This window comes from Gorilla gorilla, chromosome 19, assembly GCF_029281585.2.
Source record: "Gorilla gorilla gorilla isolate KB3781 chromosome 19, NHGRI_mGorGor1-v2.1_pri, whole genome shotgun sequence".
Taxonomy (NCBI): Eukaryota; Metazoa; Chordata; class Mammalia; order Primates; family Hominidae; genus Gorilla; species Gorilla gorilla.
In genome coordinates this window covers 70,658,768-70,802,946 of record NC_073243.2, presented here as the reverse complement: position 1 = coordinate 70,802,946, position 144,179 = coordinate 70,658,768, and the positions used below count along the sequence as shown (strand labels likewise).

Genomic DNA, 144,179 nt, shown 5'->3' with positions numbered 1-144,179 from the left:
TTATTTAGGTATTGAATTAGCAATTCTCACAGGGGCCATTTTGTTTCAATTTGTGCTGACTTCATTGTTGGTTATAACTTTCTCCACTGCAGGAATATCACCAGGCTAATTACTAGGAAATCTCTGTCTTTTTTTTTGGTATATGGAGTAAAATGTATGGATGAAAGGACCTTAAAATTGGAGGATTTTTCAATCTGAAATTAGATGCTCATACAAGAGAACCTCTTTCCTACTATAGACTCCCTTCTCCTTCCCCTAATCCCCATCCTGTTCTTAGCAGATGGTGACTGGGCTTATGCTAAAAAAACTTCCAGGGACAGAGACTTTGCTACTTGTACACAGGAAGACTATTCCATTTTGACACAACTCAAATTACTAGAAAGTTCAACCTTATGAGACAATTTCTTTTATTTTGAAAATCATATCTTTGGCCATACTTCTGTTCTTTGTAGTAGGAAAAATTTATGTTCTCTCTTCTGTATAGAGGTATTTAAAATATTTAAAAAGATTTTCAGAAACGCTCTACACCTCAAAGATTTTTTATTTTCTAGGGAAAAAGTTTCTAAATGATCTCTTAATAGTTCCTTTAATAATTTGATTTCCAAGTCTCTTACTGTCTTTCTCACTTTCTCTGAATGATTGATAGTGTTTAGAGGCCCCTCTATGTTATCAATAACTGATCAGAATATTTCATACTGACACAAACATCAAATTTCTCTTAGTTTAGCCTAAGATGTAAGGTTTTAAAATTTCTTTGCAGTTCAATTGCATTGTGTTTCTATGCTCAAATTAACTCATAGATTTTTTTACTTGAACTGCCAAAATATAAGACCCTCCTTAATTTATATTTGAGTGAAAGAGATTTTAAATCCAATTAAAATCAACCCATCAAAAAGTGGGTGAAGGATATGAACAGACACTTCTCAAAAGAAGACATTTATGTGGCCTACAAACATATGAAAAAAAGCTCATCATCACTGGTCATTAGAAAAATGCAAATCAAAACCACAATGGGATGCCATCTCATGCCAGTCAGAATGGCGATCATTAAAAAGTCAGGAAACAACAGTTGTTGGAAAGGATGTGGAGAAATAGGAACTCTTTTACACTGTTGGTGGTACTGTAAAGTAGTTCAACCATTGTGGAAGACAGTGTGGCAATTCCTCAAGGATCTAGAACCAGAAATACCATTTAACCCAGCAATCCGATTACTGGGTATATACCCAAAGGATTATAAATCATTCTACTATAAAGACACATGCACACATATGTTTATTGCGGCACTATTCACAGTAGCGAAGACTTGGAACCAACCCAAATGTCCATCAACAATAGACTGGATAAAGAAAATGTGGCACATATACACCATGGAATACTATGCAGCCATAAAAAAGGATGAGTTTATGTCCTTTGTAGGGACATGGATGAAGCTGGAAACCATCATTCTCAGCCAACTAACACAAGAACAGAAAACCAAACACTGCATGTTCTCATTTATAAGTGGGAGTTGAACAATGAGAACACATGGACACAGGGAGGGGAACATCACACACTGGGGCCTGTCAGGGGTTGGGTGGCTGGGGGAGGGATAGCATTAGGAGAAATACCTAATGTAGATGATGGCTTGATGGGTGCAGCAAACCACCATGGCACATGTATACCTATGTAACAAACCTGCACGTTCTGCACATTTACCCCAGAACTTAAAGTATAATAATAATTTTAAAAATGTAGCCTAGTGATGTCAGCAAGATGGTAGAATAGGATTGTTTGTGCTCATCCCTTTGCAGAAACATCAGTTTGAAAAACTCAGTGTGCAAAAATACCTTCATAAGAGCTAAGGAATTTAGGTGAGAGATTACAGCACCTGGGTATAATACAAAAATAAGAACAAAAAAATCATTGAAGAGATTAGGAATGACAGTTTCAAATTACACATGGCACCTTTTCCCACAGCCTAGCTAGCACAGCACAGAGAAAGATATACTCTGCTTCTGAGTAGGAGAGTGAAGTGAGCACCAGACTTTGTTGTGGACCTGACCACCAGGCCTGCCCCAATAAAACTGAGTGCCAGCCTTGTGCTCAAGGCTTCAGGTTTTAGGTTGGCACTTGTGAATTGAGCTTCCAGGCCTTCTCCAATGCTAGACCAGACCCAGCAGCCTCAGGCTCCAGGCCACACCTACAGACTCAGACTCCAGACTGGGCCTCACAAATCCAGGCACATCATTATCCCTTGCAGACTTAGGCACCAGTCCTGCCTGCCTGAAGGCTCCAACAGCAAGCCTACTCATGATCTCTGAATGAGCTGACTGAAGAAGGGCTTTGCTGACCAAAGCCAATCTGTAAAGACCAGAATAAGTACCAGCTTCTTCAAATGTGCAGACACCAATGCATGGCCACAAAGATCAGAAATAATCAGGGAAACATTATATCACCAAAGGAATAAAATGAAGCTCCAGTAACCTTAAAAATGGAAATGTGTGAACTACCTGATAAATAATTCAAAATAATCATTTTAGTGAGATATAAGAGAACACAGATAAGCAACTAAATAAAATCAGAAAAGCAAAACACAAATGAGAAGTACAATAAAGAGATATAAATCACAAAAAACAAAGCAGAAAGTTTAGAGCCAAAGAATACAATGCATGAAACAAAAAATTTCATAGCTTCAACAGCAGACTTATTAAAGCATAAGAATTTGAAATTACTCAGAGAAATAAAAAGAAAAAATTGAAAAGAATAAGGAAAGCCTGTGATGGGACACCAGCAAATGAACCAATATACGTATTATGGGTGTTGCAGAAGAAGCAGAGAAAAAGAAAGGAGGCAGAAGCTGTTTAAATAAAGATCCCCAAATCTAAAGAAAATGAACATCCAGATCCATGAAGCCCAGGAAATCCCAAATAGGAGTTAAGTTAAATGTGATTTAACTCCAATTGAAGCTTTGACTTCCGTTAACTTGGCTAGGCACTTGCTCACTACTCTCATCTATCTTGCCTAATTTTGCTTCTTTTAACTTTTCCTTCAAAAGTAATTCTCATTCATGGAGAGGTTGGAAGCTACTTAAGATTGAATCACCCAGCTTTATCCCTTTTATCTGTTATCAATGACCCCCTTGCAACACTGACATATTGTTCTTTTTCTAAGTCCTTCCTTCAAGCACTGTCCTCACAGTCCTGTGGTCTTTCATGCTTGCGTGCCTCACTGCCTTCTAAGTTTTGAACACCCCTGGATAATTCTTAGAGTCTCTTGCTTCTGTTTTGTATTTGTCCTTGAATATTAAGTACTCAAAAAAGAGAGGAAAGGTCCCACCAAGAGAAGAATTTAAATGTTGTTCCCCCCTTTATGCCAACTCTTTCTTTTGCACACCTAATAAAAACTTCACACAATAAGCTTCCATGGAAAGTATTTATTGAACACATACTGTATCTTCAGTTAAACTAGACTTCTTTATTCAGTCCAGCTTTCCCCATGTTGTCCCATTTTCTAAGGTATCCAATATTCCATATGGCAAGACCAAAATGAAATAATCTGATACATTTTTCTCTGTATCTGCCCTCCAGTTTCAGTTGTTACTAATACCGGGTAGATGTGTATTTTCAGAGAAACTTTTGAAGACCTAAATTCCAATCTAAAACAACAACAGTAACAGTGAAAATTGCAGGTATTATGATAAGCTGGTTTATATTGAGATTTGGGGGAGGGGTGAAGTCATAAAGACAGCAAGATTTTCAGGATCTTTAAAACATCCTATATCCAGTGTGTTTAGGGAATACCCTGATCCTCATTCGTTTGGCTTATATAGCATATGCTGTCATCTTCAAAGTGCTTTCATATACTTCATCTCATTAAAACCTCACAAGGTAAAGGAGGTCAGTCATTCTTAACTATGTTTTACTATTGTGGAGACCAAAGTTCCCAGAGGCCTGGCAAACTGTCCAAGTTCTCCTGACTTCAGGGATAATCCCCATTCCCACTATCCTTATTGAGGCCAGCAGGTGCTCATTGTGTGTTAGAACACGGAATTCTTGGTTGTTTAAGTCATGTGATTTTGCTGAACACTGAGGAGGAGAGCAGGAGCAAGACGCTTGTGTGGGCTTAAAGGTAGAGATGAGAATTGAGTGAACATCATCCTGGAGCCCATGGGTGTCATGGCAGAGGCAACAGTGCGGAAAGAGGCAACTATTCCAGGAGGCAGGAGGTATAGAGTGGGATTTTGTAAGAGCAGTAGTCATAAGATATTGATAATAAAATAGAAAAATATTAGTGTGTACAATGAAAAACCCTAAAAACAGAAACCATAGTTCTCTAAAAAGTCCTTGACAGCATATAATCTAGAGCTGCTACTTCATTTTGTACATTACTCTCTTGTAAAGGAAAACCTGTTTCTTTCTTTAAACCCAGAATCTTGGCACAACAATGGCAATTTCCCAGCATACTCCTTCATTTCTGCTGAGCACTGATTGTTGGAGAACTTTTAATGAAGTCCATTATCATTTTGGCAGTTCAACAAGACTTCCAGGAGAGAAACAGAGAGCATGGTTTGGAACAAACACATCCTTGAGCTGTTTTCTATTATTCATACAGGCTACTCAGAATTTTTTTTGAAGAAAACTATATTAGAGTAAAAATTAATTGCTATATTAATACATCACTCTTAACAGGTGTAACTCTGTGGTGTCTGGAAGCTAATAAGCTAGCTTTCTGAGTGGCATATTTTTTTGGAATCCCTTAGGTCTCCCCTCAACGCAAAAGATACACAAAGACAGCTGGAGTCAATGCTGGAGTGCAAAAGGAGAAGCTTTTTTTGGTCTCTGAGGGCTCATTTATCTTCATATCCCCATTGCCTACATACTACCAAGCACTCTGAATCAACTTTAATTGCACTTACTTCCATTTGTAATCATGTTTCTATTTTTGATTATGTGGTTGATATCATGAAGACAAGGATCACGTGCATTTTGCTATGTATTTGTATGCCCTCTGCCTCACAAAATGACTTGCCCATGGCTGTGCTTCAATAAATAGATGACCACTAACCATGTAGTGAATAAATACAGTTCACTTGCCTGAGTATCATTTGTGAAAGTCATACATTTTTTATTTCAAAATGAAGTTTACCCAATATTGATCCTGTGGTAGCAAGAAAAATCCTCTGGCCATTTCAGGCAGACTAAAGTTATGGTCCTATTTTAAATATATTTCTTAAAACCTCTTTCCTCATATTTATTTAGTGGAAGTAAGGGAGAAAAGTGATTTGTATTAAAGAAATGTACATAAAGACAGATCTACTTATGAATTAACATGCATTGACCAAAGCAGAACGAATGTTTAAAAAGTTGTCAAAATGTTTATCTGAATGTTACACAGAGACTGTTAACTGCCTCTTAAATACATATTCTCTCCTTCAATAGCAATTGAAAAGCTTTAGCTGGGTAGCAACATTTCCTTAAAAACTACATTTCCCAGCCTTCCTTGCCATCAAGGAACCATGTGACAATGCTCTGGCCTTTAGGATGTGAGCAGAGGCATTGTGTACAACTTCAAGGTCATGCCTATTCAAGTAAAGAAGGCCAACCTCTGCTTCCTTTCACCTCCTCGTGGACTGGAATGTGGATATTGTAGTGAGTCATTTTGACTTAAGAATAATGGTGTCATTTAGGATGGCAGAAAAGTACTGTAGAAGACCTGTCTCTGACACTGCTGAGTCCGTGTACCAACCAGAACAGCCAAACAAAACCCCTAGAGAGAGAAATAAACTTCTTTATGAATAATGTTTTTAGTTATCCAGGATTAGTACTGCAGCCAACTTTGAATTGTCAGCTTGTTGCTAAATGAGATAGCTCCTACTTGTCTCAGAATACTCAATAGAGGTAAGACAGTGATGAAGAGGAGGCTTACCAAATTTCCCCTCAAGGGTGCTATTTACTTTTGTAGGGTTTATGTATGTAATGGTGTGTGGAAACTCAAGTTAGTTTACTCTAGTGATGACTCAGCATCGTTTTAAGATTGATCTGCCCGTAATCTGACTCTGCAAAATATGTTTTTTATCTTTCAAAAGAATAGATTTGATGTAAAGTGGCAGTTCTTAGGTAAAACACTAATTTTTTTTTCTGTAATGGACAGAATGTTTGATATTGCAAAGATGAGAAACAAGGAAATTAAATAGAAGTACACTTACTATGAATGCCTCTCATGTAGGACAGTTCTCCAGGTGTCCTTGGACCAACCCATGTCTCCCCACTTTCTTGCTTGTAGTTCTCAAAAATAACTGCAGAATGTGCTGAAGATGTAAGATCCTGAGATGAGGAGAAGCTGGCCAGATTAGCCTAGGCTCTGTTCCAGTCTCCCGCTGGAAACATGATATCCTTCAATGATTTAGCCCAGAGAGCTCCACGACCTTGGTGTATAAAACCCAGGGCAGGCTGTTTTTTGGGGTCAGTTATCTGTGGTACAACTGGGGCATGTGCAGTTGAGAATCCATCTGCTATGGGCAGCTTTTCTGAGCCTTGGGGAAATCCTAGGCTTCTGTTTTCTCTTGCAGTCTATCTGTAAGTAATAAAGCTGCTTTATGTAACTTGTTACATGTGAGTGTATTCTGTCTCATCAGCCTCAATTGAGTTGGTAAGCAGTGCACAGCGAACCTGTTTCACACTTCAAAAAGCTCCCAAAAAGTAATGGAGGTTGAGACCTAGAGGCTGTGAGTGAAACTTTGTTACCAGAATGTTTTGTGCTTTAACTTTTCTCTTAAAATGTTTGGCCAATTTTAAAAGACAGATTCTAGACACAAAAATGTTGTGTTACAGTACAACCCTGGAAATCTCAATGGCACATAACACATATTTAACTTTTTTGCTCCTGTGTCTTCAGGTCACCTGGGGTGACTCTGCTTGCAGGTCAGGGTTCAGGTCTGCTTCATGTGTCTCTCACTTTGTGATCAGATACTACTGATGGCACATTTAAAACTCTGGTTAGACTTGGAGTACAATGTATAGTGAATGCCTTTCTTAGTGGGGCAGGGTATTGCATTCTGCCCCAAGAAAGTGGGTATGTAATTTTATAACAGGGATAGAACAAAATCAAAACAGTAATGAAATCTACCATAGCAATATCTTAAGATGAATATATTCACATAAAGTTGGGAAATTTTACATAAAAATGTGAATTTTTTAATCTTCTTAAAAATTGGAAGATTTGTCAACTCTGATGTTATGTTCTCCTGTTGACAAAAACTAGGTGGACCCAAGTGCAGTTTCCTCCCTTCTGATGGGAAATGCTCTTTTGTTTCACTAGAACCCCCACCACCCTTGATTGCCATTTGCCAGCTCTATTTAATCATCATTTTCATCCTGGCTTCTGGAGGCAGTTCAGCTTGTGACCTACTGTATAGCAGATGGGTTAGAATGCACAAAAATACCTCAAAACTCTACTGAAAAGCATTAAGAGGCTATAAAAAGGGGCATATAAATTGCCATGGAAAAACTGTGACAGATTATTTTTGGCTAGTGACAAGTCATTAGGATAGAAAGGGAGACTAGCTGACAGCAATATTTATTAAAGAGAGAAAATTGGAGCTAAGTCTCCAAGTATGGGTAAAAGTTTGATATATAGCCACAAAGACCTATTCTAAGAGGTGGGCTGCAGCCACTAAAGAATATGTGGAATAGAAGCATTCCCTGAGTGTTAGTAAAAGGGCAATAATGAGAAAAACTAGGAAGATTAAAAAAACTTTGTAAACTTTAAATGGGACTTTTTATTTCATAGTTGTTTAATTGTGTATTATGGCTGGCCATTTCAATATTTCAAAGACTCTTAGGGAACACTTCTAGGATTAATTCTTTTAAAAATTTTCCTAAACTGTGTATAGAAACAATATTCAATCTTTCGTAAGTTTTGCAACCTGTAGGATTAAACAGAAAAGAAAAACATGCATCACAACCTAATTCCTTGTGCCTACGGTATAGGTATAAGGAGGTATACACATCAGCGATTGCCACAAAATTGTTGATAACAAATCATGTCAAAACTCAGTGGCTTGAAACAATAGCATTTATTTTCAAAGATCTGTAGGTTGACCAAAGTGGCTGAACTGGGAGTGGTGTGGCTGGATGGTTCTGGTGGTCATGGCTATGTTCACTCATGTGCCTGCAACTCACTGGGCTCACCTGGTGCAAGCTGGGTGGATTTGATTCATGTGTTTTTCATCCTCTCTCTGGACCAGTGAGTCTTTCCCATGGTGCTGGTGCTCATTTGTATGATTGGACTTGCCCTGTTGCACAAGTTCAATCATGCAGATGCTCTTCAAGCCACTGTTCACATAATGCCTATTAATATCCCATTGGCCAAAGTAAGTCACATGTTGGAACTAGAATTGAGATATGAGGGGTACCTCTTTCCACAGTGACAGGGCCCTATGAAGTTACATGGCAAAGGGCATCTTCACAGGAAGCAGTGAAGAGCTGGGAGCATTAATGCAACCTACCACTAAGGCCAGATCACATGCTTATTCAACATACGCACTGTAGTACACAAAACTGAAAAGATCAGTGGTTTTGTAACAAACAGACCTCGATTCACATTTTGGCTCTGCTATTTATACGATCAGTTTTGTCATCTCTAAAACAAGGATTGTAGTAATATCTACTTTTTATGATTGCATGAAGTATTTAGAACCTAGCAGGCACTTAACGAATGGCAGGTCTCTCCCTCTGCAAACATTTTTTCTTTCAATTATCTTTTCATCTTTCTTTATGGGGTTGTTCTTTATTTATCAGACTCATTTAATTATCTCTATCTTTAAATAAATCATCACCTAACATTGTTTGGTGACATGAATCAAATACCTAGGACTCTTTAAATTCTACCAGAGAGGTGCGGATGAACATATTCTAAGGCTATCATGCCTCCCTAGGAAATTAGTTGCTTCAATTATCTTTCAAAACCTGCTTATTGAAACTCTCCTGGCATAAACGTTTTTGTCAGAACATGAGTCTAAACTGAGTTAAGATAGATTTGTGATTTCTAATGGAAGTCATATAACTCTAAAAGTAAACATAAACCACAGACAAACCACAGAATTTTCTGAACCTGCAGCAGATTGAAGTCTAAAGTAACAGAGAGCTATGCTGCACCCTGGGAGTGCATAAGGGGATGTGTTTAAAACTAAATTGACATTACAAAACTGGATGGAAACAGATTTTTTGTCAAGGGATGCATCAAATTCCCCCCAAACAAAAAAAAAATCAGGAATATTTTTATTGCAGAAGAATATAGGCTGTGCAAAGGATGCCAATTTGTGTAGATGAGGCAGAATGGAAGGATGAGACCAAATGAGTTTTCCACTCAAAATGAAACAAATAATTCTGGGAATAAATATACCCTCTATTGGGTTCCTCAGGACTATTCAAGATATTTTTCTTTCCTAGAGCACCTCAATTTTTATTTATTTTCTACAAGCTGAGTGGGAGTGATATAATAACTCTTACGTCAGAGATAAAAATAAACCATGACATTTTGTCTAAACTCATCAGCAACTGGAGTGCATTTATGAGCATGGAATAGAGGTCACACAGCTTTGAGGATATTGTGGGTATAATCTGGATAAAGTCAGTACTAGCTCCTAGTGGCTGTTTCTGCAATGTCAAAGTTAAACTGAAAGATGAGAATAAACCTCTAGTGACACTCACTTGAAAAGGGTTACTATTAACTAATGTGCATATACGATATTAAATCAAATTGAAAGCTATGAAATAGGGAAAATGCACGTGGATTTAGAAGATTCATTTTAGTCTTCGCTGGATAAATTCTTAATTGATTGGTTTTGAGCAAGTTACCAATGGAAATATCTGTCTTACCACTTCTACAGAATTGTTTTGAGTATCAAATGAAAGAAATAATATCTAACAAGAAAGTTTTTTTAATGTTAAATTCCAGTACATATTTCTTTTCGTTGTTGTGAAAATTCTTATAGTGGAGTGCTCTTCCGTTTTCAGGACCTTTTGGACTTGGAGGTTCCTTTGCTTTACAGAGTATTTTTCAAGTCAAACAAATGCCATGTTTTAAAAGTATTGTTGAGATTAGGCAGCACATACCAAGCGCTTTAGCAGTATTCATCCTTTTGTGACCTAGTTGCAATTTCACAAACAATGAAACAAGGATACCAATAACAGTGATGTTTATAAAATGAAAATATATTTAAGACCTTAATTGTGCAATAATAAGAACATAATTGAATAAATTATGGCATATCCATGACATAGGCATTGTGATAATTTAAAAAATGCATTACATGGGCATAGTGTACCTGTATGGTACAGGTGCAACTTATCAGACGGGATTCTGACCATTATGCTGGAGTAGAGATCTGGAACCCTCTGACAGTGTCAGAAATATTCCTCTAGCGGTTGAAATGTAAGGAAGTCCAGGAGTGGAGCTGAGGCAAGTTTCCTAGGGGCAAATGAGCAGACTTGGGCCAACAGCCATTTCTGACCACGGTGGAAATATTTTGATATTTTGGAAACTAAAAGGGTTGTACTGTGCCTTCTAGCTGAATATCAGCCCATTTGTGAACTCAAAAGGTTAGAATACAAAACTGCATTTATAGTATTATTCCATTAAATTGTATTTACACATAGGAAAAATACTGAAGATAACATTCTTATATTTTCTTCTTTATTTTTACCCATATTTTCTATAATGAGAATTTTTGTGACACTTTGGTTATTTCTAGTTTTTCACTATTACAACCTAGAAATAATATGGACTTTTTCTCATGTCTGCCAGCAAAAAGTACAGGAATTTCTCCTAGTTATACCCTTATAAGTGGAATTGCTAAGTTGTAGAGTATATGGATGCTTAACTATACAGTATAATACTACAGTATGTTTCAAAGTGTTTATGATAATTACACTCCATCACCCATACATAAAGGGACCCAATAGTAGCTATCCTCTTATGCTTGGTATTGTCAGATTTTATTTTTCCTAATAGTATGGGAGTACGTTTATTTTTCATTGCGATTTGATTTGCATTTTCTTGGATATTTATTGATTTTTTCTATATTATGAAGAGCTGTATTAGTCCATTCTCATACTGCTGTAAATATTCTACCTGAGACTGGGTAATTTATAAACAAAAGATGTTTAATTTACTCACAGTTCCACATGACTGTGGAGGCCTCAGGAAAATTACAATCATGGCAGAAGGTGAAGGGGAAGCAGGCAACTTCTTCACAAAGAGAAGCAAGTGAAGGAGGAACTTGCCAAACACTTATAAAACCATTTGATCTCATATAGCAGCTCCTTTAATGTTTCCTCACATAAGATCATGCTTGTTGTAGGTTAAAAGAAAATAGTTATCTTTCCATTTCTAGTTTTCTAAGAGCCAGAGCTTTATCATGAATGGGTTTTGAATTTAATAACATATTGATCTCAATGTACTCATATAGATAGAAAATGGTATTTATAGATTTTCTAATATTAACTCAGCTTGTAATTCTGGGATAAACAATTTGGGGATGATACATTTTCATACACTTTTGAGTAAGGTTTGCTAGTATTTTCATTATAGTTTTTACATCTATATTTATCATGGATATAATGAGCTTGCAATTTTTCTTTTATATGCTGTATCTTGTCTTCTCTTATTGTTAAAGACTTGACAAGTGAATTGAAGTCTGTTTCCTCTAATACTATTTTCTGGAAGAATTGTTTAGATTACAGGGGTCCCCAGCCCCCTGGACCATGAACCAGTGAGGAGGAGGTGAGCCCTGGGTAAGTAACCATTATCGCCTGAGCCCCACCTCCTGTCAGATCAGCAGGAGCATTAGATTCTCGTAGGAGCGGGAGCCTTATTGTGAACTGCACATGGAGGGATCTAGGTTGTTTGCTCCTTAAGAGAATCTAATGCCTGATGATCTGAGGTGGAACATTTTCATCCCCAAACCATCCGCTCATCCCCTCCATTCTTCCCCTCCCTGCTCCATCCTGTGGAAAAATTGTCTTCCATGAAACTGGTCCCTGTTGCCAAAAGGTAGGGGACCACTGGTTCAGAATAAACTGTATGACCATCTAGACCTGCTTTTTCCTCTGTGGGAAATTTAACAATTTTTAATTTATATCCTTTACTAGTTATAGGAAAATGCAATCTTTCTACATCTCCTTTAGTCATTTTGTTAAATTTTTAAAGGCATTTATTAATTATTCTTAAGCTTTCAAATTTGTTAGCATTAAATTGTATTCCCTCATTTTCTTTTCAGTCTCTGCAGTATTTACAGTTATGCTCCAATTTTTCATTTAAAATATTATTTCTTGTCTCTCTGTTTTCCCTCCATGACCATTCATACCAAAAATATTGTCTACTTAATTAGAATTGTGAATTTGATTTGGTTGATTCCATTATACATTGAAAAAAATTTCATTTGTATCTTCTCTCATCTTTATGATCTTTTTACTTCTTTTAGATTTATTCTGTTGTTTTAGCTCTTTAATCTCTAGCCTTAAATGTATATGATCTAAAAATATAATTCTTATACATGAAGCACCACTGTCACTGCCTCCCAGAAAGTTTGATAATATCAGTTTTGATTATCATTCATTTTAAGTACTTAAAATTTTTTATTATGGTGTCTTTCTTGACCTAAGAGGTATTTAAAAATATATTTTAAAAGATTTTCTAATATGCAGGTATTCATAATTTATCATTTTTTTATTAGCTCCCATCTGAAATGTATTATGGTTGCAGAACACACTTTTTATTGCATCTATTCACCAAAATTTGTTGGGAACTGATATGTTTCAGTAGATGGTCCAATTTTGTAAATGTTGTATGCATGGTTTGGAAAAATCTTTACTTTAGCTGACTGCAGACTTCTATATATGTGAGGAGGGACAAACCTTTTGTGTCAAATGGCCATGAGGGCTTAGTTCCTCCCTTTCCTTTTGAGTGGCTATGTAGGGAACTGTACTTTAACATATCAGGGAAGGGAGAATCACAAGATCTCTGATTGCTATCCACAGCATTGGTAAGCAAATGCCCTAAATGAACTCCAGGATCTCATCAAGATTACTTTCTGGACTGTGAGTCACATAAGAATATGTTCATGATGATACTTTAGTTGTGTTCAAACCATCTAAAACTCTTCTAAATTGTTTTCTGCATCACCTGTCAACAGTTTTGAGATATATAAAAATCATCTACTATAAAGATGATTTACTAAATTCCCCCTACAAGTTATCAACTTTTGGTTTATTTATATTAAGGTTACTTTATTTGGTGCATACATGTTTTAAAGTGCTACATTTTCCCGGTGAATTGAACATTGTATAATTATGTAATAACTCATCTCCATGATAATTTTTTAAAAAAATTAACTATACATATCTCTATTTGCATGATAGTTTTCTATTCTTTTACTTTTAACATTTCTTTTTTTTAAAAAAATCAAAATTATGGGGTGCAAGTGTAATATTGTTACATGGATACGTTAAGTAGTGGTGAAGTCAAGGCTTTAATTTATCACCTGAATAATGTACACGGTAGCCATTAAGTAATTTCTCCTCATCCTGAAATCATGTCTTTTGCTAGAAAACAGAGTATCAGCATCTCTCCTGTCCCTTTGTTTCTTTCTCAACTGCCCCCACCATTCACAGTTAGATTTTTTTGTTATGTCTTCTTATGGGTTATTTGATATATGTAATTTTTTGGTATTGATTTCTTTATTTTTTAGCAATAAAATTAATGAAAGTGTGTTTGATTACCCTTAATTTCTCTTACAGAATCTCCTGTGTTTATTTGCTTTCTATTAATAATTTGAGTACTTTTCCTAAAGCTATCCAATAAGGGACTTTTTGTGACAAATCTTCTAAGGCCTTTTATGTCTAGGAATATTTTTATTAAACCCTTACATCTGAGTGACAATTTGTCTGGGTATACAATTCAAGGTTTAAGTTCTTTCCTGTTGACATTTTAAAACTGTTCTTTCATTTTCTTCTTGCATCCATTGATGCTATTTGAGGGTCTGATTAAAACAGATTCTTTTTCCTTTGTAGGGAATTTGCTCTTCCTTCCCGGAAGCTTTATTTTTTCTTTTTTTTTATATTCTTTTTTTGGGGGCGGGGGGTGGGGCAGGGCGGAGTTTGGCTCTTGTTGCCCAGGCTGGAGTGCAATGGGGCTATCTTGGCTCACTGCAACCTCCACCTCCCAGGTTCAAGTGATTCTCCTGCCTCAGCCTCCCGAGTAGCTGGGATTGTAGGTATGCACCACCACACCCCGCTAATTTTTGTATGTTTAGTAGAAACAGGGCTTCACCATATTGGCCAGGCTGGTTTGAACTCCTGAGCTCAGGTGATCCACCTGCCTCAGCCTCCCAAAGTGTTGGGATTAAAGGTGTGAGCCACCTCAACCAGCCTATTTTTTATGTTCTTAACATTTACTATATTGCATCTAGATATAGTTTTAATCTCTCCTGTAGGGTATTCTCTGTATTCCTTCAATGTGAAGGTATTTATCTTACTTGACTCTGAAGGATGATAACAATTATTTTCTAAGTATCTCCTCCTCATTATTTTTATATTTGTCTGCTTCTGGAAGTTTTATTATCCACATGCTGGCAATTGTAATCTTATTTTCTTTTTTCTTAAATTTTCTTTTTATATTTTTGCATTATTCTTTCTATTCCATTAGGAACATTTCTAGAATTGCTAGAAAGAATTCATTAATTCTTTGTTCAGGTGTATTCATTTTAGTATTTATCTCATTGATTGTGTTTTTTCAATTTACCTTTTTCTGATCTAGTATTTCTAACTTTAATTATTAATTTAGAAAGTTCATTACTTTTATTTCCTACTCATAATTTCTTAATTTCCTTTTGTATATTTATCATACTTATTTAAAAATTCTCAGACTGTTATTATATTTATTTCATTTCCAATGGTATATGTTGATCAATTTTTTTTGGAAGAAATTGTACTCCTTATATTTATTATTATTTTGGGTTGTGAGTTTACATTCCTCCAAAGTATTAGCACCTTTCTCTGATATTGTGTATTAAGCATGGTTAGAATCCAGTAGGCTCAATGAGAAAGAAAGTGGTGAGCTGTAGCCTAGAAAGTTCACAAAAACAATTTGGGCAGTTCTTTACCTTCTTATTTTGGTGGGATTTTTATTTGTTTTGAACAGCAGAAATTATATATTTTTTGGAATAAAAAAGGTCATTGTCTTCGTAATTTCTTCATTTATTTTATGCTTAAAAATATTTGTCACCCTTAATTTCCAATATTTTTTATAGCTATCATGAAAAATATATTTAATCCTTTAATCTGCTTGGAACTTCTGTTTGTGCCATTATTTATTGATTGAAGCTTTAGTAAGAAGTTGACACAGACAGATTATTGAGGGTCTTTTTAGATTTTTGCTTCTTCCAAGCAGCATCAATTATAGTTGCTATTCTCTAATAGCATGTCAATGGAAAAATAAGTTAGTATGTGACCATAACTTATAAGTACTACTTTTTGTATATATTAAGTGTTTTTCTGAAAAATAGTATGCAACCCAAATAGTAATTGATGTCTTTCTGTGCTCAGATTGGCAAAGGTAAAAAAATATATATATAGTAGCCAACATGGTGTTGAATAGAAAAGTGGGCATTTTTTAGAGCAGTTTTAGATTTACATAAAAATTGAGTAGAAAGTACAGAGTCCTCATACAATTTTCCCTCTCACCAGTTTCCTGTTATCATTATCTTTCATTCATGTAGTATACTTGTTACAATTGGTGAACCAGTATTAATACATTATCATTAACTAAAGTGTACAGTTTATATTAGGATTCACCCTTTGTGTTGTATAGTTATATGGGTTTTAACAAATGTATAATATCATGTATCTGCCATTACAGTATCATAGAAGATAATTTTACTGCCCTAAAAATCCTCTGTGCTCTATGTACCTAATCATCCCTCTCTCCCCCTAATTCCCTGGCAACAGCTGATCTTTTTACTATCTCCATAGCTGTGCTTTTCTCACAGTGTCATATAGTTGGAATCATATATTATGTATCTGTTTCAGACTAGCTTATTTCACTTAGTAATATGCATTTAAGGCTGCTCTGTGTCTTTTCACGACTTGAGCTCTTTTCTTTTTATTGGTGAATAATATTCCATTGTATGGATGTACTACAGTTTCTGTATCCATTTACCAATTGAAGGACATCTTGATTGCTTACAAGATTTGGCAATAATAAGTAAAGTGCTATAAACATTCATGTGCAGGTTTTTGTGTGGACATACATTTTAAACTCATTTGGCAAATACTAAAGAGCATAATTGCTGGATTGTATGGTAAGACGATCTTTAGTTTTGTAAGAAACTGCCAGACTGTCTTCCAAACTGGCTGTACCATTTTGTATTCCATCGGTAAATGAATTAGAGTTCCCATTGTTTCGTATCCTTGTCGGTATTTGATGTTTTCAGTGTTTTGGATTTTAGCCATTCAAAAAGGTGTGTAGCAGTATCTCACTGTTGTTTTAATTTGCTATTCCCTAATGATGTATGATGTGGAACATCCCTTTGTATGCTTATTTGCCATTTGTATATCATCTCACTTGATATAGAAATCCCACTTCTAGAAATCTGATGCTTAGAGATACTTCTGGATGAAAATTTATGTTCAATGATGCTCAATACTGCATGATTTATAATAGCCAAATGTTGAATGTTGGTTGCCTCTTAATTTCTAACAATGTAGGAGAGAGAGAGAGAGAGAGAGAGAGAGAGAGAGAGAAATATGACTTCTCTGCATATTCCTTCATGAAAAATACTCCAAACATATTAAGTGAAAAACTAGTCACAGAACAATATATCATAGTGTGATTCAATATATATAAAAAGTATATACTAAACACTATAGTGAAAATAATTTAAATATCTGTAGTTTATAAGAATGTTTTCCTGTAAGATGATTGCATAAATTGTTCAAGTTTGACATATAGTATTATACCATTCTTGTATAATGAAGTTGCACAGTATCTTTTAAAAATTTTATTTTTAAAAGAATTTCAAAAGTTTTTGGGGTACAGGTCATTTTTGGTTACATGGATAAGTTCTTTAGTGATGACTTCTGAGATTTTAGTGCACCTATCACCTGAGCAGTGTACACTATACCTAATGTATAATCTTTTATTCCTCACTCCCCTCCCAATCTTACCCCAACCAAGTCCCCAAAGTCTATTATATTATTATTGTGCCTTTGCATCCTCATAGCTTAGCTTTCGCTTATAAGTGAGAACATATGATATGTGGTTTTTCATTCCTGAGTTACTTCACTTAGAATAATGGGCTGCAGCTCCATCTAAGTTGCTGCAAAAGACATTATTTTGTTCCTTTTTATGGCTGATTGGTGTTCTATGATGTATATATACCACATTTTCTTTATCTGCTCGTTGGTTGATGAGAATTTAGATGGTTCCATATCTTTGCAATTGCAAATTGTGCTTCTATAAACATGCATGTGCATGTGCCTTTTTCATATAATGACTTCTTTTCCCATGGGTAGATAATTAGTAGTGGGATTGCTGATCAAATGGTAGTTTTAATTTTAGTTCTTTAAGGAATCTCCATAGTTTTTTCCATAGTGGTTGTACTAATTTACATTCCCACCAACAGTGTAAAAGTGTTCCACTTGCATCACATCCATGCCAACATCTATTGTTTTTTGACATTTTAATGATGGCCATTCTTTCAGGAGTTAGGTGTATCCCATTGTGTTTTTAATTTGCATTTCCCTGATTAGTGATGTTGACCACTTTTTCATGTTTGTTGGCTGTTTGTACACTTGATCTTAGCCAAAAGGCCAAGAGGAAATGTTGTTGGCTGTTTGCATACCTTCTTTTGAGAAATGTCTATTCACGTCCTTTGCATACTTTTTGATGAGATTATTTGTTTTTTTCTTGTTGATTTGTTTGAGTTCCTGTAGATTCTGAATACTAGACTTTTGTCAAATGCGTAGTTTGCGAATATTTTCTCCTACTGTGTGGGTTGTCTGCTTACTCTACAGATTTGTTTGTTTGTTTTTTTTTTTTTTTTTGCTCTGCAGAAGCTTTTTAGTTTAATTAGGTCCCATTTATTTATTTTTGTATTTGTTGCATTTGCTTTTGGTGTCTTAGTCATGAATCCTTTGCCTAAGCCAATGTCCAGATGAGTTTCTCTGATGTTATCTTCTAGAATTGTTATGGTTTCAGGTGTTAGATTTAAGTCTTTGACCCATCTTGAGGTGATTTTTGTATAAGGTGAGATGGGGATCCAGTTTCATTCTTTTACACGTGGCTTGCCAGTTTTCCAAGCACCATTTATTAAATAGGGTGCCTCTTCCTCAATTTATGTTTTTATATGCTTTGTCAAAGATCAGTTGGCTGTAAGTATTCGGCTTTATTTCTGGGTTTGCTATGCTATTCCATTGGTCTACGTGACTTTTTTTTTTTTTCTTTGAGAAAGAGTCTTGCTCTGTTGCCCAGGCTGGAGTGCAGTGGCACGATCTCGGCTCACTGCAAGCTCTACCTCCTGGGTTCACGCCATTCTCCTGCCTCAGCCTCCTGAGTAGCTGGGACTACAGGCACCTGTCACCATGCCTGGCTAATTTTTTTTGTATTTTTTAGTAGAGAAGGGGTTCCACAGTGTTAGCCAGAATGGTCTCGAACTCCTGACTTCATGATCCACCCACCTCGGCCTCCCAAAGTGCTGAGATTACAGGCGTGAGCCACCGCACCCAGGCAGTCTATGTGCCTTTTTAAATACCAGTACCATCCTGTTTTGGTAACGATATCCTTGTCATATAGTCAGGTAATGTGATGCCTCTAGTTTTGTTCTTTTTGCTTAGTATTGCTTTGGCATGCAGGCTCCTTTTTGGTTCCATATGAATTTTAGGATTTTCTTTTCCAGTTTTGTGAATGATGATGGTATTTTGATGGAAGTGACAGGGAATCTGTAGATTGCTTTGGGCGGTATGGTCATTTTCACAATATTGATTCTTCCCATCCATGAGCATGGGATGTGTTTCCATTGGTTTGTGTTGTCTATGATTTCTTTCAGCAGGGTTTCATAGTTTTCCTTATAGATATTTTTCACCTCCTTGGTTAAGTATATTCCTAAATATTATATATATATATATTACACTCACACACACACATATATATATGTGCAGCTGTTGTAAAGGGGACCGAGTCCTTGATTTAATTTTCAGCTTGGTCATTGTTGATGCATAGCAGTGCTACTGATTTGTGTACATTGATTTTGTAACCTGAGACTTTACTGAATTCATTTATCAGATCTAAGAGCTTTTTGGATGAGTCTTTAGGGTTTTCTAGATATACAATCATATCATCAGTGAACAGTGACAGTTTGACTTCTGCTTTTCCAATTTGGATGCCCTTTATTTCTTTCTCTTCTCTGATTGCTCTGGCTAGGTCTTTCCAGGGTATCTTTTTAAAAAAACATTTATCAGTAATTGAACACAACTATCTTTTCTCAGTGAAATAATTGTGCCTCCTTAAATACTATACAGAACATCCCTCAAACCATAAGTATCTTTTTTTATTATTATAACAATGACCATCACAGTTATATGAATTTTCCTCTCTGATTTTAAGTGAGATCCCCCTGAGTCCTAGGACATCTTCTCTCTTGTTGGAATGTTTTGGAATTGTTGGTTGATTGAGTTTGGATGATGTATTAAAGAGAGATATTCCCTGTGCACATAGATGGTATTGCAGTGTAAACATTTGTAAATGATCTAAATATTCACTGCATTAGTTTCCTAAGGCTGCCATAACAACATACCACAAAATGGCAGCTTAAAACAACAAAAATTAATCATCCTACAGTTCTGAAGGCTAGAAGTCAAAAAACAAGGCATTAGCAAATACATACTCCCTCTTGAAACCTTTAGAGCAGAATCCTTTCTTGCCTATTCCAAGCTGCTGGTGGTTTGTCAGCAATCCCTAGTATTCTCTCCTGTGTCTGCATCTCTGTGTCTCTGTCTCTTACAAAGACACCAGCCATTTCAGCCCAACTTAATTCAGTATGCCTCATCATAACTTAATTACATCTGCAAAGACTCTGTTGAAATGAGGTCACATTCACCAGTACTGAAGGTTAGGATTTTAATATAACTTTTAGGGAAACACAAGTCAATCCATGACATTCGTCAGTTGGAAAGTCATTAAGTAAAACATGTTATAATTATAATATAAAATGTCATGAAGTAGATATATATGTACTGATATGACAAGATATCAAAGACCTATTGTTAATAGAATAAAAAGGTTGCAGACCAATATGTAAAATATGGCCCTATGTGTGTAAAAAAGATCTGTCTTTATATCTACATAATCTATATGTCTATCTTATTTTCATCTTTACTCATGTTTATATCTATACCCATATTATCTTCTCTCTTCTGTGACACTATCTACGGAGAGAAGAATAGGCAAATGGAGAAGAATTAACAGTCTTTCATAATATGAATCTTATCATATATTACCAGTATAGTTTTTCAATTATTAGAGAAAAAAAAATAAATCACCAAAGAAACAGTGATGGACAGAGATGGGAAAGATTTTTATTTTGGTAGTTGTCTTAAGTTAGCTTCATTTTTTTTTTTTTTGAGACAGAGTCTTGCTCTGTTGCCTAAGCTGGAGTGCAGTGGCGTGATCTTGGCTTACTGCAACCTCCACCTCCCAGGTTCAAGTGACTCTCCTGCCTCAGCTTCCTGAGTAGCTGGGACTACAGGCACGCACCACCACACCAGCTAACTTTTGCATTTTTAGTAGAGATGGGGGTTTCACCATGTTGGCCAGGCTGGTCTCGAACTCGTCACCTCAAGTGATCCCACCTGCCTCGGCCTCCCAAAGTGCTGGGAAATTAACTTCATTCTTATTAATTGCAGCAATGTGGACAAATCATTTGTAGTTTCTGAAACTTACCTTCTTTTCTAAATCTACAAAAGTTATTTGCTACTTTTTCTCTCTCAGCCTCGTAATTCACTTTACTTACATAACCATTTGAAAACTTGATTGAAGTATCTCAAAGAAAGGAAATGAATGCAGTGATATATTATCACTTGAGTTTAATACGTGGAACTTGCTTATGTGGGAACAAGGTCTTTCAATTAAAGTGAAAGCAAACAAAAAATGTTGAAAAGGAGGTATTTCAGTTATATATAAGTTTTTAATCTCCACCAGACCCTATTATACACAGGGCATTCCTTTTTTTCTCCCCCTTCCTCTTCCTTCTCTCCTCTTTTTCTCTTCCTCTTTCCTTTCTCTTCTTTCATTTGCTCTCCTTTTACATTGCCCAGTCTCATTACATTTAAACTTTTCTTTCTACCTTCCATTAAAAAAATCCAACATTGAAACTCCACAGGAAAATAAAATATTTGAAGCTTTCTAATGTCTTTTTGTTGTTTATCTTTTCATTATGGATATATTCAAATATACACACACAAAAGAGGGAATCTAATATCATTATGGATATTTTCAAATATACACACAAAAGAGGGAAGACACATACTCTTATGTGTCTATCAACCAGTTTCAATGATTACTAACATTTTCATATTCTAAGTTCATTCAGCACTCTCCATGCATAAACATTGTATTTTATTTAGCTTTCTGTTTGAACATTGAAAGAAAATCACAGATATCATACATTTCAGTTGCAAATACTTTGGTTTGTATTTGCTATCTTTTTTAAAACAAAAGTAAGACTTCACTGACTTATGAATACTTTCTCAAACATGGGATTTAACACCCTGTCAGAGACCCTAGGGGATGGGTAAAGTTAACTGCTTGGATGGTTCTTAGAAGCCTGGAAAAAGTAGTAGCCCTGCTGAGTGAAATTGAAATGCTTGAGTTGCTAAGGCAGATTTTAGAGGAAGCAAAAATGCTGAGGGAGATGAGCATGCAGGAGTGGATATATTATGAGGCTAGAAGACTCACCAGAGGATTACCTTACATGGAAAGACCCAGAGGACACTCTATTCATTCAGAACATTGGGTATGGCTCAGAAGGGCAGCCAATGAGAGGGACAGCCACAGAGGGTACTACTTACATTTACCATCTGAGGAAGGCAAGAATAAAGGAACTGAAGGCTGGGAAATGGCTGCCAAATAAAAGGTCATGATTCCTTGCTCAGCTGAGTTTTCTATGCTTAGCCAATTGTCAAATTAGGAATTCAGTAAATCTAGGGATGGCAAGATCAAGAAGAAAAACCCTGCAATGCCATGGCAAGTATGTACTATAAAAATATCTCTAGGTCTTCCCCAAATGGACTTAGGGCCATTTACTTGGGTCACTATACACTGTACATAGGGGAAATGACAATGTCCACATATTTTTGAGGACTATCGGACACAGAGTCTGAGCTGACATTGACACCTTGAGACTTGAAGGATCACTGCAACTTCCTTCTTAGTGCGGAGACACCAGGGAGGTGGATAAAATATGGAGTGCTGGCTAAAGCCTGCCTTATAACGGGCCTATTCCTTGTCACTGGTGAATAATTGGGATTGCCATAGTTGCCAACAAACCTTCACATGGCGTTTTTGGCTTGTGGGTTAAGAGCTACTATGTGGGGAAAGGACAAATGTAAGACTTGAAGCTGTCTAAAATGCCAGACAAGACATTAAATACAAAACTATTCTGGTGTGTATGTATGAAAACTACTGTCAAACTTAAAGATCTGAAAGAGCATGGGTGGAGGTTCCTATCATATCCATCTGGTTAGCCACTCTGGCCCCTGTAGAAATTATAATTATATATTTGATAATTATATAAAATATATATATAAAATATAATTATATATTTTATAATTATATCATCAGTGTAATAATGGGTCAGTGTGGTCTTCTGTGGGATATCCAGATGGTCCAGGTTGTTCCAATCTCCTTGAACTATGTTATGACAGAAAGTAGTAGAGTTAGTATCTAAGGCAAAACTAAATTAATTGTTGTTCACATGGGTGCACATTGTTTCTGTTCTACTAAGAATGGAAAAGAACACATTTACCAAATAAAAGATCACACAGTATGTCCCTGAGACATAATTGCTTTGCTCCACCAATGATACTGTATCTGGCATGGCAGCTGCAGTTGGGGCTGTCCCTTGGGTGACAGTTGAGTAGTGGATCTATAATTATAAAATGATATAATTTATTTTTTATCTTCTTCGTGACAGTTTATGCTCTATGAGATTAAGAATCATATGTGTCCCTAATAATGCTTTTAGTAACCTCTCAATTAAACAAAGAAAGAAATGCTGAAATGAATTAGTGAATAAATAATTCAAAAAACAAAATTGGGCTTCATTCTCTTAGGAAAATTATTTACTAATATAGTTTTTATTTGTCTATCTTTTTAGAGATAGTGTCCTGCTATGATGTCCAGGCTGGCCTGGAACTCCTGGGCTCAAGTGATCCTCCCACCTCAGCTTCTGCAGGTGCTTGGGACTACATGCATATGCCACTGCACCCAGCCCTACTTACATAGTTTTTTTTTTTTTTTTAAACTGGTGAATGACTTCCAACCAAATATTTCTAATACAATATTTTCTTTATTTCTCTGCTTTTACCTTAATCAATTAAATATATTTTGATTGCTTGCTGTGTAAATAGCTCTGTGCCAGTTATTTTGAGGTAAAACAAGATTTAAACATAGCTCTTTTTCTCATTTATATTGCGATCAATTTTAGGAGATACGATTTGTAAACCTTACAATCTCCCATTATACATGACACTTAAAATAACTTAAACTAAATTCATTTTATTACCCTAAGACCATTCTCTTTCTACAATCTATATTTCCATTAGAATCATTGTCCTAGATACTGAAGCAAGACATTTTGAAATCATCCTCAGTTCTTCTCATTTTCCAAAGCCTAACAGACCTATGCTAGCATCTCAATCAGGCCACTCATGTGCTTGGAAAAGTTATTTATCTTCTTAGAACTTTACCTATAAAATGGTTAATACATAGATCAAATAAAGTACGGAATATATGAAAAAAGATATTTTTCTTGGTATGGCAATATTAAAGACAGATAATGTCTCACATTATTGGATTAATGGACAAGTTTTATTGGCAAACTTAACCAGCAAAAGGTCAACAGAGGAGGTATGTGGGGGTGAGACAAGGGAGCTAGTAGGTTTGCTCTAGAAGAACCCTCCCTACCCTCCTTTAACTCTCCCATCCCCACTCTGCACTTTCATGAGAACAATCCTGTATGCAGGTAATTTACTACTGGGGCTTAAGTGCCCCACTGGTACATGTCAACATGTCTGAGAGTAATACTTGTCACCCTTGGAAGAAGTTAAATGAGGGCTTCTTGTGGGAAGATTTTCCCTGTCTTGATCAGTGTGTTACCAGAGAATCTGAGCCTCTGTGGTCATTCACCAGACAGTCTTGCTTGTTTCTTTACATGATGTCACCCCCTGACACAACCTGAGATGGAAATCAACTGGATTTTTAATGGCATCTTCAGTTTTTGTTATAAATGAAAGTACATGGCTGAAATAGTAGCATGAGGCCAATCATGAATACTTGCAAAGTCTCCCACAACCACCCAGTTGTGGTATCCATGCTGAGATGTGAAAAACAAATTCCAAAGCTTAGATGAAACAGTAGCCAGGAACCAGATTGGGTCCAAGAAAAAGGCATGATATATTTGTCTACTCCTCAGTGAGGAAAAGAGATCTGGGGTATACAAACATGGTGCTCCCCCGGAACCTGTTGAAAATTGACCCTCTGCATTCATTTTGCATTGCCACCATGAATGTGGAAGTGCAGGAGCACAACTGTTGGAAGCCCAGCCAGCAGGGATTGAGACTGCTGCCAAGTGGAAGCAGCACCTACTTTTATGAAAGGAGCAGGAATAATTGGCACTCAGTCCCTCTAGAATGTATGTATTAAGGCGTAACACCTGAAGCTCTGTAAAATCTTCAGTAAAATCCTTCTTACTGAGTAACATTTTGGGGGATATGATAATATGCTGTTTTCTGCTGCAAGATGCACCCACCTAGAGTGTCCATATGGAATCTAGTTATGTCTGGGTTACATATGTGGAATACTTAATGCGGTGCCTGCCACAGCGGGTGCTTAATTATTCAGCTGAATTCTGTCTTCAGCACATCTCTGATATTTGTCCTTTCCTTTTGATTTCTCCTGCCTTGGTGAGACCCTCTTGTCCTCAAGGACTCTTTAAACAGGTCTCCTTATCTCCAGTCTTTCTTGCCTCAAGCTGGCCTTTCATATTAGGCTAAGCGTTAACTTTCTAATCTAAAATCTAAATTCTCTTATTCCCTGCTTTAACATATCCTAGGACTCCTTTTATAGAGATGAGGACTGAGAGATCTAGTTAGAATAAGAGTTCTTGAGTGTTAACCTAAGAGATTTGGGTTCATTAGATTTCTAATAAGAGTGATGGATATCCATATCCCTGTGTGCCCTTGAGCAAATTATTGGAGTTATTTTTGTTTCAGTTTTTTTGTCTTTAAAAATGAAGAAAATATTACCCATCTCATAGGATTTTAGCCAGTTTCAAATGTATTAATTTATGTAAAGTGCTTGGAACCATGCCAATCATATAATAAATGTTAAGTATATTATTATTACTATTTTTGTTGCTGTTGTTTAAATAGTACCTTAGGTTAAGTATACTTAAAGTGCCTGTGTTAGAACAGATTTTTGCTGGTTTTCATGGGATGATGAACTTGTAATAGAATGTACATAAACTTTATCATTAATTACATTGCTACATTTAGCCAACTATTTTTCTTGCAGCAAGATTTTGTGGATGAAGGAAGTAGCTTGATGATTTACATTCTAGTGCTATGTTATTATCTTGTTGGATACCATAATAAATAATGCACAGAGAGTCCTCTTTTAGTAGCACTATCTGAGGTAATTTTGGTACAAGTGATCTTGGCTCTATCTTTTGAAAAATACTGACTTACAGGATAAATTGCATAGCCCTTAATATGACACCCCAGTTCATCACAATATTCTCATTTTACCCATTCTCCATAATTTTCTCCTCTTAATTTGGCTGTATTCCTCACTATTTTAAAGTAAAAAACAGTATAGAGATAATAGGCAAAAATGAAACACTTCACTTACAAGTGGAGGTGGATTCCTGTGATTCCTGAGCTTAAAGCTAGAGTTAGAGTTGGCCAACACAGTTGGTCAAGCTAGAGGACTCAAACACGATGGTTAAAGGAACACACTTTCAGTAAGAAGTACTGGTAACCATGTAATCTGATTGCATTGGCACAGATTTAGGAAAGGTTGCAAAGCCATAAGGTGGGTGTAAGAAAATGGATGAGGAATAAGAGTTTGGACTAGGGCCAGCATTCAAGAATTTGGAGCAGGCAGGCAGTGAGATTCTTGATATACATTGCTTGCCTCAGCCTAGATCTGAAAAAGTTTTCTTGATTGGGTTTTTAGCAACTGTGTGCTATTATCCAAGTTCTAGAGATTTTGTTTTAGTAGGTGTGGGGTGGAATTTGAGAATAAATATTTTTTAAAAGCTCTCCAAATGATTTTGATGACCACCAGGTTTGGGGACCACTACCAGGAGATCTCTTATTGTTGTAACAAATGTCCTCATTTCCTGAAGGGGGTATCATTACCCCAATTCAAGACCTTTCATTGTCTGGCAGGTCAATGGAAAGTTTGAAGTGTGGTTGTTGTATTGCACTGCTACATGTGTTACAGTAACCGATCTCAAGGGAATTGGACATCCCCATCACCTGCCTCCCACACACGCTGCCAGAGGACTAGTGCCAGAGCTGCTTTGCTCTTACCTAAACTTGCCCTTTGACCACAGTTGACTGGTCTAGGAGTAAACCACTCATTGAAGTAGAACTAATGAGTCTTCTTTGAGGTTTTTAACTTGAGATCAGAAAGCCAAAGTTTTCCCCCTTATTCTTTTGTTAAATTCTGGCTGCCACATTTTCTACTATGAAATAGAGCTAGCCTGTGGAGTTAGAGAATAAAGAATGCATAAGAAAACTGAAATATGAGATGGGAAGATAGTCCTGGCAATATTCAAAGTCCAAGTATTTTGGAAAATTCTGGTAGCTCTGGACCCATCCTTTGGGGTCAGAAGGAAAGAGGTTAGGATACCCTTAGTATTAGCAGATATTTGATATTTTCATATTTGATACTTGGTATTTTGCTTTGTAAAATCATTTATAATCAATTAAAAAAAATCTCCTAATTTCACAGAGACCCTAAATCTAATGCTATCTGAAGTATAGCAGATATGGTAGGCAGAATAATGATCCCACAAAACATCCAAGTCCTAGTATCCCAAATTTGAGAATATATTACCTTACACGAGCAAAGATTATCCTAGATTATCTGAGTGGGCCTAGTGTAATCGCAAAGGTTCTTATAAGGGAAAGTGGGAAGAGGAAAGAGCATGAGAGATAGAGGGAGAGATATGATGACAGAAGCAGAGTTGGAAGGATGTAATTCCTGGGTTTGAAGATAGGGAAAGGGGGCCATGAACGAAGGAATGCAGGAGGCCTCAAGAAGCTGGAAGTGACAACAAAAAAGATTCTCCCATAGAACTTACAGAAAGATTGTAATCTTGCTAGCACATTGCTTTTAGCTCAATGAGATCCACTTTGAACTCCTGCCCCTGCCAGAACCATAAGATAATAAACGTCTGTTGTTTTAAGCAATTGAGTTTGTGCTAATTTGTTACAGCAGCCATAGGAAATGCACCAGGCAAAAACAAAGGCACAATTAGGAATTTCTTAGTGTTAGTCAATGGTCAGCCTTGTGGTGCTAAGGGCATGGTTTCCAGTAGCTGAGGGCCCAGAAGCACACTCCTTAGTTACTCTCAGTTCAGTTGCCCACAGTTCCATGAAAGCATGTCCTGTGGTTATTAATTTTGGTGACTTTGCATTGGCAGAGGGCCTTGAGCTCAGACTTAGCCTTCCTTTTTTATTCCTGCCTAGTTACTCTTTGAGAACGGAGGCAAGTAATAAAGTCCTCCAAAGATCAAAGGCATTGTTTAGAACTAAGAGCAAAAAGTCACAACAATCTGAAAAAGAAGTTTCTATTTGTGAGTAAAATGGCATATTGATCACCTAAAGAAGACAGCCACTCCATAACAGAGAATTCAGCTTCATAGCTCTGCTGTTAACCTCTGTCTGCTCAGGCTCCCTAAGACAGGCTTGTGACCAATTGTGCTGTGATTACCAATGTTCAGTGTAGCATGATCAGCTGCTGTCAGCTCTCATGTGCAGCCAGGCAAAGAATACAAAACAATTCTTGTTCATAGTTTAATGAAACCCAGTTCCGAAGGAACTTTTTATTGTATTTTTTTTTCCAATTTGCTCTCACCTAGGTTTTTGAATTTGCAAGATTATAAAACTTGTCCAACTGATTACTTTTCTGAAGAGCCATCGACTCTACCCAGCTTCTTGGGTGCTTCTTGTCTTTTAAATAATTATACAAACAGGTGTTTTGAAGAGGAAACCATAGTTTTCTTACTGCTGAAAAGTCAACTTTCAGATTGCAAACGAGTACATGTTAAAATATGTCCTGTATTCCAGGTAAAATCATAATGCTGTTGTGATTAATTTCCTTCATTTTGAAATGGAGAAGAACTCTATTTTACTTCTCAATATATCCTTCCCAGATGAATATTGATGTGTATAAATGAAGTGATATGGTCTGTACCATGTAGCTTAGCAGAAAACTAGATATTGCATTGGGTTGTTGGCAATGGTTTTACACAGGTATGATGTCTCATTCGTGTTACCATGAGAAGTCCATGGGTTCTCTTTTTAAATTTATTTTAAAATAATGTTGAACCTACAGAAAAGTCTCAAGAAAAATACAAAGAACTCCGTATATATTCACTCAGATTCATCAATTATTTACATTTTGCCAAATTTCTTCTCCTTCTCCTCCTTCTCCTCCCTTTTCTTCTTCTTCTTCTTCCTCTTATACTCTTTTCTCTTTATTTCTTTTTCTTTCTCCTTCTTCTTTCTTCTTTCTCTCTCTCTATGTATAATATATAATATATTTTATGTATATATATGTAACCTCACATGGCCAGAGTATTGGCTATGTATATACTTATATGTATAAAATTACGCTATATATGTGTATTATACTATCTTCTCTGAGTCACTTGAGAGTGAAATGTTAACATTATATCCTTTTATTCCTATACACTTCAGTGTATATTTTCTAAGAGTAGAGACATTCTCTTACATGACTGTTTTGGTCATTTATTGCTGTACAATAAATTAATCCAAAGTTAATTGTGTAAAATAACAGTTACTTTTTTTGCTTATGGAGTCCATGGATCAGGAATTTGGAGTGAGGACAGTTGAGATGGCTTTTCTCTGCCTTATGCTGTCTGGAACCTCAACTTGGAAGACTCAAACCTCGGAAGGTGTTTTAAACATATGGAATCTGGAGATATCTGAAGCCTTCTTCATTCACATGCATGGTGTCTGGATTTGGATGTGTCAAAATCTGGGCTAAGTTGTACCTCTTGCCAGAACCTCTACATGTGGCTTCTTCATGTGTCTTTTGTTTTCTCATGGTATGGTGACATCAGGGTCATTGAATTTCTATCATGGCAGTTCAAGGCATCAAGAGAAAATGTTTCTGTAAATCGGGTGAAAGCTTCAAGGCCTTTTTTGACAGCTTCAGAAGTCATACAGTGTCACTTTTGCTGTACTTTATTAGTCAAAGCAGTAACAAGCCTGTCAAGATTCAAGGGGGAGGAGAATTACAGCCCACATCTCAATGGGAAGAGTAATAATTCACAGCCATCTTTGTAACCACTGAAATCAACAGCATAATTATAAAATCAATTAATTTAACTTGGATACAATACAGTCAGCTCCCAAGTTCTTCAGGCTGATCAAGTCTGAATTCTGTCTCTGCCTCTTATGAGATACATGACATTTGGCAGGTAACTCTGGTTACCAAATCCTCAGGTTCTTCATCTCTAAATGAGGCCAATGACACCTACGTCTTTTAGAGTTGCTTCAAGGGCTAAATAACATAATTACATGATGAGTCTGACATAAATAGTGGCTTACTAAGCATTAGGTCTTCCTCCTCAGAGAAATAAACATGGTACTGAGTACTCAAAAGGCCTGTAATTGATTATGGTTATTTGGGAAGCTTTAGAGGTGACTGGCTTTCTGAGAAATAATGGAGAAATTCATTACAAAATTAAAATGTTGCCTTACTAAGTTCTATTTCTGAAGATTTTTCTTCCTTTTGTTTGATGCTAGATAAGTATCTTCAACCACCAGAGAGAATCCTTCAAATTTTTTTAATACAAATTATAGTCATTTTAAGAGAAAAACTTATTCTATTCATCTATCAACATCATGAAAGTACAAACCTCAAGAAGATGATTAATTTCTTTTTAAAATTTTTATCATTACCCCTATTTATGTATTTATGGATTTATTTATTTATATTTTTTATTTCCATCGGTTTTTGAGGAACAGGTGGTTTTGGTTACATGAATAAGTTATTTAGTGGTGATTTCTGAGATTCTGGTGCATCCATCACCTAAGTAATACACACTGTACCCAATTTGTAGTCTTTTTATCCCTCACCCCCCTCCCACCCTTTCCCCCTGAGTCTCCAAAGTTCATTGCATCAGTCTTATGCCTTTGTGTCTTCAAAGCTTAGTTTCCACTTCTAAGTGAGAACATACAATGTTTGGTTTTTCATTCCTGAGTTACTTCACTTAGAATAATGGTCTCCGACTCCATCCAGGTTGCTGTGAATGCCATTATTTCATTTCTTTTTATGGCTGAGTAGTATTCCATTATATATATATTTACATATCTCACAATTTCTTTATCCACTCGTTGATTGATGGGCATTTGGGCTGGCTCCATACTTTTGCAATTGCAAATTGTGCTGCTATAAACATGTGTGTGCAAGTATCTTTTTTGAATAATGATTTCCTTTCCTCTGAGTAGACACCTGGTAGTGGGATTGCTGGATCAAATGATAGTTCTACTTTTAGTTCTTTAAGGAATCTCCACACTGTTTTCCATAGCAGTTGTACTAATTTACATTCCCACCAGCAGTGTAAAAGTATTCCCTTTTCATCATATCCCTGCCAAAATCTATTATTTTAAAATTTTTAAATTATGGCCATTCTTGCAGGAGTAAGGTGGTATCGCATTGTGGTTTTGATTTGCATTTCCCTGATTATTACTGACATTTGAGCATTTTTTCATGTTTGTTGGCTATTTATATCTTCTTTTGAGAACTGTCTATTCATGTCCTTAGCCCACTTTTTGATGGGATTTTTTTTTTCTTGCTAATTTGTTTGAGTTATTTGTAGATTCTGGATATTAGTCCTTTGTCAGATGTATAGATTGTGAAGATTTTCTCCTGCTCTGTGGGTTGTCTATTTACTCTGCTGACCATTCCTTTTGCGGCACAGAAGCTTTTTAGTTTAATGAAGTCCCATCTATTTATCTTTGTTTTTGTTGCATTCGCTTTTGGTTTCTTGGTCATGAAGTCTTTGCTTAAGCCAATGTCTAGGAGGGTTTTTCTAATGTTATTTTCTAGAGTTTTCATAGTTTCAAGTTTTAGATTTAAGTACTTGATCCATCTTGAGTTGATTTTTGTATGAGGTGAAAGATAAGGATCCAGTTTTATTCTTCTACATGTGGCTTGACAATTACCCCAGCACCATTTGTTGAATAGAAAAGAACATGATTAATTTCTGAATCACCATATGTTTGGCTACAAGTAGCAGAAAACTCAACTCAAAAATCGCTTAAACAATGAAGAAGAAAATTTATTATTTTATAACAAAAAGACAAGAAGCATGAACATTCCAGAGTTGGTTAATTCAGTAGCTCAGTGATTTCATCAATGGTTCAGTTCTTTCTATGTTTCTGCTGAAACCTCCTCCATGTGTTGGCCAGACCACAACTGGAAATTTCATGGTAACAAGAAGGCTGAAGCAGCTGCCAGCATCATATTCAGATATGGTAACATTCATAAAAAGAGATGATTTATTTCTCTGAACCATTGAAGAGTAAGAAAAATCCTTCTCAGAAGTCCTCCAGAAGATGCTTCTCATCTCTCATTCGGTAGACTTGCCATGCATGTGTCTAAGGCACATGGGAAGGGAAATGGGACCGCACTGACTGCCTTAAACCAGTTGGAATTCACTTTTTGGGGCTGCGGTTGAGATTGGGACTAACATCTCCTAAAATATTGCCCATTGGGAGGCAGCTGAATGAGTTTTGGGAGAGATGGGGCAATAAATAGAACCTGCTACAAAATATATGAACTAGATTTTATGTTTTATTCAAGCATTAGAAATCGGAATATAAATATCGGCATCATTTGTAAATGCCTGAAGTTCTTGTTTTTTTCTTTTTTGAGACAGAGTCTTGCTCTTGGCCCAGGCTGGAGTGCAGTGGCACGATCTCGGCTCACTGCAAGCTCCACCTCCTGGGTTCACGCCATTCTCCTGCCTCAGCCTGCCAAGCATCTGGGACTATGGGCGCCCGCCACCACGCCTGGCTAATTTTTTGTATTTTTAGTAGAGACGGGGTTTCACCGTGTTAGCCAGGATGGTCTCGATTTCCTGACCTCGTGATCCACCAGCTTTGGCCTCCCAAAGTGCTGGGATTACAGGCGTGAGCCACCGCGCCCAGCTCTGAAGTTCTTTATAATGCATTTTTGACAAGCAATTGGTTTGAAATATAATTAAGATGATTTGGTAATCAAGAAGTATGAAGCAGGTTCAATCAACTTTGAAATGCTTTTAAACATAATAAACATTACCAAGATACTACAAAGTTATTCAAATATAATAAAATGTTTCTTAGGAAAGTGTTCACCTTTTTTTTGCATTTATGTTTCTTTTTAGTCCTAGCAAGTAAACTCTATATAGAAGGATTTATTTTGTCTTTGCAACTTTAATGTTTCCTATTCAATTTCCCTAGAAAATAATAGGTACAATTCACAATGTATTTTAAAACTAAACCTTATCATTTTCCTCTTCTAATTTTAATTTGTTTATGAATTTTTCCACCCAAGTATATAGTGATTATAGGCCATGTTCAAAGCAATGACAATTCTTACTTATTAACTTGGTAATGCCTGGAGAAATGTGAAATTGTTCTGTAATGCAATTTGGGGAAGTGAAAGAGATCAGCTTTTAATGGCATCATGTCATTTGTTACATTATAGTTAATATCAGACAGGTAGGCTAAGTAATGATATAAAAAAAAAATCCCCAAATATCAGTGGCATAAAACAAGAAAGGTTTGTTTTTGGCTCAAGCCACATACCCATAGAAATTCAATGGCGTATAATGGGCTCTGTTCCTATTAGTGACTCAGGAACTCAGGCTGATGAAGTCACTCTCTCAAATGTGCCATAGAGAAAGGGAAACTGGGGGAATCTTCATGCCAGCAATTAAATGCTTGACCAAGAAGCTCCACACATATATCTGCTCACACTTCATCAATCTGTACCAATTATGTAGCACTCCTACCCACAAGAGCCAGAAGTGTGATCCAACCTGGTTCCTGGGAGATGGAGAGCCACCAATATTGGTGAGCAGAATTTTTGACTATTGCAGAGATGTACCAGTGTACGTCACTACATTTCAACAGAAGGGTAGACATGGCCCAACAATTAGTTTTCAGTTGTGATAAACAAAATGAAAATTATTCAGTTAGGGTACTTCTCTAGAAGCTGGCATTATTAGAAATACACCTTCATGAAGGACAACAGCTTCTAGTCTCATGACTTTGAACTGTGATGTTACCTTACCCTCATGTTAAGGGTCATGTTTTAGTAAAATGGAGACTCTTCTAAATAGGTGATGTCCTTGCCTATGGGACGGGGAGAGGGTGATAGCAAACAAGTAATCCTTGGAGTATATTTCCAATTACTCCATCTAATTTCTTCCTCATTTTCTATTCATGAATCTGCTGTCCACATTGCTTTGACATCATTGATTTTTATTTTTTTCCCCATTTTGTTTTCATTTGTAAACATTGGTCCATGTCCATTTATCTGGCATACACGATGAATACTCTAAATAAAGAACTCAAAACTTTTACTTCCGTTGTTGATACATGATTACAGTGAACAACCACATTTTATCTGCTTCGTTTGATATGGATTCTGAATATTCCAGCTATTTCTCTCCCCTGAGCAATCCACCATAGGGTCCTTAATAAATCAGGTTTCAATAGCAAGATTAGCAGTAGAGGAAATGTGTCATGTAATACAAAATAAAGTGTGAACTGCAGCCACTAGTCTCCATTGTTGTTGTTAATAATAATAATAATAACAACAATAAACAACACCCAAGTAGTAAATGCACTTCTCATTCTAGGCTCTCCAGTGGTAATTGTGATATATACAGATATTTTATATATATAATTTTTTTTACTCCACTCAATCCTCAGAAGAAATAGAGTGAGTTAACTGGTGTTATCCCCATCTTTCATGAGAGGAAACTGAGTCTTGGAGAGACTTGTCCACATTTAAACAGCTACTAAGTGTCTCCAACTGCTATCAAATTTTGAAGATTAAGGCTTGATTTTATTAACTGTCTAGTTTTTAAAATTTATTCCTTTAAGACATTATCTGTACCTACAATTATTTTAACAGTAACTCGTTGCTTTCTACTTTATGTAATACTGTTTTAAGTATACCTTTATAATCTTTTCATCATACTCTAAGTGCCTCCAAAACCTCTGCATGATTATAGCCCTAACTCCTGGGACTTAGCAGGTAGTCAGTGAGTGTTTGTGAATGAATGAATGATGTATATGAGGTTCACAAGTTTCGCTGAAAGCTGCCAAACCTCCTCATGTGGTCAAGTTCAGACCAGGGAAATCTCTACTATATAAGCCATCAATGTGTCCATACAAGCAGAATTAACTATCTACCTTTCTCACCTATGTAGAAGAGAAAAAGTTTTAAAATGACTTTTCATACACAACTATAAAAAATTGCATGCCAGTTGAAGAAAATCTTGAAATACAGAAGATATATAAATAAAAGTCACTCCAAATTCCAAGAGTAGATACTGTTTTCCCAATCATTGTTTTTAAAGCCATTTATATACACACACAATTTTCTTAGCTGTAATAATGTACAGTTTTGTAGTCTGGTCTTTCAGTATATTTTTTTTAATTATTATCCTTAAGTTTTAGGGTACATATGCACAATGTGCAGGTTAGTTACATATGTATACATGTGCCATGCTGGTGTGCTGCACCCATTAACTCGTCATTTAGCATTAGGTATATCTCCTAATGCTATCCCTCCCCCCTCCCCCCACCCCACAACAGTCCCCAGAGTGTGATGTTCCCCTTCCTGTGTCCATGTGTTCTCATTGTTCAATTCCCACCTATGAGTGAGAATATGGGGTGTTTGGTTTTTTGTTCTTGCGATAGTTTACTGAGAATGATGATTTCCAATTTCATCCATGTCGCTACAAAGGACTTGAACTCATCATTTGTTATGGCTGCATAGTATTCCATGGTGTATATGTGCCACATTTTCTTAATCCAGTCTATCATTGTTGGGCATTTGGGTTGGTTCCAAGTCTTTGCTATTGTGAATAGTGCCGCAATAAACATACGTGTTCATGTGTCTTTATAGCAGCATGATTTATAGACCTTTGGGTATATACCCAGTAATGGGATGGCTGAGTCAAATGGTATTTCTAGTTCTAGATCCTTGAGGAATCGCCACACTGACTTCCACAATGGTTGAACTAGTTTACAATCCCACCAACAGTATAAAAGTGTTCCTATTTCTCCACATCCTCTCCAGCACCTGTTGTTTCCTGACTTTTTAATGATTGCCATTCTAACTGGTGTGAGATGGTATCTCACTGTGGTTTTGATTTGCATTTCTCTGATGGCCAGTGATGGTGAGCATTTTTTCATGTGTTTTATGGCTGCATAAATGTCTTCTTTTGAGAAGTGTCTGTTCATGTCCTTCGCCCACTTGTTGATGGGGTTGTTTGTTTTTTTCTTGTAAATTTGTTTGAGTTCTTTGTAGATTCTGGATATTAGCCCTTTATCAGATGAGTAGATTGCAAAAATTTTCTCCCATTTTGTAGGTTGCCTGTTCACTCTGATGGAAGTTTCTTTTGCTGTGCAGAAGCTCTTCAGTTTAATTAGATCTCGTTTGTCAATTTTTGCTTTTGTTGCCATTGCTTTTGGTGTTTTAGACATGAAGTCCTTGCTCATGCCTATGTCCTGAATGGTAATGCCTAGGTTTTCTTCTAGGGTTTTTGTGGTTTTAGGTCTAACATTTAAGTCTTTAATCCGTCCCGAATTAATTTTTATATAAGGTGTAAGGAAGTGATCCAGTTTCAGCTTTCTAAATATGGCTAGCCAGTTTTCCCAGCACCATTTATTAAATAGGGAATCCTTTCCCCATTGCTTGTTTTTGTCAGGTTTGTCAAAGATCAGATAGTTGTAGATATGTGGCGTTATTTCTGAGGGCTGTGTTCTGTTCCATTGATCTATATCTCTGTTTTGGTACCAGTACCATGCTGTTTTGGTTACTGTAGCCTTGTAGTATAGTTTGAAGTCAGGTAGCATGATGCCTCCAGCTTTGTTCTTTTGGCTTAGGATTGACTTGGCAATGCGGGCTCATTTTGGTTCCATATGAACTTTAAAGTAGTTTTTTCCAGTTCTGTGAAGAAAGTCATTGGTAGCTTGATGGGGATGGCATTGAATCTATAAATTACCTTGGGCAGTATGGCCATTTTCACGATATTGATTCTTCCTACCCATGAGCATGGAATGTTCTTCCATTTGTTTGTATCCTCTTTTATTTCATTGAGCAGTGGTTTGTAGTTCTCCTTGAAGAGGTCCTTCACGTCCCTTGTAAGTTGGATTCCAATCAATAAATGTAATCCAGCATATAAACAGAACCAAAGACAAAAACCACATGATTATCTCAATAGATGCAGAAAAGGCCTTTGACAAAATTCAACAACCTTCATGCTAAAAACTCTCAATAAATTAGATATTGATGGGATATATCTCAAAATAAGAAGAGCTATCTATGACAAACCCACAGCCAATATCGTACTGAATGGACAAAAAATGGAAGCATTCCCTTTGAAAACTGGCACAAGACAGGGATGCCCTCTCTCACCACTCCTATTCAACATAGTGTTGGAAGTTCTGGCCAGGGCAATCAGGCAGGAGAAGGAAATAAAGCTTATTCAATTAGGAAAAGAGGAAGTCCAATTGTCCCTGTTTGCAGATGACATGATCGTATATCTAGAAAACCCCATTGTCTCAGCCCAAAATCTCCGTAAGCTGATAAGCAACTTCAGCAAAGTCTCAGGATACAAGATCAATGTGCAAAAATTACAAGTATTCTTATACACCAATAACAGAGAAACAGAGAGCCAAATCATGAGTGAACTCCCATTCACAATTGCTTCAAAGAGAATAAAATACCGGGTCTTTCACTTTTTATTATGTCCCTTAATATCATTTTAAAAAGATGCTTGTCAGTGACCTCATACTTTTCTTTGTATTGAGGGGCCATGATTTATTATTGGACAGTTAGGGTCTGTCATTTTTTGCTATTATAAATAATGTTGTGATGAGCATCTTTCTATATAAATCTTTGTGAGCATGACTTTCAGTGTGCCATCTGTTCCTTGGAGTCCCTTGATTGGTGACACACACCTTTGTTAACTGATATTTGACATTTGGAACTGAAACTGTGCAGCTAGAACTTGTCAAGAAGACAAATAGGGTAGCAGTGGCCTGTCTTATGTTCATAAAGTGGACTGGATACAACTATAATTTTGCAGGCTATTTGTTTGGTTAGAAGCTCAATGCCTCATTGATTCCACACATGATGTCCAAAAGAATGAAGGTGACCTTGGAGAGAGCCAGCCATTTAGAATCCAATTAATCAAGCTTCAGGGTAGTTTTGTACCCAACACCAATCAGAAACATCATGATCTGTCAGATTCCTGTTACTCAGAATTGGATTTTAGGAAGGAATGTGGTTTAGGGATAGCTTATGGGTGGTCTTTTGGAAATAACAGAGGAGCTCAATCTTTAAAACTATAAAGTGTAGGTTGTAGGAGTTGAAGGCTTTGGTAGAAAGAGAAAAAACGGTAACATATTCTAAAATTTAGTGAGCTTTATTGAAGACTGCTCAAAAGAGGAAATCTTTGATTAAGCTTGACTGGCAGATAAAGAGAGGACTGGAATTTTAAAATCATAGTCTTAGAATTGTTTTTGTGTCTTTGCTTCCAGGACATCAGAAATACATAACATGCCTATTCATAAAGTTCTTAAGCTGGGGTCTCACTTATTTTGTCAATATATTGCAGAATCATCAACAATTCAAATCCATATTTAAAAAAGAGCTGAATTGATTTCCAGTTACTTAAGCTGCAAACACGAAGACTTAGTATTCATCTCTAATAGCCAAAGAGATAAAGCTTTTACCTTGATCTGGAATTTATTTAATCTTCTAGTACAGAATTGGAGATTGGAGGTCCAAATACCAGATATTTAATGTGTGTCAGTTTTGTTCTTCACTTAATGTTGACAATTTTGTCACAAGCTCTTAACACTTATTGTACTAAATGGCTATCTTAATATTAACATCAGAGTGTAAAAATTCAGCTGGCAAATGGTATGCAAATCAGCCTAATGCAAACTTTAATGGATTAGTGCACCCAAAAATTTCTTTGAAACAAAGGTAGCTGAAGTGGTAAAAAGACCAACTAATCAAGAGCCCCATTACAGAATTTTCTGGGGTTTAAGTACCCTCTAGAGGTTTCCATTGGTTACTTGGTGTATGCCCTATGGAAATAAAAAGGATGAAGTAAAGTTACAAAGTCATTTACTCCGTGTATACACTAGGTAAATGGAGAGGCTATTTCCTGTCTTAGCTGAAGCGTTTCCATTTGGTTTAGTTCTAGGAAGTCAGCGTAAATCATGAATTGGCCTTATGTTCCTTACCTCCAGACCCTACTCTTCTGCCTCATTTAGCGTAGGCCTAGTTTAACAAGATTAGCATCTTTATAAGACAATGGAAATTTGGGCAGATATTGACAGAAGGAAGACAAAGACAGCCACGTGTTGATGAAGGCAGAAACTGCAGTGATGCATCCATAAGCCAAGGAATGCCAAAAATTGCTGGCAAACACCAGAAGCTGGAAGAGACAAGGAAGGATTATCTTCTACAGGTTTCAGAGGAAACATGCCCCTGCCAACATCTTGGTTTCAGATTTCTAGCCACTAGAATTGTGAGACAAAATGTTTCTGTTTGTATGACTTTGTTATGGCAGCTCTAGCTTTCACTAGGGTCTGCCAGATTCCATTCTCCTTAGCTCTGGCACAGATCAGACAGATTTCTGGTCACTTTCTGTTTTTTGAAAGTTGGTCCAGTTTAAGTCTCCAATCTCATATCTGATTTTCATTTCATCTCCTTCTTCCCTCCAGTGCCAGTGCTGGCCTTTCCTCTTCTCTGTGCTCCACAGGAGCCACCAAGTTTTCATTACTTCCCTGTGCCATGGGATGCAGATGGAGAAAAGGGCTGTATCCATCTTCTCCCTAGTCAGACTGCAACTATGAGAGAGGGGCAAGCCACTCTTGTAAGCATCCTGCCTTCAGCACTTGCTATGCAGGAAGTGGTCTTAGCTCACGTAAGGGAGAACCACCCCAGTGTGGATTAGCACCTTCCAGGTGCTAAGTGGCAGCTATAAGATTCCACAGCCTCTAGCAAGCTAGGGCAGCACCATATACCCATATTGTAGGTAACCCCACTATAACTGCCCAATCAGTTCATTTTGCCCACTGCCCAGAGAGAGCTGATTTATCAAGACAGGGGATTGCAATAGAGAAGGAGCTTAATTCACACAGAGCCAGCTGAATGAAAGACCTGAGTTTTATTATTACTCAAATCAGTCTCTCTAAAACTTCAAAGGCCAGGATTTTTCAAAGATAGTTTGGGGGAAGAGGGAGGATGGCTAGGCAATGGGTACTTGCTGCTGATTTGTTGGGAGTACAATTACAGGAGTGTGGGAAATGGTCCCCTTGTTCACTGAGTCACTTTTGGATGGGGCCACAGGAGCAGTTGGTGGATCCAGGTGGAACCATTTGTCATCAGATGCAAAAAACCGGAAAAGACATCTCAAAAGACCAATCTTAGGTTCTACAATAGTGATGTTATTTGCAGGAGTAATTGGCAGAAGTTGTACATCTTGTGCATCTGGAATAATGTGTGGCTAATCATGTATGTCTACACCTTAGCAGAATCCAGGTTCCTGTCATCCTCCTAGTGTGGTGGTCTCTCATTAGCTTTACAAAGGCCACTGAGTTTGGGGGAGGGGCTATTATCATTTAAACTATAAATTAAATGTCTCCCAAAGTTAGCTTGGCCCAAGCCCAGGACTAATTAAGAGTAGTTTGAAGGCTAAAGGCAAGATGGGGGTTGGTTAGATCAGATCTCTCTCACAGACATAATTTTCTCACTGTTACAATTTTAGCAAACGTGGTTTCATCACACCCTACAACTAATTGTCTTGGGACTTTGGTTGCCTGGCTTCAGTGGACATTTTCAGCATCCTCCTCCTCCTCATCAAAGGGAGAGAATGGACTTAGGAGAAGAACGGGACTTCCACTGTGAATGCCGCATTCCTGTGGCTGCAGATTCCCACGACTCCTTTCCCTACTCGTCTAGTCCCATTTTATAGCCTGGAAGGTTGTAGAGCTGGCATGAGAGTTGGGTCAAGCAGAGGCAATTCATTCCTAGGGAAAGTTTATTGATTTAATTGTTAGTGACTCTCCTTAGGATGTGGGAGTATTTAATACCTCTTTGCTCTCAGCTGATGTCTCGGGTGTGCTGAAGGCTTATGATGCTTACAGGAGTGGCCTTTACCACTTAGAGTGAGAAGAGAGTGGGGTGGTATGACTGGGAAATAGATGGGTTACTGACTCCTGGGAAAAGAAAAGGTCATGGTCAACCTCTGTTACACCAGGAAAATGTTTTTTTGTTTATAGGTGTTTTCATTCCCCATTCTTCTCCTTTAATATTATGATATACGTTAGATTTTGCAGACATCCTATGATCAATGAGATGGAGGAGGAGCTGCATGTATAAGGTCTGGGGATGGGGTTGGCAGGTAGCTGTGGCTCATAGACTCCTTCCAAGAGGTGGGGATCCCAGTGAGTTTTGCTGGAAGGGAATCTGCTTCCACTCACCTGCTTGGAGGTTGGCTATGGTTTTGAGATCAATTACTTAATCAGAGTTAGCTGTGTGATGACTCCATCTCTAAATTCGGTATGCTCAAAATGTGATGTCCTGATGATCATAAGCAGTACCACCTGGAATGCTGTTAGAAACACACATTCTCAGGCCCCACCCCAGAACTACTGAGTTAGAAACTGGGGTGGTTCCAGGCATCTATCTGAACACACACACCCTCTAGGTGATTCTAATGCACCCTAATATTTGAGAACTGCTGCTCCAAAGATGCCTCTCTTCTCCAATTAAAATTGACACCCTAGCCTCGCTAATAAACCGGTTTCTGCTTTGTATGGCCTAATGAAAAGATATGACTTACCTTAAAAAATTATTCCTTCAAAATTCTCTGACAATTTTCTATCCATCACACACTTCAGCCTAAAACTTTATGGTGCACTTTAGTTGAGGCAAAGGGAATCTCTTTTCTACTTTCTGAGAGAGTAGAACTCCAGAAGTTTGTTCTTAACAACTTTAAACAAGATAATTTCCACTGGAGCTCAATCATCCTTACAGCGATGTTTATTGTTATGGAATATTTCCTTGCATAAGATGATAATTAAGGATGGGACTCACCCTTCCGTGTTGTATTTTCTCCAAAACAATTATCACCATCAAACATGCTACATATTTTACCTGTTTATTTCATTTTTTGTGTGTCTACCCCTGAATGAATGTATGCTTCATGAAGGTAAAGGCTTTTGTCTGTTTTATTATCTGCCGAGTTCTCAGGACTTTGGTCAGTACTTGACATCCTGTATACACACTCAGAAATTATTTGTTGAATGAAGATACGAAAGCTGGGCTTCAAGAATGTGTTTCAGAGGTTCTGGAGATTTCTGTTTATTAACTCATTGAAGAAAATTATGGGTTTTATTCTTATTTCTAATTGTGAGAATGTTTAATGTCACAGGCTACATAAGGGCCTCAGAAGTCACATTATTTTTGTACAATGTGAACAGGAGAATTTACCAGACTGCTGTGGAAGTTGGTACCTAGGGGTATGCTACAGGGCGTCATGAGCTGGAACTGAATAAGACATGCCCAAACAGGAGAGTCAGGGGAGAATAATGATCTCAAACTAACAGAAAATAATTTTTGTCAGTAACTTTGAGCATGCCAGTCTGCTGTTTGTGCAAGAATTCTCATTTGTAGGAGTTGGTTCTTCTGGATGGTAAATCTGTTCATTGTGCTGGGCCTAGCAGTAATTGTGCTAGGCCAAACACTTTCCAGGATGCAGTATTTCCATCTTCCTGTTTGCACATCTTATAGTTCCCACTTCACAGATGTTCAATGTTTTCTCACTTGTTGATGATCCCATTTTGACACAGTAGAGTTGGTTTCCACCCTTGAAGCACTGTGGGGGCAATAGGCAGACACATTTGGAAGTGGAGGCTGTAATGAGAGAGAGAGAGACAGTGTGACTTACCACAGTACATTAGGGTTTGGTTTTACCTAAATCATCCCCAGGGTGGCGAGCTCCTTGATGGTGTTAAATTAAGTTTGGTCTAAAGCTTTCTCTAATGAATGAGAAAGCCAAAAAATAAAAATCAAAAACAAAACAAAACAAAAACAACAAAACAACCCACCAAAGGCAATGACCCCAAAGACCCAACTGTGATTGAATAGAGAGATCTGTATATAAGAGACTAGAGGGCACTAGTAAGCCAGTAAGCTTAAAGAGTTGGCCTATTTCTGGCGCTTCCCCCGTCTCACTGTCCACATCCAATGAGGATTTGCACTATCTCTGGCACCTCCCTTTTACTCACTGCCTACATTCAATCAGGCACTAGTCCTATCAATCCATTTCTCCAATGTCTTCAGCTTGTCCTTTCTGTTTTATTTTATTTTTATTTTTAACATTGGCATTGCCTAAGTACATTTATCGTTATCATTTGTAGAGCATGTACTGTGAAGCCACACAATATGCCAAGCACTTTACATGCTTTATTTTTTTGAACCCTTACAGCAAACATATGAATAGGCTATCATACTAATTCTACAGAAGAGGAAACTGAGCTCAAAGAATGTAAGCCCTTTGCACATTGCCACACAATTAGTAAATGGTAGAAGCAGGATTTAAATAATACATGACTCACAGGCCTGAGCTCTTTAACATAACTCTATATCACACTTGTTTCTTTCTTTCTAGAATATTATTAGGTTATGTCTGGGGATCTGTATTTTTAGTAGGCAGTTAAATTGAGTGATTCTCCTATGAGGCCTGCTTTTGGAATCACCAAAGCACTTCATAATTCATTTAAGTCTTATGTTCATGAAATAAGTTTAAAACAATCATTTAGGGATAAAGTTACCAAAGTTGAGTATATTAAATTAATTTTGAACAAAGGTTTATAGGCTCATATATTCTACATGTATGTTTTAGTCAAAGGTCAAAGTCTTCCACTGTTTGGCCTCAACTTCCATTTTCAACATCGTCTTTTTTACTTTCTCCATTTCAAGTAGTTTAACTGTCTGTTTCCCCAACAGGACCCCAAAGGTGCTCCAGTTTTTGTTCTTTCTCCTATGTCATCTGCCTCTCTTGCCAGACTGATGTGCTCTTTCCTACTTCTCCCCACACGTCCAGTTTCTACAAGTCTTGCCTCCTCAATGAAGCATTTCATAGCAACATAACCATATTCTGATCTTTTGATCTTTTCTTTTCTTTTTTTTTGAGACAGGGTCTTACTGTGTCTCCCAGGCTGGGGTGCAATGGCACAATCATGGCTCACTGCACCCTCGAACTCCTAGGTTCAAGAGATCCTCCCACCTCAGCCACCCAAGTAGCTGGGACTACAGGTGCACCCAACCATGCTCAGCTAATCTATTACTCTTTGTAGAGATAGGGTCTCATTATGTTGCCCAGGCTAGTCTCAAACTCCTGAGCTCAACTGATCCTCCTGCCTTGGTGTCCCAAAGTGCTGGGATTACAGGCGTGGACCACAATGTCTGACCAGATTTTCTCTTTTTTCTTTTTCTTAACTTTTATTTTAGTTTCAGGGATACATGTGTTAAGTTTGTTATATAGGTAAATTGAATGCCATAAGGGTTTGGTGTACAGATTATTTCATCACCCAGGTAATAAGCATAGTGCATGATGGGTAGTTTTTTAATCCTCTCCCTACTCCCACTATCCACCCTTAAGTCGGCCCTGGTGTCTGTTATTTCTTTGTGTCCGTATGTTCTCATTGTTTAGCTCCTGCTTACAAGTAAGAACATGTGGTATTTGGTTTTCTGTTCTTGTATTAGTTTGCTTAGGATAATGGCTTCCAGCTCCATCCATGTTGCTGCAAAAGACATGATCTCATTGTTTTTTATGGCTGCATAGCATTCCATGATATATTTGTACCACATTTTCTTTATGCAGTTTATTGTTGATGGGTATTTAGGTTGAGTCTATGCCTTTGCTAATGTAAATGGTGCTACAATAAAATACCTGTGTATGTATCTCTATGATAGAATGATTTATGCCCCTTTGGGTATATACCCAGTAATGGGAACGCTGGGTCAAATGGTAATTATGTTTTAAGTCCTTCAAGGAATTCTGTTTTAAGTTCTTTGAGGAATCGCCACACTGCTTTCCACGATGGTTGAACTAAAGCAGATCTTTTATTTAGCTAAATTTTAGTGGTGTAAACTTGTCATTTTACAAAAACTGACATTTTTGTATACATTCTTATTAGTTAGCTTTTCATATGTCTTTTCCCCAAGACAATGATAAGTGCTTTTTTGGAGAGCAGTGTGGCTCATCTGTCCTATCAACTCTTAACAAGGCACTCAATTAATTCTTCTGGATCAACCGACTTGAAATTCTGAATTGTGCATGCAGGTATAAGTGTACAAAAGAGAAATTTATTTAATGGATCTGGAATAATTCATGTTGCCAAAATACCTGAGTCAGCGTGAGTATTAGCAATGAGGTCATGAATGAATAGCTTATTTTAGGCAGACATCGATTCTTTCCCATGTGTCTCAACTGATGGGGAAAAATAGGGAAAAGAAGTAGGGAGATACTCATATGCACCACATGCCTGGACATCTTGCCCTTGGTAGGAAACATTTTATGGAAAAGCATGCATTTCCGTACTATGCTCTCCATCAACCAGCTAGAGAAGATTCTTGTTCATTGTTGGAAAGAATGTTCTTGTCCATTGTTGGAAGGGATGGAGTTTGGTGAAAGACAGGGGACTATTCCACCTCTGGTTAGGACATCAGTTCCTTAGGTTTTTGGAAGGGCCACGGTCACTACCCTTTTAGTATGGATATAGCTTAAATGTTCTTTGCTTAATTATTTTCAGAACTACCAGCACCAAAAGACCCTTCCCACCACCTCTACTAATTCATCCTTCAACACTCAGTTCTCACGCTTCTATGCTTAAGAAACCCTTCCAGACCAGAAGATATTTCTCTCTCTTAATGCTCTTATCACATCCTGACTTGCACTAAAGTGATTCATGTAATTATTGTCTAATGTTACTCCTCCAAAAATTTGAGGGGTAAAAAGGGTGCCTCATCTTAAAACCATCATCATGGCTGCTAAATGGATGTTGGCTGAAAAAATTTCCCGTTCCTGTCGGTTGGTGGTAGATATTTCTGAAATTCAGATAAAATACTTAATATCTGTAAAATAGGCTTCTGGGGGATTTCATTCATGTTGTAACTTTTGAAAGGTGACCTTCATATTACTTTAAAGTTCTATTTTAAAGTTTTTTAAAATTCCATTTTAGATAGAGAAGGAAAAGAGTAGCTAAGAGCACAATGTAATCAAGAACACAGTTTAATCAAAGTGACATTCAATTGAACTGAAAATTACTAATATTCCAACTTCCCATGAGTGGCCTGGGTATAAAGCACATTTTTAGCTTTCTCTGTCTTCATAAATGCTATCATTTGTATATTGATACTTTTCTATAGTGCTAATCCAAACAGAACCCTCTGTGACATTTACTTTTGCTCACCAATTAAAGAAAGCTAGCAGAGAAAGATCATATCTTTAGAGGAAAAAATGCTTTGAGTTTCCTGATTGTGTGCAGAACCAAAAAATATTTTAAATTGCCTAAATATATCTTCTATTAAGAAGTGTTCATGTATTAGTTTGACTACCCAAAGCATTCTGTTAATTTCACAGTTTTTAGTACTTTTTTTTAAAAACAAAGTTAGATGCCTCAAGTATGTGAGGACTTAGATATGTGTACAGCAAAGCGGTAATAGTAAAGACAGGTATTTTGATAAAATTGTAAACTGTTATTTTTCACTCAGGCAGATTTGAAAAAAAATTTGTGGGAAGATAGCAAAAAAAGGGAAGATAGCAAAAAAAATAAATTATTTCCAATAGAAGAGTTCTCTGAAGACTGCTTCTCTATGATAAATAAGGAAGAATGGAAGGTAACACTAAATACAGCCCCAAATGCCTGACCTATCTATTACAGTACAGTCAGGGAACAGTTCTTACCTTCCCTGATGACCAAATTTTATTTTCTCTATGTATTTTTGACAATAATGTTCTTACACTACATTTCTCAGATAAAAAGTTGATATTTAAAATAAAAATGATGTTGTATAATACTTTCAGCTCTTTTCTATCACAAATTATTGTTTGCAAGAGATGTCAGTTGAGTAATGGTGTTGATCAAGCATCAAAAAAATGAATAGTAGAGTTTTTGTCTAAAAAGTTATTTAATAGTGATTAGAATTAACCAACGTGCATATCAGGCCCTAGTTTTCTGTAACTTATACGGAATTGCCTTGTTTAGACATGGCATGAAGGTTGAAAACCCCAGATACTGGCATCCTGAGTTGTCACCATCAGATGCCAGCTATGTCCACCCTCTGTCATGTTTCAATCTTGTGGCCTGTCAAGGGAGCTGAAGCTTGATAATCAACTTTAAGTGGATCGGGAAAGAACTGGTTTTGAGTAATAAGACCTCTCCCCTTTCCAGGACTGAGCTGAAGAACACTGGGCCACAAAGTCAAAATAGAGTCAAAAGGAACAATATGGTTTTTGTCTTTCTTTTTGCAAAAGTAAGGTGGTTTCAGCAAAGATTCCTTTGCATACTTTATGCTCCAATTTAAGATAATTTTTTTGGAAAATGTTCCACAAAGGAAATATCTCTAACTGTTTGGGTTCTGTTGTAATCTCCAATCCATCTTTTGAAAAAGAAATAAAGCTTAGCTGGGCTATTTCAGGGTCAAACTTCATCTTGGAGCAAATGTACTGCTGTGAAGTCCCTGCCTCGAAATAATTCACAACTGTAATGTCTATGGCCAGTAAACTTAGGGAAAATGGAAATAGAATGCTACTCCTTAAGTATTAAATTGGCAGAGATACAAAGGAGTGATAACTCCAAGGTTTGGTGAGAGTGTGGGAAAGCAGTCTTTACTATATGTTCTAGGAAATATAATATGGCAAAAACATTTCTGGATAGGCAGCCAACATATTGTATCAATAAAAAAATTTAAAAATAATATTTACCTAGAAATGTCCCTTTCTAAGCTATATCTGAAGGATGTAATCTTAGATCACAGATTTATTTGTGATAGATTTAGGTATGATGGCACTATTTATGATAGCAAAATACAGGAAAAAAATTTAAATGCCTAACCAGAGATTGGTTAAATAAATCATAGAATACCCGTATAGACTTTTGCAGACATAGAGAATTATGTGGCCGAATAATATATGTTGACATGGAAACAGTTCCATGACATAATAAGTGAAAAAACAGCAATATATAGAATAACATGTAGAGTATGCTCCGATTTTATATTTTAAAAATTTGTAGTATATGTGGGGCCACTCCTGAAATGTTCGAGACCCAGAGGCCAATTTTTTTATGGGGTGCTTATCTATAAACTATTAGAGTCACCCCCAAATTAGAGTGTCAGCATCATACTGGCTTTCTAATTTCAAGCAATCTTGAGCAAGAATGCCCTGTTGGCTAGCAGCAGCAATTTGTTCACCAAGCTGTTTTCTGAGAATGAGGGTCTAGTCTGGGCCAGAGATGACTCCACAGGCATGAGCCCCAGAGCTCTTTGGGGCATCTGACTGACCCCACGCATGGTGGGGAGAAGAAGCAGTAGAGAGCTGAAAAGTATAACAGTGCCTGGGTTCATGTGGGATGCTGTCTGGGCTCAGGGTGTCCTGCTTGAATAGCATTGTCAGCCTTGGCTAGACTAAGGCACTGAAAGAAGACTGAAAGAAATTTCAGGAAGATGCTTTGGCAATGCAAAATCCAGTCCTACCTGGACAGCACTATTGGCCTCAGACAGTCCCAAACACTAGAAGGAAACTTAGACAATTCTGGTGAAGGCCCTCCAAAGCTGGGACTCGGAGGGATGCCTGAAACACGAGATCGGGACAGGTGCTCTTTCCACTGGGGCCTAAGGGTGGTACTGATTACATATGCATAGAGAAAAGATTGGCAATATATACACCCACATTACTACAGTAGTTATTTCTACTTGTGGGTGATTATAATTTTCCTTTCTGTTTAAATCATTTTATGAATATTTTTTTACAATGAAAAGGAATTATTTTTGATTAAGGATAGGTTATTTTTAAGAAAGATGATGTACTAGCTGAGATGAAGGTTAAGTGAGAGCATTTAGTATGGTCACCATTGGAACTTACCTGAACATTTTTCCCAGTCATAGCAGGTGTCATAGCCACAGGATTCTTTCTTTGTGCTGTTGGATGAAAGTCTTGTCCTTTCAAGACCCCATTCTAACTGGCGGCCGTCTTGGCAGGAACCAATATGTAGAAAATGGAGTTGCTGATTATTTAAACATTTCTCAGCCAAAAACTTACAAGCAGGTGAAGTAAAGTAATCGTTGGAGTCTGTGTCAAACACACAGAGATCTTCTGAATAATGGCTGCCCAAGAGAGGAAAGCAAGCATTTCTATATGAAGATCAGAAAAAAACAGGGGGCACGTAGCCAATGTAGTGTGTTCACTCACCAACCAGTTTTCTTTTTCCTGTTTTCCCCACCCCACTCCAAGCCCTGGGCTTGAGTGAGAGGAACAGGAAAGTGTTGATATAACTGAGTTTAAAGTTTTTACATGTGCAGAAGTTAAGTCTTTAAAACCAAAATGAGACTGTTATAATGAACAATCTCATTTTATACAGGGAACTGGGCTGAGAGATAATTAAGAAACTTGCTACCCAATGGGGAGGGAGGAATTCAGCAGAGCACAGGAATATCAGTTATGTGGAAAATTCATTTATTTCATGTCTGTGCTTCAAAAAGCTCAGCTCTTCCATCAAATTGGCTACACTAGACTGGTTTTCCCAATTTCCAGACACAGTCTGTAGGGTATCTCTTACCTACAGTCTTCTTCTGGAGACATACAAATGCATTCAGATCCTGATTGTTTCTGTCCCGGCTGACAATGGCCTTTTAATTTTGTTAGAATATCTGAAACAAAAGAAAAAAGGAGAAAAGAACAGTGCACAGCATGGATTCTAAGTGATAAGCTTGAATTCAGAGAAGAGGCAGTGGTAAAGGATTCATATTTATCTCTTGGAGTTAGATCATTCATTTTGGCTTCTCTAAATACATTGTCATTAAATATTCCACCTGAAAGGTCCTTTCCAGTGCACATGAGGTGTTATTTTCCAACCTAAAATTGCGATTATGTTCAGGTAACTAAAGAAAATGGAACTGTTGAAATTTTTGTTCATTTGTTTTTCAAATATTTATTGAGTATACATGATATTCTCATCACTCTGTAAGGTTCTGGAGAGAGTAGATTGAGCATAAACTGACCCAGATCCTGTGCTTACCAAGCTTATAGTCTTGTGGGTGCAGACAGACATTAATCAAATGAGCACACTAATATAAATATAGAATTGTTGCCTTTCTTAGTGCTATCAAAGAGAAGCATATAATAAAAAATTGATGTAGCTAGAAAGATTAGAAAAGGTAAAATGAAGAAAGAAAAGTGAGGCTGTTCAATACAGAGGAAACATAAGGTATGGAAAAGTTCAAATGGGAGGCAGTGGTCGGGCATAGTGGCTCACGCTTGTAATCCCAGCACTTTGGGAGGCTGAGGCGGGCAGATCACAAGGTCAGGAGTTCGAGAACAGCCTGGTCAATATGGCGAAACCCCATCTGTACTAAAAATACCAAAATTAGCGGGGCATGGTGGCGTGCTCCTGTATTCCCAGCTACTCAGGAGGCTGAAGCAAAAGAGTCACTTGAACCCGGGAGGCAGAGGTTGCAGTGAGCCGAGATTGTGCCACTGCACCCCAGCCTGGGCAACAGAGTAAGACTCTGTCTAAAAAAAAAAAAAAAAAGGGAGGCAGCATGTGAGTTTCCTGGAACTGAAAGAACCCAGTGTGGTTGAAGTGCTGAAAAACAAGAGGATGGGACAAGATATGGCCAGAGAGGTAGGTGTCTGGTAGGCTGTGTGGGAGGCTAATAGGGTCTTTGAAGGGTTTTGTCTTCATTTTATAAATAGTAGACAGTCTCTGATGGGTTTTAAGCAGGGAGTGGTGTAACAAAATCAGCCCTCGATTTTGAAAAAAAGAAATTAATTATGGCTTCTGTGCAGAGAATGGATTTGAAGAGGCATGGTGGTCAATAGGGCTCCAGGGAACTAATCTATGAGGTTATTGTGGTAGTTCAGGTGAAAGAGGATGATAATTTGGACCAAGGTTCCAGAGGTGGAAATGGAGAAAAGTGGATAAACTTGAGACACAGCTAGCAGGTAAAACAAGTGATATTACCTATTATGTAAGTTATGAGAGCTGTCAATTATATGATTCTTCGGTTTCTGATTTGCATAAAAGAATATACATTGGTGCCTTACCTGAAATAGAAAATATTAGAAAATGCTTAGTTTTAGGAAGGAAGGGTGATGAACTAAGAGTTTCCCACTGTAGATGTTGAATTTATGGTATCTTTAAGACATCCAAACAACGTAGATATATAGGAATTTAGATATTCATGTCTAAATCTCAGTGGTGAAGTCTGTGCTAAAGATTTAAATCTGTTATTGGTCTATGGGGGAATCACTGAAGCTATGCATGTGGATGAGATTCTTCAGTAGGAGAGTGCAGTGTGAGGCGAGGGGACAGATCCAAAACTTGGGAAACTCCAGTGATTAATGTCCAAGCACTGGCAGGAGCCTACCAAAAATAGAGTGCAACAGCCAGAAATGTTGGAGCTAAACAAGAATATGAAGCCAAGGAAAGAACATATGTGCAGAAGGTCAACATTGCTGAAGGTTGCCGAAAGGCCAAAGAAGATAAGGAAAAAAAAAAAAAAGTCCATTAGATTTAGCAATATGGATGTGAATGGCTTGAAATTCAGATTTTCTTACAAGAATCAGTGGAGAAATGCAGCTCCTAAATGTAGCTATTAATCCCTGCATGACATTCCAGGCACTAGGACATTATGGTGGGAAAAAAAAAAAGAAAGGAAGGATGGAAGAAAGAAGGTGGAGGAGAGGAGAGGAAAGGAGAGGAAAAAAGAAAGAGAAAACAGATGTTAATCAAGTAATTATAATAACGGATTTATAATAAAGGGCTGAGACATGTATTCTGAAGAAAGGGAACATGGTTTCAGGAGACCACATACCATAAAGACTCCAACTGGGAAGATTAGGGAAGGATTCATAAGGAAATTACACTTGAACCAAGATGAGGAACTGAATAGCATGTCGGTGAGGGAGGAAGATGAAAATAGAGGGAGTGACACTGGGGGTGTATTTATGAAAGAGGGAACCTTGGTTTCTTTGCTCATGTTGAGGTCCACCTAGAGAACCTGGACCTGAAGCCGAACTCCTCAGTCTATTGAATGAAACACATTTTCTTGATCTGGATCTGACTATTCAGGCATCCCCAGAACCAAAATGACCTCGTGAGCAAGTTAATTGTCAAGGCAGGACTGGAGGCTCAGCTCACTCTTCCTCCTCTTAGCTTATCAAGTAGAAGGTTTGATAAGGAAAGGTGGCTCACGTAAGAAGCAAAAATAAAGATGTAAAAAATTCCTAGGTTTCTTATTCACAGTTGTTTTCCTTTCCTTCTATTACCACCATTTTATCTGGTGAAACTTGGCCCGGAACTCTCCTGAGCTTGGAGACCTATCCTTCTGGTAAGGCTTTAGCTACTATGGTTTACATTGTGGTGATATTGTTTACCTGTGCCTCTTTGCCCTTTGTAATTAGGCCTGGGAGGAGCAGCAAGGTATACATTGTTTCCAAAAAGAATCAATTCAGCTTTCAAGTGGCACACAGCCTTGCTCTATCACTACAGGTTTGAAATTGTCAATGATCTTATGCAAGGAATCTGCTCTTCCAATCAGCCTCAGGTTGAAGCAGTGCTGGGACTCAGCTGCCCACACCTCCCAGCACAGGAGCAACTAATACTCCACAGTCTGTAAAGTGCCCAGGGCAAGAGGATCCTCTGAAGGGCTAAGGGAGGTGTCCAGGTCTGGGAGGAAGGAAAAAAGTAACGGTGTAGCATCTCACATCTTCATGAAGCAGAACTTTTTCACATTGAAAGAATTAGTAATGTTTCCCTGCCTGAAAGTGTCTTTACCTCACAGTGTCGGGTTTTATTTATGATTGTCTTTCTCTTTCTGTGACTCCCCTTATTGGTCTTTCTGTCAATATTATTGGAGAGAAAGTATATGAAATAGGCTATGTACTTCCTTTATCTAGCTGTGGAACATTTCCTATTTCTCAGTTTGGATTATAATTTTAATTTCTAATCTAAGGGCACGTGTGTGCACATGCATGCATATGCCCTTATGAGGATACTGCCTACGGTGTCTTAAAGATCCTAACTTTCTGAAGTCTATGGTTTCCACATACATTCATTCCACTGACACTTACATTCCTTGTAATTTATTATGATGATCAGGAGTCTAGTGAAACCAAGACACAATACTTAAACCTGAAGTTCTCACTAATTTCCATGAGATCGCTTTACTGATAATTCTATTTAAGGTTATTCAAAAGGTTAACTTTCTCCCTTTTTTTCACACGTTATAAAAGCCCAGAAGAGAATAAAGGACGCAGGATGGCAATGAGCTTAGGGAATTAGCAGAGCTATTGCATAGTTCCGGTTTGACCCACACAGTCTAAACTTGCATCTTTCTTAGCCTCTCAGTGCTTAAGAAATATAATGGCTATAGAGGCTATACTACCAATCTCAGGGTGCACCACCTTATCAGACCCCAGAACACTGAGCTGCTACTCACCTTTTTCACAGGTGAGAGAGTTTGAAATGGGTGGTGTCCAGGAATTCCCCTGGCATGTGTACCTTGATGGCCCAGCAACAACAAAGCCTTTGGGGCAAGTTAGCTCAATGGATTCACCAATTCTATACAATCTCTGAAATGGTGTAATTGTCAGGACTTCCTGCACAACTGGCTTGATGCACTCCGTCCCTGCAAGAGAGCAACATTTCATATGTGTTTAGTGGAGCAGAATAAACAACAAATTTAGGCAAATTTTATGCAACCAAAGAGGTGATTTTGATGAGATTTACTGCCTCTGTTCAGCTTTGGTGCCTCCTTTTGATCAGAAAACCTGGGGGATAAGAATCCTGGGCTTTCCCTCAGACCCTTCATTGAAAAATTCCCTTTAGTTTCATTATCTGAGATTCCCTTGCTAAAGAACTGGCTCCAGACACATCCAACTTTTATGAAATCATTGGGACCTTTTTCTTTCAAGAAACACTTTCTTTTCTCTTATGCCTAGTGGATTTCTCCAAATGCAAGTTACCACGCTGTGACTGATGCAGAGTGATGGGCATTCTAATTGACACTGGTCTCAACTCTGCTTCATGGTCTCCCACAATAAGTCTTTGGACTCCCATTCAAGCCTTATTTGAATCTTGTTTTTCACTTTACTCTAGCACAGATATGTGCAGAGCCTAAAGCTCATTCGCTCTTTCTCAGTAAAGAATGTGAACATGAGCCAAGGAGTAGTGTCTTGGCGAAAACTACGTCTTACACAAAATCCCATCTTACACAAATTCCCATTTCTGTTACATAAAGAGTGTAAATATCATCTTCTTGAGACTCAGCATTTTGCGTCAATTTGAAGATTGGGCAAAGCAGATGTCTGTGGTTAGATACAGCTTGCAGACTTCCTGGATTTCTTTTGAAGTGCATACTTCACAGTCCTGTGTGTGTGACAGTAATAGGTAGGAGCAGGAACACTGAAATATGGAGATAATCTGGAAATCCAGTTTTAGCAAATGAGCCCTTCTATTTATTTTCTGCTTCACAAAATCTTTCACCAGAGTTACTAAAAACTAGTAAAATGTATTGATCTAAGGATGTGATTTTACTGTTTTTATATTGGGCACATTCATTCTGTAAAGTAGTCAGGCAAAATTGTTTGCCCAGTTCTCACGTTGGCATTCCACATCCCCTTGTCTCCAGGTCCCGTCTGGTAAGCATCTGAAGTACTGGTATCCAACAGTTTCAAAGCCAGTAAGGCATGAAATTTCAACATCTTCTCCAACCGAGTATAGTTGCTTTTCATTCTTAATTAAAGCAGAAACCAGAAATTATTAATGCTATGAATAACACTCTCTAAACTCTTTAGTCTCACACTGATCCTTTCTATCCTTCACTTCTGGATCTACTCAGTCACCAAGTCCTCTCAATTTCTACTTCTAAAAACCTGTTAAAGTTCTCTGCTTCCTGTTGCCATCACTGTTTTTCTTCATGATATTTATTCTTTCTTACTAGGGCAACTTTATAACTGGTCACTCTTCTAATCCATCTCCCTAAATTGGTTAGGGTTTTGTTTGTTTGTTTTTTTAACTTGAAAACTTGCTCCCCTGCTGGGAATGGTGGCTTGTGACTATAATCCCAACACTTTGAGAGGCTGAGGCACATGGATCACTTGAGTCCAGGAGTTCGAGACCAGCTGGGGCAATATGGCAAAACCCACAAAATACAAAAATACAAAAAAGTAGCAAGACAGTATTTTCTGTCTCCACAAAAATACAAAAAAGTAGCGAGAAGTGGTGGCATGGCCTGTGGTCCCAGCTACTTGGGAGGCTGAAGTGGGAGGATTGCTTGAGCCCAGAAGGTTGAGGCTGTGGTGAGCCATGATTGTTCCATTGTACTTTAGTGTGAGCAACAGAGTGAAATCCTGTCTCAAAACAAAAACCAAAAAACAAACAAACAAACAAAAACCCAAAACAAAAAAAAAAAAAATAGAAGAAACCAAAAAACTATATATGGGATGTCCTACTATTGCTAGAATAGAAAAACCATATACTCACCATGTAGTGACTATAAACTGAATAAATAATATATCTTACATATAAAGCAAACATATGCAGTTGCTATTATGACTGAGTGCAGATCATTTAAAAATGTTACTCAATTCCTAGTAACCCATTGGTCATTATATATTTTCCCAATTAATGCATTGTACAACTATCTTCATGTTGCTGGGGGGTGGGGGTGATTCACTACAATTTTCAAGGTAAAGTGGGTCTTACACTTCTTAGTTTGGAATATTTATTTTAACTTACTTTACCACCCTCACCTCCTGCCACTTCCTCCCATAAAACCTATGCTCTAGCAAAACAAAACCCTGCCATTCTTCGAACATAAACTTCTTTTTCATGCCTCCATGTCTCCACTTGGCTGTTTCTTGTATCCTCAACACCTTCTCTCTTCCCTTCTCTCAAGACCCAGCTCAAATAGAACATCCTTTGCAAAAATCTTTGATTTCCCTAGTATCATGAGGTACAACGTCCTTTCAGTTCTGAGGGAAACTCATGCAAAGCTCTATTTTTATAGTGTTTATCACGTTTATCAGCCCCACCCCTGATCCTTTAGTGGCAACTCCACAACCAGATCTCTGTCTCATAAATCTTTACACAGGCCTTAATTCTTTGCTGAAAGAATACAAAACATTATCCTTCTTAAGGAGCTAGTAATGCAATACAATTTTCCTTTACTGAGAGGGGCAAGAGTACCAAGAATTGACTAAGCAGTTGTTCTCTGAGAATTGAAGTTGGGAACTTTGAAAGCGGTGAAAGCTTAATTGTCAGCTTATGTTGTTACTTGGCCATATGGTTAAACTTGTCTCCTAGAAGATTCTTAATTTTCTGGATACAAAACTACCATCCTACTGTTGGTTATTACTGATATGGCTTTGTTTCCAAGGGAAATGGACTAATGATTTGGATGTTTTATTCAAAGGCTGCACATTTTTTCTTGCATTTCTTCTGAAATAAATTATTGCCTTAAACTTTTGTTTGCATTTCTTGTTTCTTATGAATCTGTAACATATAAGTGTATGTTGCAATAATCAAACTTAGGGAAGTACATCTAGTAGACTGACTAAACAAAAAACCTTGCCAAAAGTCCCTGTCACTTACAGAGGTTGGACTTGTCTGTTACTCATTAAATAAATATACTTGTGTGCAATAACATCATTGCTCTAGCCTGGAATTACGCATATCTGCCTCTATTTGAATCTATACAAGGGGCATTTTGCCACTAGAAATTCCAGAAGATGCTTATTAGGAAAACATAAAATTTTATTACATTTGAGTAAAAACTATTGCCAGACACAGACCAGGACTTTAGTAAAGAGCAAAATAAAATAAGAAATGAATTTATCCATGAAAATGGGAATATATAATCTAACCTTACAAAATGAGTTAGAAGAATAATGCATCACTGTTGAAAGCCTTCGTGTGTTTTAAAAATGAGAATGTCAATAATTTTAATGGTCTTTGTATGCAGCCAGAACAAATAGATTAAAAGTTATTTTGGTATCTGGATCTGCCAGTATGTGATTTTAAGGATAATGTTCTAGGGCAGGGGCCAGCAAGCTTTTCTATAAGTGGCCTGGATAGTCATCTGTAGGCCATATGGCATCTGTTGAAATTACTCACTTCTGCCATTATTGTATGAAAGTAGCCATAGACGATATGTAAACATATGAATGTGGCTGTGTTCCAATAAAAATAAGACTTTATTTTTTTTTAAGTGGCAGGTCAAATTTGGCCTTTGGGCCATAGATTGATGGCTCTTGTTCAAGAGAATTTGTTCCCAAAGTGTGGCTCCTAAACCAGCAGCATCCATATTACCTAGGAATGTATTAGCAATGGATATTTCTGTGCCCTTCCCAAAACCTTCTGGATCAGAAACTCGAGGAGTGAGACCCAATGATCTGTGTTTTACCAGGTCCTTTGGCGCATTGTTGAGTTTGAGAACCTATTTTCTAGAGTAAAGACTAATTAAAATTACCTTCCTCTGAAATATTTCCTCCCCATAAACTTTAAGGTATGGTCCTTATGCATGGGCAGAAGATAAGTGAATATGGAAGATACATTAGCCCAGACTACACTCCATGAATAAAACTATTTGCTGGCCTTAGAGAATTGAGTGTTACTGATCTTTTATCGTAAGTGTGATACAGTTGGGAAAAGATTAATGTAAAGATATTACTAAGTTTAAGAAAGATAAAATGAAATAGGGAGCATGACTTCTGTGATCACTTTTAGATATCGTGTATCACCTGTAAAATTTATGTCTAAGGGCATAGATCTGTCTGACAAAAAGTATTCAGCTTTTAAAAAAATCGTAGAAACATATTGTGGCTTGGTAAAAAAAAGTTGAAACTTAAAGGTATGTGAAAATGGTTTTGACTGATTAAGAGTTCTACAGGTTTCTAACCTAATAAAACAATACAGAATTAACACCTCCATGATTATAGCCAGTCTAGTGTGTTTCTCTAAACATTCCTTAGGTAAGGGTATCAGTTTGCTCAGACTCTGAAATAGCCAGATCTTACTTGCAAATTCTCACAAGTCATACAATCCTATATTATACTGAAGTTCTATTACCTTTCCAAGAAACCCAAGCAATCTGCTATCCTTTAGTCTAACAACTGACTATGAAGACATCTCTAGGAAATTCAAGATGGAAGAGTGGCAAAGTGTTTCTAAATATTATTTTGTACTTTTAAAGTCAACAGGAGATTATTCGAATAGGAAAACAGTAACTCTAATTAAAAGACAAGCTATACTTTTCGAGGTTTTTAAAACTACAAACCAAAAGTGAGGTTTAGGATGCTGACCCGGATAAATCCATTTTCTGGAGGAACTGGCTGAGGACACCCGGAATCTGCTTCTATCTCAGGAAGATCGACCTCTTTCATTTCTTCATCATCATTGATACATGGTTGTCCACTAAAAGGGAAACATAAATATGCGTGTATATGTATGTATGTACACACATTTACATGTGTGTATATGCTTATGTGTATACATATGTACACATTGCATACATATATGTATTAAATAGAAAACATTACACACAGAAAAAGGCATGGCAGTAGACCCAGTGGCTCATTAATATTCTGTGTTGGCATAGGTAAAGTTCTAATTATTTGTTTACTTAGCAGTAGACTAATAACCATTTGAACCCTCAATGTTATTGAGAGTTAGGGCAAAATGACCCATTCTTTTCCCTTACCCGGCCTTACTTGTTTTCCATGATTGAAAATGTGCAGTCTTCCTCTTGTCGCTTCTCCCCCTCACAGCGTTTCCCTCCTCGTTGGGGGGCAGGATTATTGCATTCTCGGGTTCTCGATCTCTTATAAGTAGCATCACAGGTACTCCAGGAAGACCAACAACCCCAGTGCCCATCTACTGCATCTGGAACAAAGGAAGACTCACTCCCATGGATCATGGTGCAGCTGAATTTGGGTTTGGAAGTGAGGCCAACCTGGTTTCCTCACTTTTTAGCTGAGTAACTTCCTTTGTGGGATATGATAGGGTTCTTCTAAGGATTAAAAGAAATTACCTGTGCAAGGGGCCTGACACATTGCCTGATTTCCTTTTAGACTTTGTTCCCATAAGCCTAAATAAAATGGCAACAAATGGCAATCATTATGAATTATTTTCAACTGTTAACAAACCTCTGTATTCTTGGCTTTGGAGGCCTTTTAAAAATGTGCACTCATATGTGTATAAATATAAACATCTTCTTAACAGAATGCATATTAAATTACACTTTTAAAGGTAGTAGTATACATTCTTACTCCCATGCCTTACCCTGTTTCTAAGGAGGATTTGAGGTAACTATGAACATACTTAGTCCTGTATGAAAACTTTGGTTGTGGCTTAATTTATTTTTTATTACAAAGCCATCCTCCTTCTATATTATAATACATAAGAGGCTTATAATATCAGAATCATATATTTTATTTGATATTATGTTTGATTTTTTATGTTATGAGCATTGTACATATATTCTTGATATATAAATACGCATATAATATATTCATATTCCTTAGATAGATACTGGTGTTATCCTCATTTTATGGATGAACAGATTGAGGCATAGGGAAACTGGGTAACTTTCCCAAGCTCACATAGTTGGTAGGTTACAGCTGAGACTCACACTTTTTGCAGGTTTATCTTCCCTCTGAGCCTGTACAAGGTGGAGGTTGCTAATAGAAGTTTTGTTTCTTTTTAATTGACCAACTTAGAATACTCTTTGGAGGGGAAAACTTATCTCCCTCACAATAGATTCCTGATACTTACTGGATTTATAATCTGGAGACTGTTTCTCACAGTTCTCACCGTAGGTGCCACTCTGACACACACACAGACATTCAGTCCCTGAGAGGGTGGGTCGGCCATTATTAGGGCATGGAGCACACTGGCAAGGATCGAACTTGGCTGCATACTCTTGGAAAGCTTTCCTGAGGTTGTTCCGTTTTGTCACTGCACAGGGGATGTTTCTTACCAAGTCCACGATGGGGGCAAGCTAGGAGAAAATGGGAGAGAGGAGGTCCAGTCACATCCCCTTTGGTAATAGGTTGCCATTACTGCCCAGTTCTCATGAAATGAGAGGGAAAGCCTGAAAATTCTACACTTCAAAGGGATTATTGCAGAATATAGTATTGCACCTGTTGAACCAGTAGGCAAAAGCCTTCTACCTGTAGACAGGTGTGATGTATATGGCACTTACCTTCCCTACAATTTTACTGTGAAGGAAGCCACGTGGGAGGTGTTGCTTACTTGGTTATATATCATGTTATTTATTAAGTATTCTATGCATGCATCAAAGCACTGAGATAGGTGACCAAGAGTTAGGCAACTCTTTCCTGCTCTACTGAAACCTCATTAAATTTGATTCAAGCAGCAAAAAATTTAGAGAGGATAAGAGAAGCTTTCCATGTTCTTTTTTTCCAGGACAGTTTTGGCTTTTGTTGGAGTTAGATGAGAAAATGTAGAGTGGGAGAAAATGAAGAAATAAACTTGCCAGTAGGATGAATGGAAGAATTACAGTAACAAATAATAGGCTAATGATAAATCAGTGCTCATTTTATTAACATCATAAAACCTCAAAGAAATGACCTTCTAGTGCAATATGACTTGCAAGTACCCGGAGGGACAGCTGGGTCCATTTTTCTCCCATAACTTGTAGAACCCAACACATCTTCACGCTGCATGCAAATGATTCTATTTTCATAATGATTGAAATCTTTTATCTTCATTTAAATGAAATGAACATAACAGCTTCTTTGGAGGCCTTTTAAAAATATGGATATGTTTGGGGGAAAACAGGTTCTAAATGGCATATGGCTGATACGTGGGTAAAGTATTCCATAAATAATAAATATCACCTTTTAATGTAATTACAACAAATACAAAACTGGGAAATTCAAGCAATAGTAATAGAAACCGGAAGTCAAATGGATCTAAAATCTCATTTATCTCACAGAGCTACAAATGAAGACTTAGGAGTGTTCATCAAATAAGGAGTTGCAAGAAGAACACAGAAACCAGATTTATTGTATACATGAAAAAATAAAAAAGTACTACTCAAGGCAAGTTTGAGCATTTTTATTCACTAAGTTCCATTTCCTGGTGTTTCATGCATGCTAGGAATTCTAAATACTGTACTGTTGAATGCTTGTTTGAACAGCAAAAGCATTAGACATGCAATTTAACATTTAAAAAAAGGTACATTGTGCATGAATACTAAAGAAAGGCATTTCTTTCATTGTCTGAGAAGAAAATGGAAAATAAATTGTGTGATGTGCAATTTGGGCTGCTAGAGAACTACTTTAGATCTCTTACCTGGAATAATTTTTACTCTTACCTCAAAGTCAATCACAGCAGGATTTTCCTTCACTGATTCTAACCACTCAGAAAATGTCTTCTCCTCCAGACTAGTGCTCCCTTTCTCCCATGCCAAAGCTGCTCCATATTCACTCCTTCCACCTCGAATCAGGGATATGGATTTCTCTGCTCCCTGTATAAATGAACCTGCAAGGTGTTTCAATAAAAATGCCCATTTAATTTTAGTGCAAATTCCTATTCTAAAACAAACAAACAAACAAACAAAAAATAGCCTATTTGTACAGAAGGGAGAAGTAGATGGTACAGTACGTAGCTCCATTAAGAAAGCTAAGTGAAAAAGCAAGAGAACACTCCTCCTCCCTGTAGGGAGTTTAATAATAGAAATAATAATAACAGTACTAACAGCTACCATTTATTAAGCATCTGGTAGATGCCAGGCACTTTACACACATCTTATATAATTCTCATGACAACCCTGAGAAGTAGGTATTATTATAAACATTGAAGCCGAAAGTAATTTGTCCTGGAACACATGGTTACTAAGAGACAGGACTATGATGCAAATATAGCCCAGTCCTTGACTACTCTGCCCCTTACTCTTTAATGTCAACCGCCCTGCTTCTGATTTATGTTAGCATATGTTTTGGGTGCCCAGAATAAGATAAGTCACATGGCTTCTGATAGCCAGTCAATTGACTGTCATGGTGAAACTTCCAATTACAGGGAAAAAATGGTGGAATGATTTTATATTTAAAGACAGAGGCTAAAGCACAACTAACACAGAAAAAAAAAACCCATCAGGTTAAGAGTTGGCACAATGTTTCTTTAGACACAATGACATTTACTGTTAAAGTATATAGTACAACTCTTTTATACAAATTGCCATAACAATTTCCACTAACCAAATGGTAACTGTAACTAACAGGGATAGAGACTGAGTAATAAGGAACTGCCGTAAGAAATAGTAGCAAATAAAAAGAAGGCTAGTGATATGAGCGATAGTTAGTGGCATTAATTTGGTGTCTATCAGTAAGAATTAGCTATGACCCCACTATTTAGAAATTCTATAGTAAGATAGTCTAGAACGATTAGGAAATGAATGCAATTGTCTTCCTATGAAGAAAGTAGTATGGCTGCTTTTAGAGTCAAGTGCATAACACAACACAGGTATAAGGCGTAACAAAACAAAGGTATACAACAAAAATTTTAGAGGCTTTTGTATTTATTTTTCATAGAAAAGTAGAAGCCAAATTAGAGTTTGCCAATATATCATGTACAGACTGACAGTGGCTTTGTCATGTTATTTCATATTTAGATTGATACCATATATTTCATAAATGGATTGACACTGGTAAGGGTTATCTGTGAGGGGCGTGGGATCCTGAGGAAAGAGTAAGTCTGTTTACTGTTCCATTAGCTTACTCTCACAAGTGAACAAGTGCCTTAAAAAGATTCCAGAAAGAAAATGCAGATTGAAGATAATGCCAATAATGCAAACAAAAGAAAAAAAAACTAGTAAAAGACAGAATGAATATTTCTACTTATACAATCTTCTCAGAAGCCACGTCGTAAGATGAACACCAAAGCTGACCAAAAGCATGTCAAAAATTTCAAGAAAATTTTGTAATATATGGATTTATCAATGAACTTTTTTTTTTTTTTTTTTTTTTTGAGACAGAGGTCTCGCTCTGCCGCCCAGGCTGGAATGCATTGGCGCGATCTTAGCTCACTGCAGCCTCTGTCTCCTGGGTTCAAGTGATTCTCCTGCCTCAGCCTCCCAAGTAGATGGGATTACAGGCATGCACCACCAGGCCCAGCTAATTTTCGTATTTTTAGTAGAGATGGGGTTTCACCATGTTGGCCAGGATGGTCTTGGTCTCCTAATCTTGTGATCTGCCTGCCTTGGCCTCCCAAAGTGCTGCGATTACAGGTGTGAGCCACTGCGCCCAGCCTGAACTTTGTTTTTAAGTGTGTGCAGCCACTACTATGGAGGAAGATAAAAGCTCTGTTTGTTTCATATACGCTATTTAAAAAACAATTTCCATTTTTTACATTTGCATATTTTAATGCACATTTTTGAATAATACATTTCTACAATTCTTTAGTAAAAATATATATATTAGTGATATATCCTTAAAAAATTTTAATGATATAATTACAGATTTGAGAAGTCTGAAGTCCAATGATTTAACTGAAATAGCTCAGGGTTAGAAATAGGCAAATCTATGTTCTTGTGTGTGTTTTGCTCTTCAGTGTGTCTGTGACTTTGACTTTAGGCAAATTGTCATCAATAATTTGTTGAGAATCTTCTATATGTCAGGCCCAGATAAATATAAAATATCGTGTTAAGAACTCAGACTCTCAGTGAGTATATGGAATAGGTATATAAATATGCTAGCAAGACTATGGAGAAATAAACAAGGATAGAAAAGAAGAAAGGAAGGAAGGTAAAAAGGGGGGAGGGAGGGAGAGAGGGAGGGAAAATGGAAGAAAAGAAAGGAAATTAAAAGACCAATAAAATAGTTTTTGCTGAGTATTACTCAATGGTAAAAACAATGAACAATTACTGAGTTAGGAAAATGAAATAATTCTGTCATCTTTGGCAATTAGGGAGGATGGCGCTCTGAAGGAAGACTGACATGTTCCTAGAAGGAAAGGTGAGATGTATTAGGGAGATCATGGCCCTAATATTAGGGAGACAATGGCCTTCTAAGCATGGGCACACCATGGGCAAGGACCTGGAGTCAGGGCAGTTGTGCCATGCTCTGGAGACAGCACATATAGGCATGAATTTGAGTTGAAATGGAAGGTCCAGGGAGGGGGAAGAACAGCAGAACTGAGAGAGTCTGGATATAAAGCCAAGGAAATTAGACTTCATTCTTCAGGTTTAGAAACAATTGCATTCCCTAGAAACAATGAAAGGTTTTGAGGTGGGGATTTAAAATGATTCAGGAATATTAGCAGTATTGTGTCATCTAGGTAGCAATGGGTAATTGAAAAGCCAGTTTGGAGCCTATTGCAATGGTCTCTAACTTTGCAATGTCCTCTTGTTCCTACAGGCTGAAAACTGGGGTCCATATGTGATATTTTCTCATGTCAATTCCTCTACATTAACTCAGTTTCCTAAGTTGCCCTGATTCCAGTCTAGTATTTTATTATATTTTAAGTAAATTTTTATACTGAAGTATAATATTGACACAGAAATGTACACAAATCATTCAGCATACAGCTCAATTAATTTGTAAAAAGTGAGCACACCCATATAATCACTGCCCACGCCTGGAAATAGAACTCTAGCAACACCCAAAAGCCTCCTTCATGCTTTTATCCAGTCATTATTCCATCCCCAAATGCACACGCCAATTGTATTATTATTGCTATAGATTAGCTTTGCATATTTTTAACTTTATATGTAAGGTTATAAAACATGTACTCTTTTGTGCCTGGTTTCTTTTGCTCAGTTTTATGTTTGTGGCATTCATCTATCTTGCTTGTAGTAGTAGTTAATTCATATCATAATTTGTTCATTTTACTTTTGATAGACATTTGAGTTGTATCCAATAAATGAACAATGTGGCTTTTCTTATTTTTGCTCCATGTTTGTGCATATTTTTGTTGGTGCATACCTATTAGTAGAGTTTCTAAGTCATAAATATGTGTGCGTGCATTTATGTTTCACTTTAGTAGATATTGCCAAATAGTTTCCAAAATGGTATTAACAATTTATACTCCTACCAGCAGTGTATGGCAGGTTGTGAAGTTCTACTGCCAATACTTGTTAATTTAAATTTTTTCGTCATTTGCATGAGGTGGTATTTTATGGTTTTAATTTTATCCTTTTGATTCCCAATTATCTTTATCTAATCTTTTCATGTTTATTGCTTTTTAAAATATGTTCTTTTGTGAAGTGCTTATTCTATATTTTTGCTTATTTTACAATTTCAACTACAATTTTCCTATATTATATGTCTTTACTACACGTCACTTGTGCAACTACAAAATAATTATAGCAGACATGTATTGAATATTTAGTATAGCCTAGGCTTTGTTCTCATCAATTTATATGGATTGTTTATTTAATTCTCACAATAAGCATAAGTAAATACTATTATTATTTTTATTTTACTTACAAGAAGAAAGATTAAACTCTTGATGTTGATTACATAGCCAATCAACAGTGGAGCCAACACTTGAATATAATCTAGCCTGAAAATTTAAGCGATATGCAATGAACTTAATACATCACAGCAAGAAATAATTTCTATAAATAACATTTCACTTTCCTACTTGGTAATTTTTACTGCTTTCCCACTGAATCAATCCAGTAAAGTGTTCTGCTCAATAGTAAGTCTGTGAATTTCTTGGCAAGGTATTTTAGGGGAAAACTGCATAGTATATCAGCTTCTTAAAAAATTACAATGTTCTTTATAATTTTAAAAGCTGAGAATTTCTCTTAAACACTGTTACACTCAAAGTTTTTCAATTTAAAGATGGAACTCCCTTTTCACATGCAGCACCTATTAACATTCTGTAGATTATATGTGGGATAGTGACAATATTTAATAGGATTAAGTCTAATTTTTTTAGTAAGGCATACAAGCCCTGTTTTGTATGGACTAAATCTACCTTGTCAGCTTTATTTCACAAATTTATGCTCAAGCTAAATAGAAATACTCATTTATTCATTTACACATTCATTCTTTTCCTCTCTATGCCTCTGTGTCCTCATCTATAAAATGGGGGTAATAATTGTACCAGTCTCATGGGGTTGTTGTGAGAATTAGAAGTTAACACACACAGAACACTTAGGACAGTGCCTGGAGCATAGCAAGAGTTCAATAAATGTTAATTACCCGTTCATTTATTCTTTCAAGCATTCATGTGTTCAATGAGCACATCTATTAAACATTTATAATGTGCTAAACATGGTACGAAGTATTGAGGACATAAAGACCATGTCACTGTCCTGAATTTGCATACTGTGGAGGAAATAGAAAGTAAACATAATACAGTGTGATGAGTGCTATGATGTTGTGAATGCAGGTTGCAGTGAGTACGTCTAGGAGGGCACCTAACCTTAATTATGAACAACGATAGACATGGTAATCAGGTAAGACTTCTTGGACTGTCTGCTAAAAATTTCAATTTTGAAATTTTTCAATTTTGAAATTACAATTTCAGGATTTTGTTACTTCAAAATAGCTATATTACATCTTTAGCATATTAAACACTTAAGCAATGCAGAAAAACACAATAATTATTCCCCTTGTTGTTTAGTCTTAGTTTTATACAGTAAATGAATCCAGTTCTCATTGCTTCATCTTTGCTCACTGTTTCTTTACTCCTGGGCTCTATATTTATCTGTTGGATTAATGTTTTAATATTAATTTTTTTATGTGTTTTTATATTTTCTTTATCTCTATTATTTCTCTCATAATTGAAGCTGAATCATGGGCTTTCTATATATACAGCCTCAGGCTGGAGAGAGTCAAGAGAGAAAAAGAGTAAAATTTTATCTTTTGAGATCTCAAGTATACTTTTATAAATCTAGCAAAAATCATAGATTTGAAGGCTAGGGTTTTTAATGTCAAGGGCCAGGCTCTTGAGAGAGAAAAAGAATTCTTGAGTTCTTAATGCTTGAACTAAAATATCAAGAGCCACACATTTTAGGATTCAGAATCACAGAATTTACAACATCAACCACAGAATGATAAAAAATGTATACAACAGCCATTTTCCTTCTCAAAAGTGGGAAAGATTTTGAGCAGCTGGGAGAATGGGGGAATATTGGACATGTGGTAACTAAAATATAGACTTGATGGATTCCTTAGTGCAGGCCTAAGATTCTACCACTTTGGGGAAAATCTTGGAAATAACAGTTTGACAAGTAGAAGTTTGATAGAAGCTCATAAAAGGCTCTTCAATAAGTTAATGGAAAATGTGTATTATGAAAAAAATGCACAGCTTTCAAATTTTTTTGCACAAAAATAAACTCATACTAACTTATCATAACATAGCTGAATAGGATCAAGTTTGAGGCACAAAGAGGGATAAGACATCAGTTTGAAAAGAGTCCCTATCAGAGCAACTTGAAATTTGCTAAAATAGAAGTAAGACCAAACATCAAATTTAAGGTAAAGCTTGGGAGGAAGAATGGTGAAATCACTGATGCCTTAGGAAAAGTTTATGGGGACAATACTTCAAGGCAATCAGCAGTTTACAGATTCATAACTCATTGTAGGAAGGGAAGAAATAATGTTGAAGAGAAAACTCCTAGCAGTAGACCATCTACATGAATTTGTAAGGAAAAAATTTACCTTATTCCTGCCCTAATTGAAGAGGACTGATGATTAACAGTGGGAACAAGAGCCAACACTGTAGAAATCTTAATTAGTTCAGTTTACACAATCATAACTGAAAAATTAAAGATGAGCAAGCTTTCCACTCAATAGCTGCCAAAACTACTGTGTCCAGATCAGCTGCAGACAAGAGCAGAGCTTTCAATAAAAATTTTAAACATGTAGGATCAGATCCTGAAGCACTTTTAAAAAATAAATGTACACAGGAGATGAAAAATGGATTTACTAGTATGGTCCTGAAGACAAAGCACAATCAAAGTAATGGCTACCAAGAGGTGGAAGTGGGCCAGCCAAAGCAAAAATGGCCTAGTCAAGAGCAAAGGTCTTGGAAATGGTTTTGTGGGATGCTCGAGGCATTTTGCTTGTTGATTTTCTGGAGGGTCAAAGAATAATAACATCTTCTTATGAGAGTGTTTTGAGACAGCTAAACTTTTAGCAGAAAAATGCCCAGGAAAGCTTTACCAGAGACACCTTCTCTACTGTGACGATGCTCCTACTCATTCCTCTAATCAAACAAGAGCAATTTTTTAGACGAGAAATTATTAGATATTCACCTTACAGTCTTTCTTTGACTCCTTCTGACTTCTTTCGTTTTCTAATCTTAAAAATGTCTTTAAAGGGCACCCTTTTTTTCAGTTATTAATGTGAAGAAGATTGCATTGACACAGTTAAAGTCCTAGGACCCTCAGTTCCTTACGGATGGACTAAATGACTGGCATCATCGCTAACAAATGTGTCAACTTGATGAAACTTATGTTGATAAATAAAGTTTATATTTTCTATTTTTATCTTTTACTTCCAGTTCCCTGTGAAGTCCTCTCATGTACATTTAATCTTCTCAAGTAGTAGGAAGGGAATGGCAAGCCTTGTAGAGAATCTTTTGTATCCAACATGGCACCCAAGCAAGTAGTTCCTTAGTAGTCTCAAGGCCCTCACATTTCACTGTGATGTACAGAAAACAGGCAGGGGTTCCCTAAAGCCTAAAGAAGGTGAGAAAGTCTTGAGAAAGTGTGGTAGACAAAAGATGGCCTGGCCTTTTTGTGAGGAAGATTCAAAGGATATGGATCTAGTAACCAAAAGCCAAGGCAGGACCATCCACATTGGCAATAGGTGCCAGTGCATGATTGTGAGAACCAGAGGAGGCAAATGACCTATCAGATGAGGCCAGCCAAGGCAAAGAGAAACATGCTAACAAAGGTCTCATTCTCCCTGTGACTCTAGGATACTATCTGGCCACCCTTCCCCAACACATATGCATATGCATATGCATGTGCATGCGTACATACACACATATGCACACACACACAGGCACACACACACACGCACTCTTAAATTATCCCTGACAAGCAGCAAAGGAGAAAGGTGAGGGAATCCTGAGTTTGACTGAAAATTGAAAACTGAAACCCAGAACGGCTGGGTTACATTACACTGTCAATTTTATACTTTTTACCACTTAGAAGAAATAGGAATTTGAGAGTATATTAGTTCATTCTTTCATTGCAATAAAGAACTACCTGAGACTGGGTAATTTATAAAGAAAAGAGGTTTAATTGCGTCACCGTTCCGCAGGCTGTACAGGAAGCCTGGCAGGGGAGGCCTCGGGAAACTTGCAATCATGGCAGAAGGTGAAGAGGAATGAGTCACGTCCTACCTGACTGGAGTGGTAGGAGGAGGGTGAAGGGGAAAGTGCTGCATACTTTCAAACAACCAGATCTCATAAGAACTCACTATCACGAGAACAGCAGGGAGGAATTCTGCCCCAATGATCCAGTCACCTCCCACCAGACCCCTCCTCCAACATTGGGGATTACAATTCTAAATGAGATATGGGAAGGGATACAAATCCAAACCATATCAGAAAGCTATGTTAAGTTCCATTAAAATATCCTAGCTTTGAACATCTGAATTATTCCAATTGGTTTTTCATTCATCTCTTTGTTGCATAGATTTTAAGTTGAGTAGTTTTTTTCCAGTAGTACTTCATATTGTATTTCTAGAATTTGTCTTGAAGTTGCATATTTGAACAATATTTCCAATGTATATAATCAAGAAAAAATTCTTCCTTTATTTCAGAGACATATTCTTATATAGCATTTTTTAAAAATACAGTTTTTCTATTTCATTTACTGGGATCTCTTTTTCACGGATACTAATTTTCACATATTAAATTACATTTGTCATTCCATTTCCATTAAATTTTCTTTAATAATATCTAAATGTTTTTCCATGTTTAGATTACTTGATATCTTTCTTGTATGTGATTAATTTTATTAATTTTATTTTTAAAGAATTATATTTTGTCCTTGCATTGTATAATTTATTTATAATTATAATGATTATGTTTCTCAATGTTTGTTTTTGTACCTTAGCTTTGAAATCTGTTTTAATTAATTCTTGTATTTAATCTGTCTATCTCTGAGTTCTTGATTTATTGAACTCATATTCTTATTAAATTATTCTACTACATGATAAACTGATATAGAATCTGTATTCATAGTTTGGTTAATATTACCAGATTATTTGCTTTGCATGCTATATGCCTTTGTGCCCTCTTTTTCTTCTTTGCTGTAAGGAGTGTGCAGTTGTCAAGCCAGTTCTTCTCATTTTGCTTATGCATAACACAGTCATGTGTATGCAGACCATCTACCTGTTCTGATATTATATTTAAAATCATCTATTTATTATTATAGTAAATATTATATTTTATTTGTTTCTTGCCTGTCTTCTCCATGAGAAGGTAAGCTTCAAATTTGGGAGTGTCTGTGATTCTGCTTCCCTTTATTCTAAGTAGTCAAGCAAAATAAGGAAACAGAATTTTACAGAGAGGAAGGAGTTATTTATAATGGCAAGGCATAGGAGAGAGCATGACTTGTTTAGGAGGCTGCATAAAGTTTAGCTGTGCAGAGAAGGACAGGAACTTATGCTTAAGGCCATGTGAAACTTGACGTGTTCTAAGTATGAAGGTTTCATGAATAAGATTTTCCATAGAGAAGATTCCTCTCAATAAAATGTGTAGAGTAGACTGGAATAAAACAGACTACAAGCAGGAAGACCACTTAGGGGGCTTCTAAGATAATCCAGGTTGGAAATACTGAATGGAAGGTTTGCCTTCCATTGAAGGTTTTATATCCATGGAAATAAAAAGAGGAAGACAACTTGCAGAGACATTCAGGAGGTAGAATGAACTGTGCATGGTTACTTATTAGATATAGAAAGAGGGTAGAACCAAGGACAGCAGCCAGGTTTCTAGTTTGACTGATTTAGTTGACAGTGATGCCATCATCAAGGCTGGGACTGCTGAAGGAGAGGAAAGGTGAAAGGAGCCAACCATTGCTGGTCACTCTGCAAGGCTCCTTATAAACACCATGTCACTTAGTCTTCACAACAGTCCTATTGGGCTATAAAGTAAAGGCTATGCTATTAAATATGAGTGAGAACCAACAGCAGCAGGGAGAGAATACGTGAAGCATTGTAGCCTATAGACTTTCCGGTAGAGATGTTTAGTGGACAGTAGATGTCTGGAGTTCAGAAGGGATGTCTGGGTTGGGGATTGGGATAGAAAAGTGAAAGCCTATTGGGATTGGGGATCGGGATAGAAGAGTGAAAGCAGTGGATAAAATTGGGAAGGAGTAAGATCATTCTGCAAAACATAACTTGTATCTTCTTTTTTCAGTATTTTTTTGCCTGGATTTTCTTTCTCACTCTTTCCATTTGCCAAAGTCTTCAGCCATTTTTAATGCATGGCCCCAAAATAATTCTTTTCACAAAATCTGATGTATTTCAATCCCAGGATTTTCTTCTGCCCATAGTCTTTTATAGCCTTTTAGAAAATATACCTCTCTTAGACCCTTGTCAGTCTGTATTTTTAATGGATGTTTATATGTTTCTTTACTTTGTAAGGTCCTGGTTCACAGCCATATGCACTTCACAATGCCTAATATTGAGTTCTGTCCATGAGCAAAATCAATAAATTATTCATTAAACAGCCCAAGTATGAGATAAAGAAAACCTTAACAATTTCCTTTTTTAGGTAATGCTAATGCTATTTTATTTGTATCTCCTGTTCCAACACACAGGGTTCTGAGGAAGAGAAATGAAATAAATGAAAAGCTAAAAATAGCACAGTCACATCCAATATGGTCTGTAAATGACAGCCAGGCTCAGGGCACACTGGATAAGCTGCTAAGAGAGAGTACTGTTACCTTCATGTTTCTCTGACAGCTTGTTGGTGGTGCACCTATGTTCCACTTTTGTTTTCTTAGCAAATAAAACGCGTTTCTTTGTTTCAATCCTGACACAGTGTTTGGCTTCTTCCTCGGTTAAACCTAGGAGATGAAGTACAAACAAAAACCACTGAGAATGCACCATTGACAATTCAAAGAGGAACATGGTGCTCTGGTCACTTCGGATCTACAGATACTTTATATTAGCCCCTCTCTTCCCCAGTCCCCATAAACTTAAGTGACAGCTCAAGTTAGCTTTACCTATAGATTCAATCCTGCATGGGCCCAGAGATGGTCCTGAACAGGAGTCCCGTGAGTGCCCATCATCTCCCCTTTCAGCACTGACCCTCAGAAGCACATATGAGCCATTTTGGCCCTTCCCATGGGGATGGTGATGTCCCGTCCTTGTTGCCTGCCACTTGTTGCCACTTAACACAATGGAGCTCTAAGCTCTCCCTTTCTATTGGCCACTGCACTGTGTAGCCCTGCAAATCAAAAGATTATGACGTGCTCTGATCTGTTCTCTACTCTAAGACCTACTTTCTGGGCCACTGCTGATTCTGTGAGACCTGAGTCCACTTCAATTGCTTCCCTGTTTGTCACCTAAAATGCAAATCTTCTTGGCCATGCTTCTTCCGTGAACACTCATTCTCATACCTCTCTGGGCTTCTTCTCCTTAATTCACCTGCTCACTCAGCCCCTACCTCCAAATCCTTTTTATTGTAATCTCAGAAATTCTGACTTCCTGACCTATGAATTATTTTCAGACTCCTCCTTGGCTATTCTATCTCTCCATATTAATTCAAGCCTGTACCTGATACTGTTTCCACTGTCATCTCCAGCAGAAGTTCAAAAGGCCATATTCTCACCCCATTCATGTATAGGAATTGGGAATGATATCTTCCTAGTTTCTCACTGCTGCCTTCATTGGATGACTCCTCATGGTCTTATAACCTGCAAAAACCTTGATGCTCTGAGGCTCAGCCATCCGGTTTTAATATCTTTAGTCCTCATTATTCTCCTTTATCAAACTCTCCAGCATCATTTGTTGAAGATTTGGGCATCTGAACCACTCCCACCACAGTCCTGTGATCATTCTCAATGGCCTCAGAATCTGTGTGTTAGTGGAAGAGTGCAGGGAAACAGATGTAGTATTTTTGTAGGCTGAGTTAGTACTATCTGGGGTAATTGAGGGAAATCAACATTTTCTTTTTCTTAACAGCTTCCCAAGGCACCTGACTCACTGCTGGAAACATCAACACTAAAATCCAGGTCTTTTGATGTTTAGTTAAAATTTGCCTTGCAGAATATGAGCACATGAGAGGTAGAGCTGTTAATATAAGCTTTTAAACACCTAAAAGCAAAGTAGGTCATCAAATATTAGTATTTGGGGTTGCAGGTCATAATAGCAGGGATGGGTGTTTTTAGAGCTTGAGGTTCTGATTAGGTGTGATATTGAAATGGAAATCTGAAGGCATAGATCGCTGAGAAATGAGGCTGGGTAGATGTGAACTGGGCCTGTCTACCTCATTTTTTGTGACAGTTTTGAAGAGATGCATTGTTATTTGGGAGTAAAAAAGTCTTGGTTTGAAGCCCTCATGTTTAGTTTGCATATTCAACCCTAACAAAAAGATGGTTCTTTCAGTCTGGTTGAATAAATATAATTCATTTTTCTTCTAGTAGGATTGTTTTTATAAGTGGGTTAGTCAAATATTTAGGCCATACTACGAATGTAATGCATTTATAGTGCATGACTCCTTTTCTTAACCATTCTTTAGGCTCTTATTATTTATAAGTAATAATTAAATTGTATGTGTCCAGTTAATTAACTATAACATAATGAATTAACTATAAACTTAATTTCATTTTTGAGGGCTATAGATGAATCTTCGAAGATTTGGATGATGAATATTTTTTATGACATTGGTCATGCAGTGATTAAAATATCTGGACTTTATCAATGAATTTCTGTGCAATCCTTTTCTTCCCTGCAGTATGTCCAGTTTTTTGCTGCTGGACCTCTATCTGTATGAACTAACAAGCTACTTGATACTGCAGTACCTCGTCTCTTAAACCTGAGTGTTCCTCTGCTGTGGGGCACAGGAATGAGTATTTCAGTAATGTCTTTAGCTACCCTGATGCGTAAAAGACAGGAGTGTTAGTTGAAAATTTCACATTAGTAAGTAGTGTGGTGAATAATTTTTAACCTCCAATTCAGTGTAGAAGATGACTTCCCAACAAAAGGAGTTTAAAATTATCCTCTTGCATATTATGATATTTTTATTGTTTGATGTTTTCACTGTGTTTATGAAACTCTTTTCACCTTGCACACTGAAGCAATGCCAACTTTTATTCAAGGTTTTAACTTGACTATGGGACATTGAACAATAGAGAAATAAATCAACGCATGCAAATAAAAGGCAATTTAATTTTGTTTTCTTTTTCTTGAGGGAAAGAAAGTACTATGAAATATTCAAGTCATTTTTCAAAAATTAACAACAGGGGATATAATTCTTATTGAATAAGGCATAGCAAAAATTAAATCTATACTTTAGTTTCATGTTATGATGAGGTAAAGGGAGAGAGAATAGGAGGAGAGGAAAGGGGAGAGGCCAGAATATATATTTATCTAGAGAGTTGGGAAAGCCAGGTAAGCACATGAACTGGAGAATTTCATTTTCTTGAGAAGTCATTTCTGTCTGGGTGTGCTTCATTTTAACAACAATTAAAATTTTACAGATAAATTAATCCATATAAACTTATTGAATATGAGAATATCGAATACATCTTACTGAGAGCTTGTTTGGAGGTTCTAGCAGGGGAGTGCAGCTACTCATATACCCTTGACCTAAAACCAGTCCTCCTCTATTGGAGGTGGTCATCCTCTTTGACTGAGCATGCAGCTCTGGAGGGACACACATAAAGTGGTGAGGGAGGAAGGGGACCCCCATCCAGCCAGCCAGATCAGCCGAATCAACCCTGGCGATCAAAGAAGTGACAGATGTCACAGCTAGATCATCCTCACATCCAGAATACATCTTACTGAATATATATACACACATATATATGCATATATAGACACACTGTCAATACATGCATACAGTGTATGTGTGTGTATGTATGTACTGTGTGCATGCATGTATATATGGATATGCATGGGTATTTATTTGGAATTTCCTATCACATCCCAAACTCCTTTTCTTTCCTTCATTATATGTAACTGTCAGTCTCTACCTCTACAGAGAAAGAGATGGAATGTGAGAAGGTTTCCGTAGGAAAGTCTAACTCATCACTCTTCATTTTGGTGACGGGGCTTTAACTAATAGTTGATTAAAGATTCACCCAGTTCTTAACTGACCTGATCCCTAAGCATTTAGGGGCTGTGCTCTGAATGTATGAGGATTATACTCATCAAGTGGGAAATTATTGTCTGGGCTATAGCAGAAGTGACCAGAATAATTTCATCTGAGGGTGAGACAAAACCAAGTCAAGAGCAGAGATTCCCCTAATTACTTTTGCTCAGCATTAGTGTCGATACTATTTGCAGTAGCAGAAGACATCAAATTCACATGCAAGAGTTACTCCAGTGGAAAGGTTAACTGAAAGGAAACATAATGCATGCAGGCAGTGTGGAAAGCCTACAATAACACAAATCTTTTGCATTTAGTTTCAGGTTTCATCGCCAGTAAGTGCTCATCTGGCCCACTCTAGCTTAGTCGCTTGTCAAGTTTCTAACTTTTCTTTCATTATATATTTCATCTTGGCTTGTAGTTAAAATTATTACAGGAAAAAATTGCTATTTAATTCGTTATAAGGTATTGCTTTATGAAATTATATCCTATAAAAATGTTATTCATAAATTATCTTTTAGAATTTAGTGCCAGCACAAAGTTGGTTTCCCTTGAGATACTGGCATGCATCTTCCTCTTTGGGTAACCACTACTGTGTAAGCTTATGATGTTCCCAGATGTTAGGAAATTTATAGACAAATATGATGCCTAAATCACAGTGGTTATGCATACTTGTTTTTCTTTATTTTTTGGTCTTAGTTTTCTATTTTTGTTTTATTTATTTGAATGTGTATTTTTTATCATTCTTCGTATCATTTTGGAAATAAAGCAGGATCTAAATGAAGTCAAAGCAGAATAATTAAAATGATAGAGTAAGAGAAAAAGGTATTGCATGCTATCATACCAGTTAAAAAGAGTGAGGACTGAAGAAAGTTACCTGAGTTCTTTAGTTCCTCACTGCTAAACTGATAGAGGAGGTCATACACGCCTCCCAGGGAGCCAGAGGTGAAGTAATGAGTCCCAAAGTCATCGAATATTCGGCTGTACAAAGCAGAGTTGTATTCTAGAGGCAGATGGTTAAGTGCTTTCAAAAAGACATCAGAAAGGTGCAGATCTTTAGCTTTCGTTGTGAAGTTTAAGACTTTCATCACTTTATGGATCCTAATAAAACTAGAATCCTAAATGGAAGAAAGAAGTAAAAAGATGATTAAAGGTAATGAAAGTTTGAAGTACCTAGCATTTAAATGTCATTGATTTATCATTAGTTTCATTCCCACCACAGTATTACAATAATTCTCACTCTCTATTGCATGTTCTCACATACAAAATTATAATTTTCATTTTGCTTTCCAATACCAATGTCCAATGTGCAAAACAGGTAAGATTATCTCAATAATGTAAACTATGTAATGGGGGCATGTGTTCTCTAAGAAAGAAGAAATCAGTGATCAAAAAAGTCATCTTTCTCTCCTGATTGCCAATCATGGCTGCATTTCTACTGAGTTTTTATTTAGAATATTTGCTAATGTGAATAATTGAAAAAGAATCGTGTGCCTTTTGAACTGGAAGTTATGCAACTGAGATGGAGGTTATGCAAGTGAGATTCAAGTTACAGCTTTGTCATTCTGGAAAAAGCGTTTCGATTCTCTAGACTTCAGTTGTCAAATGATAAGATGAGGGCTTGCACCTGGTAACACTTCACACCTCCTTTCAACTCCAAAATGCTGATTCTAAATTACTTAGTGGGTGAAATTAAGTAAAATTATTTATATTCTCTCTCCTCCACCCACATGCAGAAATACATGAGTTTTTTTTGTTTACAAACTTATTTATTTATCGTTTCTTTTTATGTCAGGTTAATTGAGAATTAGCTGGTCGATATTATGCTTAAAATCTCATTTCCTCAGATTATCTTTTTACATAGCCACTGAGGTTTATAAGTGTATTTATGTACATTGTTTTAAAAAAATTTATATACTTTATCTGATCTCTCAATTCTAACAAATTGTAGTAATAGTAACAAAGTAAGGACCATATTTTAGCAAAATAACTGTATTATAACTGTTAATTATTAACCGTATTCCTCTTTGCTATAAGTATGGCACAAGATGACTGCTGACACAAAAGAAAAAAAATAATTCCAAGGATTGAAAAAGAATCAGCATTAATCTCCCTTCTGTCTTTCCTTTTCCCTGTCCCTCTCTTCCTTTATTCTACCTTCTGGCCTTCTATACATTCATTGCCTACCTATCTGAGATGCTGTAGATACAGAAGTGAAGAAGGCACACAAAGTTCGTGCCTTTGTGGAACTTCCATTTTAGTAAGTGCTCGTTAATTCTATTTTTAAGTTTAATACTTGAATTTTGTCAGAGAACCATAGTTTTCAAAAGTTGGAGAGCCCTTGTGCTTTTAATAAGAAGCACACTCACTCCCTGAGTATCTGAAGTGCCCGTTCTGGAAGGTTCAATATTTCCAGGTTGGTTTAAGGTCTCAGTCATGGAAAATACAAGTTAAACTTTGTTAGCTCAACTTAGCACAATCACCTCCATGGTGTTCTACTTGCTGGTTCACGATACCTGAAACTGGCTATTTTAGATTAAAAAAATACATTACTATAGGTTTTTAAACCACATATAATCTATTTCAACAATGTGTGAGGTCTTGCTTTATTTTAATAATATTGTTGTGGTTTCCATTTTGTAAAGTATATCAGGAAAGTACTGAACCTGACTGAGTTATCTGGTATTTTGCTTGGAAACAGACTGTTTGTCCAACAAATGTCTAGTTTGATCTGTGAATGATGAAACAACTAAAGCTTTATGCTCTACTGAAAGACTTGGATTGATTTTCAATTTTGTGGTATCTTGTTTTCTCTACTTGAAGACTAAGAGAGGCTTCAGTAGTATTTTCTTTTTTCTTTTTCTTTTTCTCTTTTTCTTTTTTTTTGTGAGATGGAGTCTAGCTCTGTCACCCAGGCTGGAGTGCAGTGGTGCCATCTTGGCTCATTGCAACCTCTGCCTCCCGGGTTCAAGCAATTCTCCTGCCTCAGCCTCCCGAGTAGCTGGGACCACAGGCCCCCGCCACCACATCTGGCAAATTTTTGTATTTTTAGTAGATACAGGGTTTCACCATGTTGGTCAGGCTGGCCTCAAACTCCTGACCTCAGGTGATCTGCCTATCTCAGCCCTCCAAAGTTCTGGGATTATAGGCATGAGCCACCGCGTCCAGCCTCAGTTCCTTAGACTGAAATTCCATAATTCTGTTCAGACCTAATCAAAGATGACAGTAATGATGTTGGATTGAACTATATGAGGCTAACAATTTTTTGTTGTTGTTGTTGCTCTGTCACCCAGGCTGGAGTACAGTGGTGCGATCTCCACTCACTGCAACCTCCACCTCCCGGGTTCAAGTGATTCTCCTGTCTCAGCCTCCTGAGTAGCTGGGATCACAGGCGCACACTGCCACGCCTGGCTAATTTTTTGTATTTTAGTAGAGATGAAGTTTCACCGTGTTTCCCAGGCTGGTCTTGAACTCCTGAGCTCAGGCAATCCGCCCACCTTGGCCTCCCAAAGTGCTAGGATTACAGGCTTGAGCCACCGTCCCTGGCGAGGCTAACAATTTTGTAAATCAAAAATGGTTGAATAACAGTAGTTTAATATGTTCCAACCTGATATTGTGAATAGCTCTAAATTTTTTCACTTTGGGACAGACTATTAGGAGATCAAACAATAGCTGTTTATCTACATATAAGGGTTTTACAAATGTTCTCTAGTATGTTTGAAATACATATAAATCACATACGTGAAGCAAGACATAGGACTGTACCTACGTCTCATACAAACATGTCTCTCTATCTCCCTTCATCATTGACTATGTTTATAAGCAGTTATTTCCAATCCTGCATGCTATATTATACTGAGCTAGGGAGCTAAAAACAAAAAAGGCCATATTCCCATGCCCAATCCCAGGTATTCTGAATCAGTAGATTAAGGGAAAGTGCTAGAGATGTGTATTTTTACTTACAAGAAATTCTGATATTATCTTGTCTTACAAAGATAATTTGTTAAGTTTGGAGGGCACTATAGGACCCACAGCCCCTTCTAAACTAAATTATATGTATATAAAATATATGTTATATTATATATAAATTATATATAAAATATATGTTATATTATATATATAAATTATATAAAATATATGTTATATTATATATATAAATTATATATAAAATATATGTTATATATAATTTATACATAAAATGAATCTATTTCATTGTCATTTTTACATGTCCATGTCACCAGAACTGTGTTCTTTCCGTATTTTGCTAAAATTATGAATAAATAAATGAATGAATAAAGAGTCAAATATCTTGAAGTGTAATACAATGAATAAGAAAAGTAAGCAAAAATAAGACAAACTGATTTCAGTTCCCAACTCTAGCATTTATTTACTGTAAGATCACTGGAAGTCACTTAGCTTCTTGGACTTTAGTTAGTGCCTGACTCATGGTAGGTATTTGATAAGTGTTCATTGAATTAAAAATGCATATATGAATTTCAATCTATTCATCTGCAAAATGATGTTTAAATATTGACTCTGATAATCTCTCAGAATTTTTTTGAGGATAAATGAAATACTTGGGAAAATTATCCACACAGTGCTTTAGGTCTTATATTTGTATAAGTGCATAAATGGTTGACTAAATAAAAGTAGAAGAGCAATACGATAAAAGTAGGAGCAACCGTAATATGGTGGCCTCCAGTTGCTGATCTCATTAACTCTGACATTGGTACCTCTATCTCCTCCCTCTCTAGTTCCATGATTCAGGGCTCATTCTCCTCATTCATCTCTTGGGAAAGAGAAAATGCTACTTAGAGTGGTGGTTGTAGTGAGCAACAGACAGTATTTTAAAATATCTTTGTAAATGTCTAAAAATTTCAGATAGAAATCTGTCTTCTAAATCATTTAAGCACTGTGAGACATATCTAAGAGATATAAAATGAAAATAATAGGAGAAAAAGGAACATATGAAGAATGATTAACAGGGGAAGCTGTAGCTTTGTATATTAAAAGGGTTCTCCAAGTCCCTGGCAAGATTAACAGGAAAAGTCCAATACTTAGACATACCCTAAGTTCCAAGTGCAAAAAAAAATTGTAACTTTTCAAGCAGGGAAAAGAAAATGAAAAAATTTGCTCTGAATGTGATTTTTCTTATACAGCAATGGAAATTAGAAGACAGTTGAATAACATCTACTATCAAGAGAAGAAGATTATGATACAGTCAGGATATTCTTTATATTTATTGCTCAGGGAAAAGGCAGGCAATGTTAGATACAAAAGATTTAGAGAATATACCTTGCATGTGTCCTATATGAGGAATAAAAAAAAAACAAAAAAAGGCAACTGAATGAGAACAGGGATCTCAAGAAAAGGAATATAAGAGGAAAAAAATGGAGATAGGTAAATGTGTGTGTGTTTACATAAATGTAGCAAAATACACATTTTGTTATATTTTATATATGTATTTGTATATGTGTACAAATATATACATCTATACAAATATGTATATAAAATATAACAAAAATATAAAATACAGATTGTCATATTACATGAAAAGCCAAAGTTCTGTTATATGGAGTTTATAAGAAGCACACCTACAACAATATGAAAAAAAAGTGAAGATAAAAAACATAACAATAACAGTCAAATGCATGCAAAATGGAGCTATTAATATACATAATATTTCCACAACTTTTGAAGCGAGATATAACAAAAAATGGGAAAATTACTTAAATCTGTATTAGAAGTCATACTGGTACAATATCAAAACTCTCCCCTTCTTATTACATGATTACTGGAATTACTGTTAATTTTCAAGAAAGAATAAAAGGTTGGAAACCATTTTTGATACCTTTTTGTGAGAGGCTTGAATGGCTTGTTTGAAGGCAGAATTATGGTTGATATTTTCACTTCTCTTTGAGGAATAAAAAATTGGTACACTGAAAGAGCTCTCCCCCTGACTTGAGAATGAGCCTTGTTGATTTTCATTGTGTCCAAGAGAAGTTAAATCCTTGTAGAAATCTGTTTTCAAGTCATCTTCTGCAGTTTGTACCTGGAGAAAAATCCATGTAAAATAAAATATAATTTAGGAAATACTGGAGCGACTTGTGGATATCTAATGAAATGATGATTTATTTATTTATGCACTCAGCCAGTATTTATTGAGGACACATTTTGCTAGAGAACAAAGAATAGTGTTATTTCCTGCACTGAGGGGTTAATAGTTTAGTTAGAGAGAGAGATAATCACCAACACTTAATGAGGTAAGTACTGTGTGACCAGTGGAATCCCACAGGAAATATAAGACCCTGAGAGGCAATATCAGGAAACCCTCCCTCAAGGAAATGCCACCTAAGCTGAGACTTAACAGGGTGATAAACAATGAAGGTTATTTTTAGCATGTCTGTGATTTTGATGCAGTGTGCAGTCTAACTAAGATACTTTTCAGTTCTGACAACTGGGCTTGTTCTTTATAACCAAGTCCCACTTTGTTTTATACTTTTTCAAGAGACGAGTCTGACTTTGGGATCACAGTTTCTGAGGTTGGGTTCCCATTGCCTGCTACCAAAGCTCCCAGTGCTGATCGACTCTTGATTGATCTTTGTGTTAGTCATTACACTGTTTACAACTACTCTAGTCTCTTTCTGGGCACATAAAAAGTATGCATTTCCCTACTCTCTTTGGCCAATAGAATGTAAATATAAATGGTATCTGTCACTTTAAGAGTTGATGGGCAATATGTCACTTCCCCCCCCCCTTTTTTTTTTTGCAATTAATCATCACACCAGTCAGGATGTGTCAAAGCAGAATCCCTTAAGTCCCTTGCTTTCTAAGTGACTATTATCAGTAGAACGTACAGTATGAGTGACACTGTTTTAAGACACTGACATCTTAGTGTTGATATTGCAGTGTAACCTAACTTGTCTTGATTAAAATGCTGTGTCTGGTGTCTATATTCCATCATCTGTCCTGTAGTTATTCTAAGGTCTTCTAACTCCCTGCCCAGTTGCCTTCTCTTCCTTTCATGAGTCTCTTTAATCTTTGTGTACCAGCCAGCCAATTATTTCATCTATCTTCATAAGCTACAACACTACAAAAGAAGGCAAGTGAGACGCCTGCTGAATTTCTCCTCCTCTATTGTTTTCAATAAGGTATAGCTTAGGTTTGCATAGCTGCCTGCTAAAAGCATGCCTAAAGAATGAAGTTATACAGAGATCAGTTAAAAGAAAACCAATAGCTCGTGACCTTGACTCTAGTCATTCCCAAATTTTTGTTTGAAGAAATACCACTATGACCTTCTTCAGCCATATCACTATGACTTCAGCCATACCACTATGGCAAAGTTAAAGATTAGCTCAGGTAGCTTCATAAGGTTGGACAAGTCTTAGAGCTACATTGATAAGGAAATGAGTTTAATCTGCTGTAAAAGAATTTTCAGGCTGTATTTCCCCATGTAACTTGTTATCCAGGCTTGCGTTATCAAGCTTTGTGGGTTAACCCAGTGATCTGTTAGTAAATGTTAAACAACTAGCTCTCTGGGAAGGGGAAGAAAGCCCTGATTTGATACAGCATTTTCCTTTTCCATTGTGCATCTATTCCTACCATGGCTGATTTCAAGCTACCTATGTGATGCCCTGAATTCATATTGGGAAGAGATGCACAGTGGCAAATTACAAAGTATTTTCATAATACAGATCCAATAGATGTAAATAACCCCAATAGCATGGATAATGGTAAAATGTAGCCAAATAATTGAAAAGTGATCAATTTTGAGCAATTATAACCTTTGTTTTTAATGTGTTTACCTGTGAGATAATATATTTGATATTTAATAATGGCTGTGTTTTGACCAACAAATATATGAAAAAATGCTCATCATCAATAATCATCAGAGAAATGCAAATCAAAGCCACAGTGAGATGCCATCTCACACAAGTCAGGATGACTAGTATTAAAAAGTCAAAAAAACAACAGATGTTGGCAAGGCTGTGGAGAAAAGGAATGCTAATACACTGTTGGTGGGAATGTAAATTAGTTCAGCCACTGTGAAAAGCAGTTTGGATATTTCTCAAAGAACTTAAAACAGAACCACCATTTGACCCAGCAATCTCATTCCTGGGTACATATCCAAAAGAAAACAAATTGTTCTACCAAAAAGACACATGCACTTGCATGTTTATCGCAGTACTATTCACAATAGCAAAGACATAGAATTAACCTAGGTGCCAATCAGCAGTGGATTGGATAAAGATAATGTGGTACATATGTGCCATGGAATACTAGCAGCCATAAAAAGAATGAAAACATGTCCTTTGCAGCAACATGGATACAGCTGGAGACCATTATCCTAAGCAAATTAACACAGGAACAGAAAAACAAATACTACATGTTTTCACTTATAAGTGAGAGCTAAACATCGGGTACTCATGGACATAAAGATGGCAACAACAGACACTGGGGTCTACTAGAGGGGGAAGGGAGGGAGAGGGGCAAGAGTTGAAAATCTGTTGGGTACTCTGCTCAGTACCTGGGTAAAGGGATCATTTGTACCCCCAACCTCAGCATCACACAACAAAGCCAGGTGACAAACTTGCACATGTATTCCCTGAATCTAAAATGAAAGTTGAAAAAGAAAAAAATAAAATCTATGTTTCACAATGGGATTCCAAAATTCCTGAAAAGTTAACAGTTGACTCTTGTGAACTCAAAGAGCTAGGTCCAGCACATCATTGTCTAACTTCACGGGGGATACATTTTAACTGATAGTTTATGAAGGTGCTCAGACTTTTAACCCACTGCGTGGAGTTTTAATGTCTTTCTTGATATACTACAAATGTCTCATCTAACATAGGCCGCCTCCGACTATAAGAGCCAGAAGCCAGGAGTTCTTATTTTTCTGTGCCATTTATTTGCTGTATAACTCTGAGAAAGTTGTTTAACTTCAATAAGCCTAAATTTTCTTTCCTTTTCTTTTCTTTTCTTTTTTTTTTTTTTTGAGAGAGTCTCACTCTGTTGCCCAGGCTGGAGTGCAGTGGCGTGATCTCGGCTCACTGCAGCCTCTACCTCCTGGGTTCAAGCAATTCTCATGCCTCAGACTCCTGAGTAGCTGGGACTACAGGTGTGCACCACTACGCCCAGCTAAGTTTTGTATTTTTAGTAGAGACAGGGTTTCATCATGTTGCCCAGACTGGTCTTGAACTCTTGACGCCCAAGTGATCTGCACCCCCTTGGCGTCTCAAAGTGCTGGGATTACAGATGTGAGCCACCACACCCGGCTAAGCCTAAATTTTCTGTTAGTAGTGCGGATGTAAACAATTTTCTACCTTTCTGGGGAGGTTGTTATGGGAATCAGGTAAAGCAATATATGAAAGTACTTTGAAGACTCTAAAGTATCATATGAGTATGAAGTGTTATCTAAGCCTCAATTTGCTCCAGTCTCATATACTTCCTTTATTTTGTTACTTATAAAACTACATGAAATAGATGTTTGCTGAAAATACAGGCAATATCCTTTTGTGAAATGACCATATTTTGAAAGTAAACTTGTGGATTGGTTGTTTTGGAACTGGAAAGCAACTTCCATCAGAACAATATTACATATAAATGTTTAGGTTTTAGCTCTGTCTACAAAGCCTATTCAAATACAATATATCTTAAGAGCAGTATTATCAGTCTTCCCAGAGGTATTCAAATTTGACGGTTAGTTCCCAAAGACATTCCCCACCTATCAGTATATATTAGATGGTTTTAAATTGAGTGAATCGAATTGGAAAATGCCTGTATTTATATGTATATAAAGGTCTTTTAAAGGAAGGATTAAATGAGTTTTTGCTGAACTCATATTACCCATAAAGTGGTTCTCAGAAATAATTACAACTCTGAAATTCTCTCTAGCTTGTCAAATTTCTATGCATGAATGTCACCATTAAAACATGTATTTTCTGTTCTTATCACAATTTAAAAGAAGCAGATTACTCACTTTAGTGCAACGAGTATGGAGCACTTACGTGTAAAGCATGGGTTAGATTCTGAGAGTAGGTAGTATGCTGCTCATTATAATTTACTAAAAGAAACAAATAAACCAAACCAACTAATAAAATAGGAAGAAAGGTAAGCAGAACTATCTCATTAGACTGACTCATCATGATTTTTCTTATGAGCCTGGCACTTTAAAAAAAAAGTCTGTTTTTCGTGGTTATCTAAGAGCACTAACTAGGTTAGGAGAAAATTCTGAAGAAATCAAACTGTTTATCTGTGTGGAGCTATTTTAGAGCTGAATATTCAATGGAGAAAGCATGGACTCGAATCAGGAAAACCTGGTCCTGAATCTTGAATTCACTTCTTGCTAGCTGTTTGACTTCTGGAAAATTAGTTACCTTAGTTTTTTCATCTGTAAATTGATAACACTGGCCTCATTGTGTGTGCATGGATAAAATACAAACACATAACAGGTGATTAAAATTGTTCACCACCTTTTTATTCTGTCCCTTCATTCATCACTAATTTTGCATGAGAAATTTAGCTTATAATCACTGACGGTGTTGGAGTTGCCACCGTGCTAGGCTGTCATACCTCAAAGCCGACATTTTCCAGATTGGCCGGAACACGGTATGGATTACTTGTCCTACTGCTTTTGACAGTTTTACATATTCCTCCAGTGAAAGAGTTATCAAGGACTTCTCCTCTGGGCTCTCCTGCCAGAAAATGAAACCTAGAAACAAAGTAATCTTCAGGAATTCAATAGATGTAGAACAATCTTTAAAATTTACCTTAGTTATATGAAAGGAATTCCTCTTCTAAACCTTTTTGCCTCAAGACAAATGACTTGAAGGAATCCCCCACACCTCCGCTTTTTTTTCCTAGTCCATGGTGAGGCATGCAAGGAAGCTGGAAAGCCCAAACTCAGCTTCTCTGGCTCTATTAGATTCTCCTATTCCACTTACTTAATTGTTCTTGGCTTTCAACATACAACAAAATCTGGATTTATAATTTTTTATGACTTACAAAGCCAGTGCAAAGTTTGGAAGCAGATTATGAAATAAGTTATTATATAATAAATGCTATCCCAGGTCCACTTCTTTCTGAGTGGAATTCTAATAGAGAGCTCATAATAAAATAGTAACAGCAATATTTTAATGGAATTGTAATAATATTATAGTTTTACTAATAACTGACTATAATATTTAAAATATATTTTATTTAACAAATGCTTATATACTATTTACTATAAGCCAAGCAATAGTAAGTGCTTTACAAATATTAACTTGGTTAAGTGCTTTACTAATAATAACTTATATTTATTACAACCATATGATGTAGATATAATTATTATACCTGTTTTACAAATGAGGACATTGAGGCACATAGAGATTAATTAGCTTAGCATAAATCAACTATTTAAGAGGTTATTTTGTTATAGATAAAAAAACTTCTCCAAGATGCTAATGCTTTTCCAAATTCTAAGAGATATTAATATGTATTCTGTGAAAAAAGTAGTTTTTTTGTCAAACAGTTTGGTAATGCTGTATTACATAGATTATAAAAATTGTTTTCTACAGGTCATGTCACAGCCTTAAAAATATAAATTGTCAGTCTCCAAGTACATTCGACCAAATAACCTTGTCTTTCATAGAACATGTAGTGTAGTTCTACAGAATATCACTGGAAAATTCCATGTAGCAGAAGGAATAGCACCAATGCCCTTCCCTTCTCATGACCCTTCAGTACACCCATCCCTTCTGATAGTTGTGGGGGCTCAAGGGAACTCTAAACATCCTCAAGAACGTCATCGACCACTTACATGTCTGTTTCCCTTGTACTTCTATGGCATTAACTCACAAGACAAAATGTACCTGAAAGGCACCACTTTTACCAGAGCTGAAATATTAAGTTTTGTAACTATCACAAAGATCTGAAAAAAAGACAAATAGACTCATTCATCTGTGAGGGAATCAAGAAGCAGTTCACTATGGGAGGCTTTTGCGATCTATTAGACATTTGGATTTAAAGTAGAAAATACGACCAATTACTCAGGCACTTCTAACCAAGGGACACAATACTTTTCTATCAAAGAGGAGCAAGGATAGTTTGAAAGTTGTTAAGTGATGTTAGAATACTGAAAAGAAAGTAAGGCTAATATAAATACTTGTAAATTCTCTACCAATAAAATTGTGTTAATGTAAAAGTACACAGACACACACAAACACACACACACAGCTTTTAAGTTTCTGAAATGGTTTCTTCACTTGAAAATGGAGCTAATTGCTTTTTTATAGTAGTTGTGGAAATTAATAGTGACTAGCACAGGCCTGGCCTGCCCTATGAGAGGAAACAATACATACTAACTCTCCCATTTTTTCCACCAGGGAAAGTATATTTTAATTTTATTAAAAGGTTGCATACTAAGTTCAAAAGTAATTGCTTGCAGAAACAAAATCAACAAACAAAAATCAAATGTATTTCCCTACAAATAGCAATGAACAATCCAAAAATAAAATTACAGAAACAATTCCATTTATAATAGCCTCCCAAAGAATAAAATCCTCAGGTATTTATTTAACAAAAGAAGCCTAAGACTCATATACTGAAAAGTATAAACAATGTTGAAAGATATTAAGTGAAATCTCAATGAATAGAAAGACATTCCATATTAGTGGATTGGCAGAATTTGTGTTGTTAAGATAGCAGTACTTCCCAAATTGATCTATAGATTCAAGACAATCATTATCAAAATCTCAGCTGCCTTTTTTTGGTAAAAATTCACAAGACAATTCTAAAATTCAAAAGACCCAGAACAGCCAAGACAATCGTGAGAAAGAAGGACACAGTTCAAGGAATTACCTTCCTGATACACAATTTACTTCAAAATTAGGGTAATCAAGACAGTGTAGTAGTACTGGCATGAGGATAGACAGACATATAGATCAATGGAACAGAAATGCATCTAGAAATAAACCCATACATCTATGGTCAATTGATTTTCAACAAGGGTGCCAAGACAGTTCAATGGGGAAAATAGTGCTAAATGAATGGTGCTGTAATGACCTAATGGTTGTATTGCAAATGAATGAAATTGGGCCCCTTTCTCACATAATGCAAAAAAATTAATCAAAATAGATAATAGAACCTAAATTTAAGAGCTAAAACTATAGAACTTTTAGAAGACAATATAGGACTAAATATTTGTGAACTCCAGTAAGGCAAAGCCTTTTTAGATATGACATTAAAAGCACATTCAACAAAAGAAGAAATAAATATATTGAACTCCACCAGAATTAAAAACTTTAGTGCTTTAAAGGACACCAACAAAAAAGTGAAAATACAACTCATATAATGGGAGAAAATATTTCCAAATCACATATCTAATGAGGAACTTACACCCAGAATATACAAAAAATGCTTGGAACTAAATAAAAAAACCAAATTACTCAATTAAACCATGAGCAAATAATTTGAGTATCTAAATATATATTTCTTTGAAAAAATATGAAAATGACTAATAAGCATGTGAAAAAATGCTCAATGTTCTTACTCATTAGGAAATACAAATCAAACCTGCAATGAGATACCAGTTCATAGCCATTGGAATAGCTGTAACCAAAAGATGAACAGAAACAGTTTTGATGAAGGTGTGGAGAAGTTGATTTTCAATCATATGTAACTGGGGGAAATGAAAAATGGTGCAGCTGTTTTGGAAAATAGTTGGGAGTTCTTCAAAAATTAAACATATAATTACCATAAGACCCTGCAATTCCATTCCTAAGTATATATGAAAGAGAATTGAAAATATATATCAATGCAAAAACTTGTACATGAATGTTCATAGCAGCATTACTCATACTAGTCAAAGTAGGAACAAACCAAATGTTCATTAGCTGATGAATGAATCAACACAATGTGATAGAATGATACAATGGGTTGTTATTCTCTCATACAACGGAATGAAGTATTAACATATGCTTTATATGGGTGATTTTTAATATTATGTTTTTAAAAATTGTCACATAATTGTACATATTTATGGGGTACGTAGTGATGTTTAGATACATACAATGTATAGTAATAAAATCAGGGTAATTAGCATATTCATCACTCAAACATGTTGGGAACATTCAAAATTTTCTCTTCTCGGTATTTGAAAATATGTACTAAATTATTGTTAACTATAGTCACCTGCAATACTATAGAACATTAGAACTTATTCCTCTTATCTAGCTGTAATTTTGTAACCTTTAACCAATCTCTTCCTATCCTCCCCTTCCCCTACTCTTTCCAGTCTCTTGTAACCCTTATTGTACTCTACTTGTATGAGATCAACTTTTTAAGCTTCTGCATGTGAGTGAGAACACGTAGTATTTATGTTTTTGTTTCTGGCTGTTTGTAGTTTTTTTGAGGAATCTCCATACTGGTCTCCATAAGAGCTATATTAGTTTACATTCTCACCAACAGTGTATGAGCTTCCTTTTCTCCACATCCTTTCCAGCATTTGCTATTTTTTTGTCTTTTTGATAATAGTCATTTCAACTGTGGTGAGATGATACCTCATTGTAGTTTGATTTTCATTTTCCCGATGATTAGTGATGTTGAACATTTTAAAATATATTTGTTGGACTCCTTTTGGTAAATGTCTTATTAAGTTCACTGGTGAACTTAATCCGTTAAATTGGATAATTTATTTATTTTTGCTGTTGAGTTGAGTTCCTTATATATCCTGGATATTAACTCCTTGTCAGATGAATAGCTGGCAAATACTTTTTCCACTCTGTATGTTGTCTTTTCACTCTGTTACTGTTTTCTGTACTGTACAAAAAGCTTTTTAGTTTGATATAATCCCATTTGCTTTTGTTGCTTATGCTTTTGAAGTCTTTTTCATAAAATGTTTTCTCACATCAACGTTCTAAGGGTTTTCCCCTATATTTTTCTCTAATAGTTTAATAGTTCTGGAATTTTACATGTAAGTCTTTAAGCTATTTGGAGTTGATTTTTGTATAGCATGAGTGGTGGGGGTCCAGTTTCATTCTTCTGCATATGGATATCCAGTTTTTCCAGCACCATTAATTAAAGAGACTCTTGTTTCCCCAGTGCATGATCTTGGCACCTTTGTCAAAAATCAGTTAGTTGTAAATACATGGTTTTATTTCTGGGTTCTGTACTCGGTTCCATTGGTCTATGCATCTATTTTTATGCCAATAGTGTGCTGCTTGGGTTACCATAGCTTTGTAACATGTAACATATGTAACATGTATATTTTGAAATGTAGTAGTGTGATGCTTTTGGCTTTTTTTTTTTTTTTTTTTTTTTGCAGAGTCTCTGTGTGTTGCCCAGGCTGGAGTGCAGTGGCGCGACCTCTGCTCACTGCAACCTCCACCTCCCTGGTTCAAGCGATTCTCTTGCCTCAGCCTCCCAAGTAGCTGGGACTACAGATGCCCACCACCACGCCTGGCTAATTTTTGTATTTTTAGTAGAGATGGGGTTTCACTATGTTGGCCAGACTTGTCTTGAACTCCTGAACTCATGATCCACCCGCCTTGGCCTCCCAAAGTGCTGGCACAGGCATGAGCCAGCACTCCCGGCCTGTTCTTTTTGCTCAAGATTGCTTTGGCTGTTAAGGTTTTTTGTGGTTCCATATGAATTTTAGAGCTTTGTTTCTATTTCTGTAAAGCATGCCATTGGTGTTTTAATAGGGATTACCTTGAATTTGTAGATTGCTTCGGGCAGTTGAGTCACTTTAACAATAGTAATATCCCAATCCATAAAAACAGGATGCCTTCCCATTTCTTTTGTGTCCTCTTCAAGTTCTTTCATCAGTGTTTTATAGTTTTCCTTGCAGAGATCTTTCATCTCCTTGGTTAAATTTATTCCTAGGTATTTTTTTGTAGCTCTTATAGTTAGCTCTCTTGATTTCTTTTCCCTCTAGCTCGTGATAATATATATAAATGCTACAGATTTTTGTATATTGATTGTGTATCCTGCAACTTTACTGAATTCATTTATCATTTCTAGGGCCTTTTTTTTTTGGTGGAGTCTTTAGTGTTCTCTCTATAAAAGATAATGTCATCTACAAACAGTGACAATTTGACTTACTCCTTTCCAGTTTGGATCCATTTATTTCTTTTCCTTGCCTAATTGCTCCAGCAAGGACTTACAGGACTATGCTGAATAACAGTGGTAAGAGCAGGTATCCTTGTCTTATTCCAGTCCTTGGAGGAAAAGTTTTCAACTTTTCTCTACCCAGTATGATGCTAGCTGTGGGTTTGCCATATACAGCCTTTATTGTGTTAAGTTTCTTCTATTTCTAATTTTTGAGAGTTTTTATCATGAAAGGATGTTGAATTTTATCAAATACTTTTTCCACAACTATTGAGGTGATCATATGTTTTGTTCTCTCTGTTGATGTGATGACATTATTGATTTGCATATTTTGAACCATCCTTGCATCTCTGGATTAAATACTACTTAATTATAGTAGATATCTGGGATGTACTGTGGGGTTCTGTTTGCTAGTATTTTGCTGAGGATTTTTGCATCAAGGGTATTGACCTGTAGTAGATTTGTTCTTGTTGTTGTTGCATCTTTATCTGGTTTTGGTATCAGGGTTATACTAGTCTTGTAGAATGAGTTTGGAAAAGTTCCCTTTTGATTTTTTGGGATAGCTTGATAATAATTGGTATTAGTTCTTACAAAGTTTGGTAGAAATCAGCAGTGAAGCCATCCGGTCCTGAGCTTTTCTTTGTTGGGAGACTTTTTATTATTGATTTAATCTCATTACTCACAATTGGTCTGTTTTCTATTTCTTCTTGATTCAATCTTGGTAAGTTTTTTTTTGTATCCAGGAATTTATCCATTTCTTTTAGATTTTCAAATTTGTTGGCATATTGCTGTTTATAATAGTCTTTAATGATCGTTTGTATTTCTGTAGTACCAATTGTGAGTATTGGGATGAATCTTAAAAACATTATGCTAAGTGCAAAAAGGCAGACACAGGCTGCATATTGTAGAATTTCATTTTTATGAAATGTCTAGAATACACAAATTTACATGAACAGAAGGTGAATTAGTGGTTTCCTAGGGTTAGGAGTCAGGTAGAAGGGGGAAAGAAATGAAGCTTGATATCTAATATGTACAAGGGTTTTATTTTGGGTATGTTGAAAAGATTCTAAAATTATACCATGGTGATGGTTATATAAGTCTCTGAATACGCTGAAGATGGTTGAATTAGACACTTTCAATGGGTGAATTGTATGGCATGCAAATTACATCTCAATAAGGCTGTTTTTTAAAATGAGTGAATTCTGTGTGTTGTCTAAGATGCATATTATATTCAAATAGCTGAAAGCATAACAGCGAGGACTAAAAAACCATTGACCTTATACTGCTTTACACTATGTACTTATGCTTGTCACAATCAAAAAAGGGCTTGAGAAAAATGGCTCTCAGGTCATGAGGAATCTATGAAGGTGACAGCTATTTGTGGAGAACCTGAAGATAGGATTTTATGGAGGTATTTCCAGCAGACCATGCCTGAGAAATCTTTTAGGAGCTAAGCCAGCTATGAAGAAATTTTCAGTCTTATTCTTTCCTTCCTCCTCTCAGATGTTGATATTGACTTAAAATAATTTAGTGTTTCACATACAGCATTGTTTCTAAAGTGCTTTGATCTAATCTGATTTATGTGTCATACTTTGTAACTTTTTGAATATAACTAGAAATATATAAATCAAAAATATATATTTGTGTGTAAGCATGATTTTTCACATATATATGTGTGTGATCCCTACTCACAGATCTCACTATTTTGCCACATAGATGAATGTGTCCTTTCAACTGTGTGTATATCTATACACACACTAAGCCTGGGTAAAAACAAATAGCATGCTATTATTGCCTGATTCTTGCTTCATATTTAGAACCTAGTGACTGATGTTGGCAATGTAGAAATTTTTATATCTCTTGTTAAAATTTTCCTTGGAGAAATATCAGTTAAGAAGGTCAGCCACTCAAGAAGCTATTTTTTTTTTTGTGGTTAGAAATATGTTGGATAGCAGGGCTGGAGAGGCAGAGATTCTAAGGCCAGCAGATTAGAACAAGATTACAGTAAGCAATTCTCAAAACTCTCAGTCTCTGGGGAGGCAAGGAGAGGACTGGTTGTCCCGAGCCGGCAGGCTTTGCTCATTTCTCAGAATCACTGGGACAACAGCTCTGGTTGGCAGAGGGCCACATGGTCCTTCAGCCAAAGTACACATAGCATGTGGTCCTCCCCATCTGTAACTCTAGAGTCTAGATCAACTGAACAAAAGTTGATTTTGTAATGTCGCCCTTCATCAATCAGAACATTAGAAAATGTGATTATCAGTGGGAGTTTTTGGCTGATGTTTTCTTGTAGGCAAACCAAGAGAAGGAAACCATTTCTGCACATGGATAAGAACATGTTGTTGAAGCACTTTCATCGAAATCAGCACTAATTAGAAATTCTTGGGACAGAACATCACATCAGTTTATAGTCATCCAACATATAGATGACGAAACCGAGGCCCAGAGTTGTTAAATAACTCAGCTGTGGTGTAGTGAGATAATGTAGAACTGGTTCTAGTTCTACATTAGAACCAGCTGAGTTATTTAGAACCCAGATCCTCTTACTTTCAGACTAAACGGTTTTTCCATTTTACTGGTGTCCTTGTGTTTCGTTCAATATTTTCTGGGTTTTATTCTAAATCAAATAAGGTTGTATTTGCAATTGTGGCTGTTTGTCTTTGGTGCCTCGAGTTTTCATATTATGCAACTCTGGCAGCATTAAGTGAAGATTCTAATTTTCTAAAGTCCAATATGAAGCAATAGAAATTGATAGCAAACTATCTGCCTTCTGGCCAAAAATTTAAGAGGGGTTTCTTTATTATGTAAAGGGGAGAGTATGGGAGATTATCTTTACTGATTTTTCTTATGTTTCAAATTAAGGCTCAGTTTTTCTGTTTTCATAGCCTTCTCTTATATTTCCTAACATCATCTAAAACACAGGTTCAGTCTAATGAATTTAGAACCCCTGGTAAAACCCCCAGTGTGCTCATGATTGGGTATTCCTGTAGTAGGAACACTAGAAGAAAGAGCTATATGATCTCCTGAGGTTTCTTCCAGGGTGTCTCATTTGTAAGGTGGATGTAGTCCTGAATCAGCATGAAATCATGGGAAAAGCCTGGGTTTTGAAGTCTGGATTTGAATCCTGGTTCCACCATTTGCTGGTTGGTAGACTTGGTCAGGTTATTTAAGCTTTCTGGGACTCGTTTCTCAGTTTGTAAGCTGAGACTGGATGGTAATATAGGTCTGGCTTCTGCCATTAGGCTCTACTGACCTACCCACACGTCACACAGCCTATGGGAGAGAATACCTAGCTATATTCACTTCACCTCTTACTCTCTTACGTTTTCACACCCTTGTTGCTGAGCCCTCTCTTTTTTTCTATATTTGCTTAACTTCTTCCCTTTTGGCTTTATCACTCATTATTTGACTCTGGGTTTGCTTTTCATGCTGGAAGACTGGTTTTGTTTCTCTAGTGTTTTGACTTTCAACCCACCCATAGACATACTTTTATCACACCCTCTTTCTCCATTTGCTCCTGACATTTCTGAGTGGTTATTCACCCATTCAAGGCCTACCTCCAGGACCCCACCCTGGCACCTCCCAGCTTGATGGGCTTAGACCAGTCTGCTCTAATCCATTCCAAAACTTTCTGAGAGATGTATGAGAAATAAAACAAGCCATGTTTATGAAGGGCCCATAGCATTGCCTGGCACAAACAATATTTGGAAATGCTAACTTTTACTTCTCAGGAGTGAGGATCATGGCCACATACTTCCTGAACATGGTAGCTAAGTATCAGAGATAGGGCTGGTAGGAGTAGTAAGAAGTTAATGAGGAAGATGGACAATGATGTATCTCATTGCTCCTTCTGACTCATTTGTTCTGATACCTGTTCTCCCCAAGATGATAAAAAGACGTTACATACCCATTGCCCATCAACTGTACACTAGGGACGGGATTATACTTCCGTGTGCATACTGCCTTTGTCCTCCCACAGTCCCGTTCATCTGAATTGTCTCCACAGTCATTTTCTCCATTGCATTCTAACTTTCCGGCAATGCAGCGGCCTAGTCAAGAAAAGCAAACAACATCAATGCAACAAATTATCATTTTAGAAAGTATTTATTAATTTGAAACTCAAATGCTTTAAATTTCAAGGTAAAGTTGAAGGCAAGTCGTCACTGTTTTTGATAGAGTTTTAGGGAGCACATAAAAATGGAGCGATAAACTGATAAATTTCCACTTGTAAGATTACAAGGGTCACCACAGAATTATTTAGTTGCTGATTGTCTTTAAAAAGAGAAGTAATCCTAGAATATCATTCCCATTACAGTGAGCCGCTATAGAGATCATGTTCAGTAGGAGAAAATTAACAAGAGGTTCAGAATTTTGTTTTGATCTAGGATGGGAGACTCAAGGTCACTGTTTTTATTTAAAAACATGTAACTTTATAGACACACACACAGATGCACAGTCACACACAATAACATGGTTGGATCTCTCAAATTTTATGTTGGGTGAAAAAAGCCAGACACATGAGTCATGTCATGTGATTCCTTTATATGATGTCCAGGGAGAAGGAGGGGGAATTAACTAGAAAGGAGAAGGAGGGAGCTTTTTGGGTTTATGGGAATTTTCTATATCTCGATATAGAAATCTGTATTTTCTATATCTTGACATACCGTTGTTTACATGATTGTATAATTTGTGAAAGCAAAATTGCACACTTAGAATCGTATATTTTACTATATATAATTAGTACAGATTTTATTAAATATATTAAATATATCTACTATCTATTTTACTATATATAATTACTGTATATAATTGTTTTCCTGCATATAATTTGCTATATCTATTTTTTGGACAAGTTAAGTGTCTAGATACTACAGTAGCAAGTTGAGTGAGCAAATTTAGAAAATGGTACAAATTCCATGTACCCAAATAATTACCTTCCATTTTTGACTTAACCGAATTTCATAAGGATCCTTGGAATCAGTATATAACTATATATTATAGAAATTGAAATACCTATGTGCAATGACAGATATCTCCTCTCCTGCCTTTTACCGTCTTGCCTGTAGTCAATGATGTTGGCGTCTGTACCAGTATGTACAGGTCCATCTGACAATGATTAAAGGTTTTACTTCAGATTATCTGGTTGATTATTTTAAGATGTGATTAGCATCTCACTACAATTATGCATGACTGTTTTGACTAAAATTCTTGGGAAAATTGGGGATTCTGTTGAATTAATTTTTTTTAATTAGTAGTGGGTTCCCAAGAAAGTACTTGGTTTCAACTTTTTTGGTTAATAATCTTCACTTAGAAGGTAGAGTGTAATTAAAATAATTACATCTTCCATCTTGCATTATGTCAGGACTATTATTATAAAGAATTATAGCTACGAGCACTATAATCACACAGGACTGGAAATGCAGATTGAATTGAATGTCTGTTCATCCCATGACTTAACCTGAAAGATGCTCTATTTTTAAACAGTGCATTTCTAGTTTTTTGTTTTGTGTTGTTTTCAGGACAGAACAGAATGGGCATTTTAGTTTGAAATAGAGAGGCTATTTATTAAAATGTGAATCTATACATATTACATTTTTAAAAAAGTTTTGAACCTAGCACTTACAAATTTAAGCAAAGGTTTATTTTTGATATGGTTACACTAAAATCACACTTTGTTAGAAAGAAGGAGGGATACACATGTAGAGTATAGTTCTCATTAGCTTAGCTTTGTGAGCAGAGTACCAGATTTGTGAGAATACAAGAAATTCTATCCATTTAGTACCTATAGGGATATCTTAGAGAGTCCATTAGCAAGGGTAGGGATGAAGGGAAGAGGATACCTCTTGAGGGATGTTTAGGAATAGGCCTGATGTGACATGGGTGAGAATGGTTCCAGGTCATAAAAACTCTATGGAATAGAAAGCATAAGGGGAGAGATATCGTAAGCCATAAATATATTCTATACCAAAGAAGGAATGAGAAATTAAAGGACAGTTTGACTATTGCAGGATTTGCAGAAGTCAGCATGCTTAGCCAGCACATGCATGTATACATTTACACTTGAAACCATGCAATCATTTAGAAATTGCACGTTTTTCCTATCCATTGGAAGCGATTTGTGTCACTGCAATAGTATTATTTTTTAAAACCAGCTGCAAATTCTCTAGTCTTTTATGCTTAAAATTAGGACTCTGAAAGAAGAGTTGGTATATTGCACGGGAATTAACATAATGGGTAATTCTTAAAAATCCACGTATACATCAAAATAATCCATTTATTCTTGGGGACACTTGGGAGACTCTGAACATCAGTCATAATGGAGGAAAGTCAAGATGGTCAATCTTTTCAGGAGAGATAGTTCTTTGTTAATTGAGAGCCAAGTATCATCTTGAGTCAGAAAAGCAATCATTCATAAACCTCTTACTCCCATTGACAGTGGCATTAGTAGATGCTTTTAGGAGAGCAAAATAGTATATCATCTTCAATGGAATATTTAACAACCAAAAGGCTATGGCATCAACCAGTCCGAATGGATGCCAACTATATCTGTGACAAGGATTTACCAATCAGTTCCTGGATCATGAAAAGATCTAGGGATTTTGCGCTCTGGGAAGCAGGGCATGGGTTACTCAGGGAGTACGGAGTAGCAGCCGCTTAACAACCATTACAGACACATCTTCATAATACAGTTATTTGAAGATCAATGGTTATGGACATAACTGTTGATGAACTGGCGATCAGCTGTGCTTTCACTGCTAACCTTTCTAAAATTGTTCATTATAAATTGGTGACCAATGGATGCATCTCAAGGCTTCTCAAACTTTAAGTATTTTTGGCCTGAATGCAGCTCCTCTGTAATTTTTCATAGATTTATCATCTACTGAATAAGAGTCTTTTTTGCTTATATGTAGTAAAAACCATCTTTCAAGCTTCAAATAGTTATACTTCAGTTCTAGATCTTGATTTTGGTACTCTGGATATAATGATCAGGTCTGTATTACCCTCAGCCATTGTCATTTGGATTTTGCTCTGATTCCCTTTTTTGTCAATTTGTGACATGACCTTATTTATATAGACACAAAGTGTATCTCCTTACCCACATCCTGCTCTCAAATTCCAGGTTTGGGGTGGAGGTGGATAGGGGAAAACCCTGACCCCGGCATTCCTGTCTGACATTCAGAAAAAGCTGGCAAAGCTGAGGGCAGGATGCAGGGAGTAAGGGGAAAACTTGGGTTCCAAGGTCTTGGGTCAATTTTCTATGGAATTGGAAATTTGCTATCTAGTTATAAATACTTTACTTTTCAGGATATCTCAGAGTACACAGAAATGATAGAGATTTCATTCATCTGAAATTTAATTTTACTGTAACTTTAAGTTGACTGTTTAGATAGGAGGTCAATGAACTATGGCCTGTAGGCTAAAACTGACCTGAACTATGGCCAACTGTTTTTGTAAAGAAAATTTTATTGAAATATAGCCATGCTCATTTGTGTATGTGCTTTTGACTTACTCTTTTGGAATTAATTTTAGAGCCAGTCAAGAAAGTTTTCTACATCATCTCTAGTCATCTTCCAACATGATATCTTAATATTCTTGTCATAATAAATTATATCAAAATCTTTTAAAATACATCATTTCTTTTAAAATTATCCCGATTATAGATTTGTGCAGATCAGGTAAGTGGTCAAAATGGTATGACTGAAAAGCCATAATTTTACAGTGGAATATCTTGGGAATTGGCAGCATAACACTCCCATTCCACTCTGCTTAAAATGTGGTGGGATTTCTCTGTGATGGATTCTACTGTTAGTCAATTGGAGCAACTTTGATTTAATCAAGTTATTTTTAGTGGGGACTGAACATTTCACAAAAATACATTACCACTGTCACAGCGAAATTTATTCTTGCAGTCAGCCTCTTCAATTTTGCAGAGCTTAGATGGAATGCATGGTTGAAAGGCTACCAGAGGCTCAGTGCATGGCTGTCCCCCAAACTGACTGGGACGCAAGACAGATCTAACTTTAGACTGAAAGGAAAGAAGAGAAAGATATAACTCTGAGGCAGGGTCAAGGTCAAAATGTACCTAAGAAAACTGGGCTTCTCAATCACAACAGTGATTTTTCCTATGGTAATATTTCTTATATTTTACTAATGATTCTTCCAATTCCATTATTATGCTCCCTTAGGGAAATAATCACCTCTGTGGGCCTCTGTTTCCCAACCAGTAAAATGAGGAAGTGGGTTAAAAAGGTTTCTAAGGCTTCTTATAACTCTGAAATCATATGGTTTATACATTTTCAAAATAAAATGTATAAATGTTTGCTGAGAGTCTCTTGAGTACAGTAAATTCCTCCAGGCCATAACAGTAGCCTTTCTATACCTTAAAGATAGTGTGAAGGGATAAATGTGAAATAATTTTGAGGTTCTTTTGCATAAGAGAGTCCCTGTGAAAACCAATGCTAATGTAGTCTACACTTTAAAAAGATTTTAAATGGCGAGTAGTAAAATGGTGAGTCAAGGGAGAATAGAAATATGATAGGACTAAAAAGTACTGACTTTGAAGTCAGAAAAATTCAATTTATTAATTAATGGGTGTATTCTTGGGCAAATTACTTAACCCCAAATGAGCAATAACTTTCTCATCTGTAAAATGGGTAGAGAAACACGATATGATGTGAAGTTTGAATAAGATGACACATGAAAGGGACCTAGAACAGTTCCCCTCAGAAAGTAGCTGTTCCACAAATGAGTTTCTTTTTCTTCCCTGCTGTGTAAATGCTCAGCACGGCCCTGACTGTGGTTCACATTGGCCGATGCCCTTACAGGAATGAGTTTGTGGTGGGTAAATATTTCAATTGGGAACAATAAACAAATTGAGGGACTGCTGTGAGGAGAGGGAATGTAGAGGAAGGGCAAGGAGTGAAGGTTTTGATTCATTTCCCTCATTTCCCTCATTTCTGTCTGGTTTAAAATCTTGGACTGAAACCCTGTTTTTTTTTTTTTTTTTTTTTTTTTTTCAGTACGAGTTGAGCCTACCTAGTTTGAAAACCTAAAATCCAAAATGCTCCAAAATCTAAAAAGTTTTGAGTGCCAACATGATGCCACAGTGGAGTATTGTATATGTAAATACTTATCATAAATTTGTTTCATGAACAAAATTATTTAAAATATTGTATAAATTATCTTCAGGCTATATGTATAAGGTATATCTGAAACATAAATGAATTTCATGTTTAGACTGTGTCCCATCCCCAAGCTACTACATTATGTATATGCAAATATTTCAGAATCCACAAAACATCCAAAATCCAAAACACTTCTGATACCAACATTTTGGATAAGGATTACTCAATCTGTATACACTTTTGCTTTCAGAATTCTCAGAAGGCACAGGCAGTGGAATTCAGAACTGGGTAAGTACAATACCAATACTGGGAGCAAAATTTCCTTTTTGTGTTCTTAAGACAGTAAAATACATAAAATAAATCCCCTCTTCCCCCCCACAAAAGTGCTAAATGGGATTTTCCCTCAATGGAAGCTGGGACAGTTGATTTTCAGAAATTGAAGTAATTCAGCATTACTATGCTGTTAAGCCTGTCAGGGAATCAGAGCCCTCTGTTGTGATTCATATTTCCTGGAAATGCCCATGGTTGCCTACCTGTTTTTCAACACAAGGGTCACAGTCTGACCATGGTCCAAAATCTCCCAGGAGGCAGTTGATGGGGCATCTTTGCCAGTTACATTCTCTAGTCTCCTGCTTGCTGCAAATCTGTTCACAAAAGTTTTCCTGGTAGTACTTATCTACTACTATTTGTCTGTAACCATGAAGAAGAAGTTGCTTAGAATGAGTGTATTCACCATACATCCTGCTCCATAATCAAAGTATCATTGAGCATTAACTACAATAAATAGAAAAGAAAGAAAATTTTCACGGAAAAATTAGGCAGGTTGGCATATATGCAGTTCTCACCACTTAATAGAACTCAGGACATACTTTGTGAGGCTCAGCATAAAATGAAAATGGGAAACCTCTTGCTCAAAACTAAGAACTTCAAGAAAGCAAAGGCAGATCATTAAGCCAAGCATGAAGCCCTTCTAAGTGTGGGGCCTGTGTGACTGCACATGTTACACCATGAAGCCAGCCATGCTGGAGCTCCTCGAATGGACTGGAAGGCAAGGAAAGATGAAAGGAGAGAAAGATCCTGCAAATTGCTTGGAGGAAGACAACATACGGGGCTGTGGGGCTAAAGATTCAAAGAGAAAGTGACATGACAGAAACATCCTGAATAATTCACGTGAATTCTCCAGGTAACAGAGGGAAGGGAATTTGGAGGAAGCGACATGTGTAAAGATTTGAGGCAGATGAGAGCATGTCCAGGTAGCTCTCCAGGGAGGAGCTTGTGTGACTGGCCAGGAATATTTGCTGTTCTTTTTAGGCAGCAGGGAGCTATTGAAGGACTCTTGAATAGAGGAATATTGTAAACAAATCTGTTTTCACATATGTAGTAGATGGTTTATTGGGGAAGTCAATTGGTAATTTTAATGAGATTCACACTACATATGTAAACATAGTTTTCTAAAATAAGGATCCTAAAAATTTCTGTAATGGTTAAAACACATTAAATATATGCTTTTCTCCCCTAACATGTGAGCATTTCCATGGTACAGAAACATTTAACAGAGTTAAAGAAACTGTGGGGGACAAGAAGTCTGAATTGGTGAAAAGATTGAATTATTAAATGTTATCAAGAAAGAACAGTTTTGTTGCCATTTTGTATATGCCAACAATCAAGCTAATAGCTAGCAGTTCTGCTCAATTGAGGTCCTGTTAGACTCGATTTAATGAGTAGAAAATTCTCTATAATTAACTCACTAACTATAGGCAAGCAAAGTTGTATGCTGATTGAAAAAAGCTTGGGTAGTGATTCTAAGCAAGTTAAATAGTCAACTGAAAGTATTGCACAGATTCTTAATTAAATTTCTTTGAAACCCCTCGTTCTTGTAGAGAGAACAAAAGTAGACTTCCTTTCAACCTCATAAGGGAGGGACTTCAAATTTCATCCAAATTTGTAAGTTCTTACTTTGATATATATATATATTCCCATTGCTTAGTGTTGCACTCCTGATGTTGCTGACTTCATCCTTGAGTCCTTCCAGGACACAAAGAAAAGCCACAAATCTCACACCCACCTGTGTCTGCTCTGGGTTCCGGAATTGCAAGTTTTTGAGCAGCTGGTCCACTGAGTCCATGCGTAGTGATCACAGAAGCAGGCTTGGCCCTTGTTGATCAGAGCATTCAGCAGGATGAAGTACAAGACGGAGCGTCTGGCCATGCCTTGGGAGCCTCCAGGCCCTAAAATGAAAGAATATATAACACGTATCAAATGCTTTTTTGAGGGTAAACCTTCACAAGTCATCCTGAGTCAGAGATTCAAATGTGATTTTAGAAAATATTTGCATTTTTCTGCCTTCCTTAAGGCAAGTCAGCACCTACAAATTCACATGCTCGTGAGTACAAATCCTATTTTTAAAGATTTTTAGGGTGGAGATTACCATAGGCACAACCTCCAGTACTAGTAAGTTTCTTCAAACGGTTAGTGATAGGCTACAAGACAAAGTATGTAGCGTGTATTTATAATCCATTTCATTCCAAAAAGTATTTTAGATTTATACAGTCTTACCCTTCCCAAAACACCTGCTCCTTTTGTGTGAGCAATAGCCTCAAGTATATTTCAGCTGTTCCTACTTTTCTGGGACTGGGAAAGAAGTTTGGATCATTCTTCTGGAAGCTCTTTTTCATTTCCTGACATGCTGGAAACCTGCTAAAGAGAACGTTCACTGACTCCATATAAAGTCTGAGAAATAAGAGCTGGTAAGGATCTTTGAAACCTCCAGGTCAAACTCCTTCATTTTATGGAGATAAAATGAGGCTCAAGGCAGTGCAATAGTGTTGAGGCTGCAGGTCAAGTAGGAGCTCACAAACCCTGGTTCTTGCATGAGGTGAAGCCCTTCACTGAGTTTCTAACAATCCTAAGTACTGTGTTATTGCAGTATCAAGATGCCTGGAGCTCCACCACTCAGGCCACAAGAGGTTGAGCAGAAAAATCTTTGACCGGTGGTTCCCACTTATGGTCTTGAAGATCCATGAGTTATTTGCAAAACCATACCCACCCCGTTATTGCCAGTTTAATCGTTATATCCCTAATGAAACATGCAACATTATTAATATATGCACATATATCAATAATTCTGCAGTTATTAATATAGTAGTAACTTTTACTTTAAAAAGTTAAATGCCATTCGCCTAATTTTTCTGTCTCAGTTTCACTATCTATAAAATAAGAGTAATACCTACCTCATAAAGCTTTTGTTAGGATTCAGTAAGAAGGTTCATGTAAACTGCTTAGAACAATTATTGGCATAGAATCATCACTTAATAAATACTAGCTTTTCAAATTAGTAATAACTTTTAAGAATGTTACAAATTTAATAGTAGCTGTTGGTCACACATTTTTAATAGATATTTCCAAATTGCCCTGCTAAAGTATGGCTCTCTCATGTCTCAGAGGATGAGTTTCTGATTATATTTCTACGTGATTAGTTTATGTTTCTTAGTTTTCATGAAAGGATACCTCAGTAAAAATAAATGGGGTTCATCATTTGATAAATCTTGGTTTAAGTCAAGAGCTTGAGATCAGATATAAAAATTGTTTTTTCAGTATGTTCAGAAACTAGGATATTTCTTGTCAATAAATCAGTAAGCTTTTTTTTTTTTTTTTTTTTTTTTGAGATGGAGTCTCACTCTGTCATCCAGGCTGGAGTGCAGTGGTGTGATCTTGGCTCACTGCAAGCTCTGCCTCCCGGGTTCACGCCATTCTCCTGCCTCAGCCTCCTGAGGAGGTGGGACTACAGGTGCTCACCACCACACCCAGCTAATTTTTTGAATTTTTAGTAGAGATGGGGTTTCACTGTGTTAGCCAGGATGGTCTTGATCTCCTGACCTCATGATCAGCCCACCTCGGCCTCCCAAAGTGCTGGGATTATCAGTAAGCTTTTTAAACTCTTCTACAAGCTCAAAGAAAAATGCCAGAATAAAAGTAACCAAATCCATTGACGTATGGCTGAATATGTCTTTCAATTTAAAATGGAATGAACACACATTTGGGTATTCATTGTATGCTGCTAGGCATTGAATGAGACACAAAGAAATAGAAGCGTTTATCACTGTCTGGGAGGGTAGAAAGAAATTGAAAATACTACCTATGCTTTTTACCCAAGCTTTTTACTCCAACTCATAGATATGCTGCTACAGTCCCATACTATTTCAGTCATAAAAATGAGGGGCTTTTGGGCATTATTCAAGATGGCCAAATAGGAACAGTTCCAGTCTACAGCTCCTAGTGTGAGAGACACAGAAGATGGGTGATTTCTGCATTTCCAACTGAGGTACTGGGTTCCTCTCACTGGGGCTTGTCGGACAGTGGGTGCAGTCCACGGAGTGTGAGCTGAAGAAGGGTGGGGCATCGCCTCACCTGGGATGTGCAAGGGGTGGGGGAATTCCCTTTCCTAGCCAAGGGAAGCCATGACAGACTGTACCTGGAAAATCGGGACACTCCCACCCTAATATGGCACTTTTCCAATGGTCTTAGCAAATGGCACACCAGGAGATTATATCCTGCGCATGGCTCGGAGGGTCCCACGCCCACAGAGCCTCTCTCACAGGTAGCACAGCAGTCTGAGATCAAACTGCAAGGCACAGGGAGGCTGGGGGAGGGGTGCCTGCCTTTGCTGAGGCTTCAGTAGGTAAACAAAGTGGCCAGGAATCTCGAACTTGGTGGAGCCCACCACAGCTCAAGGAGGCCTGCCTGCCTCTGTAGACTCCACCTCTGGGGGCAGGCATAGCTGAACAAAAGGCAGCAGAAATTTCTGCAGACTTCAACGTCCCTGTCTGACAGCCTTGAAGAGAGTAGTGGTCTCCCAGCACAGAGTTTGAGATTTGAGAACGGACAGACTGCCTCCTCAAGTGGGTCCCTGACCCCCGAGTAGCCTAACTGGGAGACATCTCCCAGTAGGGGCCAACTGACACGTCATACAGCTGGCTGCCTCTCTGAGATGAAGCTTCCAGAGGAAGGATCAGGCAGCAACATTTGCCGTTCTGCAGTGTGTGCTGTTCTACAGCCTCCGCTGGTAATACGCAGGCAAACAGGGTCAGGAGTGGACCTCCAGCAAATGCCAACAGACCTACACCTGAGGGTCCTGACTGTTAGAAGGAAAACTAACAAACATAAAGGACATCCACACCAAAACCCCATCTGTACGTCACCATCATCAAAGACCAAAGGTAGATAAAACCACAAAGATGGGGAGAAACCAGAGCAGAAAAGCTGAAAATTCTAATAATCAGAGCACCTCTTCTCCTCCAAAGGAACGCAGCTCCTCGCATGCAACGGAACAAAGCTGGATGGAGAATGACTTTGACCAGCTGAGAGAAGAAGGCTTCAGACGATTGGTAATAACAGACTTCTCTGAGCTAAAGGAGGATATTCGAACCCATTGCAAAGAGGCTAAAAACCTTGAAAAAAGATTAGACAAATGGCTAACTAGAATAAACAGCATAGAGAAGACCTTAAATGACCTGATGGAGCTGAAAACCATGGCACAAGAACTACATGACGCATGCACAAGCTTCAGTAGCCAATTCAATCACATGGAAGAAAGGGTTTCAGTGATTGAAGATCGAATTAATGAAACGAAGTGAGAAGAGAAGTTTAAAGAAAAAAGAGTAAAAAGAAATGAACGAAGCCTCCAAGAAATATGGGACTATGTGAAAAGACCAAATCTATGTCTGATTGGTGTACCTGAAAGTGACAGGGAGAATGGAACCAAGTTGGAAAACACTCTGCAGGATATTATCCAGGAGAACTTCCCCAACTTAGCAAGGCAGGCCTACATTCAAATTCAGGAAATGCAGAGAATGCCACAAAGATGCTCCTCGAGAAGAGCAACTCCAAGACACATAATTGTCAGATACATCAAAGTTGAAATGAAGGAAAAAATGTTAAGGGCAGCCAGAGAGAAAGGTCAGGTTACCCACAAAGGGAAGCCCATCAGACTAAAAGCGGTTCTCTCAGCAGAAACTCTATAAGCCAGAAGAGAGTAGGGGCCAATATTCAACATTCTTAAAGAAAAGAATTTTCAACCCAGGATTTCATATCCAGCCAAACTAAGCTTCATAAATGAAGGAGAAATAAAATACTTTACAGACAAGGAAATGCTGAGAGATTTTTGTCACCACGAGGCCTGCCCTAAAAGAGCTCCTGAAGGAAGCACTGAGCATAGAAAGGAACAACTGGTACCAGCCACGGCAAAAACATGCCAAATTGTGAAGACCATCGATGCTAGGAAGAAACTGCATTAACTAATGGGAAAAATAACCAGCTAACATCAAAATGACGGGATCAAATTCACACATAACAATATTAACCTTAAATGTAAATGGGCTAAATGCCCCAATTAAAAGACATAGACTGGAAAATTGGATAAAGAGTCAAGACCCATCAGTGTGCTGTATTCAGGAAACCCATCTCACGTGCCGAGACACACATAGGCTCAAAATAAAGGGATGGAGGAAGATCTACCAAGCAAATGGAAAACAAAAAAAGGCAGGGGTTGCAATCCTAGTCTCTGATAAAACAGACTTTAAACCAACAAAGATCAAAAGAGACAAAGAAGGCCATTATATAATGGTAAAGGGATCAATTCAACAAGAAGAGCTAACTATCCTAAACATATACGCACCCAATATAGGAGCACTCAGATTCATGAAGCAAGTCCTTAGAGATCTACAAAGAGATTTAGACTCCCACACAATAATAATGGGAGACTTTAACACTCCACTGTCAACATGAGACAGATCAATAAGACAGAAAGTTAACAAGGATATCCAGGAATTGAACTCAGCTCTGCACAAAGTGGACCTAATAGATATCTCCAGAACTCTCCACCCCAAATCAACAGAATATATATTCTTCTCAGCACCACATAGCACTTATTCCAAAATTGACCACATAGTTGGAAGTAAAGCACTCCTCCGCAAATGTAGAAGAACAGAAATTATAAAAAACTGTCTCTCACATCACAGTGCAATCAAACTAGAACTCAGGGTTAAGAAACTCACTCAAAACGCTCAACTACATGGAAACTGAACAACCTGCTCCTGAATGACTACTGGGTACATAACGAAATGAAGGCAGAAATAAAGATGTTCTTTGAAACCAATGAGAACAAAGATACAACATACCAGAGTCTCTGGGACACATTTAAAGCAGTGTGTAGAGGGAAATTTATAGCACTAAATGCCCAAAAGAGAAAGCAGGAAAGATCTAAAACTGACACCCTAACATCACAATTAAAAGACCTAGAGAAGCAAGAGCAAACACATTCAAAAGCTAGCAGAAGGCAAGAAATAACTAAGATCAGAGCAGAACTGAAGGAAATAGAGACACAAAAAACCCTTCAAAAAATCAATGAATCCAGGAGCTGGTTTTTTGAAAAGATCGACAAAACTGATAGACCACTAGCAAGACTAATAAAGAAGAAAAGGGAGAAGAATGAAATAGACACAATAAAAAATGATAAAGGGGATATCACCACCAATCCCACAGAAATACAAACTACCATCAGAGAATACTATAAACACCTCTACACAAATAAACTAGAAAATCTAGAAGAAATGGATAAATTCCTGAACACATACAACCTCCCAAGACAAAACCAGGAAGAAGTTGAATCCCTGAAAAGACCAATAACAGGCTCTGAAATTGAGGCAATAATTAATAGCTTACCAACCAAAAAAAGTCCAGGACCAGATGGATTCACAGCCGAATTCTACCAGAGGTACAAGGAGGAGCTGGTACCATTCCTTCTGAAACTATTCCAATCAATAGAAAAAGAGGGAATCCTCCCTAACTCATTTTATGAGGCCAGCATCATCTTGATACCAAAGCCTGGCAGAGACACAACAAAAAAAGAGAATTTTAGCCCAATATCCCTGATGAACATCGATGCAAAAATCGTCAATAAAATACTGTCAAACCAAATCCTGTAGCACATCAAAAAGCTTATCCACCACAATCAGGTTGGCTTCACCCCCGGGATGCAAGTCTGTTTCAACTTATGCAAATCAATAAATGTAATCCATCATAAAAACAGAACCAACGACAAAAACCACATGATTATCTCAATAGATGCAGAAAAGGCCTTCGGCAAAATTCAACAGCCCTTCACGCTAAAACTCTCAATAAACTAGGTATTGATGGGATGTATCTCAAAATAATAAGAGCTATTTATGACAAACCCACAGTCAGTATCATACTGAATGAGCAAAAACTGGAAGCATTCCCTTTGAAAACTGACACAAGACAAGGATTCCCTCTATCACCACCCCTATTCAACATAGTGTTGGAAGTTCTGGCCAGGGCAATCAGGCAGGAGAAAGAAACAAAGGGTATTCAATTAGGAAAAGAGGGAATGAAATTGTCCCTGTTTGCAGATGACATGATTGTATATTTAGAAAATCTCATCATCTCAGCCCAAAATCTCCTTAAGCTGATAAGCAACTTCAGCAAAGTCTCAGGATACAAAATCAATGTGCAAAGATCACAAGCATTCCTATACACCAATAATAGACAAACAGAGAGCCAAATCATGGTGAACTCCCATTCACAATTGCTTCAAAGAGAATAAAATACCTAGGAATCCAACTTACAAGGGATGTGAAGGACCTCTTCAAGGAGAACTACAAACCATTGCTCAATGAAATAAAAGAGGACACAAACAAATGGAAGAACATTTCATGCTCATGGATAGGAAGAATCAATATCATGAAAATGGCCATACTGCTCAAGATAATTTATAGATTCAATGCCATCCCCATCAAGCTACCAATGACTTTCTTCACAGAATTGGAAAAAACTACTTTAAGGTCCATATGGTACCAAAAAAGAGCCTGCATTGCCAAGACAATCCTAAGCCAAAAGAACAAAGCTGGAGGCGTCATGCTACCTGACTTCAAACTATATTACAAGGCTACAGTAACCAAAACAGCATGGTACTGGTACCAAAACAGAGATATAGACCAATGGAATGGAACAGAGCCCTCAGAAATAACACCACACATCTACAGCCATCTGATCTTTGACAAATCTGACAAAAACAAGCAATGGGGAAAGGATTCTTTATTTAATAAATGGTGTTGGGAAAACTGGCTAGCCATATATAGAAAGCTGAAACTGGATCCCTTCCTTGCACCTTATACAAAAATTAATTCAAGATGGATTAAAGACTTAAATGCTAGACCTAAAACCATAAAAACCCTAGAAGAAAACCTAGGCAATACCATTCAGGACATAGGCATGGGCAAGGACTTCATGACTAAAACACCAAACGCAATGGCAACAAAAGCCAAAATTGACAAATGGGATCTAATTAAACTAAAGAGCTTCTGCACACCCAAAGAAACTACCATCAGAGTGAACAGGCAACCTACAGAATGGGAGAAAATTTCTACAATCTACCCATCTGACAAAGGGCTAATATCCAGAATCTACAAAGAACTCAAACAAATTTACAAGAAAAAATCAAACAACCCCATCAAAAAGTGGGCAAAGGATATGAACAGACACTTGACATTTGAGAAATGTCTTCTCAAAAGAAGACATTTATGCAGCCAACAGAGACATGAAAAAAATGCTCATCATCACTGGCCATCAGAGAAATGCAAATCAAAACCACAATGAGATACCATCTCACACCAGTTAGAATGGCGATCATTAAAAAGTCAGGAAACAACAGGTGCTGGAGAGGATGTGGAGAAATAGGAACACTTTTACACTGTTGGTGGGACTGTAAACTAGTTCAACCATTGTGGAAGACAGTGTGGTGATTCCTCCAGGATCTAGAACTAGAAATACTCTTTGACCCAGCCATCCCATTACTGGGTATATACCCAAAGAATTATAAATCGTGCTGCTATAAAGACACATACATACATATGTTTATTGCGGCACTATTCACAATAGCAAAAACTTGGAACCAACCCAAATGTCCATCAATGATAGACTGGATTAAGAAAATGTGGCACATATACACCATGGAATACTATGTAGCCATAAAAAATGATGAGTTCATATCCTTTGTAGGGACATGGATGAAACTGGAAACCATCATTTTGAGCAAACTATCACAAGGACAGAAAACCAAACACTGCATGTTCTCACTCATAGGTGGGAATTGAACAATGAGAACACTTGGACACAGGGTGGGGAACATCACACACTGGGGCTTGTAGTGGGGTGGGGGGAGCGGGGAGGCATAGCATTAGGAGATATACCTAATGCTAAATGACGAGTTAATGGTGCAGCACACCAACATGGCACATGTATACATATGTAACAAACCTTCACGTTGTGCACATGTACCCTAGAACTTAAAGTATAATAAAAAAAATGAGGGGCTTTTTTTCCCACTCCACTTGCAAGCTGATTCTAGTTCGTCGGTAAGTAACTCATCTTTCTTGGTTTTCCTCAGCAACACAGAACCACAGGGTATTGGGACAATAGTAGCCAGATAGAATTTAAGTTGTGATCAGACATATAATGTGAGTCCCAAACATTTGGGAGCTGAGGCTCCCAAATAATGTGAAGCTTTCCTTTCAACCACTAGATAGACTAGAGAAGCCACTCCCCTATACCCTTCTCCCTTGCCCCCCACTGCCAAAATTGGAATTTTCTCATACAGGGACCTTTTCAGCAAGAAAAACTAAATAGATACTTTGTTGTTGTTTTTTTTTTCTTATTAGATGTTGGACAAGACAGATATCTTCCAGAATATTTCTCTCAATTGTAGAGAAAACAAATTCTTAAAGCTTCTGGTGAAATTTTCACGTAAATAATTTGGAGAAGTTAAATTGCAAGAGATTACTAGTTCTCAGTTCTCAGCAGACACTGTCTTTTAACTTCCAAAAGCTTGAAAGGGATGGGTGAGTTTTATTCCAATTATCATCAAAAACTGCAAAAACAGAACCCTTATAAAATATTCTGATCGCTCTTTAAGCTATAACTGTTCTGAGGCAATATGGAGCCTGATATAAATTAAGATGGTAACATTAAAACTTATTTGATGAGGTACTAATGAAAGAGCTAATTGGTAGCTTTTCTTTTTTAATATTCTATTATTAGGAATACAAATTTTTTATGTTAAAACAATTTTATTTTTATTTATTTATTTTTTTGAGACAGAGTTTCATTCTGTCCCCCAGGCTGGACTGCGGTGGCAGGATCTCAGCTCACTATAAACTCAGCCTCCTGGGTTCAAGCAATTCTCTGCCTCAGCTTCCTGAGTAGCTGGGATTACAGGCCCCTGCCACCACACCCAGCTAATTTTTGTATTTTTAGTGGACTCGGGGTTTCACCATTTTGGCCAGGCTGGTCTTGAACTCCTGACCTCGTGATTCACCTGCCTCGGCCTCCCAAAGTGCTGGGATTACAAGCGTGAGCCACCAAGCCCAGCAACAATTTTTAATCAAATAAAAATAATTACTTCTCTGAATTTTTTTGTTATGATGGCCTAGCATATTGTATTATATGGTTTCTTATTTATTAATTTCCACATCTCTAGGCATTCTGGAGGTATCTAAAATTACACGCAGGCATTTTACCCATTACTGTACAATTTTCATACAAACATAGAATAAAAGAATGTTCGGTGAATAGAGGAAGATAGGAAAAAAATCTTCCGCTTCAGTGCCATCGTAGAAAAGCAGAGATTCTTGTTTTCTCATGGTTGCCATCCCCTCTTGAGTTTTCCAAAAATCAGTGATCCCATTGAACCACTGATGATAGCTTTACGAGCATTTAGAGAATTTCAATTAAAATGAAGCCCATCTTATTCTAACCTGTCACTTTCTAATGTATTTTACTCACGTGAACCATTTGTCTGCAAGGCAGTTCAGCATATCTTACCCAACAGATTTCTGAGGATGCTGTAGTTTATCCCCAGCTATAGGTTCTTCCTTTACGTCTCCATGTAGACTTACTGAATTTCTTATTTCTTATTATTTTTTTCTGTGCATGCCCAGAGGCTCAAGAAATGAGCCTTTCTATCTTTCTGCCTTTACTATCGCCAAGGTAAGCTGGGTAGTCCAGGTGCATGACTGACCTTGGCTAAAGAGTATGTTTACTTTACTTTTAACTAATTTAACTCATAGAGAAACTTGATCTCAAATGTCCTCTGGAATGACATTTGTTTAAAAAACATGACCTCTGGTTCTTTTCAGATTTAAACAAAGCAATTATAAAAAAGAAAGACAAAGAAATGCTTGTAGTCTGAGTTACATATGTTTATGCATGAAATGGTAATTTTGTTGGAAACATGATTAACAATTTTGAAATATTAAGATTGAAAATGAAATCATCATATTACTCACCTTTAAGCAGAGTTTATGGTGTCCTCGGACCTAAGCTGCAAATTATTGGGGAAAAAATAGGTATGCACAATGAAGAGGGTATATATGTTAATCCAAACAAAGCTTCTTTTCTTATTGCTAGCTAACACAAGGCAATGCTGTCATATCCCAGAGGCCTAGCAACACCTAGAGGGTTGTCAAAATAAATGTTCTCTGGAACTTGAACTTTGTGAATGATTACACCAACCAGTAGTAACCCTGAAACTCTGGGTGTTGGATGTTACACAGAGTCCTGAATTTTCCGTGAGTTTTCAATTCAAGGGCTATTGTAGTAGCTATTGCTACTGCATAGAAATCTCTCTTTCCGTTTTAAAGAATCCTTTAGATTAATTGCTTAAAATTGCTGCCCCCCTTAGGAATGTATAGATTCTTAGTTTTTGATTATAGAATGGTTACTGGTAACTATTTAAGAAATGTTTTTGGAGACAATGTGATTGTGTATGTAGAAAATTCAAAAGAATCTACAAACATTAGAATGAATAAATGAATTTAGTATGATTTATCGACACAAGTTTATTATAGGAAAAAGTGTTTCTATATGCCAGCAAAACCAAACAGAAAATTTAATTTGGAAAGAATTAAAATAGCAATGATCAAATGGGCTCTTTATATGTAATGATGGTTATGCTTCTCTGAAATGGTTGCAATTTAACTTGAGATTGACTAAAATGGATTTCATCCTAAGGTGAAGCAGAACAAAATAGTGCAATAGAAAAGAAAAAAAACTATAGGGACTGAGAATGTGGATACATATTCTAGTCTTGTTTCTGCACTAAGCAGCTACCAGCTATGTGAGCTTCAATAAATCACTACACCTCATTGGAATACTGGTCCCTCATTTGTAAAACAAGTGTTTTTCAAACTTTTTTCAAAGCAGTAGAAAACAACTAAAACAAATATTCCTTAGACAGCTTAGATTTTTATCACATGGTGGGAAATGATGATCTCAGCAAGTCTAAAGATTACTTGAAGCACAGCTGGGAACCCACCACTCAAAGGTCACATAGTTTAATATACATGATAGTAACTTTCCCAAGGCCAGAGTAAGTCAGAACTGGAATACAGATGATCTGATTTCCAGTCTTTTTTCTCTCTCTTATACTACATTGAGATTTTAAAGATTGAAATTTGGGCCTAAAGAGAAAGTAGAGTGGTGTGCTGCAGACCAGTGTTGAAGCTACTTTGGGGCTGGGATAGCAGCTTCACCCTTGATTACCTGAGAAGATAAACAGGAAAAGAAATATTTGGTGATTGGACAAGAATATATGTCATTTAATTTGAATAATTCTTTCTTTAATTGGTCTTTGAGGCCCTAAAATAAAATTCATTTGTCCTGAGTTCAAGGTGTTTGGAGCTAAAGGCAAATACTGGAAGTCATAATACAGAGAGATGCAAAGTTAGGTGCCAGTAGGATGAGCTTAAAGAGGACTTCATTTGTAATGTGGGCTATGAGGAGGACAGAGAAGTAAGATTGTATGCTGTGGCACTGGAAAAACACAGGTGGAGAGAGTTAAGGATGGTAAGGGGAAATCCTTGAGATGGAATGCGAATGTCTGTGATCCGAACACTAGAATTGACCCAGCACCAACTAAGAATCTAGAATCTTTTCAACAATGTATTTGGGTTCTCCATCTTGGGTTCCTTTGGAAGGTTAAATGACATATCTCACTCATGAGTCCTTTTTCTAGAGCAGGGATTGGTAAACTAGCCTGATGCCTGTTTTTGTAAATAACATTTTATAGGAATAAAGTCACACAATTGGCCATTGTTCATGGTTGCTTTTGTGCTACAATGGTAGAGTTAAGGAGCTGGCAACAGAGACTCTCTAGCCTGAAAAGCCTAAAATATTTACCGTCTGGCCCTTACAGGAAAAGTTGCAACCCAGAGAGAGATATTTCTGGTCTGATACATATAACAAAGTGTCCAGTGGCTTTGGGAAGTAGAAGTAGGCTACTTGGGACTGATGAGTAGGTGATTGTTTCAGAGCTAGGAATTGAATACTTGTGTGCAGTTGTGCTCAGGTCTGACTCTGTGCATGCAAAGAATATAGGTGTTCTCTAAACAATATTTAGATGTGTGCTGCTGAAAAACAAATTCTGCTATGAAGTTTACTGGCACTGGCTGAGTTGCTTCAGCAACTGCAGGCCTTCTGAAGTTTTGGCTGGTAACACAGAAGACCTTCTCACACAAAATCTCCTATTTTCATAAGGTAGATAGTTGCTATTGACTGACCAGTAGAAAGCATATAATTTTAAAAAAACAGAAGGGTGCAGGAGAAAATGAGGGCCAGGACATGGAGAGTTAAGATGGAGCAATTATCATTTTACCAGAAGGAGAATATGTATTCTGTCAAAAACCATTATTCCTCTTTTAATGATAATAGATTCATAGCCAAATGGTATTTTCTGCCAAGAAAATAACCACAAATATAAAATAATGAACAATGGAAGCTGCTATCTGAAGGCTTTTTCACATGCTAAGTATTCACATGCCAACTTATCATTATAGCAAAAGTACTATAATTTCTCATTAGAGCCAAGGCTAATGACCCCATCTATTTCAAAAACTCTTCAGAGTGTGCTTTTTCAGTCAATATGTGAGTAGATAAAGTGAAATGGCAGATTGAACTATTTCAATTGGGGAATCATAGATCAAAACTCTCAAATATGGAGGAAACAGAAGGTATTTTGGACCTCAGGCTTCCACACTCTTTGTGTCTTCTCTTTCCTACTAAAATTATTAGAAAGATAGTCTAAATGGACTGCATTTGATGTTTTGCCATCTACTCCTCATTCACTTCACTCTTTGAAATCTATGTGATAAATACAACCAGCTTACACCAACTATTCTCTCAATGACCACCATTAACCTCCTAATTGCCAAACTGAATGACCTCTTCTGAATCCACTATTGGCTTCCTGGACAAAATATAATACATGTGTTTCTCTGAACACTTAGGAAATTCCTCTTCTGCCTTCCTCTATGATTCTCTTCCTACACCCCTCTAGGATTTTATCCTCACCCCTTTTCTTTCATTTGAGATTTCATCTGCTTCCATGGGGTTATTGATCACCTTTGTATTGATTGCTTCCTAGTCCACCTGTCTTAGTATTCCAATGTTCAGACAGATAATAGAAACATCATATCACAGAGATCACATCCTCACTCCCTGACTCCTCCTATCCTTTTAGATGCTAAATACATGAAGCAATTTTATCTTTTATTTAGCTTTTATCTTTGAAGTATCTCTTCTATGCATTCCTCATTTTTCCACCTTGCCATCATGTCTATGGCTACAGTTCCACTTCCAGCCCTTATGAAACCATACGTTGAAGATTGCATCAGCGGCTTAGCTGGTCTCTGAGCTTTAGAACTCCTCCTGTAATTTCTTCTAATCTACTCTGCAAGGATATTCTAGAGTTCACCTCTCAGTAGCACAACGCTATTCAATATCTCAGTGTTATTCTTTTAAGGAAACCACGAAATTAGCTACAGAGCCCCAGTCCCTAATATTGGAAACCTTGAGCAATTTTATTCCATATTACCCTTTAGACTCATTTTCTCTCCTTCATTTTGCATAGTCCACCATCTAGCCAAATTGGATAACTTGTTTATCCTCAAAATGGCCTATGGTTTCTCTTGCTATTATATTTTTTCCCTTGAAACTTTTTCTTCCCCAATCCCAAATGTAGTGTACTGTGTACCCCTTCTTCGGGGGCCATTCCAAATGTATTTCCTTCTTAAATTTTTTCTATATTTCACAATCATTTTCACACTTTAGATCAAATGCTACATGATTCCTCCACCCTTTAAACATATGACTCTTTTTACCTTTCATAGGGAACTCCCTTACTATTGCCAGATATTATGATCATTGTGTGCATTATTATTGCCCACTCTTAGTCCACTTAATAGATTCAAAGTTCCTTTATACTGAGCCTGAATAATATTTATCTTTATATTTGATAAACATAAAAGTTAAATCAATGTTGATTGAATTGAGTTGTCTACACACGAAGAGTTTGTGAGAAAATTGCTGAATATGCCTTCACAAATGTGCCCTTAGCTAAATTCCACTATGTAGATTCTCATGTGTTTGACAATAAGAGGTAACAATCTTTCATATAGCAAAATGCTCTAAGAATTGCTTTTATTTATGTGTTTGTTGAATTGTTGAACAATGCATAATGATGATATTAAATGGAATAAACTCTTTGGTGATTCTTTGGAATGGAAAGAAAATGAGCTACAATTTAGTCTCCAAATCTAAAATTAGTCTAACATAGTAATAGAAATCTAGTTTGAGACAATAAAGCCAAACTTCTGCCAAGTTTTGCCCCTTCTAGGATTATAGAGAAACTTAGGTTGGATTCCAATTTAGAGCTTTGTGGGAAAAGGCAGGAAAAAAAAGCCTATTGAAGTCAGATAAATTGTACCTAGACTCTTGGGTCAGCTTTCTAGTTTGTTTCTTGTCCTCCAGTTGTCCCAAACATCTTGAATACGTTACTAAGGTATTTTTTCTAAAGCACTACTATAATGAAAATCACAATCTAATGTTTTGGCAGCATTTTATGGTTTGCAAAGCACTCTTCAAAGTGCCATAGGAGGGACAGTATCTTGATTCATCCATTTCACTCAATTCACAAATATTTACTGATTATATACCAGGCATTATGCTGGGACTTAAGATACAAAGATGAATACTTTTGGTAAGTTCTTTCAAGAACTTCACCTCATAGTAATAGTAGTTGGATAGAAAAGAAAAAGAACGTCAAGAAGTACTAAAAATTATAAGAAATGCGTCTATTCACAGAAATCGTAACTTCCCTTGTTTATGCAGTCACGTATTCTCTTATCTTTTCATCATATTCACTGTAATTACCACTGTTGTCATTATCCAAAGGATTTTATTCATGAATTTTGCAAAAATTTACTGCAAGGAACTGTTCTAGGCACTTGAACAGTAAACAAAACAGAAAAAAAAATCCTGCCTTTGTAAAATTTGCAATCTCCATAAAGACAGGAGAGAGAAAACAAAATAAATAAATGAATTATATGGTTTTTAAGAAATATTTCTTTAATGTTTATCCAACTATTGTGTCTTCTTAAAATGCAGGTCATTCTTTCTGCCTCTTTTTTTCCTGGGCCTATGCTTTCTTGGAGAAAATCTGTCCAGCTCGATCTCAGAAAATTTAATCCTGTAGGACCCACTGAGCTGGTTTCAGATCTCATGATTCTGCCCCTTGGACAAAGTGATAGGCCAGGATTGGGTATGGGTCATTCGGATTTCATGTGCCAGGGTTGGGGAGTAGGACTTAGAGATACTAGTTAAACACAATGTGAAGCTTGCTTAAGCCGCATGCAGGGAGAAGAAGAGAATGCCTCTGTAGAGAGAAAAAAGAATGAGGTAAGGACTTGAAGAAATGTAAGTGTGAGAACATATGGCCTTAGAGAATATACATACTGTCCCTGTGAAACTCAGCTGCACTTCCTTCTCTTGTATTTCATAAGGTCCACCTTTTCCTTCTAGTAAACTATACTTTGAATACATTTTTGTTACTTGCAAGGAAGTTATCCTAACTAGGATGTATTTTATGATTTTCAAACAATTGCAAACAATTTCAAAAAAGATACTCCAACAATTTCACAAGTGGCACTGCTTAATCAGAATGGATGCTGTCCAGTTTATTCAAGCCATGTGTGCTGGCTGATGTCAGCTCTGAGCCTGATGCACAATTATGTCACACAATCTCCAGCAAATGTAGAAATTAATAAATTAGTTGAATATTTACTAAGATTCTTTACCTCCTAGGGTGGTATAGAAAAAGGAAGCTGGACCTCTTCTTTTAGGTAGGGTCATCTAGATTTGTCTGTAGGATGGAAGTGGGGAGACTGAGAAAGAAAGGCCATTCTGTGGTCAGATAAAGCTGTTGAGAGAGCTTTGGGAGGGCTGTATTGAGCGCCTTTTGTTCTCTGGGGTGTAAGTAGCTAATAAATGAGGCAATGCAAGCAATGAACGGACATGTGAAGTCCTTGAAATAACTCTGACAAAGTGCTTTGAGGGAAAATTTTTATTCTGAGTTCTGAGGTTGTGGGAAACTACTGAAAAACTGATGATAGCAGTGATGTGATACTCTGGGCACAGGGCAATACCTAAAGCATGATGAAAAGAAGGAAGAAATAATTCCAGGTCAGAGGTTATTGAAATCTTAGCTAAGTTCATAGTTACAAGGCAAAGAAAGACATGCTGTGTTGTCATGTAAGCAACTCCAAGTTTTAACATCTAAGGGAGAAAGGCAGTGAGAGATAGAACAGGCCACTCTTTGAGTCATGAATCACACAAATAAATATCAATTTTTAAAAGTTCTCCCAGGAGAAAGGTTGTCTCAGTCAAATGCTTGAACGCCTGACAATCCCATTAACATCACATGCTCTGTGTATTGAATCCTGCATGGGAAGACAGCAGTTTCCAATCATCTTTCTACATATTATCAGGAGTGTGGCCAAAGAAAAGAGGGAAATGAAAGAACAGGAACAAATTGAAAAGTGTTTGAGGAGGTTATTTTTTAAAATAATCAAACTCTGATGAATAGTTGTATTTTTTATTAATGATGACAAGAAATAGTCTCACAGTAACAAAATGTCAACATCTACCGACCTGGGGTAGTGTGTAATACAAAGACAAATGGTTTCCTGATTTCTTGCCATGTTTTTCAAACACTTGCAAAAATGAGGCTGGCCATTTAGCTGTGTTTATTCTTTTTATGATAAAAAGCTACTTTTTCTTACCAATCTGTCAAAATTTGAACTTAAGAGAGATGAAAATGAACCCAAACTATTTCCCAACCCACCTTCAAACTAGATGTGTTTTGAAAGCCTATTTTTTAGGTTCAGTTAAAACCCTAATATAATTGTGAATAAAACAAATATAATCCTTCCTCTCGTAAGTGTAGTTACAGTATATTAGGTAAAAACTGATATTATTAAACACACACAAAAAGTATATAATAACAAATTTGATAAGTGCCATAAAAATTACAGAGTACTATGGGAAAGTATATGGAATAGACATGGAGGTCAGGAAAGGATGGAGGACAAACATCTAAGCTGAGATCTATTAGGTAAAAAAGAGCTTAGTAAGTAGAGTGGAGGCCAATAGGTAAAGAGTAGAAATTAAAGAGTTACTTTCTTCAAACCTAAAAAGACTTTGAAAACTTCCCTGGACAGCCCTCATTTTTATGCAGATAGTGTATTATTTAAAAAGCAGAATCTAAGGCTCTGGATACTTAAGCAATTAGTCAAATTAATGCAACAAATAAATGGTAGAAGAGGAATTTGAGCTCTTCTGCTCTCTGGTGGAACTTGTTTTACCTTGTTCTTTATTTTAATCTTCCAGTATTCCCTGGCTCCCTCAAACCATCCTGTTTTGCTTACTTTCCTTCAACAGACTTACTAACGTTTTGTGTGTAATCAGAAAGAAGGCCTTTATATAAACCAAATTTATTTTTTATTAATTTTTTTTACTGCCTATCTTTTTTACTATAACCATATGAGTGAAGGTGCAGTCATATCTCATTTTGGTTTTGATTTACATTTCTCTAGTGATTAATGATGTTGAGCCTCTTTTCATGTGCCTGTTGGTCATTTATATACATTCTTTGGATTGCTAATTTTTTAAAAAATGATTTCAACTTTTATTTTAGATTCAGGAGGTACACATGTATATTGTGTAATATTGAGGTTTGGGGTACAAATGATTTCATTATTTGGGTAGTGATCATAATACTCAATGGGTAGTTTTCCAGCCCTTTCACTACTCCTTCCCCCCTGACCCAATAGGCCCCAATGTCTATTGCTCTCATCTTTATGTCCATGTGTGCCCAATGTATGAACAGATTTTTTAAAAAAGAGCAAGTATCTAACATACATTCTTGGCAGTTTAATTTTAATATTTCATTAAAATGTTATCTTTTTTTTTCAGTTTATAAAATGTTTTATTTACGTATTAAGGTTTAACTAGAAATACATGACCTCTAACCCAATAATTTAGAAAAGATTTCCTTTCTGGATTGTTCAGTTATTCAATTTAAAAACAATGGATTGAACATACTGTATTTCTTTTTTTTTTATACCTTTTTTTATTATACTTTAAGTTTTAGGGTACACATGTACATTGTGCAGGTTAGTTACATATGTATACATGTGCCATGCTGGTGTGCTGCACCCACTAACTCGTCATCTAGCATTAGGTATATCTCCCAGTGCTATCCCTCCCCCCCTCCCCCGACCCCACCACAGTCCCCAGAGTGTGATATTCCCCTTCCTGTGTCCATGTGATCTCATTGTTCAATTCCCACCTATGAGTGAGAATATGCAGTGTTTGGTTTTTTGTTCTTGCAATAGTTTACTGAGAATGATGATTTCCAATTTCATCCATGTCCCTACAAAGGACATGAACTCATCATTTTTTATGGCTGCATAGTATTCCATGGTGTATATGTGCCACATTTTCTTAATCCAGTCTATCATTGTTGGACATTTGGGTTGGTTCCAAGTCTTTGCTATTGTGAATAATGCTGCAATAAACATACATGTGCATGTGTCTTTATAGCAGCATGATTTATAGTCATTTGGGTATATACCCAGTAATGGGATGGCTGGGTCAAATGGTATTTCTAGTTCTAGATCCCTGAGGAATCGCCACACTGACTTCCACAAGGGTTGAACTAGTTTACAGTCCCACCAACAGTGTAAAAGTGTTCCTATTTCTCCACATCCTCTCCAGCACCTGTTGCTTCCTGACTTTTTAATGATTGCCATCCTAACTGGTATGAGATGGTATCTCATAGTGGTTTTGATTTGCATTTCTCTGATGGCTAGTGATGATGAGCATTTTTTCATGTGTTTTTTGGCTGCATAAATGTCTTCTTTTGAGAAGTGTCTGTTCATGTCCTTCGCCCACTTTTTGATGGGGTTGTTTTTTTTTTTCTTGTAAATTTGTTTGAGTTCATTGTAGATTCTGGATATTAGCCCTTTGTCAGATGAGTAGGTTGCGAAAATTTTCTCCCATTGTGTAGGTTGCCTGTTCACTCTGATGGTAGTTTCTTTTGCTGTGCAGAAGCTCTTTAGTTTAATTAGATCCCATTTGTCAATTTTGTCTTTTGTTGCCATTGCTTTTGGTGTTTTGGACATGAAGTCCTTGCCCATGCCTATGTCCTGAATGGTAATGCCTAGGTTTTCTTCTAGGGTTTTTATGGTTTTAGGTCTAACGTTTAAATCTTTAATCCATCTTGAATTGATTTTTGTATAAGGTGTAAGGAAGGGATCCAGTTTCAGCTTTCTACATATGGCTAGCCAGTTTTCCCAGCACCATTTATTAAATAGGGAATCCTTTCCCCGCTGCTTGTTTTTCTCAGGTTTGTCAAAGATCAGATAGTTGTAGGTATGAGGCATTATTTCTGAGGGCTCTGTTCTGTTCCATTGATCTATATCTCTGTTTTGGTACCAGTACCATGCTGTTTTGGTTACTGTAGCCTTGTAGTATAGTTTGAAGTCAGGTAGTGTGATGCCTCCAGCTTTGTTCTTTGGCTTAGGATTGACTTGGCGATGCGGGCTCTTTTTTGGTTCCATATGAACATTAAAGTAGTTTTTTCCAATTCTGTGAAGAAAGATATTGGTAGCTTGATGGGGATGGCATTGAATCTGTAAATTACCTTGGGCAGTATGGCCATTTTCATGATATTGATTCTTCCTACCCATGAGCATGGAATGTTCTTCCATTTGTTTGTATCCTCTTTTATTTCCTTGAGCAGTGGTTTGTAGTTCTCCTTGAAGAGGTCCTTCACATCCCTTGTGAGTTGGATTCCTAAGTATTTTATTCTCTTTGAAGCAATTGTGAATGGGAGTTCACTCATGATTTGGCTCTCTGTTTGTCTGTTGTTGGTGTATAAGAATGCTTGTGATTTTTGTACATTGATTTTGTATCCTGAGACTTTGCTGAAGTTGCTTATCAGCTTAAGGAGATTTTGGGCTGAGACAATGGGGTTTTCTAGACATACAATCATGTCATCTGCAAACAGGGACAATTTGACTTCCTCTTTTCCTAATTGAATACCCTTTATTTCCTTCTCCTGCCTAATTGCCCTGGCCAGAACTTCCAACACTATGTTGAATAGGAGTGGTGAGAGAGGGCATCCCTGTCTTGTGCCAGTTTTCAAAGGGAATGCTTCCAGTTTTTGCCCATTCAGTATGATATTGGCTGTGGGTTTGTCATAGATAGCTCTTATTATTTTGAGATATGTCCCATCAATACCTAATTTATTGAGAGTTTTTAGCATGAAGGGTTGTTGAATTTTGTCAAAGGCCTTTTCTGCATCTATTGAGATAATCATGTGGTTTTTGTCTTTGGCTCTGTTTATATGCTGGATTACATTTATTGATATTTGCGTATATTGAACCAGCCTTGCATCCCAGGGATGAAGCCCACTTGATCATGGTGGATAAGCTTTTTGATGTGCTGCTGGATTCGGTTTGCCAGTATTTTATTGAGGATTTTTGCATCAATGTTCATCAAGGATATTGGTCTAAAATTCTCTTTTTTGGTTGTGTCTCTGCCCGGCTTTGGTATCAGAATGATGCTGGCCTCATAAAATGAGTTAGGGAGGATTCCCTCTTTTTCTATTGATTGGAATAGTTTCAGAAGGAATGGTACCAGTTCCTCCTTGTACCTCTGGTAGAATTCGGCTGTGAATCCATCTGGTCCTGGACTATTTTTGGTTGGTAAACTATTGATTATTGTCACAATTTCAGCTCCTGTTATTGGTCTATTCAGAGATTCAACTTCTTCCTGGTTTTGTCTTGGGAGAGTGTATGTGTCGAGGAATGTATCCATTTCTTCTAGATTTTCTAGTTTATTTGTGTAGAGGTGTTTGTAGTATTCTCTGATGGTAGTTTGTATTTCTGTGGGATCAGTGGTGATATCCCCTTTATCATTTTTTATTGTGTCTATTTGATTCTTCTCTCTTTTTTTCTTTATTAGTCTTGCTAGCGGTCTATCAATTTTGTTGATCCTTTCAAAAAACCAGCTCCTGGATTCATTGATTTTTTGAAGAGTTTTTTGTGTCTCTATTTCCTTCAGTTCTGCTCTGATTTTAGTTATTTCTTGCCTTCTGCTAGCTTTTGAATGTGTTTGCTCTTGCTTTTCTAGTTCTTTTAATTGTGATGTTAGGGTGTCAATTTTAGATCTTTCCTGCTTTCTCTTGTGGGCATTTAGTGCTATAAATTTCCCTCTACACACTGCTTTGAATGCGTCCCAGAGATTCTGGTATGTTGTGTCTTTGTTCTCATTGGTTTCAAAGAACATCTTTATTTCTGCCTTCATTTCGTTATGTACCCAGTAGTCATTCAGGAGCAGGTTGTTCAGTTTCCATGTAGTTGAGTGGCTTTGAGTGAGATTCTTAATCCTGAGTTCTAGTTTGATTGCACTGTGGTCTGAGAGATAGTTTGTTATAATTTCTGTTCTTTTACATTTGCTGAGGAGAGCTTTACTTCCAACTATGTGGTCAATTTTGGAATAGGTGTGGTGTGGTGCTGAAAAAACTGTATATTCTGTTGATTTGGGGTGGAGAGTTCTGTAGATGTCTATTAGGTCCACTTGGTGCAGAGCTGAGTTCAATTCCTGGGTATCCTTGTTGACTTTCTGTCTCGTTGATCTGTCTAATGTTGACAGTGGGGTGTTAAAGTCTCCCATTATTAATGTGTGGGAGTCTAAGTCTCTTTGTAGGTCACTCAGGACTTGCTTTATGAATCTGGGTGCTCCTGAATTGGGTGCATATATATTTAGGATAGTTAACTCTTCTTGTTGAATTGATCCCTTTACCATTATGTAATGGCCTTCTTTGTCTCTTTTGATCTTTGTTGGTTTAAAGTCTGTTTTATCAGAGACTAGGGTTGCAACCCCTGCCTTTTTTTGTTCTCCCTTTGCTTGGTAGATCTTCCTCCATCCTTTTATTTTGAGCCTATGTGTGTCTCTGCATGTGAGATGGGTTTCCTGAATACAGCACACTGATGGGTCTTGACTCTTTATCCAATTTGCCAGTCTGTGTCTTTTAATTGGAGAATTTAGTCCATTTACATTTAAAGTTAATATTGTTATGTGTGAATTTGATCCTGTCATTATGATGTTAGCTGGTGATTTTGCTCATTAGTTGATGCAGTTTCTTCCTAGTCTCGATGGTCTTTACATTTTGGCATGATTTTGCAGCGGCTGGTACCGGTTGTTCCTTTCCATGTTTAGCGCTTCCTTCAGGAGCTCTTTTAGGGCAGGCCTGGTGGTGACAAAATCTCTCAGCATTTGCTTGTCTGTAAAGTATTTTATTTCTCCTTCACTTATGAAGCTTAGTTTGGCTGGATATGAAATTCTGGGTTGAAAATTCTTTTCTTTAAGAATGTTGAATATTGGCCCCCACTCTCTTCTGGCTTGTAGGGTTTCTGCGGAGAGATCCGCTGTTAGTCTGATGGGCTTCCCTTTGAGGGTAACCCGACCTTTCTCTCTGGCTGCCCTTAACATTTTTTCCTTCATTTCAACTTTGGTGAATCTGACAATTATGTGTCTTGGAGTTGCTCTTCTCGAAGAGTATCTTTGTGGCGTTCTCTGTATTTCCTGAATCTGAACGTTGGCCTGCCTTGCTAGATTGGGGAAGTTCTCCTGGATAATATCCTGCAGAGTGTTTTCCAACTTGGTTCCATTCTCCCCGTCACTTTCAGGTACACCAATCAGACGTAGATTTGGTCTTTTCACATAGTCCCATATTTCTTGGAGGCTTTGCTCACTTCTTTTTATTCTTTTTTCTCTAAACTTCCCTTCTCGCTTCATTTCATTCATTTCATCTTCCATTGATGATACCCTTTCTTTTTTTTTTTTTTTTTTTTTTTTTGAGACGGAGTCTCACTCTGTCGCCCATGCTGGAGTGCAGTGGCGCGATCTCGGCTCACTGCAAGCTCCGCCTCCCGGGTTCATGCCATTCTCCTGCCTCAGCCTCCCACGTAGCTGGGACTACAGGCACCCGCCACCACGCCCGGCTAATTTTTTGTATTTTTTAGTAGAGACGGGGTTTCACTGTGCTAGCCAGGATGGTCTCGATCTCCTGACCTTGTGATCTGCCCGCCTCGGCCTCCCAAAGTGCTGGGACTACAGGCGTGAGCCACCGCGCCTGGCCTGCTGATACCCTTTCTTCCAGTTGATCGCATTGGCTTCTCAGGCTTCTGCATTCTTCACGTAGTTCTCGAGCCTTGGCTTTCAGCTCCATCAGCTCCTTCAAGCACTTCTCTGTATTGGTTATTCTAGTTATACATTCTTCTAAATTTTTTTCAAAGTTTTCAACTTCTTTGCCTTTGGTTTGAATGTCCTCCCGTAGCTCAGAGTAATTTGATCGTCTGAAGCCTTCTTCTCTCAGCTCGTCAGAGTCATTCTCCATCCAGCTTTGTTCCGTTGCTGGTGAGGAACTGCGTTCCTTTGGAGGAGGAGAGGCACTCTGCGTTTTAGAGTTTCCAGTTTTTCTGTTCTGTTTTTTCCCCATCTTTGTGGTTTTATCTACTTTTGGTCTTTGATGATGGTGATGTACAGATGGGTTTTCGGTGTGGATGTCCTTTCTGTTTGTTAGTTTTCCTTCTAACAGACAGGACCCTCAGCTGCAGGTCTGTTGGAATACCCTGCCCTGTGAGGTGTCAGTGTGCCTCTGCTGGGGGGTGCCTCCCAGTTAGGCTGCTCGGGGGTCAGGGGTCAGGGACCCACTTGAGGAGGCAGTCTGCCAGTTCTCAGATCTCCAGCTGCGTGCTGGGAGAACCACTGCTCTCTTCAAAGCTGTCAGACAGGGACATTTCTGTCTGCAGAGGTTGCTGCTGTCTTTTTGTTTGTCTGTGCCCTGCCCCCAGAGGTGGAGCCTACAGAGGCAGGCAGGCCTCCTTGAGCTGTGGTGGGCTCCACCCAGTTCGAGCTTCCCAGCTGCTTTGTTTACCTAATCAAGCCTGGGCAATGGCGGGCGCCCCTCCCCCAGCCTCGCTGCCGCCTTGCAGTTTGATCTCAGACTGCTGCGCTAGCAATCAGCGAGATTCCGTGGGCGTAGGACCCTCCGAGCCAGGTGTGGGATATAGTCTCGTGGTGCGCCGTTTTTTAAGCCGGTCTGAAAAGCGCAATATTCGGGTGGGAGTGACCCGATTTTCCAGGTGCGTCCGTCACCCCTTTCTTTGACTAGGAAAGGGAACTCCCTGACCCCTTGCACTTCCCAGGTGAGGCAATGCCTCGCCCTGCTTCAGCTCGTGCAACGTGCGCGCACCCACTGACCTGCGCCCACTGTCTGGCACTCCCTAGTGAGATGAACCCGGTACCTCAGATGGAAATGCAGAAATCACCCGTCTTCTGCGTCGCTCACGCTGGGAGCTGTAGACCGGAGCTTTTCCTATTCGGCCATCTTGGCTCCTCCTCAAAATGTTATCTTTTAAAACTAATCTATTTATGTAGCTGAAAAAAAAAATAGAAACACAAGACTTAAAGCAGCAAACCAAAGCCACTACTCCACCCTGTCCTAGCCCTGCAGTTTTCTTTCTAGTACCAGTCACTTTAAAATTAGAGCTGTTTTATTTTTTTGCTGTTGTTGGTTTTCATCTCCATATTTCATAGTACTTGCTACCATGTAATTACATTTATCCTGACCCCAGGCCTTTATGCTATAGTTTTCATGAAAACTCTACAAAACACTGTCATGATTTTCGGTTTAAGCTATACATTCTCAACAGGGATGATATTTCCCTCCAAAAGGATGAAAATTGATTGTTTGTGGGGTTGGTGAAATATTCTCAGTTATTACAATGGTGTATAGCCCTGTAAAGTGAAAGGAGCCGGGCACATTCCTCAGCCCCGGGCTCAAAACAAACAAGCCCAGTACAAACACATCCCATCTTCCCATCTCACCACATATCGCCATATATCTCTCAAACTTCCTGAGCCCAGTACAAACACATCCCATCTTCCCATCTCACCACATATCGCCATATATCTCTCAAACTTCCTGAGCCCAGTACAAACACATCCCATCTTCCCATCTCACCACATATCGCCATATATCTCTCAAACTTCCTGAGCCCAGTACAAACACATCCCATCTTCCCATCTCACCACATATCGCCATATATCTCTCAAACTTCCTGAGCCCAGTACAAACACCACCAGGAAAGTCTCCGATAAGGGGACAGCCATTCAAAGTTTTACTGAAAAAGCGGGAACCAAAAGAATTCCTTTGTTCCCCTGTAACTCTCAGGCTATAAAAAGCAAACACTCGCATTGTTCAGGGCCCTCCTGTATGCTGTGGAATGGAGGGACCAGGTTCGAACTTGTAGTAAAGATCCTTGCCGCTTGGCTTTGACTCTGGACTCTGGTGGTCTTCTTTGGGGAACTAATGGTCTGGGCATAACAAAAGCTCAACCCTATCTGATGCAATCACATTCTTTAGAATTTAATTTCTCCTGTGTTGTTTTCGTGGGTATCCCATGAGCAGCACTGACATTGGGCTCAGGGAAGATACACAAAATGTATATAAGATCAGTGCTACAGCAAGTAGATGGCTTTCTTTCCTTAATAGACTGCTAGAAATGGCCTACTCAAGTTTATTGGCTGCCATTGGCTACCTTATGGATGTTGTTTATGTTTGATCCTCATTGTTTTGGTGTGTGACTAGGGCTTTGAGAATTAAATAAAAGCGGTGTTTTAATAGTTATTTGGAATAATTATTCAATAGTTATTCAAAAAAGTTATTCAAGTCTATAAAAGTTATTCAATCCATATTATGCAGGTGCTGAAAACAAAAAAGTATCAACAATATATAAATGAATATCTGGCAGCTAGTTAAGTTAAAAGTTATTTTCTTATATTGAGCAGAAATTAAAAGTTAAGTTCACTGGCCAGCGTGGTGGCTCACACCTGTAATCCCAGCACTTTGGGAGGCCAAGGCAGGTGGATCACCTCAGGTCAGGAGTTTGAGACCAGCCTGACCAACATGGTGAAACCCTATCTCTACTAAAAAATACAAAAATTAGCTGGGCATGGTGGTGGGCACCTGTAATCTCAGTTACTTGGGAGGCTGAGGCAGGAGAATTGCTTGAACCTGGGATGCAGAGGTCGCAGTGAGCTGAGATCATGCCATTGCTCTGTTGCCTGGGCGACAGAGAGAGACTCCATCTCAAAAAAAAAAAAAAAAAGAAACATAATTTTGTAATTATTGTACTTTTGCTGAAAGTTAATAGCTTTGAAAACTATTACTGTGTATTTATATATGTTGCTAACTTTCATAATTATATAAATAAATAAATTATACTGAAATTTGCAATAATCATGCAGTTACAAAGTTGTTATATGCTAATAGCTTTTTAATTTTTTAAATATTACATTTAACTTGTAAAATTTAGTCATTCTGAAATTTGCATTAAACAGAAAAGTTTTATATTTTTTATTTTAATGTATAAAGCACAGATATATCTATAACATATAAACAAAAGCACAACATATCTTGGGTATAAAAATGTCAAGGAAGGAATGAATAATTACAATGAAAAGTTTCTAACAAGTTTCCTTGGGGGGAAATAATGGAAAAAAGGTTGAAGATTTAATTTAAACAATTGCATTATTTTAAAGAAATTAAAAGAAAAAATAGTTTATTTATATGAATCTCTATATATTTACTATTTCTGATACCTTTTTGCATATAGCTTCCCCTGCTCTTACGAGTCAGGTAGTATTTTACTACTTTCTGTTTTCCAAATTTTGTTAAAATATTATGTTTAGTGGGATCTCCTCTATTTTCCTTCTCCTTCAGGTTTATAGCATTTTATTTCTTTTCTCTTGTATTGAAAGAGTAATGAAATAAGCCCACATGGCTAATTACAACGTTCAATAGAAATTCATTTAGTCTTTTAAATGGGAATAAATTTAATATCCTAACTGTGTTCATTTAACCAGAAACTTTCCCTATCCCCTCTTCCGTTTTAAACTTTAATGTGCTTAAATTCTCTGGAATTTCTATTGTAAATAAAACCTTCCAATTTGTTTTGATCACAGATCTAAATTATGTAATTTATGTTATTGTGAGGGATAAATTTGTACTCAGCCTGGAGCTGAACTTACTTCAGATACCACTGTAATAAACAAAAGCTTGGTTTCTATGGTTTCTCCTATAGCTAACATTTAGAGATTAACAGGTATTGTTACCACACTGGGCACTGGGGCGATATATGTCAGGGGAGGCAGGAAACAAAGAAAGCACCAGATAATTAGAGAAAAAAAACTGTGATGATTTCATTATTCTCCAAGGACTAGATGGTTGAATAAATCTGTACTTGAATAAAAATGCTTTTTCTGCTCTTCTCTCTGGAGTAATTTAAGAGAAAACCAATGAGGAACAACAATTACACAATAGGCTGGGTGTCTGGGCAATCTCAGGTCCCAGGGTACCAAGCAAAACTCTCAAGCTGGCTTGGACATGGTACCTTCATAGCCCTACTCCACAGTAAAGGATAAATTGAAATACCTTTTCTTGTCATCAGGGAATATGTTTAATTGGCCTTTTGTGCGATTGTATTGGCTTAATCTTTTCTAACTGGTTAAGTTGGAGGTGGGTGAGAAGCAGTTTATTTTAATAAGAACTGTTCTGTTAGGCTTAGATGTATGAAAGATAGCAAAAATACATGTCGTTGAAGGAAATTCACAGTTTATTTATGCAATCTACTTTTAAACCAAGTATAGTAATCAAATTTAGAAAAGTTGGCAACAGAAACAGTACTTTTATTTAATATAAGATTTATTTTGTTAATATTTCAACAATGTTTCAATAATATTCTTTATTTTCCTTCTCCAGTACAGGATCCAGCCCAAGATCATGTTCTATTTAGTTATCATATCTATCTCTTTAATATAGAGAGCAGTGCCTAAATTTTCATTGTCATTCTAGATATTGACAATTTTGAACAATAAAAGCAAATTATGTTTAGAATATGCTTTACTTTGGGTTTGACAGTATCACATCTGGAAACAATGTCAATAAATCTACTATAATTTTCTTTAATTGACAAAAATTGTACGTTTGTCTATATTTACAGTGCACGACATGATGTTTTGATATATGTATACATTGTGCAATGGCTGAATCAAACTAATTAGCATATCTATTACCTCACATACTTACCATTTTGTTTTTTGCGGTGAGAATACTAAATGTGCTGTCAGAAGTTTTCTTTTTTTTTCTTAAAATAGCTTTACTGAGATGTAATTCACTTGCCATACAATGCACCCATTTAATGTGTACAATTTAATAGTCTTCAATATATTCACAGAGATGTGCAGCCAGCACCACGATTTAATTTTAGAACATTTTTATCACTCAAAAGAAACCCTGAACCCATTAGCAGCCACTCCCTATTTTTCCCTATCCCTCCTCCCCAGTCTTATGCACTACGAATCTACTTTCTGTGTCTATAGTTTTCCTTATTCTTCACATTTCATACAATTGAAATAATATAATACGTGGTCTTTTGAGACTGATTCTTTGACTAAGTGCGTTTTCAGGGTTCATCCATGTTGACCATGTATTAGTATGTTCCTTTTTTTTATTGCTGAATAACACTCTGTTGCATGGATATACTACATTTTGTTTATCTATTTATCAGTTGATGGTCATTTGTGTTATTTCCTCTGTTTGGCTATTATGAATAATGCTGCTGGGAACATTTGTGTACATGTTTTGTGTGAATATATGTTTTCAATTCTACTGAATATATATCTAGGAGTGGAGTTGCTGGGTCATATGGTAGCTCTATCTTTAACATTTTAAGGAACTGTCAAATTATTTTCTGTAGCGATTGCACCATTTTGCATTTCTACCAGCAAGGTATTAGGGTTCCAATTTCTCTGCATCCTTGCCAACCACTTGTTATTTTCTTTTTTTTCTTCACATTTCCCTGGGAATTTACATTTACAGGAAATTTGCGTATCCTTGATGGCTAATCATGTTGAGCATTTTGTTTCACGTGCTTACTGGCCATTTGTATGTCTTCCTTTGAGAAATGTCTATTCAAATCCTTTAGCCATTTTTTAAATTATACTTTAAGTTTTAGGGTACATGTGCACCACGTGCAGGTTTGTTACATATGTATACATGTGCCATGTTGGTGTGCTGCACCCATTAACTCATCATTTAACATTAGGTATATCTCCTAATGCTATCCCTCCCCTCTCCCCCCACCCCACAACAGGCCCCAGTGTGTGACGTTCCCCTTCCTGTGTCCATGTGTTCTCATTGTTCAATTCCCACCTATGAGTGAGAACATGCAGTGTTTGGTTTTTTTGTCCTTGCGATAGTTTGCTGAGAATGGTGGTTTCCAGCTTTATCCATATCCCTACAAAGGAAATGAACTCATCATTTTTTATGGCTGCATAGTATTCCATGGTGTATATGTGCCACATTTTCTTAATCCAGTCTATCATTGTTGGACATTTGGGTTGGTTCCAAGTCTTTGCTATTGTGAATAGTGCCGCAATAAACATACGTATGCATGTGTCTTTATAGCAGCATGATTTATAATCCTTTGGGTATATACCCAGTAATGGGATGGCTGGGTCAAATTGTATTTCTAGTTCTAGATCCCTGAGGAATCACTGACTTCCACAATGGTTGAACTAGTTTACAGTCCCACCAACAGTGTAAAAGTGTTCCTATTTCTCCACATCCTCTCCCAAAACAGCATGGTACTGGTACCAAAACAGAGATATAGACCAATGGAACAGAACAGAGACCTCAGAAATAATGCCACATATCTACAACTACCTGATCTTTGACAAACCTGACAAAAACAAGCAATGGGGAAAGGATTCCCTATTTAATAAATGGTGCTGGGAAAACTGACTAGCCATATGTAGAAAGCTGAAAGTGGATCCCTTCCTTACACCTTATACAAAAATTAATTCAAGATGGATTAAATACTTAAATGTTAGACCTAAAGCCATAAAAACCCTAGAAGAAAACCTAGGCAATACCATTCAGGACATAGGCATGGGCAAGGACTTCATGTCTAAAACGCCAAAAGCAATGGCAACAAAAGCCAAAATTGACAAATGGGATCTAATTAAACTAAAGAGCTTCTGCACACCCAAAGAAACTACCATCAGAGTCAACAGGCAACCTACAGAATGGGAGGAAATTTTTGCAATCTACTCATCTGACAAAGGGCTAATATCCAGAATCTACAATGAAGTCCAACAAATTTACAAGAAAAAATCAAACAACCACATTAAAAAGTGGGCGAAGGATATGAACAGACACTTCTCAAAAGAAGACATTTATGCAGCCAAAAGACACGTGGAAAAATGCTCATCATCGCTGGCCATCAGAGAAATGCAAATCAAAACCACTATGAGATACCATCTCACACCAGTTAGAATGGCAATCATTAAAAAGTCAGGAAACAACAGGTGCTGGGGAAGGTGTGGAGAAATAGCAGTTTTCAACTGTAGAGTACATTGTGATTAACTGTAGTCTCCATGCTATACAGTAGATCTCCTGAACTTATTCCTCCTGTCTAATTGAAATTTTATGTCTCATGAACAACATCTCCCCCATTCCTATCACCTCCCTCCTGTGGCCCCTGCTAACCACCATTCTAGTTGCTGCTTCTGTGGGTTCTACTTTTTTAGATTCCCCACATAAGTGAGATCACACAATGTTTGTCTTTCTTTGCCTGTCTTATTTTATTTAGTGTAGTGTCCTCCAGGTTCATCCATGTTCCCTCAAAAGATGGGATTTCCTCATGTTTTAAGGCTAAATAGTATTCCTTTGTGTATATACACCACATTTTCTTTATCCATTCATCTGTCGATGGACACTTAGGTTGATTCCATATCTTGGTTATTGTAAATAATGCCACAGTGAACATAAGAGTACAGATATCTCTTTGACATACTAATTTTATTTCCTTTGGATGTATACTCAATAATGAGAATGCTGGATCATATGGATTTCTATTTTTAATCCTTTGAAGAACCTCCATACTGTTTTCTATAATGTCTGTACAAATTAATATTCCCACCAACAGTGTGTAAGAGTTTTCTTTCCTCCACATTCTCATCAAAACTTGTCATCTTTTATCTTTTTGATAATAGTCAATTTAACAGGTGTGTGGTGATACCTCATGATGATTTTAATTTGTATTTCCCTAATGATTAGTGATGTTGGGCAGTTTTTCAAATTCCTGTTGGTCATTTGTATGTCTTCTTTTGAGAAATGTCTGTTCAGATCTTTTGCCCATTTTTTAATTGTTTTTTTTCTAGCTATTGGGTTGTTTGAGGTTTTTCATACATTTTGCTTATAAACTCTTCATCAGACGTATGGTTTGAAAATACTTTCTCCTATTCCGTAGGTTGTCTCTTCAATCTATTGATTGTTATCTTGACTGTGCATGAGATTTATAGTTGGATGTAATCTCATTTACCTATCTTTGCTTTTGTTGCCTGTGCTTTTGGGGTCACATCCAAAAAAATCATTGCCCAGACCAGTGTCATGGAACTTACCCCATGATTTCTTCTGGTAGTTTTATAGTTTCAGAGTTTTCTTCCAGTAATTTCAAATCTTGTGTGTCTTTGATAACTTTTCAGTTGATTTTTGTATACAATGTGAGTTAAGGGTCTAATTTATTTCTTTTTATGTGGATATCCATCTTTTCCAACACTACTTATTTAAGAGACTGTCCTTTCCCCATTGTGTGATCTTGGCATCTTTGTGAAAATCAATTGACCTCAAACATGTGGATTTATTTCTAGGTTCTCTATTTTGTCCCATTGGTCTATGGGTTTGTTTTTATGCTTGTGCCATTCTGTTTGAAATACTATTACTTTGTAGTGTATTTTGAGGTCAGGTAGTGTGATGCCTCCAGCTTTGCTCTTTTGGCTAAAGATTACTTTGCTATTTGAGGCGTTTTTGGTTCCTTAGAAATTTTAGGATTTGTTTTTCTGTTTTCTGTGAAGAATGCCATTATGATTTTAATACAGATTGCATTGAATCTGTAGATTGATTTTGGTAGTATGGACATTTTAACAATATTAATTCTTCCAATTTATAACATGGGATATCTTTCCATTTACTTGTGTCTGCTTCAATTTTTTTCAGCATTAATATATAGTTTTCAGTATACAGCTCTTCTACCTCCTTGGTTAACTTCATTCCTTTATTTTTGTGGTAGCTTTTGTATATGGGATTATTTTCTTGATTTCTTTTTTGGATATTTGTCATTGGTGTATGGAAATACTATGATATTTTAAATGTTGATTTCATATCCTGCCACTTTACCAAATTTGTTTATTAGTTCTAATAATATTTTAAGTGCAGTCTTTAGGGTTTTCTACATATAAGATTGTGTTACCTGCAAGCAGAGACAGTTTACCTTCCTTTCCCATTTGGATATCTTATTTCTTTCTCTTGCTTAATTGCTCTGGCTAAGACTTCCAGTACTACACTGAATAGAAGAAGAAAGTGGGCATTTCTGTCTTATTCCTAATTGTTGAGAAAAAGCTTTCAATCATTCACTGTTGAGTATGATTTTAGCTGTGGGTTTGTCACATATGGTCTTTACTGTGTTGAGGTACATTATTTATATGCCTAATTCATTGACACTTTTTTATCATGAAAAGATGTTAAATTTTGACAAATGTTTTTTCTGCATCTATTGAGATGATAATATGGTTTTTGTTTTTCCTTATGTTAATATACATTTATTGTACATTTATTAACTTCCATATGGTAAATCATCCTTGCATCCCATGGATAATTCCCACTTGATCATGGTGAATGATTGTTTAAACATACTGTTGAATTCAGTTTGCAGGTATTTTATGAAAGGCTTTTGCACCTATGTTCCACAGGAATATTGACCTGTAGTTTTCTTTTCTTGTTGTGTCTTTGTCTGATTTTGCACTTAGGCTAATGCTTACATTGTAGAATGAGTCAGGGAGAATTCCTAGCTATTTATTTGGGAGGCTGAGGCAGAAGAATCACTTGAACCTGGGAGATGGAGGTTGCAGTGAGCCAAGATAGTGCCACTGCACTCCAGCTTGGGCGACAGAGCATGACTCCATCAAAAAGAAAAAAAAAATCAACTCTCAATTTTATTGATCATGTTAATTTTTTTCTATTTTCTATTTCATTTATTTCTCCTCTGATATTTGTTATTTTCTTTCTTCTGCTAAGTTTGGGTTTAGTTTTTCTTTTTCTTGTTTCTTGAGGTGGAGTTTGTTTATGTGTGATACTTTTTTTTGTTTTAATGTAGGTGTTTATCTCTATAAACTTCATTCAGAACTTTTTTTTTTTGCTGCATCCATAAGTTTCAGTATGTTATGTTACCACTCTCATTGTGTCAATATATTTTTAGCTTTTCTTTTTGATTTCTTCTTTGACCTGTCAGTTGTTCAGAACTGTGTTTAATTTACACATATTTATAAATTTTCAAATTTTTCTCTTGTTATTGATTTCTAGCTTCATATTATTGTGATCAGAAAAGATGGTGCAATTTGATTTCAGTCTTTTTTGATGTGGTAAGACTTTTTTTTGTGGCCTAACATGTGATCTATTCTCAGTAACGTTCAGTGTGTGCTTTAGAAGACTGTGTATTTTGTTGCTGTTGGATGGAATGTTTTGTATATGCCTTTAAGGTCCATTTAATCTGTAGTGTTATTCAAATCTTCGGCTTCCTTATTGATTTTCTATCTGTATAATGTAGTTACTGTTAACAGTGGGGTATTAAAGTTCAATACTATTGTTGTATTGCAGTTTATTCTTTCAGTTATGTTAATATTTGCTTGATATATTTTGGTGCTCAATGTTCTTTTGTTGTGGGAAGTCAGGGACCCCAAACAGAGGGACCAGCTGGAGCCGAGGCAGAAGAATATAAATTGTGAAGGTTTCATGGACTTTCATCAGTTCCCAAAATTAATACTTTTCTAATTTCTTATGTCTGTATTTACTGCAATCACTGAACATAAATTGTAAAGATTTCATGGACATTTATCACTTCCCTAATAATACTCTTATAATTTCTTATGTCTGTCTTTACTTTAATCTCATAATCACGTTATCTTTGTAAGCTGAGAATGTATGTCATCTCAGGACCACTATTGTACAAATTGATTGTAAAAGATATATGTTTGAACAATATGAAATCAGTGCACCTTGAAAAGAACAGCATAACAGGGAAGATAACCATAAGGTCTGACTGACTGGGGGGTTGGGCAGAATAGAGCCATATTTTTCTTCTTGCAGAGAGCCTATAAACAGACGTGCAAGTAGGAGAGACATCACTGAATTCTTTTCCCAGCAAGGAATATTAATAATTAATACCCTGGGGAAGGAATGCATTCCTGGGGGGAGGTCTATAATTGGCCACTCTGGGAGTGTCTGTCTTATGTGGTTGAGATAAGGACTGAAAAAGCCCTGGTCTCCTGTAGCACCCTCAGGCTTACTAGGATTGGGAATTCCAGCCTGGTAAATTCTAGTCAGACTGGTTCTCTGCTCTCGAACTCTGTTTCTTGTTAAGATGTTTATCAAGACAATATGTGCACAGCGGGACATAGACCCTCATCAGTAATTCTAATTTTGCCTTTGCCTTGTGATCTTTATTGCCCTTTGAAGCATGTGATCCTTGTGACCTACTCTCTGTTCGTACACCCCCTCCCCTTTTAAAGTCCCTAATAAAAATGTGCTGGTTTTGCAGCTTGGGGTCGTCATCACAGTCCTACCAATATGTGATGTCACCCCCGGAGGCCCAGCTGTAAAATTCCTCTCTTTGTATGCTTTCTCTTTATTTCTGAAACCGGCTGACACTTAGGGAAAATAGAAAAGAACCTACATTGAAATATTGGGGGCTGGTTCCCCTAATATTCTTTCCATATATAGTTACTATTGTTATATCTTTTTGATGGATTAACCACTTTATCATATAATAAATTGTATTTAGTCTCATCTAAGTATAGCCATTCCTGCTCTCTTTTGTTTACTATTTGCATGGAGTATCTTTTTCTATTCTTTCACTTTCAATCTATGTGTATTTTTAAAGCTAAAGTGACTCTCTTGTAGACAGCCTACAGTTGGATCTTGTTTTCTTAAAATATATTTATTTTCTATCCACTTAGCTACTCTTTAAATTGGAGAATTTAATCCATTTGTGTTTAAAGTAATTATTGAAAGATAAGGACTTACTTGTTTCATTTTTAAAATTGCTTCTTATTTTGTAGGTTTTTTTTGTTTCATTCTTTCTCTTACTGTCTTACTTTGTGATATTTATGATTTTTTATGGTGGCATGTTTCATTTCCTTTTAATGTACATACTATATGGCTTTGCTTTATGGTTACCATGAAGCTCACATAATTCATCTTAACAGTTACAGTTAAAGTTACAGAATTCATCTTACAGTTAAAACCAGTCCATTTTTAACTGATAACAGCTTAACTTTGTTCACATACAAAAACTACACTTTTGCTTCTTCCATTATCTTGTGTAATCATAATACATGTAATATCTAAGCTAATATGCTGTTACAACCATCTAGTTTGTTTTTAATAGGTTATAGTTTTCATTTTGGGGTTTGTTTTATCTTTTTAAAAATAAATTCTGATCCTCTGGTAAAATTCTCCATTTTGACTTTTATTTTTTTAAAGTACTAATTAGACTTATTTTAAAGTAAGTGGTGTGCCTATGATTCTGTTTCTAACATGTTATTCCCCTCTTGTTTGACATTTGGTTCTGTGTCCTGTCTTGCCTGGTAATTTTTTAAAAATGATAGACATTGTGTGTGAAAAAATCACATGTTCCTAATTAATAATTTTCTTTAATATAAGAATTTCTTTAATATACTTTCTTTAATACAGTTTTTTTTCTGGCACAGTTAGAGTAGTGACAAATAATACTGCTTTACTCAGTGATTGGGATAATTTGTGCTGAAGTTTAGTGTCTGTGGAGATGACTATATCTGTTTCTTCTGTCTTCTTCAGGTTTTACCTTTTAAGAATCTCAAAAGTTTGTTGTTCTTGTTAGGACTCCTAATTCATAGCTGTCTTTGTTGTATCCCTAGAACTATGAGATTTTCAAAAATTCTTCTTAGCTTTGTTATATATTGCTTTCTGCTTTGTTTCTTAACCCTTCAGGAATGAGGAAATATTTGAAGATAAAAAGCTGAAACAAATACCGAGTTTACTTCTTTGTGTGTTTCCCCCTCTGCCTATCCCTTGAGTTGTGGCCGTCTTAGTAGTCCTTACTCACTTCTGTTTCCTACTACACTACTCTGAGATAGTGGAAAGCTCTGATCTGCTGCTCTGTGCTAAATCTTTTGGCCTACTTCAATTATCAGTTAGTAAATCCCTTAAAAGAAAAGTGGCAGAGAATTTGTCTTAACCACGTGGATTTTTCTTTCTCTGGTTTCTTGATTAGTAAAGTATATTTTGCCTTGGCTATTCTCTTTTTAATTTTAGCTTTTATGGTTGCTTTTGCTAGGAAGTTTGTTAGTACTAATAAGTATCCTGTCAGTCAGAATCAGAAGTCATATGAGGTTGTTTTTTAAAAAGCAGGTATGCGTTGTTTCTGATTAGTAAAGTTATGTGTGTTTTCTTAGGCATATGGAAACACAGAAAAGTAAAAAAAAAATTTAAGTCATTCATGATCTTTTTTGCTTCGTTACCCTCTCTTGATTAATTCCTGATTATTTTTCTGTTTTCAGTCTCAATTAACTTCCTCAGAGTCAAATCAACTCTCATATTAATTAGATGCTATTCATAGCACCTTATTTTTTGTTCTTTTTTCTCATATTGTGTTGTCATGTTTCTTTTTGTGTTTATTTTATTAGCATTTATATCTCTCATTACATTATTAGTTTTACTGTGACAAGGACCATGTCTACTCTTTCTGTAAACCCAGTATCTATCACAGCCTTAAATACAGCAGATATTTTATATTTATAGAATCTGCTGCACTAGCATTATTTCTGCTTTGTATGCATATATTTTCAATTAATATTCTATTATGTATATAATTTTAATGTGTATTACTGTATTTTCTGTATTTAAAAATTAATTTGACAACATATTATAAACATTTATTCATATGAAGTTTTGTTTCTAATATCAGCTCAGTCACCAATTATTTGATCTTGGAAATTTTAATTAACATTTTTAGCAGTCAGTTTTCTTATCTGTAAAATAGGGAAATGATAACTGCTCTAACTACTCATTCTGGTCATTTTCAAAAGTAAATGAGACCACTGATCTTCATGGATCTTGTGGCACAAAAGATATAGGATATGAAATGGATAAACAATAATGTCTTAAACTATTGTTACCATTGTTTCTTGATGGATAGTCTACAAAAAGTGTAAATGGGCTATATGATGTAAAATCTATGTTCACTTTAAAACTCTAAGGAAGGCATAATTCTTTTTCACTATAGATGGAGAAGCTCTTCACATATAGAATATTTACAAGATGGCAAAGGGAAGACTGTCAGGAGCAATTGTGTAACAAAACAAAATAAAGCTAAAACGAGATGCAGCTATTCTCATTACAGCAAAGTAGGCAATAAGCTTTTTGTAGAGCACTTTGGAAGGAGGCAGACACATTTGTAGACTTGTAATAAGCACTCAGTTGCTCCAAGTTAGTGCATGAACAAAAAAATAATTGCAGTTATTAAGATCTGAGAATAAAAAAGACCTATCCAATCTTAGAAGATTTGAAAGAAGAACACTGAGACAAACAGCAAAATCCAAATGAGACCTGATCATTTGCTCTAGCCACGTTAAATTATTGGCAGGTTATATGAGAACTCCATCTATCTCTATATTTACAGTTTATTTAGTTGTTTCATAAAAGTTTTTATTATTTTCTTTTGGTCATAATAAATATATGACAGCATTAATAGTATCAAATATTGCTTAAATGATTTCCACAAATATTTCTGTTTCCATAGTAAATCTCTAACACTAAAATAAAAACCTTCAAAGTATTGCTATCTATGATACCTAGATGAGTGAACTTTGCTTAACCATAGTCAAGGTTTTGGTAGCCAGAATTTACAAAACAGATTATATAATATTACCTACAGAATTCTTTCCCACAGGGGTCGTTCTTTCCAGGTGGATCTCACATTACTACTTTTGAAGGAGAAAAGTAGAAAACACTATGTAATTGCAATGTATCAATATCAATAACTTCCAGGTGAAGTAAATTCCTTGTAACAGTAATAGAAATTCCACTTTCCAATAATGTTCATGGGAAAATCCTAGAATATTCCAGTGTGGGATACTTTGTTATTCTACCCTTTTGTTTTTGTTTTTGTTTTTGTTTTTTTGCTTGGAAGATGTTGCATAACTTACGGAATGGAAATCATTTTGTCAGATAATTTGGCAATAAATATATTTCCCACATGCTTGGTCTTGTAAATCCTATCTGGCAAAGTAGCCATTTAATCAATAGAGTAAGAAAACAGAGATTTAATCTAGAAAGTGATTGAACTAGCACTGAGTGTAGAAGCTGGACAAAAATGGAAATATCATTGCTCTGTAGTTTCTCCAATTTTATAAATGATTACTAATGACTAATGAATCAATTGCCTAGTTCCTCTGTACAGTTTGGGAAAACAGAAGAGCAGAAAACCCTCTGCCTTGAGATTGCTGTGCTGTGGTGACTACAAGGGAATACAATTAGTCATGTTCACTGGTAACTTGTTAAATCAGCTTTATAATCATGAGAAACTAAGAAAGTTATGAGGAGCCAATAATGCCAAGGTGATAAAATATGAAGGCACATTTGTAAATGTGAATTATTCAGAATACAAGGTAGATAATTTATTGTTACCTGTTGCTGTAATAATTCCTTACTAATGAGACTTTATTAATTTGTAGTTTGAGATGATTTGGAATCTTGGCTGAGATTTGTCCTTCTATTCACTGTGAAGATGAGATCTGGAAAGCAAGTTAGCAGCCAAACAATGAGGATAATATTTTTGAAAGTCCAAGTCCTACATTCTCATTCTTTATTAATAAATAATAAATGGCATTATTGCCTTCTTTTAACCCAGGTGAAGAGGAGAATATGGGGCAAGTCTATTCACACCAGAAGCAAAAGTAATAAAACCCTTAGACCACTGGAGAAAAGAGGAAGAGAAGAGACAAAGGGTTCAGGAAGTGATGGAGAAGAGGTGAGACATGAGCAGTGTTGTGCTGACAAATGATTAACACTTGCAGCATTTGATAATTTTTATGGTGTAATATCTCACATCATGAATAATTTCAAGTTACCAGCCTGATGTCATTGAAAGTAGAATTAGAAAGATAAAATATACACAAATAACCTGAAGGGCATAGATATTAGTAAAACCTATTTTGTTAGTAAAAATTGGTAAAAATGTATTAAAATTATTAGAATATGGTGAATTAGAGTTTTTATTACTTTTGTTTTTAATATAATTAATTTAAATGTAGGTTCATAAAATTTAATTTAAAATAACTTATGTGTTTAACAGCAGGCTAATAACATTCCTACAAATCTAAAAGTCAACTTCTTCGAATTTTTATTGATACATAATGTTTGTACATACTTATGGGGTAAATGTAACATTTTGTTACATGCATAGAATGCATAATTATCAAGTCAGGGTATTTTGGGTATTCCTCATCTGGCACATTTCTTTTCTTTTCTTTCCTTTTTTTTTTTTTGAGACGGATTCTTGCTCTGTCGTCCAGGCTGGAGTGCAAATGGCACGATCTTGGTTCACTGCACCTCCACCTCCCAGGTTCAAGTGATTCTTCTGCCTCAGCCTCCCCATGAGCTGGGATTACAGGCCCATGCCACTACGCCCAGCTAATTTTTGTAGTTTTAGTAGAGATGGGATTTTGCCATGTTGGCCAGCCTGGTCTCGAACTCCTGACCTCAGGTGATCCACCTGCCTCGGCCTCCCAAAGTGCTGGGGTTACAGGGGTGAGTCACTGTGCCTGGCCAAGCATTTATCATTTCTATGTGTTGGGAATGTTTCAAGTCATCTCCTCTAGCTATTCTGAAATACACAATACATTGTTGTTAACTATAGTCACCCTACTATACTATCAAACATTAGAACTTACTCTAACTGTATGTTTATACCCATTCTCCCCATCCCCCACCCCTCAGAACACCTCCACACCTTTCTGAGCCTCTAATAGCTATCATTATTTTATGTCTCTCTGTAAGTTTAATGATTTTTAGCTCCCACATATCAGTAAGTTTTATTGTTCTGTGTTTTGATAATAGAAGATATCTTCCTTTCACTTCTGGGTGTTGGGCTCCCTGAAGCATATCTTTCAGGTCTGGTTTAGTGGTGATAAATTCCCTCAGTTTTTGCTTGTCTAGGAAAGGCTTTATTTCTCTTTCATTTATGAAAGGTAACTTTGCTGGATATAGTGTCCTTGTCTGGCAATTTTCCTTTCATCACTTTGTATATATCATCCCATTCTCTCCTGGCCTGTAGGGTTTCTGTTGAGAAATCTGCTGTTAGTCTGTGGGGGTTCTCTTATATGTGACTAGACACTTTTCTCTTGATGTTTTTAGAATTCATTTTTTGTCTTTGACTTTTGACAGTTTGACTATAATGTGTCAGGGAGGGTCTTTGAGCTTCCTGTATCTGGATTTCTACATCTCTTGCTAGGCTTGAGAAGGTTTTTAGCTATTATTTTGTTAAATAAGTTTTCTATGCCATGGATCTTCATTGGTCAGGCTGCATTGTTAGTGGAAGCTCTGGTGAGGTTTTGCTGGAAACAGAGACACCAGTCCAGTTTTGTTGCCCCATAGGTGCTATTGGTGGGCCAAGAGTGCCTGTTCTTGGACCCCTGAGCAGTGTACACAGCCACTGGTGGTAGCAGGTTTAGGCAGGCCAATTCTTGAGCCTCCAGGTGGCTTGCTTGGGTGCCAGTAGGAGCACCTGTGGATCAAGCAGATGGGTGAGTCCTTGGGCCCCTGAGCAGCATGCATAGTATGGGCCATGGCAGTAGGGTGGTGAGATAACTCTTGGGCTTTCAGGCATCATTCTCTGGTATTAATGGTGGCTGTGATGGGCCAGGTGGGCCATTCCTCATACCCTCAGGTGGCACATGTGGATGC

General features: G+C 36.9%; 1 protein-coding gene and 1 long non-coding RNA gene across 6 annotated transcripts; one reads left to right on the top strand and one right to left on the bottom strand.

Annotated features, from left to right (window-relative positions):
* The first annotated feature begins 4,035 nt into the window (after positions 1-4,035).
* On the top strand, positions 4,036-5,062 carry LOC129528036 (uncharacterized). The gene is made up of 2 exons (XR_008673184.2): positions 4,036-4,204; positions 4,408-5,062. It is a non-coding gene; the product is annotated as an uncharacterized lncRNA (long non-coding RNA).
* Positions 5,063-41,969: 36,907 nt separating this feature from the next.
* C6 (complement C6) lies at positions 41,970-113,095 on the bottom strand. 5 transcript variants are annotated; one of them, XM_004058904.5, is made up of 18 exons: positions 112,939-113,095; positions 102,645-102,807; positions 101,113-101,269; positions 99,336-99,480; positions 95,362-95,503; positions 85,938-86,076; positions 81,217-81,417; positions 76,243-76,483; positions 71,995-72,117; positions 61,453-61,619; positions 59,886-60,111; positions 58,823-58,994; positions 58,415-58,526; positions 54,713-54,845; positions 53,551-53,739; positions 49,668-49,758; positions 48,974-49,215; positions 41,970-42,738 (listed from the first exon to the last, which is right to left on the bottom strand). In XM_004058904.5, the coding sequence occupies exons 2-18, from the start codon at positions 102,785-102,787 to the stop codon at positions 42,557-42,559; spliced, it is 2,805 nt and encodes a 934-aa protein (XP_004058952.4). In that variant the 5' UTR covers positions 102,788-102,807; positions 112,939-113,095; the 3' UTR covers positions 41,970-42,556. The 5 variants fall into 5 exon arrangements, 4 of the variants coding, with proteins under 4 accessions (XP_004058952.4, XP_018869135.3, XP_030859277.2 ...); XM_019013590.4 differs by lacking the exon at positions 112,939-113,095 and adding an exon at positions 112,475-112,620; XM_031003417.3 differs by lacking the exon at positions 112,939-113,095 and adding an exon at positions 108,299-108,320.
* Positions 113,096-144,179: the final 31,084 nt, after the last annotated feature.

What these genes read in the sequence shown, in the direction of transcription:
- C6 (XM_004058904.5), bottom strand. Translation starts at nt 102,787, where the DNA reads ATGGCCAGACGCTCCGTCTTGTACTTCATCCTGCTGAATGCTCTGATC. An exon ending in CAGAAAATGGATTTATCCGG is followed by an intron (nt 54,846 to 58,414) that starts GTCAGCATCCTA and finishes GCTTTAATTAAG; the next exon opens with AATGAAAAGCAACTATACTC. An exon ending in TGACTGGGAAAAATGTTCAG is followed by an intron (nt 42,739 to 48,973) that starts GTAAGTTCCAAT and finishes CTCTCATTACAG; the next exon opens with CCTCCACTTCCAAATGTGTC.